The following is a 144,179-nucleotide window of genomic DNA, read 5'->3' as shown; positions in this document are numbered from 1 at the left end:
TCCTACTATCGAGACATCAAGAAAAAGGACGCCCAAATAAAAAATGACTTGAACCTCTAACGAATAAATACTTGCTAATGCTAATTCAAAAGCCCCTAATGCTATTTTTTTTAGGATTGGATGCTCAGGATTTCAAGAGAATTTTGATATGTAAAACTGCTAAGGAGGATTAGGATATTTTTGTTGGAAAAATCTCAGTTTGAAAACGGTTTTCTTACACAATGGAAATTTAAAATTTTGAAATTTGACTTAGTTTGTGATATTTACAACAATAAACTTTAACTGAATTCGTACCTATGTTTTCGGCTTAGTGAATGTTCATTGTTCTCGACTTTCAACCAAATGATCTTCTTTGTTATTCTTGTACCACGAACTGTTTCAAGTGTGCGCTTGAACAAATTGAATCGAAACACAGAACTAGAAAAAAAATTCTCTCATTTTGGGGTGAAAACAAAAATTCTCTCTTCTTAATAGAAATTGGTAGAATTGTTATTCTGAAAAACTATATGTAATAGTTGAGAATAAATTCTCTCAATTTTTTCGTCAAAATAAAAATCTCTCAAAGTTTTTTTAATAGCTCTACTGGTGCCATCTATTTATACAATGAGAAGGTTGAACCCTAGTTGAGTTGTAGTGGTTTATTTCAAATAGAAAAATAACTTCTACTTAGAGTAAGAGAGGGGTGGATGGCACACCCTAATATTCCTACTAAGGTTGCCGCCCCTTTTATGTTACATGAGAGGTTTTGGGCCTCTCTACATCGGGTCAATTACGAGTACTTCCTGGGTCTTTTTGACTCAATATTCCGTAATGTGATCCAACCCGATTAAGTTTTTCTGTTTCCCAAAATAAACTTTAATATTTATATATAAAACAATTTTCTCATCCATATTTTACCTCTAACAAAATTTTGACTATTTTATCCTTGGTAAAATTTCAAGAAAATATGTTTAATATTTCACAACTCAACATGTTCACTATGATCGAATGATTTATTTTCATTTTCAGGCTTCAAAATAGTCCAAAAACATTTTCAGGCTTTTAATCATTTTTAAGTAATCCATATAGTATTTGCAAATTTCCATTTCTATTTTTGGAAACCTACATTCATTTTCAAATGATTCCATTTCTTCAAAATTTTCAAATGATTCCATTTCTCCATTTTGAAGAAAACCATAATCATTCTTGAATGTTTTCCATTTCTCTTTTTCTATTCATTCTATTCAAACACGCAATTCATTTTTAGTTTCAACGAGCTAGCGGAGGGACCAATCAAACATACGTAGTTGAAGCTCAAATGATTTATAATTAAGTTCCAAATTTTTTCCTATTAATTATAAACTCATTTAGTCACGAAGTCATTTCACTACAGTATCGAGACTGAGCTCTCCCCAACGACATACCATTACGATAGAAACTATTCAGTGCTCGTGTAACACCCCAAAAAACCATAGGGTTAGAATTAATAAAACCATTAAGAATGAAGCCTTAGTTTAGGTGTTAGAGAGCTTAGTAAACTCCTTAAACAACCTAGGTTAAAGCCCCACTCTTTTCATTTTTCCTCCGTTATTTTTCAGCAACTAAGGAACAAACTTAATCTAGTATATATATTATACGTGGTAGAAATATGCCAAGTATGGGTAGTAGCCCAAGTGGTAAGGCTTTTTAATTCCCCATTGTCCCTAAGTTCAAATCACGCCACTCTCCTTCCCATTTCTTTATTTCAGACAACAAGAAGGACTATTTGCACAACTAACCCCTCAAGTTTTAAACCAAAGTATTGAATAACTTTTCCTAATCATACATTGACTTCAATTCCTTTTCAACCCTAAATTGAACCCTTTTTCCTCCCCTTTAGAACCCTAATCTTCTTTTATTTTCCCTTTTCCTTTTCATAAAAATTCTATATTCTTTTCCTAAAAATTGATTTCTTGAAAACCTGAATCAAGATCAATTCCCGTTTGAACCTATTTCTTCATCAATCGTCGAATCTACCATCGATAATCTTCGAAATTCCATTAAGGACCAGTAAGCATTCTAGTTCTAATGTAGAACCCTAGAATTCTAGAATAACATCATTCTTGACAATCTTTTCAAATCGGTTACGAATCTTTTACGGATTTTCCTAAAAATCTTGATAATTTTGATAAATCATGAAAGTCGATATTAAGTCTTGCACATTTGGCGATCGAAAGACTCATTATAGGTATCTTGAGCCAGACTTGGACGTGATGATCATCGTTCAAGACCTCAAAAGTCAGGTTTGTTCTTTTACAAGAAAATCGAGGAAAATCCGAACCTAGCCCAAACTATACGGCCTACCACACAGGTGTGTGGGTAACTCGTATAGACTACACGACCCCTATACATGACCATATCACCCTTAAAACCCTAGGATGTTCAACTTTCACATGGCTTAAAACCCCCCACACCTCTCACACGGTCGTGTATTCCTTGTAGGTTCAAATTTTTGAATGTTACACAGCCACAATCTCTCACATGACCTAGCCATATAATCGTGTACCCCTTCCACACGGTTCAGGGTTTCCTACATGGCCCAGTGACACGACCGTGTGTCCCCTAGAACCCGAAATTTACAGTTTGACCCAAAATTTTATCTTTTGATCAGATTAGTCCCTGAATAGGTTCCAAACTATTTTTTAGTGAATTAAATGATGCAAATAGGTCCCTGATGATTTGAGATATGCTAGAATCCATGATTGATCAATCTAATGTGGTATATGTTTATAGTTATGAATATTTCTATAAATTATGAATAGTATATGTTACCCATGTATCCATATACTTGTGATTGTATGAAAGGCATGCCCTATATTATTATCAATATTGAATACAAGAAAAGCTTAGATTGCTATTGGTTGGTCATGTGTTAGATTACTTTGGCAACCTCAGTTTGCTAGGCCCAAACCTACGATTGCAACTTGCCAAGCTCATTGGCAATCTTTGCCCGCCAATCCCACTTGCGATCTTAGCTTACCAGGCCCATTGGCGAATACCAACTCGTTAGACCCTCTGGCGAACCCCAGCTCACTAGGCTTACTAGTGAACCCCAGCTCACCAGGCTTACTAGCAAACCCCAACTCGCCAGGCCTACTGGCGAACCTCAGCTCACCAGGTCTAAACTTGTAGGCCCCACTTTGAGATGTTACAGCTCTCACCTCTTAAGGAATTTTGTCATTGAAATTACCTATGTCAGAACATATGAAGATACTAACACTTCGTTGCTTTTTCAGTTTCTAAAGCGGCTTCACTGGTTTTGTAGTTTCACTACAACACTTTGACTAAAGAAATTCTCTTGTTTTGCAAGACTCGTTCCTCGCGAGCTATAATTTCAACTAGTTCCTCATCATAAGTTAGATTAGGTTGCACCTAAATTTCATCTACTGTCACTATCTAGGATTGGTCCGCATGATATTTCCTTAGCATGGGCACATGGAAAACATTATGGATTTGTTCAAGTTATGATGGAAACTCGAGTCGATAAGTTATTGGACCAATCCTTTCAACCACTTTATATGAATTGATCAATCTTAAACTTAATTTCCACTTTCGCCCAAACCTCAAAACCTTTTTCCATTGTAAGTCTTTTAAAAACACTCGCTCTCTTACTTGGTATTCAATATCTCATCGTTTTAAATCAGTGTAGGATTTTTGTTTGGCTAACACAATTTTTAGTCATTCGCATATCATTTTTACGTTTTTCTCTAGTTTTTAAACTATCTTTGGTCCAACTATCCGTTTTCATCTAATTCTGCCCAACACAAAGGGGTTCTATATTTTTTTCCATACAACACCTAAAAAGTGCCTTTTGAATGCTTGCTGAAAACTATTGTTGTATGCGAACTCTGTCAAAAGTAGATAACATTCCCAATTTCCTACGGACTCTAACACACAACTTCATAGCATGTCCTCCAGTACTTGTATCACCCTTTTCGATTGACCATCTATTTGTGGATGATAAGCAGTATTGAAGTTAAATTTTTAACCTAAAGCTTCTTGTAGACTTTTCCAGAATCTCGATCGGAGGTAATGGAAACGGGTACACCATGAAGTCTCATGTAACACCCCTAACCCATGTCCGTCATCAGATTTAGGGTTATAGAGCATTATTTAATAAAAGTACCTTAAAGACATTTATTTCCAAACATTTCAATAAACATAGCATAATCTATTAATATACAAGAATATCATCCCTTATTCGAGCCCTTGAGGCCTTAGAATCACTTTAGAAACGATTCGGGACTAAATTAGAAACATTTGAAACGGTGAGGAAAAAGTTAGAAAATTCAAACTTTAAGGGTCACACGGCCATGTGTCCCTATTTTGACTGTTACACGGCTGAGACACATGCCCGTGTCTCAGGCTATGTAACAATAGAAATAGGGACACACGACCGTGTCCCAGCCAGTGTCCGTGCAACTCTCTGACATGGGTCACACGGCCAAGCCACACACTCGTGTGCTAGGCCGTGTAACTCTCGAAATGGCCTCACACGCCCGTGTGCCAGGCCATGTGCTAGGCCGTGTAACTGCCTGACTTGAATGCCTTTAAAACCTACAAGGGACACACAACCGTATCGCATGGTCGTGTGTCACACACAGTTGAGACATACGCCCGTGTAGACAAGAATTGGCCAAAATCAAGCCATTTCCTTCACGCATTTCAACCATATACCTACAAGCCATTTGCAACCTTAACCGAGGCAATAAAAATATACCAAAACATGCATTAAAATGACAATTCAAAAGACCAAAATCCATTCAACCAATATGCCATATAGACACTTCAATCACAATCAAACTACCTTACTTAAACATATGCATTACCAAAATTAAAACATACACAACTAATTCAATATCATCTTAAAGCATATTATAATCGAGACTATGAGCAGCACAACATGACATACCATACTAATGTCCTAAAAATAACCAACCAATGTGCCATTTATAGACATGAAAATTATAACCAACATCAATAACTAAATCATGTAAACTTTTACCTATTTCTAGCATAGCACTTCATTCATTCACAAGCCAAAACAAACCACAAGTGATCCATTCCATACATTTCTAATTGTACTAAGAAGTTACCTATTTACAATCTTAATAAAGTAACTAACATCTTAGTTTAGTATTTTTGTCTTAATATACCATAACAACCTATATAACTACATATACATGCCACAACCCTAAGGAGAACAAGAACTCCAACATCGATGGATAGTGTGAGCTGAAGATTCGATCTGTCGAAAACTTAGCAATAACGATTTTGACAACTAGAGCGTTGAAATGCGATGGAGCTAATCCGTAATTTTTGCCTTTTCTCGATTTAATTCTGGTTGAGATTTATCCTGATATGCAATAGAATAGCTTGGCCAAACCTAGCAAGCTTCCATGGAGGGTTTCTTTCTTTGGTTTTCCGGTGGAAGAAGATAGAATAAAGATGATAAGTTTGTTTTTTTTTTCTTAATTTACATTAATTTATTTATTGATTTCCGAAATTAACCTTTGTTATAACATAAAAATCCTTTTATTTAATGTCCATCTTTGTCCATTATTTACAATAATGGTCTATTTTCCATATAAATCCCTTAAAAATTTAATTTCATAGCTAATAGATACCTTTAACTAATAGAACCATACTTTTGCACCTTTTACGATTTAGTCCTTTTAACTTAATTAAGTATGAAAATGTCAAAATTTCTTAACAAAATTTTTATACAACACTACTAACATACCGTATACATTAAAATAATAGTAAAATAAATATTTAATCATTAGATTTATGGTCCTGAAACCACTGTTTTGATTTCACTGAAAAACGGGCTGTTACATCGCACTATCTCTGCAATGTACAATTCTACCAGTTTTTGCAAAGTGTAACATGTGGGAACTGCTAAGAAGTGCGAACACTTTGTAACTTGATCCATAATCACCCATATCACATCTTTATTTTTCGAAGTTAAGGGTAAGCCTAAAACAAAGTGGTAATCCTTTCCCACTTCCATTCTGGAATTTTAAGTGGTTGTAACAATCCTGAGGGAAATTGATGCTCTACTTTCACCTTCTGATAGACTAATCACTTTGCGACAAAGTTCGTGACATCTCGCTTTAACCCAAGCCACCAATATTGTTCGCGAAGGTCACGATATATCTTACTTCCCCCTTAGGTGCATTGCATAAGGTCTACTGTGGGCTTATATAAGGATCACATGTCTAAGCTATTCATCACAAGGCACGTAGAGTCTCCCTCAGAAATAGAGTATTCTTTCTCCTGAAGTCCCTCTTCACTCCCCGCTCTACTTGGCGAACCCACCTTGTCAAGTCTTTATCTGTGCCTTGCTTTTCCTTTATTTGTGGTAAGAGCGTTGGTTTTACTTGCAATTCTACGAGTAGTCCCCCATCACTTGTTATACTCAAATGTACGACAAAGCTCGTAGTTCACTTATCGACTTTCTACTTAAAGCATCTGCAACTATGTTTTCCTTTCCAAGGTGATATTCTATCACACAGTCATTGTCTTTTAGCAGTTCTATCCACTTTCTATATCGTAAGCTTAGTTCTTTCTACATAAGAAGATACTTGAAACTCTTATGGTTTGTATAGATGGTATATTACTCGCCATACAAGTAGTTTCACCAAATTTTGAGTGCAAACACTACTGCTTCTAACTCTAAATCATGAGTTGGGTAGTTTCGCATAGTAGGTTTCAACTGTCTCGAGGCATGAGCCACCACCCTGCCTTTTTACATTAGCATGAAACCAAGTCCCATGTGCGAGGCACCATACGCTTGTAGACATCGCGAAATTAATTTCTTATATATTTGGTGTACTATTTAACTATAAATGATAACACATTTATAGGTGGTCAGACACGCATACATAGCCAATCATCCATTTAGAATTCAGGTACACTATATTATGAAAGTTACAAGTGAATAAATCCATAAGCAGATCTAAGATAAATTCAACTTGGGTCATGTATATGTATTGTTAGTCCAGATAATGACATCTATGTCGTTATATTCTAAAAATCATTTGCTTCGATGCCAAAGATAAGACATCTCTCCAATTTGGACTTGATAGATGACATAATAGTTTTCCAATCGATTTGCTCATTTATGATTAGGCTACAGACTGTTTAGATTATCTACTAATATAAGTTGTCTTTACTCATTATGATTCGACCACATAATGCAACTTAATATTTAACTAAACATTATATAATCTTTGAGTCAATATTTGCTTACATTTTGCTTCGCATGAAAAACCCATTGAGGACAGATACAAATGATATTAATGTAAAATAGAATTTTATTTAAACCAATTTTTTCAAAAAATTACAAGTATAAATGGCGAATATATTACATTAAGGGCACTAATTGTAAGAGGCTTTAGAGAACTAAAAACATCAAAAGCAATGCAGTAGGTACTAACCAGAGGTAAGGTATCAATACCATAGCCAAAGTATACATTGGCCTTGTATTGTAGCATTTTAGCTATAGTCTAGCTGTAACAGCCCACCCAACAAAGTCCCGGTATTTGATTATTGTTTAGATTGTTTTGGTGAATCAAAAGTAGAGATGAGTAAGTAAATTATTTTTTTATTAAGTATAGAATCCTTTACATGTGCCACTTGGTGAACTCTTAGTTTGACAAAGATTTATAGTTTGGCAGACTCTTTCATTAAGGGTACACCACCTAGAGGATTTGGCAAACTCGCTTGGTTTACTGTTGAATAGTTTTGTTTACTATTTTAGTAAGGTAAATTAGTTAGTTAAACTGAGACTTAGTTTGAATAGAACTAAGCTATTGTAGTTAAAAGTACTTAAATTATGATAAGTGCACTTAATCAAAAGAATCAAGAGTGTTAGTGAAATTATCTAATTTTTCCACTAAACCGTGTCTCTGTGCTTAAGTATATAAGGGTAGTAGTGCTTTCACTGAAAATATTTGCATTTTCTTTGTATCCATCTTCCTCCTTAATCTTCTTTGCATTTTCTGAAAACCAAAGTCCAGAAAACTTGTCTGAAGTTGGGTTCGATGTAATCAATCAACTTATACATTAGTCATAGCTCTCTGGTAATTACTTATGAACCCTAGGTTATCCTTAAGGTTATTTATGTGTTTTCGACTCTGCATGCATAAGTGTCAAACTGGTGTAAAAGGAGGGAAACTTCCTAGTTTTGGGCTAAGTGTTAATATTTTTTGCATGCATGTTTAGCTTCGAAGAAGTAGTAATCTAATATGTTTAAATAACCTTACTTTTAGCCCAAGACACTATTGAAGGTCCGAGTGATAAAGGCAAATGACCTGCTATTTAGACTTTGTTATTTTTCTGGTGAGTTCCTTCTTACTTTCATATGTTGTGATTATCTTTACTTTATGTTAGAATTAAGTGACCCGAATTCTTATTTAAATAAAATATGATGAAAAATAAAATAAAAGTAAAATCCATATAGAACTAGACTTTTTTTATTTTATTTTAGAATAAGGTTTTTTAAACCTTATTAAACTCCATCTATTTTATATTGATTAGGATAAGGTGTTTCAATCCTACTAGAATATGGCTTTACAAGCCTATAAATAGACATAGTCTATTCCTCTTGTATTGATTCAAATTTTTCGACATAGTGAATTTTCTTCTCCTCTGCCCGTGATTTTTCCCGAAAGGGTTTCCACGTAAAATTTGTGTGTTCTTTATTTTATTTTATTTTTCACAAATTGGTATCCGAGCTTCCGGGTTGTTCATCTCAATCACAGTAATGGCATTTTTTAAGTATGAAATTCCGCTGTTGGATCGCAACACCAGATTTGCATTGTGGCATGTTAAGATGCAAGCAATTCTTGCGCAGATGGATCTAGAGGATGCCCTGCTAGGGATAGATAAGATGCCTTCGACATTAACAGATGAAGAGAAGAAGCGTAAGGATCAAAAGGCATTAACATAATTACATCTGCATTTGTCCAACGAAATTTTGCAGGATGTGATGAAAGAGAAGACTGCCGCTGCATTATGGAAGAGGCTAGAACAAATATGTATGTCGAAAACTCTAACAAGCAAGTTGCATATGAAGCAACGTTTTTATGCTCATCGTTTGGAGGAAGGTGCGTCTGTACACGAGCATTTAACAGTGTTTAAAGAAATTCTCTCAAACTTGGAGGCCATGGAGGTTCAGTATGATAAGGAAGATCTAGGGTTGATTCTACTTTGTTCGTTGCCCCCGTCTTATTCAACCTTTAGAGACACGATTTTATATAGTCGCAAGTCTCTCATAGTTGATGAGGTTTATGATCCTTTAACCTCGTATGATAATATGAAGCATCTTGTGGTTAAACCCGACTCTCAGGGAGAGGGTCTCATTGTTCGTGGGAGACAAGATCAGAATGCTGATGATGATCGTGGTAGGACACAGGAACGTAATCTTCGTGGTAAATCTAAGGGTAGATCGAAGTCTTCAAACAGAGGTAAAACTTGTAACTTCTGCAAGAAGAAAGGGTACACTAAATCTGAGTGCTATAAGCTACAAAATAAGATTAAAAGGGAGGCTGCGAATCAAAAGGGAAAATAACTAGAAAATTCCGGTGAAGCTGATGTTGTAGAAGACTACAGCGATGGTGAACTTTTAGTCGCTTCTGTCAATGATTCTAAAGTAAGCGAGTGGATACTTGATTCAGGCTGCACCTTCTACATGAGTCCCAATCGGGATTGGTTTACAACTTACAAAACAGTGTCTAAATGTATTGTTTTGATGGGAAATAATGCTTTGTGTAAAATCGTAGGTGTTGGAACAATTAAAGTTAAGATGTTTGATGGAGTTGTCAGAACACTTAGTGATGTACGACATGTTCCAGAATTGAAAAGAAATTTAATTTCGTTGAGTACTCTTGATTCAAAAGGGTACAGATACACAGCTGAAAGTGGGGTTTTAAAGATTTCCAAAAGGTCCCTTGTTGTGATGAAAGGGCTGAGAAATATTGCCAAGTTATATGTTTTGCAGGGTTCTATTGTTACTGGTGATGCAGCTATCGCTTCCTCTTCCTTGTCAGATGATGATATTACTAAACTTTGGCATATGTGCCTAGGGCATATGAGTGAGAATGGCAATGCAGAATTGAGCAAAAGAGGACTTCTTGATGGTAAGGAATTTGTAAACTGAATTTCTGTGAGCACTGTGTTTTTGGGAAGAAAAAGAGAGTTTGATTCACGAGAGGAATCCATAACACGAAGGGAACGTTGGAGTATATTTATTCTGATCAGTGGGGGCCATCTAGAGTGCCTTCGAGAGGTGGAGCTAATTATATGCTAACCTTTATTGATGATTTTTCCAGAAAATTTTGGGCGTTCTTCCTGAAGCAGAGAAGCGATGTGTTTTCCGCATTTAAGTCTTGGAAAATTATGGTTGAAAAACAGACGGGAAAACAAATAAAATACCTCTGCACAGACAATGGCTTAGAGTTCTGTTCTGATGAGTTTAATAGATTGTGCAAGTAAGAAGGGATCATGAGACACTTGACAGTTCGTCATACTCCACAGCAAAACAGCATTGTAGAACAAATAAACAGAACGATCATGGAGAATGTTCGATGTATGTTGTCAAATGCCAACTTACTGAAGTCATTTTGGGCAGAAGCAGCCTCTACTGCATGTTTTTTGATCAACCGATCTTCATCCGTTGCCATTGAGAAAAGACTCCACAAGAGGTATGGTCTGGTAATCCTGCTAATTATTCTGATTTAAAGATTTTTAGGTGTCCTGCGTATGCTCATGTTGATAATGGAAAATTGGAACCGAGATTCATTAAATGTGTTTTTCTTGGTTATAAAGCTGGTGTAAAAAGGTATAAGTTATGGTGTCCTGAAAATAGAAAAGTTGTGATTAGCAGAGATGTTGTTTTTGATGAAACTGCTATGCTACCTAACTTATCTCTTAAAGACTCTTCCAATAAAAAAAATCAAAAGCTGGTGGAGCATCAGATTAATACAGAGTCAACTCCTCAAGCCAGAACAAAAATTGAGAATAGAGTTGCTTCTTCACCACAATACTCTATCGCCAAAAACAGAACCAAGAGAGAAATTAAACCTCCAAAGAAGTATGCCGAGGCTGATCTAGTTGCTTATGCTTTAAATATGACTGAAGATATAGATGCGAATCAAGAGCCATCTAATTATTCTGAGGCAGTTAGCTGTGAAGACTCAGAAAAGTGGATGTTTGCTATGCAAGAAGAGATGGAATCACTCCAAAAAAATAGAACATGGGACCTTGTGAAACTTCCTAAAGGTAAAAACGTTGTTCGTTGTAAATGGGTGTTTAAAAAAAAAGAAGGGACATCAGGAGTTGAAGAACCCAGATATAAAGCAAGGCTTGTTGCAAAGGGTTACAGTCAAATTCTAGGAGTGGACTTCACAGATGTGTTCTCTCTAGTTGTTAAGCATAGTTCGATTCGAGCTTTGCTTGGTATTGTGGCCATACATGATTTGGAGCTTGAGTAGTTAGATGTAAAAACTTCATTTCTGCATGGAGAACTTGAGGATGATATTTACATGCAGCAGCAGAGGGTTTTATAGTCTCAGAAAAAGAGGACTATGTTTGCTTGCTGAGAAAGTCCCTTTACGGTTTGAAACAATCACCAAGACAATGGTACAAGAGGTTTGACTCCTTTACTTCTCATGATTTCAAAAGAAGTAGTTTAGACAATTATGTTTACTTTAAGAAAAACAGTGATGGTTCTTTTGTATATCTACTTCTTTATGTTGATGACATGTTGATAGCAGCAAAAGATAAAGGAGAGATAAGAAAGGTTAAAGCCCAACTAATTGAAGAATTTGAGATGAAAGATTTAGGACCAGCAAAGAAGATACTTGGTATGAATATTCTCAGAAATAGAAAAACAAGTCACATGTTTAGACTTTCATTGGCTTTGTCTCCACAATCAGATGATGAGATTGAGTACATGTCACATGTTTCATACTCTAGTGCAGTGGGATCTCTCATGTATGCTATGGTTTGTTCACGTCTAGATTTATGATATGCAGTCAGTGCAATTAGTAGATACATGGTAAATCCCGGTAAAGAACATTGGAAAGCAGTTTAGTGGATTTTAAGATACTTACGAGGCACTACTGATGTTTGCTTACAGTTTGGAAGAACTAAAGATGGAGTCATAGGGTATGTTGATGCTGATTTTGCTGGAGACCTTGATAGAAGAAGATCTCTTACAGGTTACGTCTTTACAATCGGAGGTTGTGCAATTAGTTGGAAAGCCACTTTGCAAACTACAGTCGCTTTGTCTACCATTGAAGCTGAGTACATGGCGATTACTGAGGCTTGTAAAGAAGCTATTTGGTTGAAGGGACTATTTAGTGAACTTAATGAAGACCTTCAAATCAGTACAGTATTTTGTAACAGTCGGAGTGCCATCTTCCTTACAAAAGATCAAATGTTTCATGAGAGAACAAAACATATTGATGTTTGGTATCATTTTGTTCGTGATATTATTGCTCGTGGTGATATTGTTGTGAGCAAAATTAGTACTCATGAAAATCCTGCAGATATGACGACTAAGTTACTTCCTATAACCAAGTTTGAGCATTGCTTAGACTTGGTTGGTGTTCATTGTTGAAGTTAAACACTTAAGGGGTTTTATGGAAGAGGTGGAGAACTTGTTCAGTAAAAGTTCTCGATGAAGAACTTGTTCATTGAGAATTTGTGTTAAGGTGGAGATTGTTAGAATTAAGTGACCCGAATTCTTAATTAAATAAAATACGATGGAAAATAAAATAAAAGTAAAATCCATATAGAACTAGACTTCCTTTATTTTATTTTAGAATAAGGTTTTTTAAACCTTATTAAACTTCACCTATTTTATATTGATTAGGATAAGGTGTTTCAATCCTACTAGAATATGGCTTTACAAGCCTATAAATAGACATAATCTATTCCTCTACACAGTGAATTTTCTTCTCCTCTGCCTGTGGTTTTTTCCCGAAAGGGTTTCCACGTAAAATTTGTGTGTTCTTTATTTTATTTTTTATTTTATTTTATTTTTCACACTTTAGAATATTTTAAGGTAAGATTCTTACTCTGTAAATGATAATTAGTGTATGTGTGTGTGAATAATGGTTGTTTTTCCAGAGTCATTAGTCCGAGTTATGTATGTTTGGGATAAAAAGTATGGGCCATTTTCATGTTAAGCCTCTACCATATGCTTTTGACATGAATGATATGATATGATATGAACTGATTTACGAAAATGGAGTTAAAAAAATGTTGTGTAGCCGTTGGTAGGACAGATATATATTGCAAATTGGATTGGCGTAACCCAATTAAACATGCTATTAAATGATTTCGAAATTGGGGGTTATAAGGAGAGAATGCATATGAATGAAACGAAAGCATCTGATATGAACCTAACTTTGAATTCTAGGCATGTGGCTGGCATGAGAATATCTATGTTATAGTTGTGTTGGCGTATAGAATTTGCCCATGTGACATGCCATTGGCGTATTGAGTCCGCCTGAGTTCTGTATATGCCAGTGGATGTACTCTATAGTTATAAGTGATTCCTTTACAAGATTGAACAATGTTATTCATATTTTTACTTAAGATTTCCATAGAACTCACTAAGTTCTTTTGAACTTACCTATTACCCTTTCCTTCTCAGGCCTACTTTTCAAGGAAGACTGTCTGAAGGGCTATGCTAGAGGACATCTTTGCTGTGAGACATCTGTTTATTTGTACTATGCATGACATATAGGGGTGATGTCTAGTTGTATTTTGAGATGAAATTGTGACTAAAATTTATGATTGACAAACAATGCTTTAATGAAATTTCATCTAAGTTTTGGATTGGTTTCATAATGTTATATTTCAAATAATGAAATTACCTTATTGAAGCTTATACGCTATTTGAATTATACTATATTTTAGTATTTTATTAAAGGTTGCAAATTATACAAAGTTTTCGCTAGAACAATTTTAAATAAGGATGATTTCTAAGTAGTGACACGTCATACTTGGGTCCTTCTAAGTGATCAGGTTTGGTGTGTTACACCAGCGAAGTTCTAATACATAAGGTCAATATTTCAAAACCTAGGCCCCTAGGGCCAAATTTTGGTCACTAACTTGTAAAGTTTCAATACACAAAATCAAGGTTCTAATGTCACGGGCGTAGTTCCTAGCCCTGTGACACTAAAACGAAGATGTAGAAGACCAAAATTTCAAGCTTAAAACACCTCAAACACATTTAATTCACCTTACAACAAGAAAAATCACAAAGCATGCAAATTCAAGTTCATGCACATTCAAGTACAAAATACAACTCATAAACACATTCAAATCTAATGAATAATCCATTTCATTAAGGAGACACCTTAACTTTACAAATGCTAATACTAATCTACGTCTCTATGTACATGCTAATATCTTACCTACATAAAACCTCTAAAATTAAACAATTCAACCTCAAACTATGGTGCGATGCTCCTAAGTCAAAACTTGAAACTTCTTAGACAAGGCCATTTTACCTACTTGTTCAAACAATTAACGTGTTAAGCTCAAAGAGCTTAGAAAGTACTTCAGGATTTTCCTAATTCACATTTTTCCTTATCTGTCTTGAGTTTTTCGCTCATATAAGTTTTATTGTAACACTCTTATACTTGGTCTGATTGTAGGGACCCGATATAAGACTATTACATTTGGTGTCAAAGCGTACATGGCTAGGCGCTATGTAATTTGAAAATTTACCCATAGTATTTTAACTTATTTAACCTAATAATTATTACTAGAAATAGTTGGGGGTCATTATTAGTTAAGTGATTACATTTAGAAATATGATTTTTACTCAAAATAGGGGACAAGTATCGATACTTAAACACAAGGTATTAATACCTTATGAAAGGTATCTATACCCCTGCACAGTATTGATACCAAAATAACAATTTAGACCTCCAAAATTTCAAGTTTTTTATGAAGATATCGATACCTTGGGCCTAGGTATCGATATCTTACCTTTAAAATCGATACCAAATGTAAAATCGATACTGACATCACATTTTGTTTTGAAAATTTCCAATTTCAAGGCCTAGGTATTGATACCTGTCCCTTTGGTATCGAAAACTTGGGTAAATTTTGGTAAACATTAGTTTATAAATTTTCTAAATACCCCCTACAGTACATTGGTTTCATTAAAACTACTTAAAATAACTCAAATTCGATAACAATTATCACATTATCAAACCATAATTGTATGCATACATAAAATTTTCAATAATTTATTTCATATATGACCAAAATAATTCAATTAAAATACCAAAATAGATAAAGTTTTAATAGTTTGCCTTTTAGTCCCTACCACTTGGGAACACATTTGGTCTACTAATGTACATGCCATTTTACCCCAAAATATAGTACCTACTCTTGTAGTTCTTGAAGATGTGATGAGATCAGAGATCTCCTAGCTTGACTCTAGCTCTTCAAGTCTAATAGTACCTACGCGTTGAAATAAACGTGTTAAGCCGATGAAGACTTAGTAAGCATTACAAGGTAATAAATAGGTAAATAAATCATAACATAATATTTAAACTTATTAAATTTAAAACATATTTACACATAAGAAAATTTCTACAATTATACCTTTCACCTTACTTGAACAAAATTTAAATTACCTTTGATAGTTACTAAACTTACCACAACACTTTAATGATTCATTTTGTTCACATTTCATATCCTTGGCACATAATAGAGTTTTATAGAACATATTGGATATGCGAAAACAATACAAAGGTGCATTATTATGCACTAATGAGTAGAGAGCACTGAAATGCTATTCAAAGAGCACGAATGTGCTAAATAGAGAGCACTATTGTGCTAATAATCGGATAGCACACTGAGGTCCCTTAATACCATACCACTAATATCCTAGTAGTTCTAATTTTGTTTACTTGGACATTAAAACCAAATTTAAATGTCACGTCCCAAACCCGACCTAAACGTTATGATTGAATTCTAAAGGTTACATTAGCCATCGAAATGGCCAAGTAAATCCGTCCAATTTAAAAACCACTACTTTGAACAATTTAGAAAACTTAATGTGATTGCCTCGAGTTTATTAAAAATATTGGATTTTTAGGTCATCTATGATTTAAGTCCAACTTATTAGAAAGTCGTTTCATTTGAAAAAAAAAACTCAATCGATTCCGTTAGTAAAACCTTTTAAAACCTTCATTTTATTAATACACAATGGATAAATGTGATGCCTTTAATTTTTTTAAGAAAATCTGTGTTTTAGGTTATATTAAACCAATTATTAATTTGCTCAATTTTATCCAAAATACCATGCATGCAAAAAAAAAAAAAACCATGCTATAGACCTAAAAAAAAATTATAGTCCCAAAAATAAAAAACCAAATTAAATAAAGTAAAATTTATAATACTTTATTAACTAAAAATCTGAGACAAGAACTACACATGTCGAATCTGATCTTAATCTTGAGGGTTATCTGTAAGAAGTAAACTAGGGGGAAAACTTAAAAAGCTCAGTGAGACTGTAAGCTAAAATAAGCATTGTATAGGCATACAATAAGTCAATGAAGCACACAACCATTATAAAAAATCATATGATTAATCATGGCATTACAAATTTTTGTATATGGCATGCTCACATGAAACAGTGCAAAAATCCTACCCATCCATCTGTTACACACCATGATTTCCCAGAACTCGTCATCCGAACACCAAAGTAGTAAAAGTCGAAACTTGATGTGGTTAAACCACCAGTATCAGTGTGCAGTTAAAACTGCCAATAATTTACAGACAAGCTATCAGAAAGATGCGATAAGTTGACGGCATTCCAACAATACTCCGAGGTGCAAATATATAGCTAAACAAAAATGAGGATAAATTGTCGGTACGCCACAGAACTCCTTCATCACCCATAAATCCCAAACCCATGCTCTAACAGTCCATTTTTTAATGGTGTCGAAGATGGTGGTTTCGAGGCCACAAATCTGACAAGTTAGTCCATAAATATTATTATTTAATATTTACAAGTCAAATATAGAATTATGTTGAAATTTGATTAAATTATTTTTGTTAATTGAACGAATGTTTAGGTTCAAGTGGTATGTCCTAAAGCCAAGTGGTTTTAGAAAATGAGGTATCGGGATCTAGTTTCTATAAACTGAGCTATTAAATATTTACGAAGTGGTTATATGTTCGGAAATTTTAATGCTTAAATAGTTAATTAAGTAAAAAGGATTAAATCGTAAAATTTGTAAAAGTCAATCGCTATTAATTTAAAAGGGCTAATTGTCTGTAAAAGTATAATTGGAAGTATTTAAATGGAAATTAAACCATACTTGAAGATAGTGGACAGTTTTCCCATGCATGGGTGTATTATTTAGTTGTTAATTAAGGTTAATTGTGTAATTTAATAATTGGTTTAAGAAAAAAAAACAAATGTAAAATGCGATCATCTTTCTTCTTTGATCGAAACTAAAAGAAAGAAAGCCATTGAACTCTATTTTTAAATGCTAAAGGTTCAGCCAAGTTACGGTTCATGCATGGTAACTTTTTCAAGCCCGTTTTTAATAATTTGTATAATTTTGAGATCATTGCAGCTAGGTCCAACTAACTCGTATTTTTTATTTCAAAATTTTAAAAGATTTTAAAACTTATCATTTTTTAATTTTTAATTTTTTTGAAGTTTGATGATAGATTTATAAGTTTGATAGCTAAATAGGAGTATTTTCTAAAGTGATTTTTAGTAATTTTAATGTTAAAGGATTAAAATGTTAAAATAGGAAAAATTCATGGAATTTTACTGAAATTTTGATACAAGTGGACTGAGTAGGGACTAGGTAAAAATCAGTTAGCATTAGTTTTCTTTATTTGTGGTTAATTGTGAGTTTCGGGTTTAAGGACTAAATTGCATAAATAATAAAATATTGGGGTAATTTTTAAAATGATGATGGAATGATTTAATTTTATAAAAATGCTTATTTAAGTGATGGAATTTTATTAATTGAATGAAATTACCATATAGATCAAGAAAAGAACAAGTCGGACTCAAATCGCGGAAAAGCCAAAGTAGCAGAGTAGTGTTGGTTAGTGTTAGTAATCGTTTTTGTATAGGTAAGTTCATATAATGGTTAATTCATTACTTTATATTTGTTTAAATGTTAATGAATACTTAAGTTGGTTATATCTTAAATGATTATTATGTGTTTTATGCTTAATGAGATTAAATGGTTAAAGTGATCAATTGACGAACTGTAGAAAATGTAAATTTCATGAATATGTAAATGAAATGCTATATCGAAAAAGGAATTAAAGGATATACAATGTGTCCCATTTGAACCTTGTGAATACCTAGGATACAAATGATATATCATTAGGGGTTATACAGTTTCGGGTGCTGGTTTTGGATGTCCTACCATGGCTGAGGTCCTATATTTGTTGCAGATTCTCCACAGCTCGTGTGAGCAGCATCATGTAGCTTAACATTTTGACCCACAACTCGTGTGAGCAGGCCCATTTCACAGCTCGTGTGAGCATTACAGATACTATAGCAGCCCGTTTTCAATGAAATCAGAACAGTAGTTTCGGTACTACAAATCCGAGTTAGTAAGAAAATTTATTTTAAAATTATTGCATAGTCTGCATCACGACAGGAAAGACATATAAAAATTTTGATAAGAAAATTTTATCAATTTCATGTTTAATTATGGAAAGGACCAAATTGCATAAAATGCAAAAGTTGAGTTCTAGTAGCTATAAGTATCAAAAAGCTATGGAATTCAAAATTTGAGGTCCTTATATGGTAATTAGACCGTTAAGAAAATTTAGTAGATATTTTTGATGATTCATCCATGGAAAATTAGAAAAAGAAAAGGATTAAATTGGAAATTGAAACAAATAAAAGATGATAAATAAAATAAATATCAAATATCATCATTTTATATCATCTTCTTCCTAAAATTCTATAAAAAAAAACCCTAGTAAAGAGAAAGAAAATCAAGCAAGCTTAATTAGGTAAGTAATCATGTCCCATTTTTAGTAATTTTTATATTTTTGAGATCGGAATAACCTAATCTAGCTATTTTGGGGATCAATTTGTAAAGTTATCAAAGTATTAAAATTTTTCTACGGATGAATATGCTGAAATTTTGAAACTTATGGTAGAAAATGAAAGGTTATTGATAGATAAACAACTTTTGTAAAGTGAATTTTCATGAAATTGTGATTTAGGGAAATTGTAAAGTTGTAAAATTCATGGAAAATTTCTGATTTTTATGAAATATATATGCTGTAATGTTATATGTAAAAATCAGTTAGTCTTGGAATAAGGATTAAATTGCATGAATTTCATTTTCTGAGCCTAGGGACGAAATCGTCATTTGTGGAAGGTATAGAAGCAAAATGGTAATTTTACCTAAGATGTGAATTGAATTAAATTGAATATGAAATGGATTAAACTGATGTTAAATTCATTTATATAGATCTGAAAAGACCTAATACTAAGTTGGGTCGAGGAAAAGAAAAAGTTTCGGAGTAGTAAATTCTCTTATACGAACAAGTATCGAGGTAAGTTCGTGTAACTAAATTATGTACATTTATATGTTTAAATTAAATGTTGTATATGTGAATTATAATATTGCTATGTATATGAAATTGATTAAATATTTGATAATGCTCGGTAAGTGTTAAGTCCTGTTTGGTTAAATGAAAATCAATAGATGCAAGTTTCCTGTATTAGTTGTAGTCCTGCATATGTTGTGGACAAACCATTGCTCAAAAGAGCATCTCGTTATTAGCCCTCTCGAGCTTCTTGTATATGGTTCTTGCGAGCTTTCTGATACAACTCTTCGGAGCGTCCCGATAGGTTGTGATCCTACATTTGTTCTGGACACACCTTAGCTCTTATGAACACCCTGATTATAGGATCTTCATGAGCTTCCTCTTAAATTGGCTCTTTGTGAGCTTCCCAACAGTGCTCGCTTGAACTTCCTGATATATGGCTATCTAGAGTTTCCCGTTACATGGCTCTTTGTGAGCTTCCTGATAGGCTTTTCGTGAGCTTCTCGATATGGTTCTTTGTGAACTTTCTGATTATGGCTCTTATGAGCTTCTCGTTAGAAAGCTCCGATAAGCTTCCCGATAGGCTCTTTGTGAGTTTCCCGAAATGGCTCTGTATGAGCTTCCTGTGACGAGGCTCGAGAGTGTGCTTCCCGATTATGTGCTCTAAGGAGTGCCGTCGTATAAGAATTGACGGATAAATGATAAGTGCATCTTATGTGTACTACCTGGGTATCTATTGATATTTCAATGATTCAACGGACAAAACTCTTGTTATGAGAAAATATGAGAATTAAATAAATTATATCTTGAATATCCCTGAAATACCTGGAAATGGATGTATGATGAGCTCATCTCTGTTTTCTTGATAATCATATAAATTTCGTGACTAACTTGTTTGATGAGAGCATGTGTCTAGGCAATTGGCCACATAGTTTTGGATGCATGTTTGTATGCTTACTTTAAATGAATATGATTGGTAAGTTAATTTCCTGTTATACGAACTTACTAAGCATTTGAAATGCTTACTCGATTTTCTTTTCTCTGTTTTATAGTGCTAGAAAGCTCGTAAAGGTTGGAACAAGTCGGAGCACCATCATACTATCCTTCAGCTCGTTTTGATATAAATAGAAAACTTATTTTGATATAATGGCATGTATAGGCTAACTTGGACAATGTTGGCATATAAATGGTTGTTTGTAATTTAGCCATTGGAATGGCTAATGATGGTATGTTTAGTGAATATATATATATATTTCTTACAAAAGGTAAGTTTGAATACATGTGATGATATATCTTATATAATGTTAATATTGGCTTGGTTTTAATGTCTTAAATTGGTTGGTATATGTATGTAAGTATTGATGTAAGTTGAAGACAATTTGGGTAAGAAAAGTGGTCATGAAAATGGCCTATTTTCGTCCACACGAGTAGACATAGGGGTGTATGTCTCAGCTGTGTGTGACACACAGCAATGTGCACGAGCGTGTGGTTTGGTTGTGCGTCCCCTGCATCTTAAAAATTGAGAAACAGAATGCTCAGAATTTGTCACATAGGTAGAGACATGGGTGTGCCTCAGCCGTGTGAATCCTGCACCTATTTTTGAAAATTTAATTGTCCACATGGCCTAGCACACAGACGTGTGGCTGGTCGTGTGACCCAAGTCAGTAGCTGCCCTAATTTGGACATGGGCTGGGACACGGCCATGTGCCTCACATCAAATGCCCACATGGCCTAAGACACGGAAGTGTCAACTGGCCATGTAAGCCATACGGCCTGACCACACGGGTGTGTGTCTCCTGCACCTAAATTTTTTTTGAAATTTTGTGAAAAAGTTTCTAAGTTTTCTGCTTAGTCCCAATTTGATTCTAACGTGTATTTTAGGCCTTGAGGACCCAATTAAAGGACGATATGATTGAATTCGGATATGAATAGTAAATTAGATGAATTTTTTTGTAATTGATCTGTAAACTCTGGTAATGCTTTGTGCCCCTATTTCGGCGATGGATAGGGGTTAGGGGTGTTACAGATATGATTACAGTTACAAATACAGCACACTTTGTGTGAGCATGGTTCCCATGTATCTAACATTGTTTCATTTGGTTCAACGGGTAATAAAGACTTAAACGAATGAACTTAAAAATATGAAATGTTATGAGATCATAATAGATGAAATGGAAAGTGTTGGCTTAAACTTAATAATATACTTAAACGTATATATGAAAGCACACTTTGAAAGTAGGAATATTACATATTAAAGATGAGACGAATGTAATGTTTATGGATATGCTCCAGGTATATGTTTCTTGATATGGATGAATTTTACTGTTTCATTATTTAACTCACTAACTTGTGAGGTTGGTGTTGTAATAGGTAAAGAACAATCTCTTGAGCATGTTAATGGATTTATGTATGAATTATATAAATTAAGCCTATTTGGTAAGTTTACGTTTACGATTTGTACAAGCTTACTAAACATTAGTTGCTTAAGTTAGTTGTTTTCTTTTCTTGTAGATCATTGGAAAGCTCGATTGGTTGGAACCTAGTCAGAACATATACACACTATTTATCCATCATTTTGGTAGATGTTTTGGCAATTTTGTTGATGATTATAAATGTCTACGTTATGTGTTTTGGTTGCTTGCTTATACCTCTTGGAAGTAGATATCTTATGGTAGAATGGGATGTGAAAGCAATGGTTAATTGAAATATTTGATATAGGTGTTTAAGGTATGAACATGTAACATTGAATTTGAATTGATTTGGGTGTTTAATTTGTGGTACCAATGATGGTACATTGATTACGAATTATGATTAAATGTTTACGTATGTGTTTTGGCATGTTTCAGGTTTGTCTAGGTGTGTTTTAAGTAGGTTTACTTGCTGGTAAATGGCATGCTTGTGTCTCAAGTAAGCATGATTTGGTAAACTTATTTTTGAAGGTATTTTTAGGGCACACGGCTTGGGACAAGGGCTGTCACACGGTTGTATGCCACACACGGTCTCTTTGCAAGGGCGTGTATCTTAAACAGAGAGTTACACGGTCTAATACATGGCCTACAACGCGACCATGTGATCCTATTATGAATTGTACATGGTTTGAGACATGACAATATTTTTCAGCCACACAGCCTAGGCTCTATCACAGGGCCTACCTACACAGCCGTATGACCCCTGTCTCTAAAATAGATGTTAATTGATGTGATATGTCACATGACCATGTCTTTGATGTCAATTGATGTGATGTGTTGTAATACTCTATAACCCTCATTCGGCAATGGAGATGGGTTAGGGTTATTACATTTAGTGGTATCAAAGCTACGGTTTAGTTGACTCTCGAACTAGACATAGCGTGTTTAGAGTCTAGAAATACATGCCATTTTATAATCTGAGATAGTTTGTTGTCTCCTGACTCAATTGATTCTATTTTTCACATAGATAAAATGTGTCATCCAACCGAGCTAATTCTGATGAAGCTGAGATTTATGTTCCAGCCACCGATTAAGGGGCTATTCATAATATGCCCAAATTTCTTAAGTCTAAAGATGAGGTTTCCTAGTATTTTTCTTAGTATGATGAGTGATATGTTTAACGTATATATGAAAGTCAATTTCGTGACTCAACGACCTCTACCCTCTTATCCTTATAACCCTATACGATAGAATATTCACAAGTTTATTGATAAAGTCCGATTATGTGGAGTTGAAGAGTTTAGCGATAAAGTGGGTGATGTTTCGGCTAGACCTGACAAAGAGATCTGGATAAAATATTGCACTTTTCCAAAGATTATTTGAGATGTATCGTGTCACTATTATAAAAGGAGGTTTTTCACTGGTAATCTACTTTAACTACTATGGTATTGAAAGAACAGGTTAACTGGATTTCTTCTAAATTGAATTTCGAAAGAAATACGTTAGCAAATAAAATATTGATAAGAAGAAAAGTGAATTGTGTTCAGCTCAGTAAATATGCTCATAAGATGAAGCCAATTGAAAATGAATTGTGTATTCATTTAAAATATGTATTAAATAATGAGATTAAAATGCTTGTGAGTGTAATGAAATCCTATGAGTTCATAATTTTATTTGATCGAGCTTGGAAAATGGAAGAAATTTTTTATTATAAGAAACAAAGTGAGACAAAAGTTTGAGACTTCAATAAATGAAATGAATCCATAATGTTTTCTACTTCCTCACCAAAGAAAATAAAAGAACAGAGTAGCCATTTTCAGTGCCATCAGAGTTTTACGTCAAAGATAGAATGAAATGGAGTAATGTGGTACCACCGATGATTTTAGTAACCAGTGCAGGTAATGCTAGAAATGTAAATAGATTTGAATGCAGCCATTGTGGCCAGAATCACTCTTGGGTGTAAAGATTGAAAGACGGATCTTGCCTTAATTGTTGATCTTCCAATCACTTCAAGAAAGATTGTCCAAGTCGAGCTGAATTGAATAGAGATCATAATGTAAAGCCTGTTGCTACTTCTACTAAAGGCAGACAACTAGGAAATAGTGGTACCATTGGAGTCAGGAGAAATGAGACCAAAGGTATATTCATTCAGTCTGAAGCTCAAGCTCCCGTTAGAGCTTAAGCGATCCATGCACACGAAGAGACCTTAGCCCTTGATGTTATTACTAGTATTTTTTTTAACTTTGATGTTATAATATACGCATTAATTGATTCTGGTTGACACATTTGTATATATTTATTATGTTGGTAACAGAAATAGATTACCAGTTGAGCTAATTGACTATGTTATCAAAATAATGAATCTTTAAGTAAAATGTCACAGTTGATCTAGTTTACAAACAATGCCCACTGATAAATTTAAGGTTACGACTTTCTTGTTGATTTGATGTTACTACCTTTTTATTGAATTTGATGTTATCTTAGGAACAAATTAGCTGATTTTTCATATGTTTTAGTGAATTGTAGTTAGAATAGATTGATTTGAGATGCCAGAATAGAGTATTGGTTTCTATTGAATCTACTAAATTTGATTGTGTTTTAAATATGATTTTGGCGATATTATCACAGAAATTGATCCGAAAAGGCTATAATGTATTTTTAGCTCATAAATTTTTAATTCTAGAGTATCTGAAATGAAAGTTGATCAATTATCAATGGTTTGCGAGTTTATAGATGTTTATCCAAAGAAATTGTCGAGTTTACTACAAGAATGAGAAGTCGAGCTTGCTCTAGAATTAGTGTCCAGGACAGTTCCGATTGTTATCGCTTTGTATAGAATGACTTCAACCAGATTAAAAGAACTAAAAGCTCAATTGCAAGAATTAATTGACAAAGGTTTAATTTGACCGAGTGTATCAACTTGAGGCGCACTTTTCTGTTCGTGAAAAATAAAGTTGAGATGATGAGATTGTGTAGAGATTATTGACGGTTAAATACGTCACGATAAAAACAAAGACGAGTTTAATTCGTTGTTCTATTTTGAAGATGTATTTGATCAGCTGAAAAGTGTTACAATGTGTTCCAATGTTCTTGAAGATATATCTCTAATCTGGTTACTATCAATTGTGAGTTAAAGATGTAGATGTGGGGTAAACAACATTCAGAATTTGTTGCGGACGTTATGAGTTTTGGTTATGCTTTTCAGATTAACTAATAAATCAAGTATTTTAGCCACATCTTAACAAATGATTCAATAAGAATTTTTCGAAAATGTATTGCTAAGGACGGATTTATTACAAGAAACTATTAAATTTCTTTGATCAGATAAGTATCAGGAAAGTTCTGACCAGTTGAAAACTCTATTGACAGAAGCTTCAATTCAAAATTAGTCTACATTCTAGAAGAAATTCATTGTCAACAGTAGTGTTTTACTCAGGTAACCTTGAATTATGCTCGTTCGATTAGTATAGAGATAAGAATTAAACCATTAATTCTTTAAAGAATTTGTGTGATGCAAAGAAAATATTTGAATTTGTTAGCTAAATTGGAATAAATTTAGAATAATCAGATCACTAATACAATACGGATTGTGATAATAGTCTATATTTTTGAAATCAAATTTATGTATTGAACAATTCTGAGATTATATGAGACATTTTACAAGAGGCTTATTGTAGTGTCTGTTTGATTCAGATAAGTGTGACAAACTGTGAAATGACTTGAGACAAAGTTATTGATAGCTGGGAATAAAATGTGAAACTTTAGAGTTTGTATTGAGATATCTAGTATATCGAAGTTGAATGTCAAGTCCTGTCTAAGTTGTTACGGCTTGTTATAATTTTTGATGGTATATGAAGGCAAGCTGATGGATTTTGTTTTTGGACTATCTTTGACATTGAGAAAGGGAGAATCGATCAGGATTATTATTGTTAAACTAATGAAAACGACTTATTTTTATTTCGATTAGAACAAATTATTCGTTTGAAAGCTAGTTGATTTGTATGTACTTAAAATTCACAAAGCTGTGATACAAATAGATAGACAGACAAAACAGGTAATTCAGATTCTAGAGGATATATATTACAGTGATATATCATCGAGCTCTAGGGTAACTGAGAAAATATTTATCAGTTTTTGACTTTGTTATAATAACAATTATCAGTCTTTTAGCACTTACATATTTACTTAATCACAATAAATGCCTATAAACATTCGACTATTACCCTTTTAGCACTTACCTTAATTGGCAATCCCTAATCCAACACAAGGCCATTCGGCCATGCATAAATCAACATGTAATAATTGATCAACATGCATAATAGTTAATTTTAATAATCATCAAAACATCCAATGGTAAGACACACACCTGATTAATGCGAAAACTTAACACTATTGCTGTATTGCAACTTTAACACTTTAAATCTGACTATATCCAATTTAGATCTGTACCCAATAGAGAACAAACATTAAAAACTAGCCCTTAACCACCCTTATAGGGTTCAGCCAAAGCAGAGAAAAAATCAACTTTTTAGATCTGAAGTTAGGAATTAATACTTACTCTATGTTGGCTTACAATGGAGTTGCGAACAGATTTCCAGTGCTATTGCTGATCCGTATGGTTTGGACCAGGTCCTTCAATCAAAAAAATACAAAAAGACGGGAACAGTGAGATTCGACCATGACACATGCTCTATTCAACCATTATAATAAAAAAGAAAAGAATAACAAAATCATGTCAAATCTAGACAACTTACACTTCCCGATTTCTATATCTGAAATAATGAATCAACAAAAAACGGATGAACACTTCAGTTGGCCAAGACAAGAGGCTGATTTTGGCAACAAAAATGAAAGGAATGTGGGTAAAATGGTTGCGACAATGGCAGAAAAATCAGCAACAAAAGTTTGGCCAAAAAGATAGGAGAAGAGATGCGCAGAAAAAAGAAAAACAATAGGAGAAGATGAATAATGGGGCGACACATTAGCAAAAATTTAGGGTTTAGAGGCAACACAAAGAAGAAATTAGAGAAAATTTAGAGAAACAATGAGGAAAAGGGAGAAACTATAGAGGGGGTGGCAATGAGGCTAACAAAATGAGAAAAAGATAACGGAGAGGAGAAAAAATAACATTTATATCTAGGGTTAGTAGGTAGGGAAGACACACTAGGGTTTTGAGGCAAAAATACAATAAATAAAAATTATACAAGAAAGGGGAATCAAACCCGAGTCTTTAGGATAGCTTCACTACTTCTGAACCACTAGGCCAGAACTCACTATTGTTTGAACTCTTACAACATTCATTTTTAAAACAAGGTGTGACACTTGTTAGGGTTTGAAATAAAATTGCACAAAATAGAAATAATGTGAGGAAGAGATTCAAACTTAGGTTTGAAGGAAAAATTTACTAACACTTAACCATCAAACTAGTAGCTCCTTTTATTTAACTAATGCAAAAAGATAACCTTAAAAATCGAGGCGTGTCCACTCTTGGTTTACAAACTTGATTCTACTAATCCGATTTTTGAGATGTGACATTAGTACAATTTCTCAGAGTAAATATATATATATCTCAAAAAATATCCCACATTTTCCCTTTTTTCACAATTGAGTCCTTAATAAATAAGTCACATGTATAATACCTTTTTCACACATATATTTCTTTCTCAATATCATTACTTAGTATTCAAACAAAAACACCATTTCATATTCTTCACTTATACTTTTCTTTACATATTTCATGTTTTCATAAGTTAACCCTTTATTTAATATCTATATATTTAATTTAGATTTCTATTCTAAATAATTTATGTACTACAACATAAGCATTTAAAGAAAATAAATCAAAATCATTGTAGAACTTACAACTAAGTTGAGATGAAATATTTTTTTCTTCTTTCACTCCTTAGCCTTCTATTTTCCTTTTCCTTAAATTAGGTCCTCTATTTTCTTTTCATTTTTCTTCAATTTCATATCAAATATATAACACTTACAAGTTAAAACAAAAATCAAATAACTTTTCTATGCTAGTTTATGAAAATAAACATGTATGGCATGATAATTTCATCATCTCTTACCTTAACTCCTTGAAAACCAAAACTCTAACCCTTGCTTTTGCTCTCCTTTAACAAATCTATGGAGGTTCTCTCATGAAACTAAGATGCTCACTAGCCTCTTTTTTTATAGTTTTTACTAAAGAAATACCAAAGAAAATGAAGGTTTTGAGCTTAGTTTAGTTCAACAATGGTGGAAGGACTTGTTTCGAAATAAAATGAAAGCTTGATGAACATCAAATGAGGGTGACGGTTTCAATCCTTGAAAAAGACGACAACTTTTCATCTTTTTCTTCACTTTTTACACAATTCTACTAAAATATCTCACCATTTTTAATTAAAATGGTAAAAATGCTAATACGCGCTTTAGTCATCCATCATTACATTTTATCCCCTAATCATTATGTCTAAACAAAACCTACTTGGCTAATTATCAATTTATCCTTCTTCATCTTTCATAATGCCTAGGCTGACTGATCTATCTTAAGTTGTTGTAGTAAATTAAACTATTTTCCCTACTTAACGAGCACGTAGGAAAGCAATTTAGTTATTTTTTTGTTTAGTTTTCATTTGTAGTTTGTCGATAATAAAATGAGAAATTTGACTATTTATATGATAGTGTGGGCCAAGAGAGGCCTAAATGTAACACGCCAAACCCGACCTTATGATAGGATCCGCATATGGTGTGTCACTACTTAAAATCAAACTAACTTCAAAACATTTTTGAAGGAAGCTTTTGAAATTTTATTAAGTTATAAATATAAACCATTTGATAGTTGTTGCTTTACTCCGTTTAAATGAAATCTTAAAAAATTTAAATAACATTCAAGCCATTTTGGTGTATAAATGCATATATAATAATATCATTAAACAAAATGTATTAATTTAAAACCACGTAATTGATATTAAATAGAAGTATTATAAAATAAAGTCTTATCAAAAATAAAAGTTCTTTATACAAATCATTTCCAAAATACTCTTATGTGCCACCCCCACAAATCATGCATGATACAAACACAAAGCAGTTAGCTTACAATAATAGCAACACTCTGGTGTAGCCTGTAAAGCCCCAAAAATATTTATTTTTGTTCTATTTATTTAGGACACAATTGAGTATTTGCTTCAGTGGTTAAGTGTTCTGGGTGTGTGTGGGAGGTCCCAAGTTTAAGCCTCACTTGGGTTAAATTTTGGTATTTTTATGAATAAAGCCCTACCTCTGTTCAGTAGGCTCTTATTGATTTATTTGTGAAAATATATTAGAATGGGCATGTTGGTCTGGTGGTTAAGTAGTGTGTTGGTATGCTGATGGTTTTGAGTTCAAATCCCTGTGCGTGCAAGGAAGTTATTTTTACTATTTGTGCCATGTAAGAGTTTGAACTGCACTAAAATGCCGAGTAGTGGATATGTAGGGGGAAGTGGGGGAGAAAATTAAGGGATTATGGTTAGCGGGGGTTATCGAAAAATCTATTTTTGATTTTGGCATTTGCAAATTTTGTTTTCTTTTCTTCCAAAACCTTCTGATGTCGTTTTTCTTTTCTCCTCTTTTTCTCTTGTTTCCTTTCCTCTGCCCAAATTTCTTTGAGTTCTCATTCTCTTTCTTTTTCTGATTTTTCTCAAAACCTTTTCTTTTCTCTTGTCTCTGCTTCATTGGTTGCTTTCACGCGAGTTGGTAAGTCCTCTCCTCTTTTTCGGTCATATTTTTATAACAATTATTCTAGTAATGTGTTCTTTTGCAAATAATGTCGTAGGAGGAGGCTTTGGGCAGTGAATTACGAAACTTTTGGTCTAGCATTGTTAACGGAAGGTGTTTCAGTGATGGTAAGTCGAGTCTCTATTCTATCTCGTTATTCAAATTCGCTGGTAAATCAGTTAAACTGATGATTGGATATCTCGATTTTAGGCCTGGGAGTGCTCGGGAGTGTTTTTGCAGCAAATTGAATTGAGGTGTGTACACGATAATGCAGAAAACGAGATTTGGCAAAAGCTAAAAACACGTACTGTTGACGCCACACGGGCATGTGGTCACCTATGTGGTAGGTCGTGTTGAGGGACACGGCCATGTGATCGACGAGCCAGGCCGTGCGCATATGACACGGCTGTGTGATGTCCAGATAGGCCGTGTGCGACGCACGGGCAAGACTAAATTGGGCCGTTTGGGCCACACGGGAGTGTGGGTCCAAGCGGGTAGTCCACACGGGCGTGTGGGACTCTGGGCCAGGCCATGTGATCCACACGGCCAAGGCCAATTTGTGCTATGTGGGCCACATGAGCGTGTGGGCCTACACGGGTAGGCCACATGGGTGTGTGAGCCATTTTCTGAAAGGTTTTCTAAGATTGCACGGGTCGCTTAAGTTGACTGTGGACCTACTGTAGGGTTGGTAAGTACTACTCAGACCCCTATATGTGTAATCTATCTGTCTGATTTCTATACAGAGCTTGAGTATTGATTTGAATGTATGGACTGCTATTTGCATAATAGCATGACATTTATTGCATGTTGCATTGCATCTGGCTGGGTTGATGATATTTGGAGGAAGTGTTCTGAAAGGCTCTTAAGCCTTTTATCTTGCAGCTCAGCTGCAATATTTTGATTATGTGCTGCATTTCGGTACAGCATGCTGTGTAGGGATGGGTGGGTGTTTTTAACCCCACACGGTATGTAGGGGCTGGTAGGTAGGATTCTGATTTCTGTTATCGCATAATGTATTTGAAATGGGCTAAGGCCCTAATTTATATCTGAGAATGTATCTGAATGGGCTAAGGCCCAAACGGAATCTGTAATGGACTCAGTCCCTAGACTGTATATGACTGATTTCTGATGTTAAATTGTAGGCATGTTTTCTGTGGAGGGTTACACACTGAGTTTATGAAAACTCACCCTTTTCTGTCTAATCTATATAGGTAATCCCCAGATTTGACGAGTCGGTGCAGTGGAGGACTCGACGGTGGCCACATGTAAATTTTAGACTGCTTTCCGTTAACTTTCAGATTTTATTACTTATTCAGGGTTTTTGATGTAACTTTTGGACTTTGGACTGTTTGGCTTTAAATTTCGGCTTCTTAAATTATTTTATGATTTTATTACTGCTAGGCATGGTAAAACTCGATTTTCAATAAGATCGAATAGTTTTCCTAAATAAGTGTTTTCCAAAGCTTTCACTAAAAAGATCCGATTTTAGACATAACGAAGAACATACATTTTTAACTCGAATTAAGATAAAAGCTAATTAACTGGAACAGTTTTAACTCGACAAACTCGTTTTAGAATCCCATGCCATATGACATCGCCAAATTTGACCATAACGTCTAGGCTGGGTTTGAGGGTGTTACATAGTCCTTCTAACAAAGCCTTTCTACAGTCAACAAGTCTAAGAATGAAAAAGAGTAACAAAGTAAGTTTAAATGAACTTAGTGAGTTCCAAAGAGAAATCATACATAACATAATTAATATTACACTTGAACCTTTCTGAAGGATTCACACACATACACATAGTACGCTTAATGGCATATATAGGACATAAACAGATTCAATACGCCAACTTGCTTATTTCTCGGGTGTATATTGTATGCCAATTTAATATAACTCAGGCAAATCCATCTTTATGCCAGCCACGCACCCAAAATTTAGAATCAGATGCATATCATTCAGTCTCATTCACATGCACTTTCCCCCTTAACTCCTTATATTATTTTCATTTAGAATAACATGTTTTATCGTGATCTATTAATCCAGTTTGCAATATAGCTGTCCTATCAAATGCTACACAAACATATCTCCTCATCTCCATCACCACATATCATATCATATCATATCATATCATATCGTATCATATCATATCATACGTATCAGAAGCAAATGGTAGTGGCTTAAGCATGAAGAACGACGTTTACTTCATAACACAAACAAACTTCACTCAGACTGATAACTTTGGATAACCATTACCACACAACATCTTTCATCCATTATAGAGGAGGATACTTACCTTATACGAATTATATAATAAAGGAAACTACAACACATCGAAGTAAGAAAGAACTTACCAGAAACTCTAGCACAAGTATAAGAAATAGGTCATTTGCCTTTATCACTTGGACCTTCGTTAACTTCTTAAGCTAAAATGAAGATAATTAAAGATATCAAATCATCAATCTATCAAATTTATCATGCATGCAAGAACCAATAAAACATAGTCCAGAATTAGAAAGTTTCCTTCCTCACACACCACTCAAACATCTATGTACGCAACAAAAAACACAAAAATTACTTAGAGAGTAACCTAAGGTTCATTAATAATTACTAGTGAACTGGTACAAATGTATAAGTTAGTTGAATATTGCGAACCTTAACATTGAAGAGGTTTTCTGAACTTGGGTTTTCAAAGAGTTTAAGAGAAAATCAAGGAAGAAGAAAAAAACATAAAGGTCTTTAGAAAGACCACCGCTATCCTTATATACTTAAGCACAGAGGCAAGGATTGGAGGAAAAATTAGATAACTCCACTAACATTCTTACTTCTCGTGAGTAAGTGCACTTAACATAATTTATATCTTATCATCTATAGTAGTTTAGTTCTGTTCTAACTAAATCTCAACTTAACTAACCAAATTACCATACTTAAAATAATAAAAAAATCTAAATAGTTGAAAACTTAACGAGTTCGCCCAAAGCATCTAGGTTAGGTGGATACTTAACAAAAGAGTCCATCAAACCATAGAACTCACCCAAAAACAAAGAGTACTCCAAATGGTGCATTACAAAGAATTCTATACTTAAACAAGAAAAACACCTTGCTTACTCATACCTATCCTTATTTTACCAATTACGAAGACTTCGTCGAGAAGGCTGTTACACTAAAGGTAAACTAACCTATTCAGTGAGTGTGTAGGACACCATACGGAGGCTCGGTGATAATAGACTACCTGTGATGTTGCAACATAGAGCTTCAATATCGCAACACAGTGAACAAAGTACTCAAAAGGAGTAGTCTGCCTTTAGTGTCGCGGCACAACCTTGAAGACATGCCTAAGACTAGTAGACTGCTATCAATGTTGCAACACTGACGTAATGAGGTCAATTAATAAGCCAAGAGTGTTTTCATCTACACAACAACTTTTAACGGGAAATATTGATGTTGTAACATGGAGCTTCGATGTCGCAACACAGTGAACAGAGTACTCAAAAAAGGAGTAGTATGCCTTCAGTGTCACAACACAACCTTGAAGACATGCCTAAGACTAGTAGACTACCATCAATGTTGCGACACTAATATGATGAAGCCAATTAATGAGCCAAGAGTGTTTTTGTCCACAAAATAACTTTTAACGAGAAATATCCAATCAAATTAGATCAAGGACTGACAACCAACCCTAAGCCTATAAATAGGATCGCTCTGCCTAGTTTATGGACAGTTTTTTACCAAGTTTAATTTTTGTTTTCTACTTAGTTTATTTTCATTTTTTATTTAGGTTTCATTTTAGTCGTAATTAGAGTTTAACTTTATTCTATTCTTCATGGAATTCAAATTGTGGATCAATTAAACTCTTCAAATGATTATTGTTTGCACATTATCAATATATCTATCAGGATTTTTCTAAACTCTTTTATTAATCTATTCTTACTATTTATGTTTTGTTATCAAGTTTATGATGTTTGCTAAATCTATGGGGAACTAATCCGATAATGGGAGATTAATGAGTGGTTGTGGGATTAATTAGCTTCTATATAGGGTTTCTTAGCGGATCAATTGGTTGGGTGATCGTGATATTCGTGTGATAAGTTTTATAAATTTATAATTAATCGTTCTTGAAACTAACTATTATCATGATGTAGGTAAGTGTAACTGTCGAACAGTAGTATAGTTTTAGCAAGACCGGATTGTCGAACCCAAAGGAACTAAAAGTACTAGTAATGACTGTCTTTTTATTGTCTAGCCTAAGAATAAGGGGGTTTGTTTTAACTAACTAATTAACTAAACTAAGAATTCAAAGAAAATAGAATTGGGGGATTACTTTTGGAAAAAGATTGAATTAAGACAATACCTAAGGAGGAATCCACCTAGACTTCACTTGTTTTTCTGACTCCGAATCGGACGATTTATTCATTTAACTTGTTCTGTAGAAATCCCTAAGTTATGTTATTATCCCTATTCAAGACTAATAACGTCTAATCCCTAGATTGAATAATTGAGACTTTTCTCTAATTAACACCCTAGGGTTGCATTAACTCGATCTATGGATCCCTTATTAGGTTTCACCTTAATCCGCAAAATCTTGTCACCCTATCTCTAGGTGCTAATCAACTCCGCTTAATTATGACAATTGTACTCTTAGATGTAGGTCTATTCCTCCTCCGAATAAGAGCTTAACTTGAATCAATATCCTGGAATATCAAAACAAGAATTAAGAACACATAATTAAGAACAAGTCAAATATTTATCATACAATTCAGAAAATAATAATAAGATTCGTCTTAGGTTTCATTCCCCTTAGGTATTTAGGGGATTTAATTCATAACTAAAAAGGAAAACATCTCAGAGGAATAATGAATACAAAACATAAAGAAAACCCAAAACTTCTGAAGGGAAATTGAGGGGAGATCTTCGATCTTGATGATGAATCCGGCTTCTGAGATGGATCAATCAGTTTTCCTTAAGCAGTTTCCTGCCTCCTTCTCTGTGTCTCCTCTTTCCTCCTCCTCTAGGGTGTATTTATAGGCTTTGGAATGCCTAAGAACCCTTAAAATTGGCCTTTTTCGAATTAGACTAAACTTGGGCTCGGCAGGGACATGCCCATGTGACACGCCCGTGTACGATTACTTCAGGCCGTGCTCGAGCCTGTTAGAATGGCATGAGCATGTGTTATACCCGTGTGAGTCGTGCTTTGATTCTACCAAATTGACACGGCCGTGTGGTCTGCCCGTGTGAGGAGGTCCAGGCCGTGTTGATTTCGTAAGTTGGCCCATTTTCTCCATTTTTGGCCCATTTCTCGTTCCTTTCGCTATCCTATGCTCGCCTAAGTATAAAACATCAAAATAAGGCATTAGGAGCATCGAATTCACTAATTATAAGGAGAAATCATCCATAAAATGTGTTAAGCATGGGGTAAAAATATGTATAAATTACGGTTTATCATTGGGATAGGAAAAACTTAAAACCCTAGGCTTAATGACCCTAGAAAGTCATATAGGTGGGAATGAACCCAAAATTGGTATTGCCTATCCGTGAAAACCTCACACCAGTCTGGTCTAGGCTGTGAGGTCGAGAGATAAGTAGTTCTTACCAACTCAATAGGTTATTGGAAGGATGAGATGCCCTACTAGGTTAATGACTAGTTGATTGGATGAAACCTGAAATAAAAGTTAATTATGAGCATTGAAGAGAGTTAGTCTTTTGTCGTTAGATTTAATAAAATCCACAAAATTTTTTCCTTAATTGTTTTTATGTTCTTTCAGTATTTTAATAAATTATTATTTTCCATCACCTTAAGAATTATCGTAATATAGTTTAACTAAAATTCTTAATTAGACCTATTAGCGTAGAAGTTAGGATTAGTTTAGTCTCGCCTCTCTTGGGTACGATCTTTAGAGTACTTCATTGTAAAACTATATTACAACCTGAAACGTATACTTGCAGAAACCGCTTAACGCTTATATTTTGGTTGCAATATTCACACTCTAAACACTAGTACATCTAGAGACGGTCAATGAATCATACTTAACTTTCTGTAATTTTTCTTCTTATTCCTCTTTTCCTTTCTACCACCACTATGTATCTCCTAACTTTTTAGTTTTCCTACTTTAGCCACAACAATTTCTATACTCTTTCAATTAAGTCAATAGTTCTATTTAAAATTTTCCCACCTAAGGAGTATTTTCTAATTTCCTATCGCATCTAAATACTTTCTAATTTAATACTCAAAATTTCTATTTATTACATTTCAAGAATTTCCAACTAAATCCTAACTCAATACCTCACTGTACCCAGCTCTGAGGCATATTGTGGATGTTACATTTATGCTCACTTAGATCACTTATGCACAAGGGCATAAGTTTAATCATTTATTTTTTAATTCTTTTTCAAGACTCAACCACTTAGATTTGAGAGAGATTATTATTATTATTATTTATTCAACTCAAACAGATAATTATTTGGGATCTAAGAAAGTGTGTTGCCAATTTTTAAGAAAGGGATTGTTGAAATTCACCATCGTGTTTTCGAATATTTTGTCTTTGTGATTTTAGTTTGGATCAAACTCTCCAAATATTTGGGAGTTCGAGAAAAATAGAGAAGACCACTTGGTGGAATGTTAGAATTTATCAAAGTTCAAATTGGATTGATCGGGAAGTTTGGAGACCTCCTTAGTAAGGTCCTTGTGGTTTGACCACCTCCCCACAATTTCGAATAGAATTGTACATGGGTACTATGATTGACATTCTTTATTATAATAAATAATAAGAGAAGTTCCTATTTAATAATTTTATTAAAAATCCTATTGCAGTTCTTTTTTAGAAATTAAAACTAATACACCCATGATTATCGAGATCCACTTAAATTAAATTCAAGTGGTTGAGATTACCTTAATTTATGCACCCCAAAACCCGGCTTAAACGTTATGGTCAAATTTCGAAAGCCACATTGATTAAAAGAAAATCAAATGTGTTTAAATTGTCTTTCTGAAAAACATTGTTAATATTTTTTTATAGAAATATTGTTAATGAAAGTCTTTAATAAAACATGTTTAATTTAAGTAAATTATTAAAATAGTTCTAGTTAATACTTTTATTAATTTCGATAAGAAAACTTGAATTACAAAATTTAAAATATTATTTTGCAAATATTTTATTTTCAAAATTTTGCAGCGGATTAAATAATAGTTTTAAAATCTTTTTTTAGATTTATTTAAAATGACAAAATAATTTAAGTTCTAAAATTAGTAATTAATGCATTTAGATATCCAAAGTTTATGCACGCATTGAAATTATCATATCAAAGTTCTCATGTCACAGTTTAAAAAGTTTAAAACAATCCAAAGTCTAGAGTCTAAAATAAATCTAAAAGAGTTTTAAATATTTTATTTAAACAGATTTGAGAATCTCCTCCAAATGTTGCATCCAAGTCCTAACCACGAGTATTATCTAAAAAGTTTTAAAAAAATTAAAGTAACGAGCTAATAAGCTCAATGTGAATCTTATATCAAGTTTGTTAACAGAAATTATAATAAATAGAACAAAAATATCACAGAAAATATAATATCAATTTGTGCAGATTTTTATGTGCATGATTATGACAATGCAATATTTTTATAAAACATATATACATATTGTTTTTCTATAAAATTCCTACCTATCTTCGCTACACACCAAAATAAGTTCCTCAGAACTCATCCATCTAAGACACGCCAATAAATATATGTGGACAAATCCACCAGAGTTGCAGTCAAGCTGCCAGAACAAATATATTTGGTCAAGCCACCAGAATCGCAGTCAAGCTGCTAAAACAAATGTGTGGTTAAACGACCAAATAATGTAGATTATTAATCTGTCAAATCTTTCTCCTTACCATAAAGTCCCAACCCCATGAAATGTGACATGTCATGCAACCTTAATATCAAAATAGAAATCATGCTAAACATGCAATCGTATACAAATCAGAAATTGATAGTCATAGTAATCCATGCTTTACAGAAATGCCATTTCGAATTTTCAATATGAACAGATCATAATAAACAAATATGCCATGATGTCACATGCCATGTTATTTTTGCTATTAAGTTATAGTTATATTAATATTAAATTTATCATATAAATATCTTAATCAAGATTATCACTATCACACAAAGTATTTGAATAAAACACACAGCTGAAACTTGTCCAAATCGTAAATTCTAAAATGAACTCAAACACTTCAGTTCCAAGTGAGTCGAAACTAGATTTGTACTTAATGAAATCAGATTGGAAATTAAAAATCACTTTTATCCATTAGAAGAAATTGTCCACAAACCAATGATATCCAACTTACTCTTCATGCTTGTAACCAACACTTACCCTTAATCCTCTTCTACCAAAAACTCTCACTTGGAATCGCAAACATAATTAATATTATTATATAATATGTATATGAGTTTTGTATGAAATATTTTTGTTTATTTTTATCTAATATTTATGGTTATGATATGTATATAAAATTTGTTTATTTGAATTATTATCTAGAATATATATTTATTTATATAAGGACGAGATAGGAAAAACTTTTAAAAGACAAAAATATTCGTTATTATTTATTATATTACTAAATTGGCATGTGAATAATTTTTATTTTATTTTTATTATTAAACTTTGAATATTGAAAAATATTTTATTATATTTAAAATTAAGGGTAAAAGAAGCCTTTAGATAAAACAAATAAAAAAATCAATCAAGTTCTTAAAAGAATGCATTCAATTGAGTCCTCAATGATAAAAAAAATTCAACTATGTCCTTCTGATAATGAAAACCGTCGTTAGCCGATTTGATTGTTAATGAACACTTACGTGGCTGACGAAATCAATGAGAAGTTAACACGTAGCAAGCCACCTGAATATGTTTACGTGGCATGTCACGTACCATATATTAAAGGGATAAATCTCAAAACTACACATGAGCGTTGGTTTAATGTGCATTTTATATAAGAACTTTAGTTTTATGCAATTTTTTTCATAAAATTTTGATTTGATCCAATTCTTAGAAACTATTAACACAATTATCGATATACCATCGTTATATGTTTATACATTGCATACACAAATAATATATTTACCTAATATAAAATTAAACTAATGTATTAATTTCTTTAAATGTGTATAATTGAATCAAATTAAAATTTTATGTATGCATTTGAACAACAGTCAAAGTTTTGTGTATAATTGCATCAAATCAGAGTTCATTTATCAAATTACACATTAAATCAAAGTTCGTGTATAATTTTGAGATTTCTTCCTTTATTAAAATTTAAAACACTAAAATCATTAAAACATTTGAGAATGAACCAACACAAATGAATGTCTAAGTTTATTTAAATTTGGACACCCATTTTCTAATTTGATCAATTTTGTAATTTAAACAATTTACTTATCATCAAAATGTCTCGAATTAACAAAAAATGTATTTAAAAGAGGCTTTCATGCTTTTTTTTTTATGAATTCAAAATTTGTAAATTTGAATAATTATTAACTTTGAATATTTATTATAGTTGTATTAAAATATTTTATATTTATAATTAATTATTTTAAATTTTATTTTAATTTATAAATTAATTATAATTTTTAATATAATTATATAATATTTAAAATTTTCATTTAAATATTATTGTTATTAAAATGGTAATAAACTCAAACTTTTTTTGAACGTGCACATTGCGCTACAAAGCCAAAACACTGAAATTCAGGAGTCAAATGAATTATTTGCCGAGTATCCGAAGGTCATTTGTCCTTTGCTGTAAACAGTCCCATCTTCCAGTCGTCGGCGGCTACTCGCTTTTTAATTCAGTACCTAAAAATAATGTCAGTGAGCAGTGTACCCATTCGCCTCAATATCTTTTTTTTTTTGTTATTTAGTGATGGTTGTATTTTAAAATTGATATAATAGTAATTTTAATATTTAATATTTAAAATTATGTTAATTTAATTTAATTTTAAAATTTTAATTTTTAATATTTATAAATTGTGTAATTTAAAATTTTTTAGTTTGTTTTTCTTTTATGATATTGAGGGCTGAATTAGTTAAAATGTTAAAAAAATTAAATTAGAGAATAAGTCAATTTTGAAGAGAGAATGAAAATGCGTCTAACTGGTGATAAAAAAATAAAAATTAAGACTAAATTACAAAAACAAAAAATTGGATCCACTTATTCCGGTAATATGACAAAAAATCAACCTAAAATCTTTTTCTTAATTTTACATTTTTGGTAATTCAGCAACATTGATGGTTAATTTTTCTAAAAAGAAAAAAAGATGAAAATATTATCTTGGATTTTTTGGGTGATTTCATTATTTTTGTATATTTTCAAATTAAATTTATCTGATAATTTTTTTAACTTTTTAAGTGGAAGGATCACAAAGAAAAGTAAAACGGTAAGAAATACCAAATTATACAATGTAAAAATGTTAAGGATTAGATTTTCTAGAATAAAGATTAGATTGATACAATGTATAAATGTTGAGAGTTAAAGTTGTTATTATGTCAATTTTAAAAGCTTCTATTGTTAGGTTGCTAGTGACCAAAAAAAAAAAATTGAACAATTTAGTGACTATTTTATAACTTTAAAAAATTATTTCTATTTTGTATAACTGTTTGAGTTTAATTTCGATATTCAAATTCAAATCCATTATCTGTAACATTAAAATAGAATCAGATATATCTGAATCTGGTACCTATAATAATAAAGTAGATGTAAATATTTGAATCCATTATACTCAAAAGTAAAACCTATTATCCCCATTTATTAAACTATTTAAAATGAAGTATACCATTTTTCCCACATTGGTTTTAAAGTATTTTTGACTTACATTAACCCTAACGTTATCATACATTTTCAATTTAGTCCTTAGCATTATTAATTTTTTCCCGATTCAATCCTTTGAACATTAAAAAAAAGTAGTTGAGATATACTACCACGTGTCATATAATAATATTATTGAGACATTATTATCTTAAAACCTTAAAAAATTAAAATTAAAAATATATATAAAAATTCCAAAATAAATCACCTAACAGTATCAGAACTTTTAAAATATAAATATTATATTTATGTATAAACTTAAATTCACAAAAAGAAAATGGAATATTTAAAAGTAATGGTATCTGCAGTAACCTTTGTAATTCCTAAAGTCCATGTTTATTTATTTTTAATTAAATCACCTAACAGTATCAAGGGCGAATCTAGGGCATTGGTAGGGGTCTCAGCTTCCCTTAAAATAGAAAATTTTTTATTTTAGTCTTTTAAAATTTTAAATTAATAAAAGTAAAATTACACTTTGCCCTAAAATGATAAAATTTTGATTCAATCCTTTAAAATTACATTTTATTATCATAAAAATTACAATTTAATTTCAACCCTTAGAAAAATTTTCTAGCTTTGCTTCTGTATCAAACCTTTTATTATATGATAGATAATATATGTATTCATTTGAATTTAGTACCAAAAGACTCCAAACTGGTAAACCATCTTTGTGGAATGGTATTATGTCTTTATCATGGAAAGGTTTTAGTGTCTGTATTGTCTTTCCTATATTCTTAGGACCATAGCAGACAACCTCAATTTAAGGTGCATTCTCCATATTTTTTCACCCGCAAAAGTAACGAAAAACACTTGACTTTTGTAATATTTTTCAAATGTATTTTTTTTTAAAAGTATTTTTCAATCGCAACAGTAATGAAGAATTAACATTTATACATATAAACGAGTCAAATTAAATTACATTTTGATTTCAAATTTTATTTAAAAATGTTAAATTCAAATTCTATCTTATTTAATCTAATTATCCTATTGGAGCTGTGTTTTATAGCTTTCAAAGTAAAAATTCACCTCATTGAAGCATTGGTGTTTGAATATCAATAATGAGGTGAGATTCTTCAAATGTACGAGGCTTAATTTAAAAATGTTTCTCAAAACTGCTATTGAAAAAAAATGTATTTAGAAAAAAAGTTAAAATTTTCAATTTCTGCAAAAAGTTACGTTTGGACTAATTTTTAGCTTTTCTCTAAAAAAAGTAACTTATTTAGGGATATTTTTATAGTGAGACAAAAGCTATTCTAGTGAAAATAATTTTCCAAATCATCTTTTGCAGGGGACAAAGATGTAATTATTTTACATACAAAGCTGCTTATATCTACCACTCAATGGGATTAGCTGCTTATTTTATCTACCAGGCAATAATATTCAAAGGGCTAATAAATTGGGGAGCAGCACTCAATGGCTTCCCATTGAATTTACAAGCTGAAAGTTAGGTGATTTAGAAACATGAAATTAAAAAAACAAAAAGCATAAATGTTTTAAAAAGAATGTACCACTTTGAAATTCGAAATAAAGTTTAAAAAAATTACATCATTAATCACTAAATTATATGTAAGTTTTAGTCACTTAACTAAAAAAAGTTACAATTTGGTCATTGAACTATTCAAAAGTTTTCATTTAAGTAACCAGACGAGCTTCAAGAAACAATTCGGTGATCGATATGGTAAATCAGTACACATCGATAAGTAAAAGAGCATACTTTAGATCCAAGTTAATTTGATGATCATTGTTGAAAATCAGAGAAAAAAGTTGTTTGAATTTTGGTTTACAGATTCGTGATGTCTAAAGTTATTTCATAAAAAAAGAAATTGTAAAAGAGAGGAAAAAGAGAGCTTTCTATTGGTGCATGCAATATGAATAGAGAAAATCATATAGTATCGATTTTAACAGTCCAATGGCTTATATGAAAATTTTTAAATAGTTCAATAACCAAAATATAACTTTTATTATTTAAGTCACCAAAGTAAAAACTTATCCATAGTTTACTTACCCAAAAAAATTCAATAGGTCTTCTTTAATAAACTTAAAAAGTGTAGGACTTTGAAATGAAATATGCGAGGGTGTGATCGCCAACAAAATCAGAAATTAAATTATATTAATAAAATACTAAAAATTACTCGAATTTAGTACCAAAAAGACTCCAAGTGAAAGGGAACCATTTTACTTTGGGTTTGTTTTTTTTGTTTAGGACCATTTTTGCTTTGTCTTTCTTAGGTTTTTAGAGAAGGGGATATTTTACATGGATTTAGAGTATGTTATTTAGTACGGTCGAAAAACGTTTGCCTATTTTCAGAGGCGAGGCTGACAGGTGCCCGAACTTCAATTTTAACCCTTTAAAATTTTTAAAATTTTTAAAATTTTAAATTAATAAAAGTAAAATTACATTTTATTTCCTTAAAAATAATAAAATTTTAATTTAATTATTTAAAAATTATAATTTAATTTCAGTCTCCTAAACAATTTTTTCTGACTTTGACCTAGCCTATTGCAAAAGCAATGAATTTTCACAGCAAAAATAACGAAGAACACTTAGTTTTACAACACTTTTCTATCACATTTTTTAGAAACACTTTTCAATCAAAACACGAAAAAGTTTTAAGTTTGAAATTCTACCTGGTTGAATCTAAACATCCATTTCACAGTTAATGTGTTATTAAAAGTTAATTTTGAGTGAAAAATGTGAGGGTATCAGGAGTGAAGGCATGGAAGTTTAGTTGGAGCTGTAATTCACAGGTTTCAAAGTAAAAATTGGATATGAGCAGTGAGGTAAGATTCCTGAATGGTATTGGTGTTTTCTAATTGGAAGTAAATAGTGGGGTAAAAGACACTCTACTAAAAAGCAAATTTCCAAATTACCATTTTTATGGGTAACTCAACTTTTTACCCAAAACCAATACATACAAAGTTGCTTCATAAGCAGCTGCTTATATCTACCACTCCATGGGAATAGTTGCTTATTATATCTACCACCCTATTAATAAATTAGGGAGTACAAGTCAATGGCTTCCCATTGGATTTACATGCTTTTCACTGCCACAATTGTCTTCTTTTTCATCAATAAGAAATTACAAGTGGAAAAGTTAGGTGATTTAGAAACATGATATTAATAATAATAATAATAAAGCATAAATGTTTTAAAAAGAATCTACCGCTTTGAAATTCGAAATAAAAATAAAAAAGAATGGGTAAAAATTATAATTTGATCACTAAACTATTCGAAAAGTTTTATTTAACTCATTGAGATGTTAAGTTTACTTTTTCTTAAAAAAAGTTTTGTTAACGAGCTCTAAGCGTTGATTTGATGATCGATGCGGTGGATCAATACTCATCAACGAGTTGAAAAACATATCTTAAATTCAAGTTGATCCCGCGGTCAGTATCGAAGATCGGAGAAAAAACTGAACTATAAGTCACTGGGTTGTTAAGTTTTTTTCTTTTTAAAGTTTTGCTAACGAGTTTCAAACAATAATTCGACAACCGATGCGGTGGATCAGTATCGATCGACGAGTATAAGAACATACCTTAAATCAAAGTTGATTTGACGGTCATTGTGAGATCGGGAAAAAAAAGTTGTTTAAAGTTTAGTTTGTAAATTCGTGATGTCCAAAGTTATTTCATGAAAAAAATTAAATTGTAGAAGAGAATGGGAAAGAGAGCTTTATATTGGTGCATGTAATGCGAACAAAAAAAGCCATATAGCATCGATTTTAACAATCCAATGACTTAAATGAAAACTTTTAAATAGTTCAGTGACCAAATTATAACTTTCGTTAGTTAAGTGACCAAAACAAAAACTTACTTATAGTTTAGTGACTAATGATGAAATTTACCCAAAAAATCAATATGATATAAACGTTAGGTCCTCTTTCGTAAACTCAAGAAGAATGTCGGACTTTGAAATTGAAATAAGATTTTAAATTATATTAATAAGATACTAAAATTTTATTAAATCAATTCTCCTTAATAATATTTTAGCCCTAATTAATATTGATTAATTAAACAAAATTAACGTAAAAATTAAATAAAATTTAAAAATAATAAAAGTAATTTATGGGTTTTTCTTTCTAGATTTATGATTTATGGTACGGTAGATTAGAATTTAGGATTTTAATATTTATGATTTTAAGGAAATAATCAAATTAAGATTTCAAGTATAAAAGAGATTTAAGATTTAGGGTTTTAAAATTTTATTAAAAATAGATTAATTTTATTAATTTTAAAATTAAAAATAATAATAAGAGTTAATTTAATATTTATTGATATATTATATTATTTATATACACTAAAAATATATATGATGCGATGTATTATTATTGGATATGTAAAAATTACTTTTAATATTATCTTAAATTAAATTAAATTCTTGAAATAAAATTTTAAAAAATCTATATGATGAAAAATTAGTTGCCTAACTATAAGTGTTTAGATTTCGCAAATTGAGAGATACATCTAAGCATTACAGTGACAATCTTAATTGCATTTTAATATAATTATTTACCCCAAATTTGATAATTATATTCACTTTCATATTTGTATTATTTATTTATTTATTTTGGTCTTTGAACTTGAAAATTATAAAAATTTGATAACGTGGTGCTATAAGATTGTGTCGCATCATCACTTGAATTAAAAATATATATATAAAATTTCAGTTGATGACATGATATAATCTTAGAATGTCACATACAGTATTCTAATTTTAGAATTAGTAGTTGAACTAGTTAGACTACTAATTCTCGATTCAACTGGTTTGATCGGTTTAACTGCTAGATCAACAATAATTAAAAATTCTATAAAATTTTAAAAAATAAACGGTTTAATTACTGGTTTTTTGTCCAAGGTTTCAATTTTTATCAATTTTGAGTAGTTTTCGATTTAATCAATATAACCCTTTTGTTTGGACCAGTATCTCGGGCAGTCTTCTTTTCAGTCGGTCTAACCAACTATTAAATCGTGTTTCAAAAATATTAGTCACATCATGAAATCTTGACGAAATCTAAATTATGAAATTACAAACTTATCAAACTAAACAAAGAAATACCCAAAGTAAGCGCTAGGCGCCAAAGAACAAAATCTGTCATTCTCACCTAGCCAAAGGCAATGACTGTTAGGTAAACATGCCCTCTAATAAAAAAACAGTAGAATCCATGTATTCCATATATATATATTGCTTGATAAATGACAACATATTACAAAAGACTAAATAATAAAAGTCACTGCCTAACGTAGATACTAGAAAGTTAGTAAAGCATGGGTTCAGAGGAGCAGCGGCCATTGCTACGAATATCAGAATTATCATCGGATGCGATCGAAGAGGTGTTTGAAAGGGGTGACGGCGGCGGAGGAGTAGGGTGGTGGGTGAGGCTTGTTGCGTGGGAATCGAGGATTTTGTGGTTGTTATCAGGGGCATCCATAGTTGTCTCTGTTTTTAATTATATGCTCACTTTTGTCACCTTAATGTTCACTGGTCATCTGAGTGCATTGGAATTGGCTGGTGCTTCTATTGCTAGTGTTGGAATTCAAGGTCTTGCTTATGGGATTATGGTAATTTTGTTTATCTCTTCTCCTTTTTACCCTTTCTAAAGATTTACTTTTCTTTTAGTTTTTAATATCGTGCTTTAACTACATTTGAATTTATATTTTTCGTATTATTATAACAAATATCGATGCAATTTAAATTAAATTAGATAAAAAAATTTATGTTTTATCTTTTAAACTTGTGTTGTTTATCAAATCATTTCAAAATGAATAGAAAAATTAACATTTGTTAATTTTGCTGATGTGGCATGCATATAAATTGTCACCTGGATGTTAAGCCAACAAGTAATTAATTATTTTTTAATTTAAAAAATTAAAATTTTGTTTAGTTAACTAATTAATTTATCGTGGGTCCAATTTGTTTTATAACTCTGTTTTTCCCCCCACGCATGAAAACCAGTTGGGCATGGCGAGTGCCGTACAGACCGTGTGTGGCCAAGCATACGGTGCCAAGAAATACGCAGCCATGGGGATCATTTGCCAAAGAGCAATTGTATTACACATAGGAGCCTCAGTTATCCTAACATTCCTCTATTGGTATTCGGACACCATCCTTCAAGCAATAGGTCAATCGGCAAGTATAGCAGAGCAAGGCCAAGTTTTCGCCCGTGGTTTAATCCCTCAACTTTACGCATTCGCCATAAGTTGCCCCATGCAAAGGTTCCTTCAAGCTCAAAACATAGTGAATCCTTTGGCTTATATCTCCGTTGGGGTATTTTTGCTCCACATTCTTCTTACTTGGCTTGCCGTTGATGTATTGGGATATGGTCTTCTTGGGGCATCTTTGACATTAAGTCTTTCATGGTGGATTCTTACTATTCTTAATGGACTTTACATTGTTTTAAGTCCTTCCTGTAAAGAGACTTGGACTGGTTTGTCTTCTAAAGCTTTTAAAGGGATTTGGCCTTATTTCAAGATTACTGCTGCTTCTGCTGTTATGCTTTGGTATGTTGTTTCTGCCCCTCCAAATCATAAAATAATGTATCATGTTTGTACTAGAAGTTAGATTATATATTGTTCTTTATATTCAAAAAGTAGATAAATTAATCTTTGTATATTAGTTCAAACAACATATTAGTTCTTTTTTTTTTTTAAATTCATCTTTTGTGTATTGTTAAAAATTGGTGTGGCCGAAAAAATAACCAGACTTGCCATGTGTACATATAGGGACCAATTTTAACAGTAAAAATGGATGAGTTTTTTAATAAAAGAACCAATTTACTCTTTGATCTAAAGTATATAAATTAATTTACTCATTTTTTGAATATAGAAGCTAAAATTCAACTTGATTTGTAATACAAAAACCTCTTTGATACTTTTACCTATCTAACTTTGTAGATTTTGGGTAATGCAGCTTGGAGATATGGTATAACCAAGGACTGGTGCTTATATCTGGTCTTCTTCCTAATGCAGCAATTGCACTAGACTCCATTTCTATTTGGTACGTTTACCTCTGTTTGGGAATGATTAAATCCAAATTGCTTACCAGTTACCACTGGTGGGCTTTGAATAAAGATTTTCTTTTTCCTTTTTAAGATGATACTGGCAATACCAGGAGGCAATTTTGTTAAATGCATGCTTCCTTTCGCCACCTGCCTCAATTTTTGAAATTATTATTTTTAATATTATGAGTTAAATCTATTTGAGACTTAATTTGACAATTTTTTTATATTTGAGTCTTAAGCTCTTTCTTGGTTTAAGAAAGACTCTAAACTTGTTAATTGTTTTTACATTAGTCCCTAAACTTAGGCAACTGTTTTATATTGGGGCTTAAACTTTTTTTTCAAATTAGTCCCTAAACTTAACAATTATTCTCATATTAAGACTTGAACTTATCAATTGTTCTCACATTGCGGCTTAAGTTTTAAGGTTTTCTATGACTAGTTGAACAAAAAAGATTCAAACCCAATGTGAGAACAATTGCAAAGTTAAGGGCCTAACTTGAATTAAAAAAAAAGGCTCAAGCCCCAATTTAAAAACAATTGTCAAGTTCAAAACTTAACTTAGACATAAAAAAAATTCAGGCCCTAATGTAAAAAAAATTACCAAATTCATGCCCAAAAAGTGATTTAACCTTAAACAAGCTATATATAATATTGCACATTTATTGATATATATAATATTAGGATTAAATCACTTTTTGGGTCAGGTAACTATTGTCGGTTGGGGTTTAAATTCTTTTTATTTATATGTGGTTTTAAACTTAACAATTGTTTTTACATCAGGTCTTAAAATTTTCTTTTACAAATTAATCCTTAATATTTCCTTGAAAACTTTAAAAGGTTAGGCCCAGTGTGAAAAAAGTATCAAATTTAAATTTAAATTTAAATTTCAATATGAAAAGAATTGTGAAGTTGAAATACTAATTTGCTGAATCTCTTATCTTTCCCATGCTTGCATATTTTCAGCATGAACTACTGGAACTGGGATATCAACTTTGTTTTAGGCTTTAGTGCAGCAGCCAGGTCAGTCCATACACCAACTTTTCTTATTAAATTAAATAAAATTTTGGGTAAACTACATTAATATTCACTCAGCGATAGATTTTTTTTTTCTTTTTATTACTCAATTATGAAAAGTTACGAAATGGTCACTTAATCATTTAATTTTGTCTTTTTTGATTACCAAATTATTTTAGATTTTTTGGTGTTTCTATTTTTTACGTTAGTTAGCTGGTGATAAAAAAAAAAGAAAAAAATGAATAATTGCGTTATCATTGTGTAACTTTTCATAATTGAGTGGCCAAACAAGAAAAAAGAACCATAATTGGGAGACCTCTATTGTAATTTACCCGAAAAGTTCTGGATAAACTATTAGTGAATTTGTTTTTTGGTCACCCAACTATGAGAAGTTACAAAATGGTCACCTGACTATTAGTAAATTTTTTTTGGTCACTCAGTTATGAAAAATTACAAGATAGTCACTCAGCTATTCAATTTTGTTTTTTTTTTTTATCATTCAACTATCTTAAATTTTTAGGTATTTTTACTTTTACGTTAATCAACTGGTGACCAAAAATAAAAAAATTTACAAATAGAAGGTGACATTTTCCATTAAATTTTCAACTATTTCATTGAAAATGCTGATTATTTTTGGACTTTTGACAGTGTGCGAGTGAGTAATGAGCTAGGGGCAGGGCATCCCAAGCTGACCAAATTTTCAGTCATAGTAGTGAATGCTACCAGCATTTTCATTAGTACAGTTTTCACTGCCATTGTTATCATATGTCGATCCCTATTAATCAAAGCTTTCTCAAGCGACGCTGAAGTTATAGAAGCTGGTTCCAGTTTGATTCCATTGCTTGCCATCTCCATTTTCTTGAATGGAATTCAGCCCATTCTCTCAGGTGCCCATCACATGTTTTCCTTTACCATATTACATTTTTTTCAATAAAAGTATCACGGAGGCCTCTATGTTAAGAGGTACATTATATTTTATCATCTTTGTTAAAAATTAGATAAATTAGTCATTTACGTTAAATTAAAGAGCAAACTAGTCTTTTCTGTTAAAAATTTCATCAATTTTTACTGTTAAAAACTGGCGTGATTGATAAAATAATCAAATAGTTACACATGTACCTTATGCTGATGTACATAGACCAGTTTTTAACAGTAAAAATAGATTGAATTTTTAATAAAATGACTACTTTACTCTTTAATCTAACGTACATGAACTAATTTGCATATTTTTTAAGTAGAGAAAACATAATACAATCCGACTTTTACTACGACGACCTCCATAATACTTTTATCAAATTTAAAAACATTTTAAATTAATCTATAAATAAAATTAATCACCTTGAATTTAAACTTATTTATTTTATATTATTTATGAATCACAGGAGTGGCCATTGGGAGTGGATGGCAACATATAGTAGCATATGTCAACCTCACTACATATTACATTATTGGTCTTCCAATTGGATGTGTTCTTGGATTCAAATTAGGCTTAGGAGTAGAAGTAAGTGATCTCTTCATTCTTATTTCTACATTTTCTAGAATAAATTTTTCCTGCTATGGAGGAATTATTACTAAGATATTTTCTTATTTTATTAAAAAAAGTAAATTAGTCTCAATACGTTAGATAAAAGAGTAAATTGTTCATTTTATTAAAAATTTATCTATTTCTATTGTTCAAATTGATCCTGTGGCACACTAATACTATTGTTTGGTTATTTTATCGACATACCAGTTTTAACAATAGAAATTAATGAAATTTTTAGCAGAAAGGAACATTTTTCTCTTTGATCTAATGTGTAGAGATTAAATTGCTCATTTTTTTTTATTAAAGGGAGCAAAATACAATCTGACACCTAGTAAAAAATTATTTTTTTAAATCTTAAGATAATACTATTAAGTTAAATATATACTTTGATATGACATTATAATGATTATAATTATTTAAAAATTTATTTAACCTTGGAATTTTTTTTTTCATTATTGTGTTAGGGTATATGGTGGGGGATGGTAGTTGGGGTTCTTCTACAAACAATAACTCTAATCATTCTCACTGCCAGAACAAACTGGGACTTGGAGGTAATTAATCCACAGTAAATATCAAATTTAATTTGGCATTTTATAAAACTAGTTGGTTGATTATTGTAAATATCCCATTTTTTGTAGGTTGAAAAAGCTGCAGATCGGTTGAGGAAATCAGCCAATGAAGAGACATTACAATTGATTGCTGATTAGAGGTAGATGGCACTTTAGATGTAGTCAAATAAACATAACATATGTTTAGTTATCTATTTCTTAGTGTTTTTTTAAAAAATATAAATCTGTTTGCCAATGTTGATGTTATTTTTAAAACAATTATTTCAAGTTTTTATATTATAAAAAATCAAAATTAAAATTAAAATCAAAATTTTAGTTTAATTTAATTCATCTTTTCTTACCATATATATGATTTTTTTCTTATCTTGTATGTGTATGATATGGGTTAATGTACTTGAGAGAGAGATTCATTATTGTTTTTAAAAATATTTTAAATAATAGAGGACTAATTTGATTTAATCCCTATAATACAATGATCTAAGTTGAATACCTTTTCCTTATATAACTTCGCTATGATTTTTGTTCTTTTCCTTCGGTACGTAATGATATTTGCAAATAAATGATTAGTGGAGAAATCAGGGGCCTGATGAAAAACTTTTCATATGGTATCTTTAAATTTTTTTTAACTTTTAAATTAATAAAAATAAAATTATATTTTGGTCTCCCTAAAAATATAAAAATTTGATTTAATCCTTTAAAAATTATAAAGATATATTCTATTAAAAGAGTGAAATTGTAATTTTTCTATTGCAAAAATTACAATTTAATTTTGACCCCCTAAATTTTTTTTTTGATTTCGCCCTTGCAAATGATGAAACAAGAAGGTTGATTACATGCTTCAAAGACCTCTAGACACCATGTGTTTGTTTTAGCCATCTATCATCACATGTGATCAAAACAATCCCCTTGCGTTTTCTCTCTTCTCTCTCTAAACAGTTGTTAGAGATAGAAAATTGCTCACCTCACAGTTTTTCTCCTTTCCTTTGTTCATCACTGAAACAATCACTATCAAAAAGTGGCCTTTGGCTGATTTTGGTAGGACCCATCTTTAATCCGTCTATTTTGTTTTGCCCTCCTTCTGATGAGTTTTTTAGTTTTTTGGTCGATGAGGCCCTATTCTTCATTGCTTGATGGTGTCTTGGCTCTCCATGGATCGCATTGGACAAAGCTTTTGAGAAGCCAAGAGTCTTCTGATGGTTGAAGGCAATTTGACAGCCTTGATTTCTTCATTGAAGTTCTGGTCGACAACATGGCAACTATGGTGCCCTTTTTTTTTTTTTGCAAGCCTTTGTGGGACACGACTTCTGTTGGCGGTTTGCATGTCTATTGCTTGGTGCAACAAACTTATCCTCCTTTCCAATTGCCTCTCCTCTCCGTCTCCTCCCATGATAACAACAGTTGGTTGTTACTAGGGCTTGTTGGGTGAACCACTGTCAAGCCCTACAAAAATAAAATTCTATTAAAAAATATAAATTTAGTAAATAAAACTGAGCAGGGTCGTATTCATATAAATCAGTGATAACTTTATTCCTTAAATAAAAAAAAAGTAAATATGATAGGGGATTTCTAGAAAATTAAAAACTAAAATTAAATTTTATAACTTAGTAAACAAGACAACAATTAAAATTAAAGGAAAATCGATGGGATGAAGCTCTAGCTAAGAGTAATATTCTCGTTTGATTCACTAGTTTCATCATTGACGCAAAGATAATTTTAATGTTATTTAATAAATTAGTTATAGTTTTTGGTGCTACGCCTAATGACCAATCTTTCCTTACCTTGTTGATAACCAAGAGAAATCATTGAAATTATTTTCCTCATCAATAAACAACCCTATAACTTTGCACCTATGGTTTAGCTTACCGATAACATTAATAACAAGAGAGACCTAATTCTAATGAACAAACACACACAAGTGGGATTTATTTAGATTAAATCGCATGCCCACACAACATAAATCGCCTACATACTTTATATCCAATTATGTTGTCTATCACAAATATTAGAATCAATTAAACAATTTCGAATTTAACTATTTTAGTTGACAAAATAAATATACTAAGTTATCAAATACGAGTTTTATATTCGACAAACTTGAATATTTGTAATTGAAGCAGAAGACATGCAAATACTAAAGAATAAAGAAATATGAAGAGCAACTAGATCTCACAAACTTTGAAGTTCCTTTAACTAGAAAAAGGGGGTTTAGCAATCTATGTACAAGAAGAACACAAAAATAATAAAAGTTGCAATAAGCTAAAAATTTGACAAAAAGTCCTAATCCTCTACTAAAAGATTTTATTTATAAGGTTTAGTCAACCTAGATTAGATTTACAAAACTTGCTTGAGCTAAAAAACTTGAAAAAGGGTAAAAATATTCTTGCTTTTCATAGTTAGGGTGTAACGCCCCAAAACTCGGCCTAGAAGTTTAGACCCAATTCCGGAGGTCGCAACGAACCGAAAACATTTAATCGTTTAGAATTCAGTCAGAAAAATTATAGTTAAGTTTAATATATGAACAAAATAAAGTGAACGAGTGAAAAAAAAACTTCAAACAAAACTTGTACCACAATTTTTATAAAACCTCAAGATCAAAATGGTAAATCAAAATGAAAACTGAAAGGATAACTGATAAATTATTTTCAACCGAGACTGTCCGAGACCTCCGCATACTGAGTCCAACTACAGAAAACAAAAGTGTACCTGCAAGGGGAAACACTAAAGGGATGAGCTACATGAGCTGAGTGTGAGTTTAAAATGATTAACAACAGATTTCAGAAAAAAAACCCCAGATGGCGATTCAATAGCAAACTTTTTATAGATATATGCAAAAACAGAAACCAAACACGGAACCAACTTCCCAACATACGAAACAGTCAGAGTACACCAAGTACAACAGAATACTCAACACAAGTGTTGTTTAGTCAAACAGAACACCAAAATAGATGCATGTGAATGCAGCTAAATACTAAAACCCACTCATCCAACCAACACACTTCTCCATCCCACGATTACACCCCAAAAGAGATATTAAAGCTTATCCAACCAATCACACCCAATAGTACTTTGAAAGACCCATCTAACCCTACGCACCATGAATGTGGACTAAGCCACTCAGGTAGTAATACGCAGCAGGGGTAGCGTATATGCAGTACAGTGCAATGCGGTAGCCCGTTGTACAGACATGTTACAGTTTAAACTGCCAAATCAGATAATAGTACGCATCAAAGCTAATAATGTACATGTAGTACAGGGCGGTAAACAGCTATTCGAATAAGTTGCAGTGGAACTGCCAGATCAAATCAGAATCGGTCTCCCTTCTCTTTGCAACCAACCCAAAAATTTACTTTATGCAAGTGCATGTATGCATTCAACCTCACAAAAACAATGAACACATCGACAGACAGTTAAACAAAACAGATATGCACACACACCCTGCTAACCGAGTTCAAAATCAGACATCTCACACACAACAATCACAAATAACACTTAAGCTGAAGCCCATATCAAAGTCTTATTTACCCTCACTAAAGCCTAGCCAAGAGTCGAAACACATACAGAGACGATTTCAGATCAAAACATACACAGAACCAAAATAAGTGACTTAGGGCCACACGAGCGTATGCTATGGCCGTGTGGAAATGCCCAGGTCGCGTAGGGGATCAAATGCCCCTGTAAAGAAAGGCATACGCCTCTGTAAAGAGAGGCACATGCCCGTGTGAGCCAGGGACATGGCCTTGTGAGCAGGCCGTATAACTCTCTATCCATTTGTGTTGAAATAAAGTGTAGGTCAGACGCGGTTGTATGAGGGTCTCACACTCCCGTGTGCCCACCAGACATGGCTGTGTGTCCAAAACACACACCCGTGTGGGTTAGCCACACGATTGTGTGGCAACAAATCACTAAATCCCTAATTCCCAATCACACACGCCCGTGTACCCACGGGACATAGCCGTGTGAAAATCGACTAAAATCCCCAAATCAGCCGCACGGCCGTGTGGCACCAAATTTTGCCCGAAACTATAATTCCTAACAGCACACGACAGCGTGGACTGCCCATGTGGGGGCACACGCCCGTGTGGTCACGAAACCACCTACAAATAGCTTGAAAATCAAGTTTTCTGGCCACTAAATCGACCCCCAATCGATGGGATTCAGAAACACACCAACTTATACAGATTTCCATGCCATTCAACAGTATTACCGAACATCGACAACCAATTTCCAAAAGGTACATAGATTGTCGCATTCTACCAAAATCAAACTTACAATTCACAAATATAATTGAAAAGTCTATAACCCACACCTGATTTGCAATTCACGACGTCCCGGCACTGACTCGACAACAAGGAGCGGAACTCTCTGTAACTTGCCATCAAAAACCGTTTTTAAAAGAAAAAGAAAAGAAACCCAAGAAGAGGAAGAAAAGAACATCCAAAAAAGAAAAAAATAACAAAAAGAAAAAAAATAAAAATAAAAACAAAAATAATAGATAAATAGTTATATATTTTAACTTAAAACAAAACTATTATTTAACAAAACAAAACAAAATAAAAATATTTCTCCAAAACGTACACACAATGACTCAAACCCAGAACTCAGAGACCAAATAACACACAACAAACCACAAGACTAGCAGGCCCATTCTGCCACTTAAATGTGCAACTAAACACAATAGCACACCCCTCTCTGACCCTAACCACAAAACTCAAAACTTTTAACCCCAAAATTTAGGGTGTTACATAGGGTAATCAAGATTGCTGCACATGCCCACGTTGCGATGCCACGACTCGTACATCTTTTTTCTCCTATTTTATGTTTTGCTCAGTTTTAATTCCTTACTTTGCTTCTAATGGTCTTTAAACTTGCATTCCAAGCTAATATTACATCATGTAGAATTAAAACTTAAATAATAAAAAATATGAAATGTTACATCAATTATGACATGAGGGAAATAATGAAGCACTAAAATATATGAATTATGAGTAGATATTACTGAAGATTTCTCGTTCTTTTAGAAAAGAAAACATTAACCTAACATTCAATTTAACCAACTATTAGTAAGCTAACTTTTCCACTAATGATTGAGAAACCTGCACGTTTGAATTATTGACCCACAAAACAATGATCCTCACCATCTTCAGCTACATTTTTCCTTCATTACCATCACCTCCCATTTTAGTGTCGGATTTTGTGGCTAAATTTTAAGAGGTTTAGTAAAACTTTTAAGAGTTTAATAAATTTTTTTAAAAAAATTTAGGGATCTAATTAAAATTTTTATGAGATTAATGAGAATTTTTTAATATTTTAAAAAAATTTAATAAAATTTTCGAAAAAAATATAATAAACTTTTAAAAAAAAATTCTAAAAATTTTAAGTGAAAAATACTACTTCCCGAAATTTTGGAAGGCCAAAGTCCCATTAGGGTCGGCCTGAAATCTTATTTTTCTTGGTTGTTTCCCAAAATATTTTATTATATAGATTTAGCACGTTTTTCATAGGAACCCAAGCAAATAGATTGAACTTTTATTTCATAGTTTAGATTTCTGTTTACTTTTAAAAATGATATACTTTCTATTATTTGATTAATATTGAATAAAAAGCTAGCAAAAGGTTTCTCATATATTTTTATATGCTATTATATACTTAACTCACATGTGGATATTTTTTATTTTTGTAATTTAAATAAATAAAATTTAAAATCCTAAGTAGAACTAGCTTTTAATATCACGTGTGTAACAATCTATTTTTCAAAGTGGTATCAGAAATGATGGTTTCGAAACTCTGCTTTCAACGATCAAGTCTGTAAATGTTATTAATTAATATTTATAACTTTATTATAACATTATATTGAATCGTGGTTTAGTAATTTTGTTTAACTGATAGTTAATTAAGGTACACATGTATTGACCTTAAAGTCAGTGGTGTTGGAAAGTGAGGTATCATAACCTAGTTTCTGTAAATCAAGTACGTAAATATTTAAGTTATTGTATACATGAATTGAATTTTGGATAGATAATTTTGTTGAATTAATGACTAATTAAGGTATTAGGACTAAATTGTAAAAGTGGTAAAAGTTAATTATTATAAAATTTTAATTAATCAAAAGATCAATTGAGCAAATAAACCACTCTAATTACACCAAACGGTGGTGGATGATAGATGTGGTCCACTAACTAATTTTAATTAAGTTTATAGTTTAATTATTTAGGTTAATTAAATTAATTATGTTTAATTAAATGTTAAATAATATATGAAATATAAAAATTAAGGAAAAATATGACATTTTTCATGTCCATCTTCTTCCTCACAAACAAAGAAGAAAAAAAATAGGGTTTTGAAAACTCAAACTTTCGGCCATTTATATATTGAGATTTGAATCAGTCAGAAGATAAATGAAGAAAAAGGAAAAATTATAGATTAGTCCCTGATGTCGTGTCATTGTTTTCTCAAGTAAGTTCATATGGAACTTACTATATTCTCTTATATTATGCTTGAATTGTGTGAATGTACTTATTAATCTATATGCACGTGTAATTTCGATAAATTTGGCGTTTAAAAGGCTAAACTGTAAAGTATGAAATACACAACAACTATGAATAGATATTGAATGGATGTGGAATTGTTATATGATTGGATAGTATGTATATGATGATGTTACAATATTTAAAATGTATATGGAATGCTATTCGAAATGTAAAAAGTGTGTATAAAGCTATAGGGCTTAAAATGATACGAAAAAGCAAAACGGGTATTTGATCAGGGATTAATACAATGACTAGAGATCCAAAATTTGTTACGGATTCTATGAAGCTAGTGTTAGCAGCATCACACCAAGCTAGTGTTAGCAAACCTAATCTGAAGCTAGTGTTAGCAACCTGAATATGTCAGCACATGAAGTAAATCAATCTTGTGTATTTGATTCCAGTATACCAAGATTCTCCAAGTGTTAAATAAAAATGGAAGCGATAATTAAAATGGAAATGGAAAGGTTGAATAGTGTAAACATGAATTGAGTTGTTAATTTTGCAAATTGAGTATGGTTTGAATGATTGTATATGCATATGATTTGAATAACATGGTTTGTCATGCAACTAGACTAACATTGGTTGTATTGTTAATTTGTACATAAAAATATAAGGTGCCAAAGGATGTCATGTATTATACCATTGAATTTCAATTGCTTAAATTTGTTGTAATGTTAAAGTAAGTTAAGCAAATTTCGTATGAACTTACTAAGCATTCAAAATGCTTACTCGTTATCTCATTTTTCCTTGTTGATTGTCAATTTGTGGAACACGTCGGTTGGACCACTACAAAGCTCACACTATCCTATCAGCAATTTAGTAGAATTTTATTTGTTTAAATCCCAGTTATGTGGTATATAAATATGTGTTTTAAACATGAGTTTATTTGGAAATGATAGTTTGGTTTGAATCATGGTTAATGTTGATCTTTGATAAAATTATTGCCTATATCTATATGTGTTTGGTTGATAACATGTTTGGCATTTTGAATGACCATTTGGAATGTGAAATGGTTTGAAAAATGATTGTCTAGAAGGAACAAAAGCATGATAGTATAAGTGAGGTATGAATAGGCTAAATTGGTAGGTTTGGTGCCAAATTGTGGACATATTTGATTGATTGAACTTAAAATGGTTAAATGATTGTTTTGGATGGTATTTTGGTTGGTTTTATGCACGAATAAAGGTGAAACTATGCACCAAATGGATCAATAGCATTGGTAGCTTGAAATAGGTATTCAATGACCTAAAATGTACCAAAAACAGAGTCCCTATTAAGACGAGCAACCCTCATCGTCGCAACATCGGCCAACAGATTGTAACGTCCCAACATCGAGTGGCCAAACGTCACAATGTGACCAACTATTTTGCAACGTCACGACATGGAGGAGGTGATGTCATGACGTCGTTCCTAAATTTTCAAAACTTTGTAATTTGATCCTATTTTATGCTCGAGCCAACAAAAGAGCTTTTGTAAGCGCGATTAAGACTCGAATTTAGTTGTGAATCATATTATGAATGTATTTAAGTCGTAAATGTTTGTTTATTCGATATATTTATTATATTTTGACTGAAGTTGCTCCAGCAACGAATGTAGCATTCTGTAGTTTGAACCCAATGATTAGGTCAGATAAGGGGTGTTACAACATGCATCGCACGTGATTTTGTATAATTTTAAATTTATTGAATAATATATTTTATAATTTCATATATATGTTTGTGTTAATTAAATAAAAATTAGTTTAATTTATACTTAAAGTGAATTAGTTTTGACAAAAATAATTGAAAGATTAAAATAACGTTTTAAAATTAATGAAAATAAATAAATTATTAAAATAATATACAAATTTGGAACTATATAATAAAATAAATAAAATATATTTTACTAAATTAGTTATCACATTTAATAATAATGATTAAAAATAATTGTTGAAATTCAAATTTCGTTTCAAAACAAATCTACAAAATATTTTATACCCGCACCAAACAATAATGGATAAATAAAAAATGGATTTAAGATTCTTTACTTCACTTAGAATAAACAACTTGCAAAAGAAACTAAAAAATAATATCACAATATTATATTACCTCATCATCAATTAAAATAATATTCTATCTCTCTCCTTGTTTGAATATGATTCCATATTGTCTCTTCAAATAACTATTGTTTTAATGCTCCATTCTTTTTTTTTTTTTGTGAACGAAAAAAATACATTAATCTACTTAAAGTTATGCCTAAACCCCTTGAAGGCATTCCAAATAATTGTATGTCACATTTTTTATCAACAGTCATTTTAGCAAGATTATCTACCTCTTTGTTGTCTTCTCTAGATACGCAATGAATTGACTATTGTGCAGCTTTAGTCAATAAATGTTGGATTTTTCTGACCAAAGTAGAATTCAATACCTTTGAAAAACTACCCTGTATAGCTTGTACTACTTCCAAACTGTCTGAGAAAATAAGCATACTGACAAAACCCTGATCAAGTGCAATCATCAAATCATCCAGAATACCCCATAATTTAACATCCAAAATAGAACAACTCCCTAAAAATCGGTTATAGCCAATAATTCATCTCCCATTCTTGTTTCTTATGACACCCCCAATCGTGGCTAATCCGGAATCCTCTTTTATTACAGAATCTGTATTTAATTGAATCCAATTCCCGAACAATGGTGGAACTGAATTTGAATGCCCCATTCTTTTTTATATGATTCTAACTTATTATTGATAATAATTTCCATTTTTTATCGGTAATTTTTCTTAGATGCTATGTAACCTCTCCAACCAAGCCTAGACGTTAGACCCAAATTCGAAAGATTACATTAGCCACCGAAGTGACCCAGTGAACTATCGGTGTTTTGAATACAAACAAATTTAAATATTTGTTAAATTTAGTAAAAAAAAACTTAGTTAAATATCAATTTATTATTCCTATAAAAGTTAATAAAGAAGTAACAGCGAAAAAGTGATATGTGGTTGTTTTTAAATAAAAACCATGGATTCAAGCATAACTCAATAATAAACATATCTTGTTATCCTAAGATTAAATTAAGTGACATGCAATATAAAACTCAAATCCTAAATCCCATGCCATAGTACGTAATAAAATAATACAGTCTTAAATAATAGTAATAAAATAGAGAGTCTAAAATAGCTTCATAAAATAAAAATCGAGCCGAGATCCTCCAGATGTCACGTTCGTGTTTTAACCTGGTGGGTTATCTGTAAGGATGAAATTAAAGGGGGAGTGAGCTATGACGCTCAATGTGAGTTCCATCACAAGAAAATCAGTGCCATAAGAAAATCAGTGCCAAACATTAATCCAAGCATATGTAAGAACAATTTACATTACGTTAGCAATCATGTAGCATATCAAAATTTGATAGTTCAATCGAGCACGCTTATGCGTGATGATGCAATACATAGCATTTTTAGTTTTAAAGTATAAATAGGTTCTACCCCACCATTACACTCCACAGTAAGAGTTCCCCAGAACTCTTATATCCCGGACACTCTAGTTTGTGGATAAACCACCAGTGTTGTAGGTTAATACACTATCAGTAGTTGTGAATATACAACGAGTTTGCAGATAATAGCTGTCAGCATAAATTATGGTTAAACCATAAGTACTTTCAGGTTAATACGATGCCAGTAGTTGTGAATACACAACGAGTTTGCATATAAGAGTTGTAGTAATTTGTGGATAAACCACCAGTGTTTATAGATAAAACTATCAGTACTTCCTCCTTTCAAAGCATCCCGCCCCATGCAATGCAGTATGGCATGCTATTAATAGTACGATATAAAAACAATAGACATGCATAACATGTACTCATTTTTAATAGTAGAAATGGACATGAATGTCATAATTTCAGTTTATCAATAACAGTAGGAATGTTGTTACATGGCAATGTAACCGAACTGTGTTGGAAGCCTTGGACCGAGTGGAGGAGGTACATGGTTGTGTGGCTAGGCTGTGTGACAGGTTGTGGCCGTGTGGCATTCATAAAATCAACCTACAAAGGAAACATGGTCGTGTGACTTGTAACAGCCTGTTTTCAGTGAAATCGAAACAGTGGTTTCGGGACCACAAATCTGAGACAGAAAGAAAATTTATTTTAATAATATTGCATAGTTTGCACTATGATAGGAAAGACATATGAAAATTTTGATAAGAAAATTTTACCGATTTCATGTTTAATTATAGAAAGGACCAAATTGCATAAAATGCAAAAGTTGAATTCTAGTAGCTAAAAGGATTAAATAGCTATAGAATTTAAAAATTGAGGTCCTTATATGGAAAATAGACCATTAAGAAAAATTAGTAGATATTTATGATGATTCATCCATGAAAAATTAGAAAAAGAAAATGACTAAATTGGAAAGTTGAAAAATTAATGGATGATAAGTTAATTAAATGAATAAAATAATTTCATATCACCATCTTCCTCAAAATTTCTATAGAAACCCTAGTTAAGAGAGAGAATTTCAAGAAAGCTTAATTAGGTAAGTAATCATGTCCCGTTTTTAGTAATTTTTACATTTTCAATATCGTAATAACCTAATCTATCTATTTTGGGGATCAATTTGCAAATTTATCAAAGTATTAAAATTTTTCCATGGGTTAGTATGCTGAAATTTTGAATTTTATGGTAGAAAAAGAAAGGTTGTTGATAGATAAACAACTTTTGTAAAGGAAATTTCCATGAAATTGTGATTTAGGGACTAAATTGAAAATATGTAAAATTCATGGAAAGTTTCTAATTTTTGTGAAATACATGAGCTGTAAATGTTATATGAAAATTTTGGTTAGGCTTGAAATAATGATGAAATTGTATGAATTTCATTTTTTGAGCTTAAGGACGAAACTGGAATTAATCAAAAGTATAGGGGCAAAATGGTACTTTTGCCTAAGATGTAAATTGGATTGAATTGGATATCAAATGTGTTAAATTTATGTTAAATTCATTTATATAGATCTAGAAAGATCAAATAAGGAGTTAGATCGAGGAAAAGAAAAAGTATCGGATTAGTAGATTCTTGAATACGAACAAGTGTCGAGGTAAGTTCGTGTAACTAAAATGTATGTTTATATGTTTAAATTGAATGTTATGATTGTGAAATGTATGATCACCATGTATAAACATAAATCACGTATCCGATAATGTTTGACAAGTGTAAGTCCCGTTTGAATAAAGAAAATTCGATGGATACAGGATTTCCCGTATTAGTTGAGGTCATGTATATGTTGCGGACACACCATAGCTCTTATGAACATCCTATTATAAGCCTTCTTGAGTTTCCCGTTATATGGTTCCTGCGAGTATCTTGATCGGTAGTGATCCTGCATGTGTTGCAGATTACCCAGCTCTTTGTGAGTGTCCTGTTATATAATCAGTTGTGATCCTGCATATATTGCGGACACAAACGTAGCTTTTTATAAGCGTCCTGATATAGGCTCTTTGTGAGCTTCCTGATATAACTCGCTTGAACTTCCTGTTATATGGCTATCCGGAGCTATCTGATAACAACTCTTCGGAGTAACCTGTTAAGCTTAATGAGCTTCATGTTTTAAACTCTTATGAGTTTTCTGTTATAGCCAGGATAAGCTTCCTGTTACATGGCTCATATGAGCATCCTGTTTTATGGCTCAAAAGAGTGCTTCCTGATTATGTGCCCTAATGGGTACCCCCAATTATGAGTTGACGGATTACAGTTTTGTACACTTCAAGTGTATTACATGTATATCCATCGATATTTCAAATAAATTCAACGGGCAAAGTTCTGATATGATTAAACTGAGCTTAAGATGATCTGTCATAGAAATGCACATGTTAAACGAAAATATGATATGAAAAGTATATGTATATGAAAGTTATTACATGATGAGCTCATCCTTGATTCTTGATGTTTATGTGTAATATCTGACTAACAAGTTTCTTGAGATTATATGTGTTTAGGCAAATTGCTAAATTTCTTTGGATGAATTGTGTATTCTTATTTTAAATGTAATTGAGTGGTAAGTAAATTTATTGTTATACGAACTTACTAAAGCATAATATGCTTACTCTGTTTTACTTTCTCTACCTTATAGTGCTTGGAAGCTTGTGAAGGTTGGAACTTGGTCATAGACACATCACACTATCCCTTAGACTTCTCAGTATATAAATCAAGCTAACTTTTGGTATAATGGCATGTATAAGCTAAGTAGGCATAATAATGAAATGTTTTGGTTGTAACTAGCCATTGGAATGGCTAGTGTTAATCATATTTTGATGTAGTTATATAAGGCCTTATCATGCTTGATGTGTGTATTGAAATGGTTGAATGATGGAAGTTACATAAATATACTTATATGTTTATATGGCCAATTAGGTAAGATTAAATACTTAGATAAATGGGATGTTATGACATGTATTGAACTTGAAATTGGCTTGAATTGAAAGTATTATTTTGACTTGTAATGGTACAAAAATTGGTTGGATAGGTTGATGCCAAGTTGGGTGAGAAATAAGGCATGGAAATGTCCTTATTTTGTCCACACGGACAGAGGCACGGGCGTGTGTCTCAGCCGTGTGTGACACACAGCCATGCACACGGGCCTGTGGTTTGGCCGTGTGTCCCCTGCATCTAAAAATTTGAGAAACAGAATGCTTCGAATTGCTCACACTAGTAGAAACACGGACGTGTGTCTCAGCCGTGTGTGTTACACGGCCTAGCACATAGGCGTGTGAATTGGCCGTGTGACCCCTGCCATTAATTTTCAAAAATTAAATTGTCCACAAGGTTTAGCTCACGGGCATGTGGCTGGCCGTGTGACCCAAGTCAGAGAGTTTCACGGGTATAGACACAGGCAGGGACACGGACGTGTGCCTCACATCAAATGCCCACATGGCCTGGGACACAGGTGTGTCACTTAGCCATGTGAGCCATACAGCCTGACCACACAGGCATTTGTCCCTTACACCTAAGAAAAATTTTGAGATTTTGCGAAAAATTTTCTAAGTTCTCGATTTAGTCCCGACTTGTTTTTAAAACATAAATTGGGTCTCGAGGGCCCATTCGAGGGACATTATGATTGAATATGTTTGATTTTATTTATGAATAGTAAATGATATGTGTAAACTGTTTTTAAATCTGTAAACTCTGACTCTGTAACCCTGTTCCGGTGGTGGATATGGGTTAGGGGTGTTACATAACTAGCCGCGTAGCCTTATTCCGAGGCACGGTTTGCCCCGATTCACTTGTGAAGAAACACACAGTTATCACCGGGTTCTTAAACATCATTCCTTGCGCTTGAACTGATATAGGGTACCTAGAATGGGTCATTCAAATTGGATTTACACATAAAGATTAACCAAGATTTATCAAGATTTTTAGTAAAATTCGCAAAAAGATTCATAATCGAATTGGAGGATTAACGAGAAACAATGCATTTCAAAATTTACAGGTTCTACTAATTGAAACTCGAGTACTTACCAAACTTTTGATGAGAGTTCGGAGATTAACGACAATAATTTCAACAATTGATAGAAAACTATTCACGCTCAGGATTGATTTTAATTAGGGAAACGGAAGCAATTTCAACAATTGGAGAGAAAAATATTTGCAAATAAAAGATGAAATAGAAAAGGAGGAAGAAATAGGATAAAAAAAAGTAAAATTTTTGTTTAATTGAGAAAAGAAGCCATAGTTCTAATGTGATTAGGAAAAGAGATTAAATACGTAGGATTTTCTAAATTTTAGGGATTGTTTAGGTAATTAACCCTTATTGCCGAAATTAAAAATGGAAATAGGGAAAAGTTTAACGCCGTCTTGAACCTAAGATGCAAAGGAAGAAGGGAGAATACTTAACCATTAGGTTGTTACCCACAATTAATAAGTTTTTACTCCATTTAATATTTATTTTGAATTGACTGTCATCCTAGTTTGCTAAAGATAAAATGAAAAGAAAATGGAAGTGATGTGAATAAAACTTAGGATCTCTTAAGAAAATGCTAAACTCTTAACCATCAAAACTAAGTTATATCTTTATAAATTATTACATCTAACCCTATATATTTTGAGGTGTTACATGTTACATGATTGAATATACCTAACCACTGAATGCTATTTATAAAAATAAAATAAATTTTTGATTGGTATATAACTTTAATACTAATGAAGTGATAATCAATATGCCTAAAGTTCCGTTCAATTAATATTTTTATTTTACATAAATAAAATTATCATAACTGCTTTTGAAGAAAAGCCATTTTTATATCAAAATTAAGTTATAATTATCACAATTTTTATTATATTTTAAAATTAGAGTTTTATTTAAGTAATAATTCTTTTTAAATTATTAAATTTTTTAAAATAATAAATAAATTTTAAATGTATAAAAGACATTGTATTAAAAAACAAAGATTAGAAATCGTGACACTTGCACTCATATAAAATGAAGTAAATAAAAGAAAAAAGGTCATTTTATAATAATTTCAAAAATCAATTATAAGTATTTTAAGTAATAATTTTAAATTATATTATATTTAGTAATAAATGTGTAATTATCATAATTTGTATTGAACTAAAAGCATTTTAAATGTATAATTATCACAACTTTTATTTTTTTAACCTTTTAACTAATAACTTTTAAATGACAATTTATTAATATGACGGAAAATAAAAAGCTTCTCATTGGTTCAAAAGTTTTTCCAAAATTCATGTTTTCATATACACTAGCTTCTAATGTCGCATGTGTTGTATGTTATTTTACGCTTTAATATTTAATTAATTTTTAAAAATATTAAATTTTATTTGCAATAATTAGCCAAAATAATCTTTCTTATTTAAATTATTAGATAAAATTAAAATATATTAACTTATGTAATCAAATATCATAATAGAGAATTTTCAAATAATAATTAAAGTATTTTAACAATTTTTTGTTATTTATTTTAACATATTTAACATAATTAACTCTAATATTAATTAAGTGATAATTAAAATACTTATAATTAACACAACCTTTTAAACTAATAATTGTAATTTAAATTATAATTATACTTATCACAACTTTTTCCTATATTTTATAGTTAGAGTTCTATTCAAGTAAAACTCTATTTTAAAATTAGCAAAAAATTTCTTAACTATGTATCTTTTATTTTATTTTTTTAGCCTAAAAGTTTTTATAAACATCTCATCATTTTTTAAAACAAAAAGATAAATACATTTAGGTACGCCTTAAAAAATTAAAACTTAATTTTAATCCCACATGAATTAGAAAATATTCTCATAGCTCACGCTACCTATAAATAAGTGTTAATTTCTAGACTATTCCATTAGCTTTTAGTGTTTTTTTTCCATTTAAAGAAATTCAAAAGATTCATGAGAGATGACTTATAGTTTAAAGTTATTCATATATTATTGATATATAATAATATATATTATATGAAAGAGAGAAATAATTATCTTTCTATTAGTTTGAAAATAATTGAACTTTTCTAATCAAATAAAAATTTGTAGTAACTTATCATGGTGGTGATTCTAGTCAATACAATATTAAATTTTGTAAATGAATGGTGATTTCTGTCACGCCTCAAAATATACAGGGTCAATTGAAATAATTAATCAAGTAATGACCTAGGCTTAATGGTTAAGTAGTTAGTGCACTCTTCTCCCATTTCTTTTCATTTTAATTTCAGCAAACTAGGATAAAAACCACATTAGAACATATATTATATGGAGTGAAAACACTATGTACTCTTCTACTTACAAGAGACAATGCCAAGAGTATGCCAGTGAAGTGGGTTGTTATGCATACAGTGGATTGTGGTGTAGGCTTGAATACACCCTTCGAGTCTATCTTGAAAATAATTTTTCTATCTTGCAAAGCTCTGTAACAAATCTGATATAATAAGTTATTTATCATATATTTTGCTCTAAAACCCCAAATGCTAAGTTTTCCTTTTTAAATTTCCGAAAATAGGTTGAAAAAAATGAGAAAATGTAAACTGCTTTTTATAAATATTTTGTATCAATCTGTAACACATGAGATCCAGACCCAGTGAATCGAGTCTGGTTAAGGGCGTTACAAAAAAGGTATATCTTTAACCCTATTTCAACCTGATTCATTCCTTGTACATGGATCCATGGTTGATGATCGTTAGAAAATTTTTTTCGTTGCGCCACGGGGCGTACCGACGTTCCAACATGTGAGCATGATTATTGATTAGAGTTTAACCTTAAGTGGAATTTGGGTTAAAGATAGCTATAAATAGGACAACCTGATAGTGGAGAGAAATGTAGACACTCAATTTTGCCCGGGCCCAGAAATAAGTCCAAAAACAAAAATAATAAACCCCACAAAAAAAAAAACGAAGTCCAAGTTCAGTCCAGAATTACAAATATAATTTGGCCCGATCGGAATGGCCTATTACTTGAAAAGATTTAAGGTTCATCTACAAGTTTGACTCATATGGAAATATAATCTTCAATGATATGCAATCTTAGATGTGATATGCAATCTTAGATAAGATACAATCTTAGATATGATTGCAATCTTAGATATGATACAATCTTAGATATGATTGCAATCTTAGATATGATATACAATCTTAGAAGATATGATTTTGTAATCTTGGAGATTTAATTTGTAGATATCCTTTAATCTTAACCGTTGATGTAATTGATCTGTACCGTTGGATTTGGGGAGGCTCAACTATAAATAGAGGCCTCTCCTCTCATTGTAAAACAACTTGACTTCACTTGAGTTTTGGGAAGCAATAAGAATTCTTGAGAGCATTCACTCAAATTTCTCTCCCTCTTGCGTTCTTATTTTCTACGGTTTGTTCTTATTTATTCTTTGTTCATCTTCATTTTCAACCTTTTTATTTAATCCCTATCTCCTTATTTTTTTTAATTCTCTTTTATATTTTATTTTTTAATAATTTTATTATTTATATCAAATTATTTTTTATTAAATTCTATATTATTCATTGTTTTAAAAATATATTTCATTTAATTGAAAAAGTTTTTTCTTAAATAAGGCAATGTTTGGTGTTTAGAAATTCGGAAAATAGTGCCCTAACATGCTGGGTCGCGATTTTTTTAGTTTGACTAAATGACTAAATAACCAAATATCCTTTTAATAAATTTTCAAAATCATGAGATAATTTTAGTTACGAGGATTTAAAACATCATGTCCTAACATGCTGGATGTGATGTTTGTATACTTTCGGAACAAAGGAATCTCAAGTTTCAACTCTAAATTATTCAAGTTTTAAAATCTTTTCAAATTTTCTGACATTAAGACAAAAAATTATTCAATTTGGTACCAATTTTGGGCGTTACGAGGGTGCTAATCCTTCCTTGTACGTAACCGACTCCCGAACCTATTTTTCTCATAATTTCGTAGACCAAAATTAATGTTTTAAAACAAAACATTTTATAAGGTGATCCAATCACACCTAAAAAGATTGGTGGCGACTCCCGTTTTCGTTTTTCAAAAGTCGATCCTCGTTTTTAAAACATCCCTTTAAAAAATGGTTTCGACAGCTTGAACACCTGAAGGCCAGATCTGCTATACTTTAACCTGTTACCCTACTGCTTAGGAGGTTAAGGCGCATCTTCGATCTGCTCCACTACTGCTTAGGGAGATAAGATCCGCAATTTTGACCTGTTACCCTACTGCTTAGGGGATTAAGGCAAGTCGTCGTTGATCTGTTCCGCTACTGCTTAGGGAGATAAGATCTGTAATTTTAGCCTATTACCCTACTGCTTAGGGGGTTAAGGCGAGTCGTCGTCGATCTGCTCCGCTACTGCTTAGGGAGATAAGATCTGCGAACCTGTTACCCTACTGCTTAGGGGATTAAGGCGCTGAATTTTGTAATTTTCAATCAATCTTGCTACCTTGTCCACTAGGGAATCCACCTGTAAAATTGATGTCCTGGAATTTATGCTTATGCCAAATAATTAAGATGCCATGATCGAAATGAGTCAAATGCTCCTAATTAGACATATTATGATGCAAAATGTTTATGAAAATAACTCCTATTTCGGACGTCATCACTTATTCATCTATCGAGCTTTCCACCTCATTCGTCTTGACATATCAATCATACTCTACTCGTATGCCTCGAATCTTCTCCATCAATTTGGTCTACCGTATCATTCCCCAAATGTTACGACCCACTGAAGATGTTTATGAAATGATCCTTTCTTAAGATCAATATTGCTTAAAATGTCCAACCATCTTTTGGACCGAAGAAGAAAATCTCTCGAGTATCTCCAACCCATACATATGAGAATTCCTTAAACAATTGTCTTGTTTCAGTTTCTTGTATTATCTAGAAATTTCCAGAGTAATATGCAAAACTTCGTTTATGAAGATATTTTAGTTCATCTATCTATCATTATTTCAATGCAACATGCTTTATGAATAATGGGAGACAAATAAATTAATCCAAATTATTGGAAGGAATGCAAAAAGATTAACTTGAGAACATATCTTTGTGAAGAAAAAGAATCCAAAGATAGTAAATAGGATAGAAATCAGATGCCCCAGATATCGCCGCTTGAGTGTCTATACACCAGCTCCATGAAGACTTTTTTGAGTTCAACATGTGTTTAAAAGATCCAAAGTAATTCGTTGATGCCTCGATATCTAACATACTTCACTTCTCGTCGAATCCAGTATAGCAAGGTCACTGCATGACTTTCCAAATTTGAGCTGCCCTTTCGGGTTTTCAACTCAAAACCCCTTTGGTCCCAATGAGCCCTTTGCGGGATTTCACCTTGGCCTCTCCATTTTTCTTTTTTTCCTCTTTTTTCTTTTTTCTTTCTTTTTCTTTTTCTTTTCTTTTTTTTTCTCTTTTTTTTTTGCTTTTGAAATAGAAGTCCCAAAGTGCCCTTTGCGGGTTTTCACCTTGGCTTCCTTCAGACAAAGTACTCCTTGACCGAGTTCGAATTCACTAGATCAGATAAATTCTTTCTATCCATTTCTTGTCAAAATTAGTGCACCTTTAGAGAAAGCCCTCTTCCCAACATATGGCCCTTCCCAATTCGGCATTCTTTTACATGGGAAGGATCTCTTTCAGCACAAGGTTTCCTTTATGAAATCCTTTTGGATGAACCTTTTTCGTCATAAGTCTGTGTCATCCATTCTTGTTACGATTACTTAGGATGAATACTTTCAAGTTAAGTTTACTAGAGGTATTCAATTCTTGACTCCATCAAAGCTTGGAGGAAAAATCTTGATTCATAAACCCAAGAGAAAGGGATTGCCCAAAGACGCCCCGGGTATTGTTTGTCAAACCCTACAAAAAGATGGTTCAATGATTCTCAGCAGACAAGAATGAAGTTGCTGACTTTATCCTTCAACTTGGAAAGCTGAGGTACAGAGATTACTCTCGGAGCATACATCCCACCATAACTCGATGATGTTTCTGAAGCATCCCTAATCTTCATAAATTGCCTCCAACTGTGAAGCTGTTAAATGAGCGTAGCAAATAGGAGCCACAACAAATATGGCTGTGGTGCTCCTTTGATACATATAGGATAGAGAATGAATAAACTCTTGCAGATCATCAGCCAAAAACCCGACCTGGTCTAAGAGAACATGATAGTGGGTCTACCTCGTGATTCCAATCATTCCAGCATGGGCACCAAGGTAAAAAAAAATCATTGTTCTTTGGATGGCATACTTTGTTGTCAATGACAGTACCATATAGCACATTGTCAGGAGATCCCTGCTGAAAAAACTTGGTATGATGGTTTTTCGTACAACAATAACCACAATCTTTAGGGTTCCACTTCTCGTCAATGAACTTGCAAACCTCAATAACTTGATCAAAACTTGATTGAATTGAGACTCGCTAACCCTATCCCTGAAAATAATGATTTGATCAGGTTTCCTCTTCCTTGAACTTGTATAGAAGTCTAAGAGAGCTTCTTTCATGATACCGTCATCCACTTTTTTAGAAACTATTTTGAAGAAAGAATCTATCCTTTTAAGCTTCAGAGACTATGTACGGCCTGATGCCCCATAGCTAGAAATCAATGGCCACCGCTTGGAGCTAACCATAGCAGCTATTAACGGCACATCAGACTGCTCAGGAAAGCCAAACAATACACCCATTCTAAGGATGATGGTTGGAACCTTTGAAACAACTGGAATTGAAGGTGTTTGCCCCAGCGTCAGCATAAAGAGTAGGCGGTAGGTTCTTATGCCAATTTTTACCAGTCTCAGTTATCTTCTGTAATTTGTTTTTTTTTCTTTTCTTTTGGCAACCTTTGTTGTACTGTGGTATGGCACATTATCTTTGAAAAGACTGCAAACTTTTGACATTGTGCAGTTATATATAATCTTTTTTTTTTGAAATGGATGACTTTTGACTTTGTAATATTGGCATATGAAGCTATCTCCCCTCCTAATGGAGCAGTTGACATCCACAAAGGTGAGTCATTGTCAGCTTGAAACTTTCGACGAGCTCGGGCCCATAACATACATGCCCCATAAGTCTTGACTCCCTTAAATTAGGCATTCATTGTACAACTGATGCTATCCCTTTTCATGGTAAACCAACAGTGCCCCAAAACCTCATGTTTATTCTAACAATTGCAAATCCTCCTGCATGCGTTTTTGGACCACATTTTTGAATTCACATAATAGTCTCAACAAGGTATTGTCTTGTCTCCTTAGCTAATTCCAATTTCACAATCTTTCCTTCCACTAAGGCTATATTTCCTACCACCACTTCATGGGGTAAAAACCATTTTCAATAAATTCAGAAACAAGTCACAATTTCTGTCACCTTCAAAGTACTGAGATTCCTCTAAACACATATCGCACTCAAAAGGGACTCTAAATCTATAGTATCGTTGCTCATGTCATTGATATCTAGGGATCTATGATAGGCACACAAAAGAATATACAAGGAATAAATGAATTAAAAAATGACTATTTACATGAAATGAAAATTTATAAAGAATGTCAAAGGTCAAAAGAATTAAAATGAAAGAATATTTACTCGGATGAATAAAAGTATGTTTTATTGAAAATAAAAATGTCTGAACATGAGCCCACTTCTCAAAAGAAATCTCATTACTCCTAGGCTTTAGAGCAACAAGAGTGTTCTGAATATTACTCCATAAAATTCCTAAAGATTACAGGAAGTTCTTCTGCAGTCCAATTGTTTAAAGAAATTCCCGGTTCGTAAGGGCGAATGCCCTCAAGGTTTCTTTGTTCAGTCCCTTCCTCATGTATGACATTGAGAGGATGATTTTCATTTCCAAACACCTCCTTCTCCGGGTAAGCTATCCCTCCTGATACAAAAGTCGAGGATATGTAAGGGAACGTCGTTAATTTTCATTCAACTTCTTTTCCACTCAGCCGTGGCCCTCTTCTCTCTCTCTCTTTTTCTTTCTCTTTTTAATAACTTTAACTAATTAGGGTCTTTTTATGGATTTAAATGCATTTGATGTGATGCAATGCAAATGCATGAATGCAAAAGAAAAGGAGATGTTGATCTTGAATTCAATTCCATTAGAATAACTTTTCTAGAAAACAGATTTCTTTACATGAAAATAGATTACATATGCGATATTGCCCTTCATCGTCCAAGTAAACGCTAATCTTTTCTTCATGGTTGAATCCTGTAAATTCTCCAAAAGATGCCTTTGCTAGCTCCTTGCTGCTTAATCTGAGCCTCGATCTCTTGCTCGCTTATCTCCATAATACTCATCAAAAAGTGTCGGCTCTTGGATAATCTTCGTTGGCAATTAAATCAAGTCATGTATTCCTTCGTGGACTTCCGGCTTTCTCTCGTCATGCTCTTGGATAATCTTTGTTGGCTTGAATCTCTGGCAATTACATCATGTATTTCTCCGTGGACTACCAGCTTTCTCTCATCGTGTTTACTTGGACTACATTCAGATGACCGCACTATAATCTACTTTATCAAGAAATTTGTTTCCTTATGACAAACTATTCTATTTAGGAATCAAATTTTGAATTAACACCTTCTTTTCTTTGATGTAATGTAATACAAATGCATGAATACTAAAAGGTATCGATCTCAATTCAGTTTCATTTTAGAAAACGTTATTTAAGGAACAAAAGTCTTCTCATAAAACGGATTACAAATACGCTTTCGCTCGTAGGCCCAGAGTCTTAACCCTATCTAATAAAAAAGCTAACTCTCGACCTCTATCTGAACTGTAGCTCATATTGGTGCTCAACGTGCTTGCCCTTTCTACCAGTATCTGTAAATGATCAGCTATCTTTTGACTTTGAATTAGGGCTTCACCTATGAAGTAAGCTCTACAGCCAAAGACACCTCCTCCAATGTCTGTGAAGTTGCTCTGATTACCTTGAAAGAAAGATTGGCGAACAAGTAGGCATTCCAGCTCCGCAGCATACTGCCTTAAAATGATATCAAACATCCTCAGTGCTTCTTGAGAGTCTTCAAATTTACTTTACACGAACATTTTGAATTGCTTGCATGGGTATCTTCGCAGCATAGCTAATCTCCACTTTAAAAGTCTTTAAACGATACGATCTTCTTTAATCTCTTTCTTTCATGCTCATTTGGGCTATCCCAGCCATTAGGTCTTGCATTTCTATTATTTTTGATAGGTACAACGTCCTAAAGTACCATAGTAAATTCCAGCTTGTTGTTTGGTAGCGGTCCTATAGTAAGTGAGCCTTTCTACCATCATAAGCAAAATTCTTTCCATCCAATTCAATTTTGTATGTCTTATACCCCTACCATCCACGAGGTGACTATCTTCATCTGTAATGGTAGAAGTGTCCCTCAGTACTCCCCACGCTCACCTTGAATTGTTCATCTATCTTCATGTCAAGCAAATACTGTAATTCCCCATAACTGTTGTAGAACAATTGCTTGGCTTCGTTACTCCATTAATCCAATATTTCCTTTAACTCTTGGAGGTTATTTTGCATCACACTAATGAGAGTGTAATCCCATAATTCTGATGTGTATCCTTCGGTGACACTATTTCCTTTTTCTATCTGGGTTTTCTCTAACCAAGCACAAACGAAAGAGTTGTCCTCCACTTTATTAAGATATTCGTTCCCCATTACAAAACTTTCTAACTCAGAAATCGACACCTTTTAATGATAAATGACATGCAATGATAGCAAAATAAGAAAAACAAGTCAGTGTCACATATATAAAAAAATAATAATAAATAAGAACTTATAAAGGTAGGCACTAAAGGTCATCATCATACTACCTGGGGCAAGCACTTAAAGTTCACTATATGTAGTTTGGTTCTAAAGCAAGGGTACCTGAACCAGCAGATTCCTCAATCCTCACCAATTATAGGCTCATATGGACCAAGTTTGGTTCAGGGGGACACATTTCCCTATGGCCATGCGGAGATGAAAATCTCACGAAGACATAGGTACGGATGTATCCCGGAAGCAATCCACTAGCCCATGCGGAGGTGAAAACCTCACGAAAGCATAGCTTCTCACTCCCACTTAAGGGTGTGACCACAACGGTCATGCAAATGCAATGTGTGCGTAAACAATAACAAACATATGCAACTAACACATGTAAAAAATGACGTATTTTAAAAATTTTCTAATTTTCCGACATTAAGACAGAAATAATCAATTTTTGGCTTGACTCTCTTATGGAGTCCCCAGTGGAGTCGCCAAGCTGTCGAAACCATTTTTTAAAGGGATGTTTTAAAAACGGGGATTGACTTTTGAAAAATGAAAACGGGAGTCGCCACCAATGTTTTGTTTTAAAACATTAATTTTGGTCTACGAAATTATGAGAAAAATAGGTTCGAGAGTCGGTTACGTACGAGGAAGGATTAGCACCCTCGTAAAGCACAAAATTGGTACCAAATTGAATAATTTTTTGTCTTAATGTCAGAAAATTTGAAAAGATTTTAAAACTTGAATAATTTAAAGTTGAAACTTGAGATTCCTTTGTTCCGAAAGTATACAAACATCACATCCAGCATGTTAGGACACGATGTTTTAAATCCTCGTAACTAAAATTATCTCATGATTTTGAAAATTTATTAAAAGGATATTTGATTATTTAATCAAACAAAAAAAATCGCGACCCAGCATGTTAGGGCACTATTTTCCGAATTTCTAAACACCAAACATTGCCTTATTTAAGAAAAAACTTTTTCAATTAAATGAAATATATTTTTAAAACAATGAATAATATAGAATTTAATAAAAAATAATTTGATATAAATAATAAAATTATTAAAAAATAAAATATAAAAGAGAATTAAAAAAAATAAGGAGATAGGGATTAAATAAAAAGGTTGAAAACGAAGATGAACAAAGAATAAATAACAACAAACCGTAGAAAATAAGAACGCAAGAGGGAGAGAAAATTGAGTGAATGCTCTCAAGAATTCTTATTGCTTCCCAAAACTCAAGTGAAGTCAAGTTGTTTTACAATGAGGGGAGATGCCTCTATTTATAGTTGAGCCTCCCCAAATCCAACGGTACAGATCAATTATGTAACATTACGAAATAGGGCCTAAACGGAACAGTGGTTGTGAAACCACAAATTCAGGGTAGAAAAAAAATTTATTTTATTATTATTTTGAGGTTCATGGTATGATTACATGATTGTGCGAAAATTTCGTGATAAAATTCTATGCATAAAGTGGTTAAATTGAGGTTAGGGACTAAATCGAATAATTTGCAAAACTTGCATTCTAGAAGTTTTTAGTATGAAATTATTTTGGAATATTAATTAGGAGATCTTAAATGGTAATTTGACCAATTTTAAGTTCATGGACAAAATTAGGACATGGAAGGAATTTTTGAAAGTTTAGTAAGGAGGGGTATTTTGGTCATTTGGTTATTAACATTAATAAAAAGATAAAAAGATGATAAAATTGTATCATCTTCTTCAAGTTACCAGCCGAACCTTACCTCTCTCCATAACTGGGGTTTCTTCAACTTTCAAGCTTCATAGTAAGTGATTCCAAGCCCCGTCTTTAATGATCTTTACGTTTTTGAAGTCCCGGTAGCTCGATAAAGCTTATGCTAGCAATAATTTAAGTTAGGAATCAAATTTGGAAAAATACCCATAGGTGAAATTTGTGTATTTTGATGTTTTATGATGTAATATGAGGTTTTAAATTATGTTAGACAACTTGTGCTACTTGGTTTTAAGTGAAAACGAGTAAAAAGGCTCAATTAGTAAAAATACCTAATAGTTATAAGTACATGTTAGTGTGTGAATTTGATGTTGTCATAGAAGGGAAAAATGATCAGCATGTCATAAAACATAAGAAAATAGGATGAAGTTTAATTTACGAGCCTTGGGGCAAAAGTGCAAATATGTGAAAGTTTAGGGGCAAAAATATAATTTTGCCAAAGTTTGAGTAAAAGGTTGTTTTGATAAATGTTGATATTAAATAAGCTAAATTTGCTATTATAGATCAAGAAGAACGAAATTCGGGAGTAGATCGGGGAAAAGAAAAAGTAAAGGACTAAATTGTAAAGTTTAGTCACATTTTGTATCGAGGTAAGTTTACAGTAAATAAATGCAATATTCTTTTATTTTACATTATTATTGTCAATTTCCAGCATTTATATATTTATGTTATGAAAATATTTAAAGTCGAATTTAAAGTGAAGTGACAGAGGAAAAGTGTTAGAAAGCCCCGGTTGAACCCTAGGAATGTTAGGATATTAGGGTTGACAGGATAGAACAGAAATGAGCCATGTAAGCCCATATTAGAAATATGGCTTTGGAGACAGGATTGAGCCATGTAAGTCCATATTATATATGGCATTGGAGATAGGAATAATTCATGTAAGTCCATGTCAAAGACATGGCATTGGCGAGATAATATTGATGAGCAGAGCGACCCTAGTATCCTTAGTATTCCGAGTGGTTCAACGGGTCAGGATACGAGTTAAATTACAGTGAATTAACAGCAAAGGAAAATTAGATTATATTTATGAAAAGGAAAGGTCGGGTAAGAAAGAAGGTAAGGAATAAAGAAGAAGATAGAAATTGAGAAGTAAAGAAATTTATGATGTTAGATGATATTATGCATAATTATCCATTATGTTGAATGTTGTGATTTATTTGCTTGTAAGATTACTAAGCCTAGTGCTTAATCTCTTTATTTTCTTCTTCTTATAGTACTTATCTAGCCACTCAGGGATCGAAGGAAACGTCGGAGGCCGATCACACTATCAAAGAAATAACTCGGTATAATTAGATGTTTTGTTTTGTGTATGGCATGTATAGAAACTTAGCTACTTTTGGTATAATATGAACAATGAATGATGTGTAAATACTTGCTAGTGATTAGCTAATAAAAATGGCCGATGATATGCATGTTTATTAATATGTATGATTGAATGGTGATTATCACATGAAAATTATGAAAATGTGAAAGTAACCTAAAAATAGATTCAAGTAATGAAATGACGTAACTTTGAAAAATCACTAAAAATTGTAGAAACATAGTTTAAAGATGAATAATATATTAAATTAAAGCTTATTATGTCTATTTTCTTATGGAATAAGAAAAATAGGTAAAGGTGTTATATTTTATGATATATTTAAGTTTTAGTGAAACAGGGTTAGAGCAATTTTTGGATCCCCTGTTTCAACTTTGGAAATTCACCATAAATTGTACAAAACTAATTAGAAGTTATACTTTATATGGTTATAATCCTTGCTGAGTCTAGTTTTAATAAAAACAAACGGCTTAGTGATATGAATTTTGTACAGGGAGAAACATGGTTTGTAATAAGAAAAGGTTAGTGTAGTTGAGTTTTGAAATAGGGGAAACTTTAACTAATAAACTGTACTAATTGGCCAAGTCAAAAATATATAAAAAAATTAGTAGATATATATATGAGTCTAGTTTCAGGAAAAATTTACGGATCTTAATTTGAGTTTGAACTCAAGATATGAATTTTTAGGCGACTACGATCTGAAATGCCAAAGACATTCGAAATGCTTAAATAAACAATTTAAAACTATTTAAGTGATAGATTAAGTTTAGTAATGCCTCGTGCTCGATTCTGACAACAGTCTCAGGTAAGGAGTGTTACATTTATTGGTATTAGAGTAGGTTTAGTCGGTTCTCGAAACAGTTAGTGTGAGAAAAAGTCTAGCTATACATGCCATACTTGTATTTTGATAGTGTGACGACTCCTAACGATTTTTTTTTAAATATTTTGTTTTATAGTAATGGATCCCGGGCGAGCCGGTGATGATGATGTAGAAAGTAATGCGCTTGCTTCCACGTAAGGGCGCGCCATCCGAGAATAGGCGATAATAATTGATCGGGAGGAGTGACTCGAAGCTCTCTTAGAGCTTTGAATGATTTGTTTACCGAGTTCGTTAAATGCGAATCCGGCGATTAGACCTCCACCCCTCATGATTCTCGGGCTACCCATGTAGCTCAAGCTTCCCGATTCATGAGTGCAGTGGTAAGAGAAAACCACCAGTTGATAGAATCAGAAACAAGGGCGAAGAGTTCCGAGCAACAAAAGATGATGATGCGAAAAAGCGAATTTTGGTTAGAAAATACTATCGAGTCTTTGACGAATTATCTTGTACACCGAGGAATGTATGAAATGTGTAGTATCACTTCTTAGAGACTCACCTACTATTGGTGGAAGACACTTGTATCGGTTGTACCGAAAGAGAGGTCACTTGGGATTTCTTTCAGGAAGAATTTTGTAAAAGTACATCATCGAGGTTTATTGACCGAAGAGAAAGGAATTCTGGAATTGAAACAAGGCAATATGATTGGTGACCGATTATGAGCGTGAATTTGTCGTGCTCGATAAATATGCTCAAGAATGTGTGTCCACAAAGGCTATCATGTGTAAAAGGTTTGAGGATGGGTTAAATGATGATATCCGATGTCGGTGGGTGTCCTAGAAATAAAAGAGTTCGTTATTTTAGTTGAGAGAGCACAGTAAAGGCGATGAGCTATTAAAAGAAAAGGCAAAGTTGAGACAGAGACACAAGATACAAAGAAGAGACAGATGAGCGAGATCATTTCGGCTACATCCAAGAGGCCAGAGAGTTTTCTACGGATCTAGCTTTTCACAGGCAATCTAGTCGAATAGAGGTAGCGAGTTTAAGGATCCGAAGGCTCGGACCACCTCGACTACGAGTGTAGGTAATGTCAAGCAGGGTAGATCGTGGTGTCCACGATGTGGTAGACTTCATTATGGTCCTTGTCGGGCGGTAAAATGTTTGCTATAAATGTGGTGCTCCAGATCATTTTGTACGAGAATGTCCGTAAGTGGCTAGCCGAGAGGTAACACAGAGTGCTAGATCCTAAATGCTCCTACTAGAGGTAGATCACCGAGGCAACCGGAGTAGGAGCAAATAATGAGGTACCTCTAGAGATTCGTTGTGAGACCGGATGTTAGAGCCCTGTAAGGACTTATGCTATTCGTGCACGCCAAGAGGCATCCTCCCCGATGTGATTACGGTACATTTTCTCTACATGATATTAATGTCATTGCTCGATTGATCCGGGTTCGACTCATTCTTATGTTTGTATGAAATTGATGCCTAGTATAAGTATGCCTATAGAATCTACAGAATTTGTGATTAAAGTATTGAATCCATTAGGCAAGCATGTATTAGTAGATAAAGTATGTAGAAATTATCCTTTAATGATTAGAGGCTCTTGTTTTTCTACCGATCTCATGCTATTGCCATTTGATGAGTTTGATGTGATTCTTGGTATGGATTGGTTGACTACACATGATGTGATAGTGAATTGTGGAAAGAAATTCATTGAGTTGAAGTGTGAAAATGGTGAAATTCTTGGGTTAATTGAAGAGTCGATAGTTCATTTCCATAATTTACGTTATGTCCGCTTTCGAAATACTTGAGAAAAGGGTATGAAGCTTATCTTGCTTTTGTGTTGAACACTAAAGATCCGAATTGAAAATTGAATCGATTACTGTGGTATGTGAGTTTCCGATGTGTTTCCTAAGAACTACCGGGTTTGCCTCTGTTAGAGAAGTTGAGTTTGGTATTGAGTTGATTCTAGGTACCACGCCCATTTCTATTGCTCCTTATAGAATGGATCTATTAGAATTGAAAGAATTGAAAGCTCAGTTGCAGGAATTAACAGATAAAGGCTTTGTAAGACCCAAGAGTTCACCATGGGTGCACCAGTGCTATTTGTGAAAAAAAAGACGGATCAATGAGATTGTGCATAGATTATCGGCAACTTAACAAGGTAACAATGAAGAACAAGTATCCATTGCCTAGAATTGATGATTTGTTTGATCAATTGAAGGAGCCACCGTGTTTTCCAAGATAGATTTGAGATCCGGATACTATCGCCATGAGTTAAAGAGTCGATGTCCCAAGATCGCTTCGGACTAGGTATGGTCATTATGAGTTCCTTGTGATGCCATTTGGCTTGACTAATGCTCCCGCCATTTTCATGGACTTAATGAACCGAATTTTTAGACCATACTTAGATAAGTTTGTAGTTGTGTTCATTGATGATATTTTGATTTATTCTCATGATGAGACCGAGCATGCGAGCATTTGAGAACAGCTTTACAAATTCGAGAGATAATCGGTTGTATGCCAAGTTCAAGAAAAGTGAGTTCGTTACGAGAAGTTGGTTTTCTTGGACATATTGTCTCGGTGAAGGTATTAAGGTTGATCTGAGTAAGATTTCAGCCATTGTTGATTGGAAGCCTCCTAGAAATGTATCGGTTAGAAGTTTTCTTGGTCTTGCGGATATTATAGACGATTTGTGGAGGATTTTCCATGATAGCTACCCGATGATGAGACTGCTATGGAAGGATGTTAAGTTTGAATGGACTGAGAAGTGCCAACAAAGTTTTGACAAGTTAAAGGTATTGTTGACTAAGCTCTATCTTAGTACAAATAGGAACCGGGTAAAGAATTTGTGATTTACAGTGATGCATCCTTGAATGGGCTCGGTTGTGTACTCATGCAGGAAGGAAAGGTAATTGCATATGCCTCTAGACAATTGAAGCCACATGAGAAAAATTATCCGACACATGATTTAGAGCTAGCTGCTATTGTATTTGCATTGAAGATTTGGAGACATTATTTGTATGGTGAAAGGTGCCGGATATTTACCGATCATAAAAGCTTGAAATACTTGATGACTCAAAAAGATTTGAATTTGAGGCAAAGAAGATGGTTGGAATTGCTTAAAGATTATGAGTTAGTGATTGATTATCACCCAGGTAAGGCAAATGTAGTTGCTAACGCTTTAAGCAGGAAACTTTTATTTACATTGCGAGCTTTGAATACCAATTTAGCCATGTCAGATGATGGTTCTATTTTAGCTGAATTTAGAGCTAAACCGGTATTTCTTGAAGTGATTTGTGAAGCTCAGAAAGATGATAATGAGTTACAAGCTAAAAGAGTTCAATGTGAGTCAGGCATAGAATCAAATTTCTGGATTGGTTCTGATGGTTGTTTGATGTTTAGAGACAGAATTTGTGTACCAAAGAATGATGAGCTTATTCGGAAGATTTTACAGAAGCACATAGCGATTCTTTATCTATTCATCCAGCGGTACAAAATGTATAATGATTTGAAGAAATTGTATTGGTGGGTAGGAATGAAAAGAGATATTTCGAGTTTGTTTCTAGATGCTTGATTTGTCAACGGTAAAGGCGAACATCGGTACCCTCGGATTATTGCAACTGTGCTAGTTCCGAATGGAAATGGGACGAGTTACTATGGATTTTGTGACAGGATTGCCGTTAACACCGAAAAAGAAAAATGCAGTATGGGTTGTGATTGATAAGCTAACTAAGTCGGCTCATTTTATCCTAATTGTATGGATTATTCACTTGAAAAGTTGGCGAGTTATACATTTCGTAGATAGTTAGACTACATGGAGTGCCCTTATCGATCATTTCGACAGAGATCCAAGATTTACTTCACGGTTCGGAAGAAGTTACAAGAGGCTTTAGGTACGAAGTTGAGTTTTAGTACGACTTTTCACCCTCGAATCGATGGTCGATCGAGAGAGTTATTCGGTACTTGAAGATATGCTTAGATGTTGTGTATTAGAATTTCAAGGTAGTTGGGAAAAATACTTACCATTGGTAGAGTTTGCCTACAATAATAGTTATCATCAAGTTTGAAGATGGCACCTTATGAAGCTTTGTATGGACGTAAATGCCGCACACCTTTATATTGGATGAGCTTAAAGAAAGCCGATTTACGGGGTTGATCTAGTTAAAGAAAGAAGAAAAGTGAAAGTTATCGAAATTGTTTAAGCGACTTGAGACGGTGAAGTCGTATGCGATTTAAAAGAAAAGAGATCGAATATCAAGTTGGTGACAAAGTTTTTCTGGAAGTATCCCCGTGGAAGAAAGTTCTCAGATTTTGCAAGAAAGGCAAACTAAGTCCACGTTTTATTGGACCGTTTGAAGTGATTGAGAGAGTCGGACCATTAGCATATCGGTTAGCTTTGCCGATTGAGTTAGAGAAGATCCATAATGTATTTCATGTGTCTATGCTACGTCGTTATCATTCAGATCTGTCACATGTGATTTCTCAGACAGAGGTTGAGATTCACCGACATGACTTGGTGAAGAACCGGTAAAGATTCTAGTTCGAGAGGTAAAGCAATTAAGGAACAAAAGTATTGTACTTGTGAAAGTACTATGGAATAGACATGGGGTAGACGAGGCTACATGGGAACCCGAAGAGGCTATGCGAAAACAGTACCCATATCTCTTCACAGGTAAGATTTTCGGGACGAAAATCCCTAAAGAGGGGGATTTTCGGGACGAAAATCCCTAAAGAGGGGGAGAAATGTAACATTCCGAAATAGGGCCTAAACGGAACAATGGTTGTGAAACCACAAATTCAGGGTAGAAAAAAAATTTATTTTATTATTATTTTGAGGTTCATGGTATGATTACATGATTGTGTGAAAATTTCGTGATAAAATTCTATGCATAAAGTGCTTAAATTAAGGTTAGGGACTAAATCGAATAATTTGCAAAACTTGCATTCTAGAAGTTTTTAGTATGAAATTATTTTGGAATATTAATTAGGAGATCTTAAATGGTAATTTGACCAATTTTAAGTTCATGGACAAAATTAGGACATGGAAGGAATTTTTGAAAGTTTAGTAAGGAGGGGTATTTTGGTCATTTGGTTATTAACATTAATAAAAAGATAAAAAGATGATAAAATTGTATCATCTTCTTCAAGTTACCAGCCGAACCTTACCTCTCTCCATAGCTGGGGTTTCTTCAACTTTCAAGCTTCATAGTAAGTGATTCCAAGCCCCGTTTTTAATGATCTTTACGTTTTTGAAGTCCCGGTAGCTCGATAAAGCTTATGCTAGCAATAATTTAAGTTAGGAATCAAATTTGGAAAAATACCCATAGGTGAAATTTGTGTATTTTGATGTTTTATAATGTAATATGAGGTTTTAAATTATGTTAGACAACTTGTGCTACTTGGTTTTAAGTGAAAACGAGTAAAAAGGCTCAATCAGTAAAAATACCTAATAGTCATAAGTACATGTTAGTGTGTGAATTTGATGTTGTCATAGAAGGGAAAATGATCAGCATGTCATAAAACATAAGAAAATAGGATGAAGTTTAATTTACGAGCCTTGGGGCAAAAGTGAAAAAATGTGAAAGTTTAGGGGCAAAATATAATTTTGCCAAAGTTTGAGTAAAGGGTTGTTTTGATAAATGTTGATATTAAATAAGCTAAATTTGCTATTATAGATCAAGAAGAACGAAATTCGGGAGTAGATCGGGAAAAGAAAAGTAAAGGACTAAATTGTAAAGTTTAGTCACATTTTGTATCGAGGTAAGTTTACGATAAATAAATGCAACATTCTTTTATTTTACATTATTATTGTCAATTTCAGCATTTATATATTTATGTTATGAAAATATTTAAAGTCGAATTTAAGGTGAAGTGACAGAGGAAAAGTGTTAGAAAGCCGGTTGAACCCTAGGAATGTTAGGATATTAGGGTTGACAGATGTAACGAAATGAGCCATGTAAGCCCATATTAGAAATATGGCTTTGGAGATGAGATTGAGCCATGTAAGTCCATATTATATATGGCATTGGAGACAGGAATAATTCATGTAAGTCCATGTCAAAGACATGGCATTGGCAGGATAATATTGATAGACAGGAACGACCCTAGTATCCTTAGTATTCCGAGTGGTTCAACGGGTCAGGATACGAGTTAAATTACAGTGAATTAACAGCAAAGGAAAAGTAGATTATATTTATGAAAAAGGAAAGGTCAGGTAAGAAAGAAGGTAAGGGAATAAAGAAGAAGATAGAAATTGAGAAGTAAAGAAATTTATGATGTTAGATGATATTATGCATAATTATCCATTATGTTGAATGTTGTGATTTATTTGCTTGTAAGCTTACTAAGCCTAGTACTTAATCTCTTTATTTTCTTCTTCTTATAGTACTTATCTAGCCACTCGGGGATCGAAGGAAACGTCGGAGGCCGATCACACTATCAAAGAAATAACTCGGTATAATTAGATGTTTTGTTTTGTGTATGGCATGTATAGAAACGTAGCTACTTTTGGTATAATATGAACAATGAATGATGTGTAAATACTTGCTAGTGATTAGCTAATAAAAATGACCGATGATATGCATGTTTATTAATATGTATGATTGAATGGTGCTTATCACATGAAAATTATGAAAATGTGAAAGTAACCTAAAAACAGATTCAAGTAATGAAATGACGTAACTTTGAAAAATCACTAAAAATTGTAGAAACATAGTTTAAAGATGAATAATATATTAAATTAAAGCTTATTATGTCTATTTTCTTATGGAATAAGAAAAATAGGTAAAGGTGTTATATTTTATGATATATTTGAGTTTTAGTGAAACAGGGTCGAGAGATTTTTGGATCCCTGTTTCAACTTTGGAAATTCACCATAAATTGTAAAAACTAATTAGAAGTTATACTTTATATGGTTATAATCCTTGTTGAGTCTAGTTTTAATAAAAACAAACGGCTTAGTGATATGAATTTTGTACAGGGAGAAACATGGTTTGAAATAAGAAGAGGTTAGTATAGTTGAGTTTTGAAACAGGGGAAACTTTAACTAATAAACTGTACTGATTGGCCAAGTAAAAAATATATAAAACAAATTAGTAGATAGATATATGAGTCTAGTTTCAGGAAAAATTTACGGATCTTAATTTCGAGTTTCGGAACTCAAGATATGAATTTTTAGGGGACTACGACGCAGAATGGCAGCACATTCCGAAATGCTTAAATAAACAATTTAAAACTATTTAAGTGATAGATTAAGTTTAGTAATGCCTCGTGCTCGATTCTGACAACAGTCTCGGGTAAGGAGTGTTACAAATTACATCAACGGTTAAGATTAAAGGATATCTACAAATTAAATCTCCAAGATTACAAAATCATATCTTCTAAGATTGTATATCATATCTAAGATTACAATCATATCTAAGATTGTATCATATCTAAGATTGCAATCATATCTAAGATTGTATCATATCTAAGATTGCATATCACATCTAAGATTGCATATCATTGAAGATTATATTTCCATATGAGTTAAACTTGTAGATGAACCTTAAATCTTTTCAAGTAATGGGCCATTCTGATCGGGCCAAATTATATTTGTAATTCTGGACTGAACTTGGACTTCTTTTTTTTTTTGTGGGGTTTATTATTTTTGTTTTTGGACTTATTTCTGGGCCAGGGCAAAATTGAGTGTCTACAAGAAAATTTTCATTTCATCTTCTCCGCTTGCCTTTGTTATCATCGAAGAAAAACTAGAGGTGTTCTTAATTGTTAACGAAAGTGTTGTTTGTCAAGCTTATAAAAGTGTTTACCTTAAACTATCTACTGGTAAATTCTTAAATCCCTATTTATGTTTTACCAGATAGAAAAAGGGTTGTTGTAAGAGTTCTTCAGTAGGGATTTCATCTAAATACTAGATAGGAAGGAAAATTCCCACTGGAAACTTTTTGCATGTTTACTGATTCATGTTATTTCATTCAAATTTTTTTGTTTTTATATTTAAAGAAGTCATTTGTTTCTTTAAAAAAAGCAACGGGAGAAGGTCCCAATACTGAAGGGAAAGAACCTGTTAAAGTAAGGAAAGCTATGAGTGAAGATTTTTGGTGAATTCCTTTGTAAATTGAGTTTGTTATCTGCATTATTTCATTTAAACCTACCTATTTTACATCTAGGTAAGTGGCTCTAACCTTTGGTCCTGTATTCACATTAAAAATTGGACATGTTTAAGGAGTTGATGTATATACAGTAATAATCAATAAATCAGAAACAAAAATCTTGCATGTGCATAGGTATAAATACTCCTTCTTTGGTGCCCAAGCTCCGTATCTAGAATGGTGTACAGAGGTATCAGAGGGTTGTTACATATGATGATGAAAAGAAGATATAGGATATTATGTTTTGCCTCAAGTATGGCACTCTAGTGTAAAGAGTGACTGGTGAATACCTGACCTTGTGGAGGAACATTTATCTGTTCAAAATACAAGGAGGAATAATAGAGGTATGGAGGATATGATTGGTTTAATGGCTCTAATGAGCTATATAAAGATACAGGAAAAATGGTTCTGCATAACTAGGATTAAAAGCTAGCATAAGGAAGAGAGTATGCGGAATAAAAAGGGTGTATGTTGTGTATAACCAAGTGTAAATTGTACGATAAACAGTCATAAAAAGGTAGTCTACAAAAATGGCGTACACGCAGAGCAATTGTGCCTCGTGTCTGTTATATGCGGGTCTTCAATAGCGGATAGTGTCCGCCATGAGGCTGAGTCTATTTCTGGAAGTATCCGCCAGTGGATACTTCATAACAAAGAGAGTTGTATCCACTAGAAGTGGCGCACCTTTTTGTCAATTTAAGTCTTAGTCTCATAATGTCTGTTGGACCTTATTATGGGATTATACTTCCTTGGAATTTACTAATTTCTTATGAACTTACTTAGTTTCTTTCTTCTTATTTTCAGGCTTTTAGGTGGACGTACCATTGTAGGGAATCAACCAAATTTGTAGCCTATTTGTGAGCCATCTATTGTCTTGATTTAACATGTAATTGTTAGGGTATTAGGATGTCTGTTAGCTGCCGTCAGTTTGAAATTATAAGCCTGTATTCAAAAATATTATTTTGTAATTCATGATGTTTATGTATAGCCTTGCTGAGCTTTATGCCAGACTTTTTTTATGTGATACCAGTCCTTAGGGATGAATTTTAAACTGCTGCTTGAGCGATAACTCATTAGTGATTTTGTCCGAACTTGTGAATATTTATAAAGCTTCTGGCACTTACAATTTACTCACATCCCAAGTATAGCTTGTGTAGTACTACTTTAAATCACCTTCAACTTTCTATATGTTTTTCAAAATATTGGGACATCGTTCCAGCTAGCGGGTGTCTACCAAGTTAAAATATTTGGTCTTCAAATGGTTTTGTTAGTTCAACAGTTTTAACTTGTGGCTCTCCATACCTGGATCCGATGATCAGGTCAGGCATGGGGTGTTACACCCCTGAATCCTACCCTAAACTTGGGATTCTTGAGCCGTAGAATCCAAAATAAAATTCAAACATCGCATCCTAATTTTTTTAGAAAAACTCTTTTAACATTTTGAAAAACTATTCAAAACTATTTAGACTTTTCAAGAAAACGCTTTTTGTTAGAAGCAGTTTTTAGGCTTGCCACGTTCAATCTTTTTCAACATTTTGAAGTTATGTTTGATATCCGAGGGTAGTATTTCTTATAAATTTAATTCATTTTGTTTAGAGGTTCCATACTGAAATTTCGAGCAGATTGTTTTCATAAAGAGATTTGCATAAGGAGAAGATTGTTTATGTAAAAAATCTAAATTTCAAAAACCAGTCCAACAACGTAAATTAGTTCAAGTAAGTGTCATTGTTTGAATTTGAATAATATGTACTCATTTTTCTATTTAATGTTTTGGCTTTAAACATGTGAAATAGGTTATTTGGTTGAACATGAGTAGACGAATTAGAGCCGTCATATATTACGATAGTCAAATTTGTGACACCAAAATTGGGGTCATTTTTGTATCAACCCAATCTACAAAATTAACTTTCACCTACAGCATAAAATTGCATGAGCTTCGGTCAAGAATTAGAAGGAATGTGTCAACTTCTGGCTAGATAAGAATTTCGAGCTTGAAATATATATATATATATATATATATATATATATAACGTCACTGAACCTATTTAGATATGATATATTTGAGCTCAAAGGTGATATAAAGGTCAAGGCGATGTTTGATTTGCATTGCTCTAACGAAAATGCTATACTAGAGTTATATGCCCACTATTTTGATGTCGAGGAAGATGCTCCGAATTCGACAATAATTCTAGTTAATGTCTATTAGGAACAAGAAGCAGAAAGTCTAACCATACGGTCGTGCAGTGGGTTCACAGCATTGTTACAAAGCTCCTATCAGGAAATGTAGGAATCATCAATGGGAAGGCATTCATTAGTTTTAACCCTTGATTTCAACTTTGGCGTACAATCAGGCCAACATTCAGGGTTAGTTGGTAACCCAAAATTCGACACCCTGACACGACATTCTGTTAGTGTTTTTTATTTCAAAATTTGAACAACGATGTTCTATGTTGGAAACATTTATATGTGTATGCCATCAAGTTACATTGGTAGGTAATCCACAAGTGATTTTGGTTTTAACATAGGGTTTTCAAGAATAGATGATATACTTGTCATACCCCAAAATAAAACCTAGAAGTTTCGAGGGTATTTTAAAATTTTAGCCTATCTGTGCTCAGAATTTCGTAAGGTTGGTATTTGATAATGCTTTTGACAATGACTATTAGAGAATTGAGTCAATTTTTGAAAATAAGTTTTAAATACCTTTAATTTTGGAAATATGACCAATTTGTAAAAAAAGTCAAAACTGAGAGTTTTTATGAAACAATTTAACTAGAGTTTTCAAATCAACCTAAACCCTCCATCTGCAGCATGTTTCACGTTATTTCTTTCTTCTTTGCTAGTTGATATCCAATCCGTAAATCCTCTTGATTTCCATCATCCTTGGAACTATAAATCTCCATTGAAACCAAGAAAACACCAAAAAACTTCATTAATTTCATCATCTTCTTCAAGAGTAGATTTTCTGAAATTCCGCCAAAGTTCATTTTTCTTACATTCAAGGTAACCAATCATCTTCCTATTACTTTAAAATGTTATCTAGACTTTTAAATCGAATTTCTAGCCATTAAAATACATATTTTAGATAAAAGCTGAAATTTTGGCCATTAATGGTGGTTTTTGAGTTTGTGGATTAAAACTTGGGTTTAAAGTGTTTTTCAACTTGTTATAACATAATTAGAAGTTTCTAAAGTTACTTTGAATTTTCGTTAAGAGTTTATCAAATTTTAATGAATATTCGTTATAATGGCCAAAACTTATCGAAAAATTTTGATACCTTGAAACGTGTAGTTTTATATAGTTTAAAGGTTGGGAATTAGTCATAGGTGAATATTTAGATGAACAGAATTCTTTTCATGTGGAAAGATTAAGCGTAGGCTAAGATAATTGAATTTAAAGCTTCATATGTCGAAGGTTTCGATTAAGAGAAAACGTAGCTTAGACTATTGTTTTTTACAGTTTAAGGTGAGTTAATAACTAATTTTTGATTGTATATTTGTGCGGTTTGTCTTGTTCAAGTGTCTGATTCAGTAGGACCTTCAACGAGTAAAGACAAAGGCAAAGAAAAGCTTATTTAAGCTTTCGACTTTTCAGCAAAAGCATATTTCTGGTGAGTATTTTGGAATAGCTAATCATAGATGATTCATTGTGTAATTGGGAATTTGGAGGTAGCTCAAACCCCTACTCTAAATGTGATATGTGTATGCTCGTGAAATTGTGAAATTATGAACATATATGATATTGCTATGACATATGCTATAAACTTATGATGGCTGATGTGAAAGTGAATATGAAGGTGTGTTGTTCATGCCCTGTTACAGTAAATATGTGGGTATGTTATTCATGCCATGTGACAGTGTTTATAATGTGCTAATAATGTGAATATACAGTGAATATGTGAGGAAAATCGGTAAGTAAATATGTGATAATAATGTGGATATTTTGGCCTTATGTTATTATGAGACTATTGGATATAATTGGCATGCCATAGGATTGTGAGTACTCACCTTTGTTATCTGATTTTAGGGCGTTGAGGCCCAATGATAGATAAGGGAATGTGAACTAGGCTTCATTCATTAGGATATGTATGTTTGGTGTGTTGGAGAGTGTTAGCTATATGCTTCACTTATGGTACATGATGACTCTATGAGCCATTTTGGTATGTTGGAGATTCGTGTATTCGATGTGTGATGATAGAGTCCACTTTATGTTTCATAACCTCAAGAGCCAAACTATTTTATAATATGATTAGATGTGATTAAATATGGTTTATTTGTGTTATGATATATGTTTAAATAATTATGTGGTTAAAGTGATAATTGTGTAATGGTATATATGGAAGATGATTAAATGTGTGAAATATGACATTAGAGTTAAATATGTTATGAATATGAGATATGTCTGTTTAGTTGATGCATAGTGATTTGTTTGCGTAGTGGTTGTTCTGAGCATTCACTAAGCTTGTTAAGCTCACCCACTCCATTTTAAGCTTTGTAGAGCAGTTGTGTTCCCGGTGTGAGCGGTGTGGCCTTTGAGGGATTGATCCAAGCCATTCTTTAGTCGCTATAGTACGTGTTTATGGTTTTTTTTATATGAGAGTTTAAGGCAATGTGGAAGATTTTATATTCATTTTGCTAAGACATTTTTGGGCTATTTGCATGCTATTTATGTTTGGAGGTATGTGGACTTGAATGTGATATTTAGACTATTATTTTGGATACTTTGATGTTTACTTAATTAAGTGAATGAAGCATGTTATTTAGGGTTGAGTTTAAAAGATCTAAGTGCTGATATATGCTAAAATTTGGTAGTCTGGAGCTGAGGTATTAGTAATAGGATTAATAAAATGATACCTTTGTAATTTCAAAAGTGCAGTAAATTAGAATATAAAATTGGTATTGATACCTTATCCCCAGTATCGATACTCGAGATAAGTTTATCGATACCTTGCGAAAGGTACTAATAATTTTCAATTTTTTGATATTTGGTGAGAAATATAATGCTAGTTTGGTATCGATTTTTCATGTGGTATCGATACCACTTAAAAGAGATATCAATACATTAGAGGCAATATCGATACCTACGTACCATTTTTGCAAAAATTTGCTAAATGGTCCCAATGCTCGAGGTATGTCTATTTGATGTTTGTTTGTCGTAGTTTAGCATGGTTAAATGTTAATTTGAATTTGTATGTCTTAAAATTTGCATGATTATTATAGTAACAAAAGAAAATAAAAATGCTTGTATACTAAATGTGACGATTATAATGAAATCAATGTGAGACGATGGTGTAGCATCCTAAAACTTAGGCTAGATGACCGGGCCGAGTATAGGGTGTTACAGTTGTAACGCCCCAAAAATTGGGCCTAGAAAGAATTTGGCCTTAAGTCTGGGATTCGGATAGAAGAAAACCTGAATAATTAAGAAGTTTTAAATATTATCGTTTAAGAAAAAAATATACATCTCAGATGTATGTTTGAAAAATTTTATGAAAATTTTTATTTATCAGATTATTTGAAAATTTTATTATTAGATATATTTATAAAATTATTATTATTGGTAATTAAATAAGTAACGAAGGGCTTATAGTGTTGGGAAAAGTCCAGGGTTCGACCCACAAAATTCTTAAATTTGACCTCTTAAGGAAATCTGGGTAGTAGGCCTTATTAATAAATTAGGCTGAGTTTTAGCATGAAGGAACGCCTGGCCCAGTGGCTAAGCACGCTAGGAAAGGCATGGGAGGTGCCTGGGTTCAAGGCACGGCGTGTGCAAATGGTTATTTCTTTTACAACCAAGAATTTCCGCAAGAAGGCCTTATAAATATTTTGAGAGGAAAGGTGACACAAAATAGGCACGTGGTCAAGTGACAAGGAGGCGTTAAGAATGTCCATGTGGTTAAGAGTTCGAGTCTGGTAAGTAGCATATTTTGTTTTATTTTTAAGCAAAATCGGGACTGCAGCAGATAAGTCTTAGGATTAGTTGTGAGCAAATTATATCATGAGAAGAGCTTGATGCAAGGCAAGGCGATGGCGCTACGTAGATTGAGAGGGCACGAGTTCGAATCCAGGTACTGGCGTTATTTTGGTTTGTTTTTAGGCGGACCAAGACTTTAGCAGGTAAGGTTTAAAGTTAATTGCGACTGTCATATATCCGTTTAAAGTTAATTGCGACTGTCATATATCCAAAAGCAAGCTACGACGCAGTGGCCAGCAGCGTGCCTATGCGTGTGGAAGGCCCAAGTTTGAGCTGCTGAGCGCGCGGATGCCCCTTTTTGCTGCATGCGTGTGGGAGAGTGGTAGAGTTGGACCAAAACTCTTCCCAGGCAGCAGGCTGAAGCGGTTAAACGGTGGATAAGGCTGCTAGGTGGTTGGATGAATTTCAAATGCCTAATTCATGGAGCAAAGCAAGGGAATTTGAAATTAGAAAGAATTTTTAATAAGCATTAAGTACCGTATTTGTTCTTTTAATTTTGGCTTTTATGAATTATTCCCTTTTTGTTCATCTTTCCTTCATCGATAATAACCGAACCTATCTTTTTCTACTCTTCTTTTCTTTCTTTTCTTTTATCTCATCTCTTCCTTCTTTAATTTCATTCAAAGCCGAATCTGTACTGTCATCTCCTCTTTTCTATTTTTCTATTTTCTCTTTTTCATTATACTAAAATCTGAAACATCCATACTTTAGTGATTCGGGAATTAATTTTTAGATCTATTTCCTACTTGCGATTAAGATAGATTCACAGTGGATCTAAGATTTGAAAAGTATTGGAAACGCTTATGACAAGAACATCTTTGGTGGTAAGCATTCAGATCTTATTTTTTCTTTATTTAGTAATTCGAGGATAAGCTGAAAACCCCTAAATACTTTAGGGAGACTATCGATTTTTGCCAAGATTAAAATTAAGTATTTTTCATTCGGTTTTTTTTTATATGTGCGCATCGAAGGCTAGCGATCAAGATCTATTTGGAGGCTAGTAAGATCAACAAGGTTAATCGTGGAGGAGATCTCGTTAGCGAATCGTCATAAAACAGGTGTGTAAACGACACCCACTCATAGACTAGATCGGCAAAAGCCGAAAAGCTAAAAAGCCGGCATTTGTGAACTTGCGAGCGTGCGAGCGCTTGTGAGGTGGTTTGGTTGTTAATTTTGGTAATCGCAAGCACTATGATTGCAGAGTGCGCAATTTCGAGCACTTCGGTATATTTGGGCTTAATGGGCCGAAAACGAGTTAGCAGGCCAACGGGCTCAATTCGGTAAAAACGCTCGGTAAGTGCTTCTGTTAATGTGTTAATGGTGATAATATGTATGTAAACTCTAGAATAGTAAATTTTACTGAAATACCCCTAAGTATGAAAATTACCATTTTACCCCTATGTGCAAAATAACCGTTAGACCCCTAAGGTTAATTTTGACTGAAATGCATGATATTCTGATTATGTTTGTTGTATGCCATGACATGTATATCTGTTGCATGGGGTTGGGTTTTGTTATGGAGGAAGAACCCGTTCTGGTGGCTGTGCCACATATTCTGATATAAGCGCTTTTGTCTGCGGATTATAGTTAGTCAAGACAGCAGGTGCTAACATCGTAAGTGTAGGGATGGCGTGGGTGATTTATTCCCACAGAATTGTAGGGATGGACGGAGGCAAGTGCAGGGTTGGATGGGGTTATCATGCATTAATCATATGAGACTGTATTGAAATGGGCCCAGATTAATACTGATATGGGCTAGGCCCAGTATACCCTATTCTCGTAAGGGGCTATGACCCAGATTAATATTGATATGGGCTAAGGCCTAGTTAACACTAAATTCTGAATAGGGCTTAGGCCCAAGAAAGCTTGAACCGATTTGGGCTCGGTTGGGATACTTTACACATCGAGTTTTCCAAACTCACCCCATTTTTCCCATCTTTGCGGTGAGCCTTAGATCGGTGGACTTGGAGTCGGGATTCAGAGTGGCCACGAAGATTAAGTTTTCTTTTCTTTAAAATAAGTTTCGCATTTATTATTTTGATTATTTTTATTCTGGTTAAAGTTGTAATAAGGCCGCTCTTTTTATTATTTTTAATATTTTGGGTTATTAAATTGGTTAGCTCTAGGGCGCGTTTTATAAAAGTTACTTATTTTTAAAATATCACGATAACCGAGCAAAGCTTTCGAAACGTAAATGTTTTCAAAAGAAATAAATATTTTAAATAGACTTAAACTTAATTTGTTGTTCGTGGACAAGTAATAAGCTTAAAGTGTGGCAATGGATGTATGCATGTCTAGGATTGGATCATGGAAGAGCTAGATACTTAAGCAGTCTAATTGACTCACCTCCTCTTTTCTTGAATCCTACCTGGTGCGTAGTATCCATTCACTTTAAGCCATGACAAAGAAGGTTTGATTTTTTTCGATACTTAACTATTTTTTTAAAATAACATGTTTCTGCCACTACAAAGGTTTACAAGTTTTCAAAGTTTCCCATAAGATTTTACAAGGTTGTTAACAATGCTTTGATTATTACAATGAATCACGTTTTGGAAAAAAAATAAGGCTAAGGTTTTATTCAAGTTTAAATGGTAAAAGTTTCTAAACATCAAGAAGGGTTTTCAATGAAAACATGGTTTTCGAAAAACACTTCAATGTGACACGCTGGGTTCAGTCGTAACGTCTGGGCCAGGTTTAGGGTGTTACAACAGTACTCCCTACAACCTATGTTGGATCTGGTGCCCTGAGTGTAATATATTCAATTGTAAACTTGTAATTTTTTTGAATAGATTGATTAATAAAACAAATTTAATGATTACATTAATATACTTTGTATGATTGTTTTCAAATGGTTTTTGCATGCAAAGAAAAATGGAAACAAATGTTGCTAATTGGTTGTCTAATGTTTAAAGTAAAGTAATACTGAGCATTATTACATGGTCGGATCGTGATACGGAAAGACAGCTTGTATTACAACAGTACTCCCTACAACCTATGTTGGATCTGGTGCCCTGAGTGTAATATATTCAATTGTAAACTTGTAATTTTTTTGAATAGATTGATTAATAAAACAAATTTAATGATTACATTAATATACTTTGTATGATTGTTTTCAAATGGTTTTTGCATGCAAAGAAAAATGGAAACAAATGTTGCTAATTGGTTGTCTAATGTTTAAAGTAAAGTAATACTGAGCATTATTACATGGTCGGATCGTGATACGGAAAGACAGCTTGTATTAGTAGACAAACCTAAACATGTTTGTAGTCTAATTGGAAATGAGAAAACTGATTGAAAAACTAAGATGTCGTCTATCAAGTCCAATTGGAGAGATGCTTTGTCTTGGGCATTGGAGTGAATAACTCCCAGAAAATAGAGACATAAATGTGACTGACTAGACTAATAGTACATCGGACTAGACCTAAGAATAATAGATCCTAAATCTGTTTATGGATTTATTCACATGTGACGTTCATTGTGTGGTATACCTAAATCCTGAGTGGATGGCAGACTATATATGCGTGACTCGTACACCTTGATGTAAGTAAAAGCCTAAGTTTGAATAGATAAGAAACTGACAGCCGGTGCGCTGGGTGTACGACTTCTATCGTATGTAGCGTTATTCATAACAATGGAATTTATAGCCCAAAACATGGGTAAATGATATCCTTTTATTGGCATTACATGGTTGATGAAAAGTAAACGTGGCCCCGAACTGTTCATCTTTGTGATGAATAACTTGATTAATATTTGATAGTAATTGACTTTTCATGAAGGAAGATGTAATGATTACTATTAGATAAAATAAGATCATGTTGGGAGAACAAACATTATCCCCAAGAGATTAAGGATATCCTATAAGGGTAGCACACTTATGATAATGTCATTAGACGAGCACTAATTAAGTTGCTTTCATAATGGTATTTCGTTGGAGGGAGCTCAATCACAATACTATATTGGAACTTAGTTATAAATCATCTGAGCCTTAAATTCATATGTACAACCATTCCTTTCACTAGCTCGTTGAAACCATAAATGAATTGCATGTTGAATCAAAAAGAACAAAATGAATAGAAATGGAGAAATTGAAAACATTCAGGAAATGATTATGGTTATAGGGACATGCCCCTGTGACTCTAGTCACGAAATTTCTAAGAATTTTTCATGAAACATTCAGAAATATGAACATCAAAATCAAGTCAGGACTTAATCAGAAATTCTACAAATTTTTCATGAAATTTCAAAAATTTACTAAGTTATAAGGCTCATACGCTCGTATGGTCCAAGGGACATGCCCCTGTGACTCTAGGACACGTCCGTGCTGTAGGCTGTGTTTGACCCCGTGTAACTCTTTGACTTGTGCACACAGCCATGCTACACGTCTGTGTGCTAGGCCGTATGGTTAATTAAATTCTTTCGAAATTAGGTGCAGGTTTCACACGGCCAAGACACACACCCGTGTTCTAGGCCTTGTAGCATATACAACTGAGACACACGCCCGTGTCCCTACCCGTGTGCTCAATTCTGAGCATTCTGTTTTCTTGAATTTAAGGTACAAGGGACACACGACCTAACCACACGCCCATGTGGACAAAATAAAGCCATTTCTAGCTTCATTTCTAACCCAAAATTACACCAATGACCTGCACTTAAAACTCACATCCAATACCAGCCAATTTAAGCATTCAAATTAAGCAAATTAGATCATTCAACAAGGCATATCCTTTTATGCATACATGTTTATAATCTTACCTTGGTATATTTCATATGATAGGTATAATTTGAACAACCATTTAACATGTATATAGCTATCATAGTATGACATTACAAGTATGTCAAAAACAACCATTACTAGCCATTCCAATGGCTAGATTACAAACCACATATTTAAGCCATCTATGGCCAAGTTAGCCTATACATGCCATTATACCAAAATAATTTTACTGTGTATACCTAAAATAAACTAGTGGATAGTGTGATGATGCTCTAATGATCCCCAACCTTCGTGAGCTTCCGAGCACTATAAAACAGGGGAAAATAAAACGGAGTAAGCATTACATGCTTAGTAAGTTCGTATAATAGAAACTAAACTTACCAAACCTGTTTATTAAATCTAAGCATACAATATCATGTTTTCCATCAACTTAGCAAAATTGCCTAAACACATACATTCAATCAAACATGTTAGTCACAAAATCTTCATATCAATTAAGTAACAAAATCTTCATATCAATCAAGTAAATATAGATGAGCTCTTCATACTATTTTCCTTTAAGACATCATTCATTTCATTCCATAATTCTCTTATCATGCCAAGAGGTTTTGTGTCTATTGAATCATTGTAATTTTGATGGATACTCATGTGGTACACTCGAGGTGTACGATTCAATAATCCGTCAACTCTTTTTCAAGAGTACCCATTAGGTAACTTAATCGAGGAACACACTCTCGAGTCACATATCGTACAACAAGATTACCAGTCCAAGCTAAATCCTTTATATAATGTATGCTCAGAAGAGTTCAATTAGGATTACCAGTCCAGGCTAAATCCTAATTGTAACATATTTTTGAAAGGTATTATATTAGGATTACTCGTCCAGGCTAAATCCTTTCCATAATGAGGTTAATAGGATTACTTGTCTGAGCTAAATCCCATCTGCAACAAATGCAAGACCTTATTCATTTCAAGAAAGCACATATACTCATCGGGAATTCAGTACACAAATGGAACTTAACCCTTTTTCCACCATTACAAGCACGTATTCAATTTTTCATTATAGCAATCAAATAATTCAAATCCATATAAGTCACATTACATATAAACAAAAAATTCAATTAATCATATTTACATGTTCGATTAAGTTACACGAACTTACCTCGACACTTGTCGCGTATGAAATCTACTAATCTGAAACCTTTTATTTTCCTCGATCTAAATGTTTGGATCTATATAAATAACTTTAATCATCAATTTCATACATTTCATATTCATTTGGACTCAATTTACATCTTAAGAAAAATTACCATTTTACGCTTAATATTTCCATAAATTCCAATTTCGTCCCTAGGCTCAAAAAATAAAATTTATGCAATTTAACCCCTCTTCTAAGCCTAACCGAAATTTCAAAGTTACAGCACATATTTTCTATAAATTTCAGAATTTTTCATCAATTTTAACAACTTTACATTTTAGTCCTTAAATCATGTTTTCATCAAAAATCACTTTGTAAAAGTTGTTTATCTATCAGAAACCTTTCATTTTCTACCATAAATTTCTAATTTTCAGCATATAAATCCATGACCCAAATTTCATACTTTGATAACTTTTTAAATTGATCCCCTAAATAGAAATATTAAGCTATCCCGATTTCAAAAATATCAAAATTTCTAAAAACGGGACAAGGAAACTTACCCAATTAATGAAAGTTTCTTCTCTCTCTCCTAGGGTTTACATGTGTTTTAGCTTGAAGATGATATAAAAATAAGATGATATCTTTTATCATCTTTTAATTAATTAAATATTTTCAAATTTCAATTTAGTTCTTACCCTTTTTCTAAATTTCCATGGATAAGTCACCAAAATATCTACATACTTTTCTTTAATGGTCTAATTACCATATAAGTACCTTAAATTTTGAATTTCATAGCTATTTAATCCTTATAATTACTAGAATTCAACTTTTGCATTTTATGCGATTTAGTCCTTCTCGCGATTAAGCACATAATCAATAAAATTTTCTTATCAGACTTTTCACATGACACTTCTAACATAACATGGACCATATAATAAAATAAAAATAAATTTTATTTTTGGATCGGATTTGTGGTCCCGAAACCACTGTTTCGATTTCACTGAAAAATGAGTTGTTACAGTACAAATGACTTGCTATATTATGAATGATGTGCCAACTAAGATAGCATTGAAAACTCCATACGAATTATGGCATGACAAGAAGCCAAGTCTAAACCATTTGAGGATTTGGGGATGTCTGACCCACATATTGGATAAAGATGCGAGGAAGTTAGACTTACAGACAAAATGTGCATGTCTATAGGATATTCAAAGGGAACAAAGGGTGGTTTGTTTTATAACCCGAAATAGCAAACTGTTATAGTCTTAACTTATGCTACTTTCCTTGAAGAAAGCTACATAAATGAATTTAAACCTCAAAGTAAAGAGGTACTCAAGGAACTTTTAGGAAATATATACAACTCTACTGAAACGATTTCAGAACCAAATCCTAATAGTAGACCAATAAACAATTAGCAGCATAAGGTGCTTCAGTGCAGTGGGAGGGTCTTTTGTAGGCTTGAGTTCTTCTAATCAGGCAGAAGTGTTTTTACACTGAGTTTACAAAATAGGAAGATGATGACCCACTCACGTATGATGAAGTGATGAAGTGATGAAGAGTCTTGATTCCAAGCTCAGGGAAATAACTATGAAAGTTGAAATGAATTCTGTGGACTCTAACCCAGTGTGAGAACTTGTAGACTTACCGGAAAGGATAAAACCCATAAGGTGTAAATAGATCTACAAGAAGAAAAAAATACGGATGAAAAAGTGAAAACTTATAAGGCAAGACTTGTAGGAAAAGGTTATACTCGGAAAGAATGTATCGAACATGAAGAAACATTCTCTCCGGTTGCCATGCTCAAGTCAACCTAAATATTTTTATCCATTGCAATGACACTCGATTACAAGATCTAGCAAATGGATTGTAAGACAGCGTTTTTGAATGGCTATCTTGAAGAGAGCATCTATATGATGCAACCCATCAGATATATAACTAAAGGAAATGAGTATAAAGTTTGCAAACTGCTTAGATCCATATATGGACTTAAGCAAACATCCCGCTCATGGAATCAAAGATTTTATCAAGTAATTAAGACTTTTGGATTTGAGCAAAATGTAGATGAACTTTGTGTTTATAAACGTTTAGGGGATGGAAAGACGATCTTTCTCGTTCTATATGTCGATGACATTCTACTCATTGGGAATGATGTAGGGACATTATTATCGGTTAAACTATGCTATCCAATTTAGTCCCCCCAAACATATGAGACATGTGCAAGAATTTCATCTCTTGAAAGGAGTGCTCAATAACTCGCGGTGCACTCACACTTAAATTGTGTATCTACGTCCCAATAATTTGATTTTCGGTATGATTATATAAACATAAAAAATTTATAAAATTAATAATGTTAACAACTTAATAATTGTATTAATTAAAATTAAAAAATATAATAATATTTTTTACCATTTAACCTTGGACGCCAAAAATGTGTTTGTCATCCAAACGAATAAGAGGCATTGACATTTTAAAATTATAAAATGAAAGAAATTATGAAATATAAAATTAAGACAACAATAATTTGAGAGAAATTGAATGAACAATTGAGAATAAGATAGTTGAGAGAATAGATTAATAGGATTAAGAGATTGAGAGAATATGATTTGAATGTAAAAGAACGAAAATAAGTTGAGTATATATAGCAAATAAACTATTCTCATCCATATTATATTTTTAATTATTTAAATTTAATTTATAAAAATTCTAATTAAATTAAAAATATTATTATATATTTATATTTTCGTATTTTAATACAGAAAAACAAAACAATGAATTGGCTTGACAAGGTAACGTCAAACTGATGTCCTTTTGGAATTATTTATTAAAGAAGGTTGAGTGGCTTTTGAAAATGAACTGACCAATTTGGACTAAGATGGCTAATAAATTTAATCATTATATTTTATTATATTTATTTTTAACTGTAGGAAGTATGACCGGTCTATTTAGGAGTGAAGAAGAAGGAAACTGGGAAGAAATTTGATTTCTAACTGAAGCACTCTACTTTTTTTGCTCTCTCTCTCTCTCTCTCTTTTTTGAAAATTTAATTCTAACAGAAGCAATTTTTTGCTTTTTATTTTTCTATTTTCAATTGGATTGAAGGAGGGGGAGGAGGTGATGGAGAATTCAGTTGCTGAACATCAACGCAGGGAAGCATCTTCTTCTTCATCAGATCCTTCAAATCATGCTCAGGTATTTTACTTATTACTATTGTTGTTATTATAAATTGCTAACTGGTGATTTTTTTCACCAATCCGGTTACCAGCCATTTTTTTTAATATTTGTAATTGATTGGAATCAAGCTTCGTTTGATCTAGTTTTGGTGAAATTTTACTGGATTTAGCTTACAACTTGTTTTGTTTCCTTGTTCAATTGATTTTTTATTTCATAATATTATAAAATAGATGAGATGAACCAAAAAAACAAAATTTTGATCTATTTAATTTTTGTTCATGTGCGCCATTCTTAGATTAGGCTTGATGCGGAGGAGCTTATTTGAATATTACTGATATTTTGTCCCACTTTCCGTTTATTTATAATTGGTGTTTGTGAGTAGTAAATAACAAATTTATGGGATTTTGGTTTTAAATGAGTAGTTGGAGGATGATTTGTTGTATGAAGCTCTATTAGAATTTCTATTTCCTTGTGTTTGGAATACCTACAAAACCCAATCTATTAGAATTTCCCAAAATTTGAGTAAAGTTGTGCTTGGAAACCTTTCCACTGCTTTGTTGATATGACCAACTCTGAATTTCTTCATGTCGTCGGAAGCACTGTTTATCGTTTTGGAATAATAAATTAACGGGAAAAGTGCCCAACCCTCATATTGATTGTAAAAATTGTACTTTATGATTTCCAAATACAATGAATGTGATCTAGGTTTATTTTTGCACTTTATTTACCAATTGTTCTATCAATAACTAGCCATAGATTTAAATGTTTGCTGGAACTAGATGTTAGGGGCTGCCATTTTGAAGTTTCGGGTCTCTCCGTATCAATATTCACCGATTGCTTGCGATAGTATTCGTTATGTCAGCAACTGTGATAAAGGTGACAACCAAAAATGCATCCAGGACTGCAATCTTAATCCCTGGTCATAGCTATATGTTAAGCTTCTTTCTAAAGCTTTCATTGTGATTTGTGTAGTGTCATATAACATATACATTGTTGTTGAAATGGTGTCTGTAGTTTTTGTTTTCACTTATTTTCTTTCCAACTCATTGTTGCTTGATACAATTTTGATATTTATGAAAGGTTGTGATGGATTGTAGGTATGCATTGAAATGGAGAAAAGTATAGAAGTCTCTTTGGTTCATCAGTCTAGACGACCAAATCTCTCCTCTTTGCAAATACCTTTGAGGTCTTTGGAAAGTTCTTTCTATGATTTTACAACAGTAGATATTCCTTCTGACCCAAGTCCTAGTTCGACTAAAGCAGGGCTGCCTCCTAGACCCCATTCAGCTAAAATCAGATCCTCTGTTAGAAATCTTCTTCCACAAAGGAGTTTTAGGGTAAATAATTTGTGCCAAAAAGGTGAGAAGATGGTTCTTTTAGTTCCAGAGACACCTCCTTCTGATAGTTCTATGGAGAAGCCTTCTACTTCAAGGTCATTTTCTCTCAACAAAGTTTTGTTCCCTTCAACAAAGGTAGCACATTCTTTACCGGTTACACCAATTGCGTATTCAGGTCCGAAGCCTATACCGGAAAGACATATAGATGCTCAGTCTCATGTTACTGTAAGTGCTTTTTGTCTCATTCGTAACTTAGTTCTGGTGCTTATTGATACTTTATGGTCATTTTAGGGTGCAACTAGGAATTCACTGAACAAATATCTATGCCCCTAAATATTTCTTTATGCTATTTAAAAAGGATGCTTTTTGCCTACAGAACTCAGTAGTTCAGCCACATAGTATGACACGCTCATTGTCAGTACCAGTTAATGTTAAACGTATAAGTGTAAGACAAGCAGATTCTGGAAGAGGTTTGGTCCGTGTAATTTCAGCAACTCCTCGTCCTGCAGCACTTGAGGGTTCCTTGCCAGATGATGCCCCATCAACAGAAATTAGTAGGTGCTAACTTTCTTATCTTCAAATTTTAATCAATAACACCAACTTGTTTACTAAATTTAGATGATTTATTTGGTTCAGATATTTAACTCTTTACAAAATATTCAATCTTATGTTTTTCTTTGTCTTCTCTCCTCTTGTATGCAAACTGTTTTAGTTACAGTTGGATGTTTTCTCCTTTTTTGTCAAATTTAATGTTTTGGAATGAACTTCATTCGTGTGGATGGAGGATCTGTATGCTAATTCTTGTCTGGTTTTACCCAAGGAAATTCTAGAGGTGCTTTGGTTGCTCACGAAACTTATGAAATGAGGTTCTGTATGCCATATGGTTGTAAAACATTTAAGGATAGATTCAACTATTTATTTGGAGCCTTATACCATTCTGGTCTTTGACTTTGAGAGCTTAGGGTGGGTTCTTCATTGCATTACAGAAGTAGTTTTATAGCCAAAAGCACTTTTTGCACCGTAAGCAATAAAGAACAAGGTGCTTTTGAAGTCAAGAGTGCATTTGAACCCAAACGCAAAAGCTAGAAAAAAGCACTTTTGGAGTCAAATGACATTTTTATCCTCGCTTATATAGTCCAATGTGTATTATGTAATATTGGGTATAAAATTATTTCCTATTGAAATTTATTTCACATTTCAAATAAATAGCATTATATATTTGAATTTGTAATAATTATTTTTAATATTTAAAATATAATTTATATATTCAAATTAAATTTTACAAACAATTCATATTATTTGCTTAAAAATATTTAAAATTTATATTCCATATATCAAAATATTAATAATATTATTTTCTTATTTTTTTATTGAATTATCATAATATGAATGAACTTTAACATCATTTAAATGCATATTTTTTTTACTTTACAATAACACGTCTAAAATGAACATTTTATTTCTCAAAAGCACTTTTTGACAGCAATACCAAAACTTAAACCAAACTTTTCAAAAGTTCTTCATAGCACATTTCAAAAGCAATGAAGAACTAGCCTTTAATATGATCTTGTTGTGGTCATGTTTGAGGTGCTTTATTATCTGACCAGTTCTGATTACAAATGTTTGAGGTGCCTTAGTAAGATTGCATCTTTAACCATTACTACTTAAAGTTTTCATACTTCAATAAGTCAATGTGAGGTAGGCCATGTTAGGCCCTGTCTACTAATATGTTATTCTATCTCATTATCACTTTTACCATACAATTGTTGTCCTAGATATAGATATAATTTACAAACTTTTTGACATGTTCTCAGCTAGTGAAGATGCAGGTGAAGACATTCCTGAAGAAGAAGCAGTATGCAGGATTTGCTTGGTTGAGCTAGGTGAAGGAGGTGAGACTCTGAAGATGGAGTGTAGCTGTAAAGGGGAGCTTGCACTTGCTCACAAAGACTGTGCAGTGAAGTGGTTTAGCATCAAAGGAAACAAGACATGTGATGTCTGCAAGCAAGATGTTCAGAATCTCCCTGTAACTTTATTGAAAGTGAATGATCCAAGGATTGTTATCAGACGACCTCCGACTGTGCCACAGCAGGCTCAAGTTTCTGGTTACAGGCAAGTTTGCCTTTCCAAAGTTTTAGATAGCTTTTTGTTTCATGAGTGCTTGTTGTAGGTTTCAAATAGAAATCCTCTGACTGTTATTCTGATTGTGACCTTGATAATTTCCTTCCCCATTTATATTTTGTTTAGACAGCAAATATATTTTGGTAATTTTGTATTTAGTTTAGTCGGGACTTTTACCTAGTAACTTTATGTACTTCATTGATTGGTTTGTTATCTTTAGTAGAATTTGTCACACCATCTACAATGGCGAAAGAGGAGAAAGATAATAAGCCTATCTAGGTAGTTTTGGAGTAGTTTTTTACCTTTTCTGTTTAATGATAGATTGGAGTTAGGGGTCCAGAAGAAGGCAAAATTAGGGTGAGCCTTTAAGGTAATTTAAAAAAAAATTACTAATCTTTATTATACTTATTTAAAATGTTAAAATGCATGTGACTTTTATGGATGGCCATGTTAAAGGGAAATTAAAGGCCATAAATAATGAGAGCCAAACTTCGAAGTATCAGATTGGGTGTTTCATTTTTCGATGACCCAAAATCTGGTACTAAATATTGCAAAATGACATGATACGGCCATTTAACCGTATCCATTTTAGATTGGCTGATTTCCCCTTGTTGTAATTACAATGTGTATGCCACATCTTTCATTTAGTTGTGTAACCATTCAGACTAAAGAAGATAAGTTTTGGGTCATTATGAGTAGTCTATATCTGTAATATCTATGTTTCTATTTTTGCATACTTAAATTGATTTCGGAGTTAATAACAGCAGTGTTCCGCTTGTTTGATCAATAGGGTCTGGCAGGATATACCAGTTCTCGTCATGGTCAGCATACTGGCTTACTTCTGTTTCCTTGAACAACTTCTGGTAAGCATTGTTCACTTATATATGCTGTGCTGTACTAATTACCCTGTTGTCCATAGTTTCTTTTATCTTTCGATAGCAGCCATTAGATGGTATGTTTATCACTGTTTTGTGATGACATCTAGTTGTATTATAGAACATGTGTCATAGCTAATACAATCTTTCCTCACTTTCAAAAGAACCAAAGCAGCTGAATACTTCTGATTGCCTGCACTGCCAACTAAGTCATTTCTTTCTCACTGCATGTATTGGTAGCATTTCTATATGCATATGAACCCAAAATCCTGTGAGAAAAGGCCTTGCTATAACCTGCATGAGAATATCATTATTTCTTTCTTTGATCCTTTGACTGATAATATTTAAATAACTGTGTAAAAATCTGCTTAAGGTGCTAGAACTTTCTTAATCATGATGTGCCCAAAGTGTCTACCTAGAATTTTTTCTTCTGTCTCATTTGCTTTTCAGCAATACAGTTTGGTTCTTTGCTACCAAACATTAATCTAAGTAGCAGACTACTAAGTCCATAGTTGCTCTTGTCCTAACAGAACTCTGAAATGTCTAAGGACTTCCATCAAATAAAATATTACTGGCTGCGTAATGATGTTTCTTTTGCTGCACCAAGTCTTTCTTTTCATTTGAAACTATTCCCTAGAAGTTATAAAAATTTTGATGTCAAAGGCACTGTAAGAAGTCTCAAAATGTATGCTTCATTTTTCAGCTTTTATATCTGCACATTTGGGCATTTTCTTCCATTTTAACATATTAATTTTCAACAATTTTCTTTTATAGTACAAGTTGATTCGTGGTTTTAAAATTTTTCAACATATGCAGGTGTCTGATTTGGGTCCTCGTGCTCTAGCCATCTCATTACCGTTCTCCTGTGCTTTAGGTCTTCTTTCCTCCATGATTGCCTCCACAATGGGTAAGTATATCATTTCTTGATTGAGAAAATGTATGAAATTTACTGTTAAGGTCACAGGTAATAGATTGAGTCACTGGATGATTCACGAGAAAGTTGGCTTCGATTGAGAGAGCCTTCCTTTTGTTGCGATTTCTACCACGAGAATAACCTATGATGAATAACACATGGAAATTTGGAGCTCCTATCCTTAAGAATTTTTAGAAAGAGAGAGAGTCATAAACCACAATAAATTAGAATAATTAGTGTCTTATTTTATTACTAAGAATTGTCTACTTAAATAGAGGTTTTATAAGGTTTTATTCTTGTAGACTAAGAAACTAAAACTAACTTGTAGAATAAGAAACTATAATTAAAGAAACTAAAATTAAGTGCTTTTATTTGCAATAAAATACTTCCTAGGAATATTACTAAAAGTTATTTATCTTCATATCATCTTTGGTGCTTTTGACTTCTTGTCTTGCCCACAAAGGCATCCATAACATTACTCCCTTCTTGGAAAAAGAGATTGTTCACAAGCTCAGGATTGCATAGTTTGTGCATAATTTTTGCCCGTTATCGCATGCAAGGATATTCAGTTCCCCTACTTTCATCTTGGTTCTGCACAACATTGTCAGGATCCTTTATCTCTAACCAAAATAATTTTTTACATTGATGCCCAAATGGGTATAGTTCATCACAATTGTAGCAAAGACCCCTATCTCTTCGTTATGCCATCCCTGCTCAAGTTAACAAAATCAGGGATCACACTACTTAGACTTAACCCTATTGGTGTCACCCTACCATTCCCAAATTTGTTTTTCACAACAAAAAGGGGAATTGTCGTTGCAGTGTTGGTGTCTTTAGTATTCAAGCCTGTGTGTTGCCAACTCTTGCTAGTTGTGACTTCTTCTCAAAGGCTCATGCCGAATTCATTGCCTGAACAAGTTTTGGGGGATTTTGCATTTTCACCATGAGGCCTAATTTAGTCCATTAATCCTATAGTAAACAAGTGGACCTATTGGTCCACTCGCTCTGTACTAGCACATGCTAACATCCCTTGAGATTGAAATTGATACTCCTCAACTGTTCCAATCCTTTTCAAGTTAACCAGTTGACCTAAAAGGGTGGGTCAAATCTCAAAGTTTTCTCACACGTAACCAAATCAATGGGGTCCTCTAACCCATCAAAGGTTGGGAAATCCAGCTTTGAGTACCACAGCACCATGCCAGGCCTACCATTGGTTTTTGATCAGTTATCCAATCTGTAAAGATGACTTCCATACTAGTTACTATTATCAATAACCCCATCACTCCCTTCCTTGGTTTTGGTTGGAACCAATAAGAAGTTATTTTAGTTGTAGTGACAATTGTTGCAACAAATTACTCAGTTTGGACTTGGTTTCTGAGATGCATGTTGTCATTCATGACTCAGCTTCTACCAATCTTGCCTCAAACAAAACACTCAGCTCTTCTTTGCCGCTGGAATCACCTGTGGTGTCTAATACCAAGTTGTTACGGTGACAGGTTATGGATCTGAGTCATCAGATGATTCATGGGAAAGTTTCTTCGATTGAGAGAGCCTTCCCCTTGTTGCTATTTCTAATACGAAAATAACCTACGATGAATGATATATGGAGCTCGTCAAAGGGAGCTCCTAACCTTAATACTTGTTAGAAAGAGAGAATCATAAACCTTTGAAAGTTAGTATAATTACCGTCTCATTTTATTACTAAAAATTGTACCCTTAAATAGAGGTTACATAGGGTTTTATTCTTGTAGGCTAAGAAACTAAAATTAACTTGTGGAATAAGAAACTACAATTAATGAAACTAAAATTATATATACAATTAATGAAACTAAAATTATATACTTTTTAATTTCAATAAAATGATTCCTAAATAAATTGTTCTAATTAGGAATATTACTAAAACCTATTTATCTTCATTCCATCTTTGGTGCTTTTGATTTCAGTCTTGCCCACAAAGGAATCCTTAATATTTTCTCCTTCGCTGAGGTTTATTCGTTATTTTAATTTTATGAAGTCTGGAATTTTACATGAATTTGTGATAATTCTGCTAGCTAATGGACTAGCATTCTCTTGTCACAATTTTGAAATATCTACATTACCAATACAAAAAAAAAAAAGAGTAAACACAAAGCTTATATGTTGTGTTTCAATTTTGAATATGTCTATTACAGAAACAAAACAAAAACATAGAACTAGTCAGTGGAATTAGTTTTTATGTAGACAATGGTCTCATTAAACTTGATCTTTGTTCCAAGTCTTGTTTCCCTTGAGCTTCCTGTAGTTTCCACCATTTTTTTCAATGCCTTCTTTTGGTAGAATTGTTTGTCCTTATCAACAGAACCATAAGAACCAGGATATACATGATGGAACATGTAAGAGATTCAGTCTTGTTATAAATTTCTAATGTAACAATGAGATTCAATCTGTCTAAGCAGTGCACTAGGCAACAAAAGCGCCTCAGACCCTTCCTGATGAGACCCGTTTGATCAAACACACGCCTAGTGCCTAGGCACACTTTCTTTTTAAGGCGATAGGCATAATAAAAGCCTACCTAATTGGAGTTCAAGTTCTCTTCAATTTCTTTTACCTTCTCTGGTAAGAAAGCGATGGTATCAAATCTATACTTTGATGGATCCTAAGGAAATCATGCATATTGACTTCTAAACTAGAGCACACTTTAGAGTTTATTATGTCTTAAGCTTTATGCACAAATAAAAAGAAAATTTTACCTCAGATTGCGCTTTACTTCACTCAGACTAGTGCTTTTTTTGCACCTTGCGCTTGAGGCAATATAAGGGTTCTAATGCCTAGAGTGTATCTTACATCCTTGACTACGCTGGTCTAATGAAACACCTAGAATACCTACTGTTTGAACATTACTGGTAAAAAGACTTCTCTAGTCTCTCTCAATTTCTAAACTGAGTAAATTGGTCCTTCTCAAAAAAATCAAAGCAATTTAATCCATTCAATTTTGAAAGTGAGCAACTAAGGATAATTAATCGTGATATTAATGATTTTGATTGGTATAATAATAAATTTCTCTCTCAAAGTTTACACATTTTGTCAATTTGATCCTAATTTAACAAATTTATCCTGGAACATTTATGTAAATGTTGAGGCTGAATTTGTTGAATTTATTAGAATTAAGGTCAAAATGACGGAATATGTAAACATTGAAGGTTAAATTTGTTACTATACCAGTCAAAATTATGTACAATTAACAAAAGAGATTAACCCCATGCTTAATTGTTCTTAGTTGCTCACTTTTAAATTTGACAAGGATTAAATTGCTCCAATTTTTTTGAGAGGGACCAATAAGGGATATAAATAAACCAAGCTTAAACGAACAAACCTCTATTCATGTTCGTTTGTTTTTTTTTAAGCTTGTTTGTGTTCAATTTCCGTTCGTTGAGAATTTTAAATTTTTGTTCATTTCATTTACTTAAAATTATGTGTTCATATTCGTTTGTTTAATGTTCACGCACATGTTCATTTAACTTAATTGAACATGTTTACGAATAATGTTAATAAATACTAAACAAACAATAAATACATACACACATATATTGTTTAGGTATAAAATAGTTAAATATAAATATTAATAATTATATTATAAATGAAAAATACAAACCAATATAATTTTATTAATATATACTAATGGAACAATAAACGAGTTTTAAGATAATTTTATGAATATATACTAATGAAATTTTTATAAGAAAATATATTAACAAATAAATGAGCCAATAAATGAGCTTGTTCGTGAACATAAACGAACCAAACACACTTCTGTTCGTGTTCATTCGTTTATTAAACGAACATAAAATTTTTGTTCATGCTCGTTTTTTTAGCTTAATAAACGAATATAAACGAACTTTATACGAACAGTTCATTGAACATTCTGTTCATTTACACCTTTAGGACCAATTTGCTCAATTTCAAAATTAAGGACTGAAGAGGCCTTTTCACCTTTTTTTTTTTTTTTTGGGGGGTTATATTGTTTTGGGGTAATTTCTCAAATCATGGCATCGTGATATCATTTCATGAGTTCTTTTTCTAAAAGATTTAGCATCTGATGATGACAGTGAGCAGGAGTTACATATGGGCATATGCTTCCTTCCAGTTTGCAATGGTTATTCTGTTTGCTCATATCTTTTATACAGTAGTAAGTTTAAAACCAAGTTCTTCAGCAATTGCCTGTTGTTTTTTTCTTTTAGTCTCAATCAGCAATCGGAGTTATACTCCTAATATTCTTCCTTGAATTATGCAGCTTGCTGTGAGCCCAATTCTCTCGGTCCTCCTATCGTCCTTCACTGGATTTGGTATTGCAATTAGTACAAATTCAGTTCTTGTGGAATACCTCAGATGGAGAATAAGAAGACAAACACAACCACGACAACAGCAAATTAACGGAACCTTGCAGCAATGACCAGCTAAGGCGTCCCACCCTACATGCAGAACTGACCAGCAAAGGCGGCAACCAGAAGACTGCCGCCAGTATATTGATAGTCGTGATATTACATTCAGTGGCAGTAAGAAACCATTACAATTCATTTTTGTCTTAATTTTCAGTTTGCATATGCTACTTGACATTTAGGCAAAAAACTTTGAAGTCCACTTTGAGTTTAGGTGCTTGAGCTTGAAAGTTGATCAGATGTGAAGACATGAGAAGCAGCTCTTTGGTCGGTAAAAGTGCCATTAGGCCCTTGTTCTAAGATTTAGATTGCATTTTGCCCCCTCTACTCAAAAAATGGAAAAATTAATTTATGTACAATATATTAAAGAGCAAATTGGTCATTCTGTTAAAAATTTTTCCTATTTCTACCAGTAAAAGCTGGTCCATATATTTCAGAATGAAGAATATATAGCATGTTATATGTAACTATCTAGTTATTTTGTCAGCAATGTCAATTTTAACAGTAGAAATATATGAATTTTTTAATAAAAAAGATTAGTTTGTTATTTGATCTAATGTAGATAGACTAATTTGCACTTTTTAGAGTAAAGAAGGTAAAATGTAATTTGACTCTTAGCACGGATGACTCTACGATACTTTTATCCTCTTTGGTCTTGAAACTTGTTTTAGTTTTCCTTAATACAGCACTTTGTTTTGACATGTATATTGTTGTATGATCCAACAATATAGTTTTAGAGAAATTCACTTTATTTATGTAGTCAAATGATTGTTTTATTTTCAACTCTCCCTCTAAACTTTTGATATCTATCTTCATAATTACTAGCCAAAAAAAAATCATTGAAATTGCTTAGGATTAATTTCTTTTATTTTTATAGAAATAGAATATTAATTGCTTTCTAATCCACTTCTGGTTTCGAGATGCTTGTTGATTTGTTGAGGTTAAAATATTTACAAAACAAGAAAAGAAAATAAGTGACTTTAACTATTTCAGATATCAGGTTTCGGAGTTTTAATATTTATTTATAATTAATTATATTGAAATAAAATTATTAGTATTTATTTATAAATCTTTCACTATTTTATATTTTATTTAATGATAAGGTGTCATGTTATTTACTGATAATGCATTAAATATATTTTCTTTATTTTTTAAGTATATTTATTTATTTTTATATTTAAATAATTTCTTTTGATTTATATTAAAATTGAATTTCGAATGAAAGGGTTTGAGTGTTTTTTTATTCCTTTTAAAAGTTAATTTTCAATATAAGTAGGTTTGAGATTATTTCTTAAAATATTTATCTCTATATTTATGGGTATCAAAGATTATTAGGTGTTAATTACCCATGAATTTTATATTCCTCGATTTTTGGAACACTGGAACGTAAGTGCAGTGGTTGACTTTGACACCCATCAGTTCAAGATTTCTCTTCATTTATTTTTATCTTTTTGATTTACATACCTTATTTAATTTTGATCATGTTTGATAATTTTATTAAACACTCTATATTAAACTTTGAAAAATTACTAACAAAATTAAAAAGTATTGAATAAATTCAAAAAAATATTTGAAATAGTATATTTTGGGATAAACTATTAAAATAGTCACTTTTGTTTGCCTTAGGTTGTATTTTAGTTACTTATATTTGAAATATTATGTTTTAGTCACTTAAGTTATCATTATGAAATGGTTACTCTGGTGTTAAGATTAAGTTTTGTTACCTCCCAAATAGTAGTCTGACGTGATAGTTAAAATGAGTTTTAAATGTCAATATAGATATTCAGTTGAAATGGGAAAAAATAATTTTTTTATGAAAACAGAATACATGTAATACCCCTAACTCGCATCCATCGTCGAAATAGGGTTACGGAACATTATTGGACTTACAGATCAGATAGACAAAAATTTTCAAAACATTACATAACATATAATTTTCATGTCAAAAAGCAATCAAATTTATACATATTGTCCTTTATACGAGCCTTCGAGGCCCAAAATATGTATTAGAAGCAAATCGAGACTAAATAAAAAATTCAGAGAATTTTTTAGAAACTTATAAAATTTTTAAAATTGTAAGGGTCACACGGCTATGTGGCTCACATGGCCAAGAGACACGTCCGTGTCTTGGACCGTGTAGGCATTTGAAATAAGGACACGGTCGTGTCCCAGCCCGTGTAACTCACTGACTTGTGCCACACGGCCAAGCCACACGCTCACTGACTTGTGCCACATGGCCAAGCCACACGCCCGTGTGCTAGGCCGTGTGAGCATACTAACTTGTGCTCTTAAAAGATATTGGGGACACACGACCATGTCATTTGGCCGTATGTCATAAACGGCTAAGACACACACCCGTATATCTGCCTATGTGGACGAAAATAAACCATTTTCAAAACCACATTTCTCACCCAAATTGGTACCAACCTAAACACAACAATTTGCATATAACCAAGTCATAAATAGGCATCCAAAACCAGCCAAAAATCAAGTTTATAACATGTAATATCACAACATACAACCAATATCCCCTTAGGTACCTCAAATGACAAAAAAAAATGTCAACCAAGTATTCAAACTTACCTAAATGACAAAATACTTATATGCATAATTGTACCAAAACCTATCATGTAGGTCACTTATCAAACTTACCAAAACATACCAATATTTCCAAATGGTACCAAATATACCATTCTAACCAACATCAATATACCTATAAGTTTTCCATAACAAAGCACTAAATCACACCAAGGTATATAACATATCTTATATGCATATTCAAACCACATTATACTTTCCATCATTCTACCATATCAAACACACATCAAATATGATAAGGCCACATATAAGTACACATCAAAATATACCAAACACAAGCCATATAAGTTGCTAATCTCAACAAAACACTTATATGCCAACATTGGCCAAATTAAACTATACATGCCATTATAATCGAAATTAAATAACTGAAAGTACCAAAAGAGCCGATGGATAGTATGATAGCTCCGACAAGCTTCCAACCCGAACGAGTTTTCGAATCATTATAAAACACAGAAAATAACACAGATTAAGCATTTAAGTTTAGTAAGTTCGTATAACATAAAATTTAACTTACCATTTAGTCACATTTAAGGTAAGCACACAAAGCATATCCAAACTCAATTTGGCCAAAAGCCTAAACACATATCCTCATCAACCATATTAGTCATAAATTCATATAAATATCAAGGAACATATATGAGCTCAATAATAATCAAACTTCCATGTACATATAATTTCTACATCATGTATCTACATATCATGTACAAATCATTTTCATATATCTCATGTAAATACTTGTGGTAGTTCGTATTGACCTCATGTAATCTCGTAACAGAACAATGCCCGTTGAACCATTTAGAATATTGTTGGATATGCAGGTAGTACACACGAGGTGTACTGAACTGTAATCTGTCAATTTCTGTACATGTATGCTCATACGAGTTGTAAACAGTAATCTCCTCCGAGCTGAATAACGGTAAGCTCATACGATCTGAGTATCGGTAAGCTCATAAAAGCTTAAATCGATAACACTAATGACATATCATTTGTATCTTATGAATTCCTAAGGTTCAAACAGGACTCGATAATCGTCGTATGTTGTCGGATGTGTGATCGGTATTCATATATGATGATAATGCAAATAACATACATCTAATTCAATCAAAGCATATAATTACAAAATTTAATTACACAAACTTACCTTGACGGGTGTACATAGATACGGAGGCAACTAATCTGAGATTTTCTCTTTGCCTCGATCTAACTCCGTACGGGGTCTAACCAGATCTATACAAATGAATTTAACTCAATTCAATATAATTCACATTCAAATTAGTCCAATACAAATTTTGAAAAATTACAATTTTACCCCTATACTTTTAATTCTTTACAATTTAGTCCCTATCTCATAAAAATGGAAATTTGCACAATTTTTTTACAATCCATCATAGTTGAACTATATACATGCTTATAACAACCCATATTTTTCAAAAATTCACAATTATACCACACAATTTATCACCTTTTTCAATTTAAACCCTAATTGATAATTTCATAAAAAATTCCTTTACAAAAGTTGTTTATCTAACAACAACCATTCATTTTCTACCATTAAAATTCAAAATTCTAACATGTTCATCAATGGTAAAACTCAAATACTTTAATAGTTTCACAAATTAGTCCTCAGGTTAACTAGATTAAGTTACAACGGTCCCAGAAACATAGAAATTATAAAAAACGAGACAAACACATACCTAATTGAGAAAAAATCAAGTTACCAAAATTTCAAGCTTCCATGGCTAGGTTTTTTACTTCATAAACGGTGGAAGATGATAATAGATGTGAATTGTTTGTTTTATTAATTAATTATAACCTTAATTTCTAATTTCCAAAATTAACCTTAATAAACTTTAATAATTACAAAATTGTAAAGCCATTATCATCCACTAACATATTAATGGTCTAATTACCATATAAGGACCTCCATTTTAAAGTCCTATAGCTATTTATTACCTTTAGCTATTATAACACAACTTTTACACTTTACGCGATTTAGTCATTTTTATCAAATTGAACATGTAAACGGTAAAATTTCTAAACGAAATTTTTTATATGGAATTTCTATCATGCTGTAGACCATAAAATAATAATAAAATAATTTTATAACTTTGGATTTGTGGTCCTGAAACTACTGTTTCAATTTCACTGAAAACGAGCTGTTTACAATACAAAATTTTACTCTAAAACACAATTTCTTTTTGTTTAAAAATAATCAATAGTTGAGTTTTTTTTGTTACCATAAGAGAAGAAGAAAAGAGAAAAAACGACAAAGAAGAAGAAGTAGAAGAAGAGGAGGAGAATGTAACAACCTCTATACTTACTTGATATTGTGGTTGCCCATACTATACAAATAAACAAAGATGAAGCATGTCTTTTTTATCTGTACATATACAGAAAAACATGAAAAGAGGGACTATCTTTTTTGGAAAAAAAAACCGTAAATCTGAACTCAAAACTCAAGTAATGAACAAAAAACCCCATACTTACTATAATTTACTTTTAAACCCTCCATTGAATCAATCATTTGTTCTTCTATTTTGCAAAATTTCCAATCGATTAATGTAGCACTCAATTTGATTTCTATTGTTTCGATTCAACAAAGGTGATTATAAAAATGAATAGTTTTTTTAGTCAAGTTGGAAACAAAAACTAAACGAAAAAGGATACCAAGGGTCCTTTTTTTTCCAGTTCAAGGATTAATCTAATGCATTAATTTTGACAATTTCGGGAAACCAAATTAATATTTTCCTTTAATTAATTTAAAAAATTCAACTAATTAAATTTATTTAATTAAAAAATCAATTAATTTACTTGGTTAGGCATCCACATTGGCATTTAAAGCTCATTTTAATTGTCGTATCGAACTACTGTTTGGGAGGTAACAGATCTTAACGGAAGAGTACCATTTCGTAACAAAACGACAACGTAACATTTCAAACATAAGTGACTAAAATGTAACCTGAGACAAACAAAAGTGACTATTTTAATAGTTTACTCTATATTTTACATCACTTTGTATGTTAAAAGCAACTGATTATATAATAATGTAACTCATTTCCTCTAAACCCTAAACCCTAAATTCAACAAAGTTTACCTTAAAAAAATTCATCACAGTTGATTATTTTTATTTTTATTTTTTTGAAAGAAAAGTTTCACTTGCATTTCTACGGAATAGCTTTTTTTAGTCCCCTGCTTAAATAAATCCTCCATGTGTACTCCCATACGTTTCTTGGTCTTGGCAAATAACAAAAAGCATTGACACAAATTTTTTTTTGCATTAAGATAGTTCATGCCACCAATATATTTACTTACCTTAAATCGAGTAGCTTTTATTGATCCTTGTAACAAATAAAAGCATAGACAATATTGCTCATATTGTAAAAAAACTTTAATTCATTTCCCTATACCAATCAAACCCATAAAAAATATTGCATGTATCATCGAGATATCCTAATAAATCTCTCTAGACCTTAAATCTCGTATTTCATGTGGTAAGTAAGTTGCAGACCATTAGATGATTCTTCTTGAACTACGCAACTCTTTCAAAGTACCAAAAAAACTTGCTTGATTTGTAAAAATACCCTAAATCATTCCCCTAACCCTTATAGACGAACCTTAAATCCTAAATGAATTATTTGTTAAATGATTGTCAAAATGTTTTCCTCAATCATATTCAAGCTTCAATTCATTTTCGGGTTAAAGATTTTGACCAAACTCTACCTTCAACTAAAGGTAACCTAAACTCTTCTAATTCAAATTTCTTTCGTGAGAATGGACTTCTTTAAGTGTTGAAGCATCAATTGGGTGCAAAGACAGCTTATAAACTATTCTTAAATAGGACTAAAGGTTTACGATAGATTCTACTTATGGTTAGTCTAAAAAATTTCTTCATAGCGGAAAAATGTTTCAACACTTTCGGAAGATCATAGACACAAAAATCATTTGAATCATGAGAGCCAAAGTTTCCTTCAATTGAAGTTAGAGTACAAGTGTTTGTAGTGAGAAAAGGTTGGAGGAAAATAATTTGATGAAAGTTTATCAAATGTTTTAATTTAGGTTTAAATTTTAAAGAAATAAGTTAAGACTTGCAACTTGAAAAGTTTCAGCTTAGGGTTAGAACTAAATGATTGAGGTTCAAATCAAGTTAAAGTTCAACCTAGGTTGATGTTTTACCAACCATGTGCACTTCACTCGGAATACTTTGAAATGAAACTTTTTCTCCAAAATGCATCCAAGGATTGGTAAAGTAATAGAAACAAGTCAATTATATTGTTTTTAAGGCCAAAGGTTCATTGGAATAGTCTCATTTAAAATTAATGAACCTAGTTTTTCAAAAAAGATTACATCTTTTTTTCGTAAAGGCCTACATCTGATCTTTAAAGAGGTTGGCCTGTTTTGAGGGTTTTGCTTTTGTGGTTGACATGAGAGGTTGACTGTTGGGCCTCTCTACTTGTGAAGAGACAACTAATTTGTTTCTTTATGTTAGTCGTCTTGTTAGGGTGCCTAAGATTGGGGATTTTAGTTGGCTCATAACTATTCAATAATTTTGTTGCGAGTATTAACTTCTTGCTACTGTTGATAAAGCCATTGCTATATGGATAGTTGCTCTTCTAAGATTTCATTTTTTTTTTTTTTTGCATTTACGTAAACTATTGTGAATTTACATTAGAATTTTGAGAGGTTTGCTCTCTTAGGGTGGAGTAGGGGTAATTTGAGGGAGATGGTGGGTACTAAATTTAGCATCTCATTGGTGGATGTTGGGTGTAACTCACATAATACAAGTAGTGTGGATCATAAGGATTATATGGGATATAATAAAAACTTGGTTGTAGTTGTTCTTGGGGTTGAGGTTCCTAAAAGAAAAGTTGTTGGGCACAAGCTTGCGGTTTATCCTAAGTTGCTAAAGGTTATAGTTAGGTTTTTGGATTTTGTTCTTGTTCATCTCTATTAGCGAGAATACTTAAGTTGGAATGAGCCATGTCTACCCATGCTCACCTTACCAATTATTAAGGGGTGAATGTGGATGGAGATGATGTTGATGATTCACTTAGTAGGTGAAAAGCCGTGTATGAAGTAGAGGCAAATAAAGCATAGAGAGTGGAGGAGTTGAGAGAGAGGTTGGAGAGTGCGAAAAATGATCCCTCCCACTATAAGGTTTGGAGAAATATAAAAGTTGACTTACATAAGCCATATGCCCTCTAATTAGTGGGCTTTTCATTCAATAGTACCCTTATTAAGTCAGTTACATAACCTGACGTGATTGGGTTGCAAGATATGTTAATGACTTGACAACCATATTATCATAATGATTAAGTTATGTATCCTTGGACCCAAGCGAGGCATGTGTTAAGCAAGGTAGTTTCCTTAATAAGGTGACTCTTTGGTTGGGTGAAGTATGTGTAGCATTATCTATATATTATTGTACACATTATATACAACACCTAAGGTCCATTAAGTGGAACTAATGTAGGATTTAAGATCAAAAAAAAAAATCTTTTAATTCTTTCAAGAATAATGCAATGTTTAATTCTTGTCATGGAGAACAAGGAAAAGATTTTTTTTACAAGCTAAAAAAAAATACTTTATTAAACTCTAACATTCATTTTGGTTTATTACTTAAAAATTTTGCCTAATCTTTCATTATTGGTCATTCACAAACCAAGGATGTAAATACTTTTTCATTTCTATCACATGACCAAGAGTACATTGTAAATATATGCTCAAAAGCATACAAGATGATTACACAAGAAGTTCTACAAAGAAAAAGAAAAAAAAAGCCTAAGATATGGAAGATCACCTTTCTAAGTTTAGATAAGTTTTCAAGATTCAAATGAATGAAATTTTGTATTAATTTTGACTAATTGTTTTGGTAAAATAGAAAATTTATCAATATAAGATAAGCATTTATAGTTTAGTTCTAGAGCGATATGGAGGGTTTTATGTTCTCCAATCATTCTTTATTAGAAATTGGATTTTAAACATGTCTAATGATATTGTTTACTTCTAAAAAAAAATGTTAATTTTATGCTTAAGCCGTTATCGATTTTGTATTTCAATAAGAGTGCTAGTATATCAACATGGTTAAAAAATCAATTATATGTGAATGAGGTATTGTTTTTAAAGAATATTGTATTGTGACTTGAGCCTCGGCATACTTCAACTAGATCTTTTGGTTTCCTTCCAAATGGTATATTATAAGTTTAAAACAGAATTCGGTAACTCAAGTTATGGTTAAAATATTAAAACAATGTTGTGTTAAAAATTTCATTCGCAAAAACTTTACCAAAAATGATCTTTATAATCACTTTTCTCCAATTATTCACCTAAATACATATTAAGTCTAAATCATATAATTAATAACTTAGATAACATAATTCAAGAGGAGAAACATAATAAATAAATTGAAATTTATGCATATTATAGAATGTTGTAAAGTAAGGTCTAGAAAAGCCCTAAATAACTCATAGCATTTAACTATTTTTCAATGATTTCTTAATATTAATATTAATTGGTTTCATGATTTCATGGTTGTCAGAATCGAATTGGATCAAATTCCTTGAACGGAGAGTTGACAGTCTGAACATCCACATAAAACTAAAAATTAGACCAACGATTAAGAACAAGTTAAACAGATAAAGATATATGTATATTCCTTCTACCAAAATCATTTTCATTTCTTCTTCAAGCCTTGGATGGACTTGATTACTAAGTCATTTGTTGTAAGAGAAACCTAATTGTAGAGAAAAAGCATTAAAAGAATTAAATATTTGAGAAGAAGATGAAATCAGAACATGTTTTTTTATCGCAATGTTTAAAATAAAAGTTTTTTACTTTTTTTGGTACTCAGAATGAAAACTTATGAAAGTATGGTGACTAATTGTGTAGTTTATCCATTCAATAATAACTAGCCCTAACAAATGATTCCTTAACCAGTCGAAACGGCAAAAGTCGTCCTCCCATTCTCCTCTCTGGCTCTCGTGTACTGTTAATGGTGGTTTCATTTGAAGCTTAGCCCTTTTTCTTTCATTTTTCTGGTTTTCTAGATATGGGTAAGCTCAATTCTTCATTATTTCTTCGTTCATTTGTTACTGGTGGAAGGAATCTTTCCAGTTTGCACTCTTCTTTTTCTTGTTCTTTTAACACCATTGGTACCCACATCGAAGCTTTAAGTAAGAATTCAATGTCTGTAAGGGGAAACCCAAAAAAGTATGACCGCTTCAATAATGTTGATGATGCTTGGACTTTGTTTAATAAGATGATTGAGAAGTACCCAAAGCCTTCAATTTTGGAGTTCACTAAACTATTAGCAGCCATTGTTAGAATGAAACATTATGCCATTGTTGTTTCTATGTTTAGCCGAATGGAATTATTAGGAGTTTCCCATAACGTCTATTCTTTGAACATCTTGATTAATACCTTTTGTCAGTTAAATCAAATTGATTTAGGGTTTTCTGTTTTGGGGAAGATGCTGAAGTTAGGGATTGAACCTGATGTTGTAACTTTGTCTACTTTGATTAATGGATTTTGTAAGCAAAGCAAGATTTCTCAAGCTGTGTGTTTGTTTGATGAAATGGTTGAAAAAGGGTATCATCCTAATTTAATTATTTACAATACAATACTTAATGGATTGTGTAAGACTGGAAATACTGATAGAGCTATTAGGTTTCTAAGGATGATGGAAGAAAGAGGTTTGGAACCAAATATTGTAGCATATAGTACTGTCATTGACTGTCTCTGTAAAAACAGGTTGTTAAATGAGGCTCTCGAGCTCTTTTCTAAAGTGAAGGCTAAGGGCATTAGACCGGATATTGTTATTTACAATTGCTTAATTCATGGTATGTATAATTCAGGTCAGCATATGGAGGCAACAAGGCTTTTGAATGAAATGGTGGATAACAATATTTCACTTAGTATTTTCACCTATACTATATTGGTTGATGCATATTGCAAAGAAGGAACGATTTCTGAAGCTGAAGCTATTGTTGACACAATGAGAAAGCAAGGCATTGAACCTAAAGTTGTTACCTATAATGCATTGATAAATGGCTATTGCTTGCAAAACAAAATGGATAAAGCTAGAAGAGTGCTTCAATTGATGATCAAGAAGGGTTATGCACCTAATATACTTAGTTACAACATCATGATCAATGGATATTGTAAAGCTAAAAGGTTAGACAAAGCAATGGAACTCTTTCATGAAATATCTCAAACGGGACTAATCCCGGATACTGTCACATACAGCACTCTTATGCAAGGTATGTGTCAATTAGGGAGAGTTTCTACGGCATGTGAACTTTTGAAAAAGATGGTTGCTTCTGGACAAGTTCCAGACCTGGTGACCTGTTCAATTTTGCTAGATGGTTTTTGCAAAGGTGGTAAACTCGAAGAGGCATTGAAATTTTTTCAAGCAATGCGGAACAGTGGGGTTGAACTCAATATTGTTTCTTATAGTATCCTAATTGATGGCTTGTGCAAAACTGGGCATATCAAAATTGCAAAGGATTTATTTTGTGAACTCTCAATCAATGGTTTAAAACCAAATGTTTACGCATATGCTATAATGATTAATGGGTTCTGTAAAGAGGGATTGCTAGATGAAGCATACCAGTTGTTTAGGAGCATGGAAGATAATGATTGTTTGCCTAATAACTGCTGTTATAATGTAATGATCCAAGGGTTTTTCCGAAACGGCTATTCCTCAGAGGCAACACAACTTCTTACAGAAATGGTCGGTAAGGGCTTTTCTGCAAATTTATGGACTGCCACCTTATTTGTGGATCTCATCATACGATCTAATAAATCAATTTTGATCTGAAATGTTGTACAACATGTTTCACTCTTCACACGTGATCTTTTTGAGAAGATTTTCTTCTCAGACATTTGAAGTGAGAATATTGTTGACGGTACTGTTTAAAACCCAAAAACTCTTTTTTTTTTTGGGGGGTGAAGGAAATTGTCGAAACTATATCCCCTTTGCAGCTGTAATCGGAGCCTCCACCTTTATTCATTAAGATGGCTGTTTCCTGCCAAGCGGAGCTTGTATTTGCACTGATTAACATACAGCGGGTGAATCCTCAACAGTTCACTGGCAAAAGGCTCGAAGAAAACACTTCACTGCAAAGTGCTGAGGCAAGTGGCTGGTCCCAATCGGCACTTCCAGCTGGTTCCACTTTGAGTCTCTTTCCTTAACATGCTTATGACTTGGCACAGTATTGCTTAGGGATGTATTAAGAAAACATTACTTCTAATGTATAGTGAGTTTTTGAGAAAATAGTTAGCATTAACCTTTTGGTGCTACATCTATGCAAGTTTTGCTTTCCGGATTAAGCTCGTTTGGTTGCCAATGTTGTGCTCTTCTGCCAAGCCTCTGTCTGCTGCTAACAGCATAACATAAGGTAATTCCTATTTAAAGCTAAGTGAATTGGATTCATATTTGTGATATCTAGATCTTTGATTCGACAAAAGGAAATGTTGTGCGTCGATTCAATTGCCTGCCTTCATGTACAACATTCAGGTCTAAATTATGGTAAAGAAGGAATGTGTCTCTGTTTCTCCTTGTTGTGTAATGTACCCAGTTCGTGGTTAAAAAAAAAAAAAGGCTGGCGTATCAGATGGGTCGTTCAACTGAATGTTCCTTATTAGCAATTCACCAATTTGGTTCAGTTCCCAACTATTAATACGTTTCCAAGTCCTTCGTATTACTATTTTCTTTTGCTTTGATAATTGGCAGCGAGGGAGGGAATCGGAGTTATGGTCCTAATATTCTTCCTTGAATCATGCAGCTGGCTGTGAACCCAATTCTCTCCGTCCTCCTATCACCCTTCACCGGATTTGGTATTGCAATTAGTACCAGTTCTCTTCTTGTGGAATACCTCAGATGGAGAATAAGAAGACAAACACAACCACAACCACGATGATGGAACTGTGCTTGCAGAACTGACCAGCAAAGGCAACCACAAGACCGACGGCCAAGGCAGTAAGAAAGCATTACAATTCATTTTTGTCTTAATTTTCAGTTTGCATAATATTTCTTTTAATTTCAAAAACAAATAAAACTCAAATATTTCAAGATAAGCTAAAATCGAATCCCAAAAATCATATGCAAGTTTTCGCTCAAATTTTATTCTAATAAACTATTTAAAATTGAATTAGTTTTTAAATTACTTTCCAATTCCATGCAAATAAATTGCAAATTGTAATCTTCATCTCAAATTTATTCTAATTTAATTATCCAATTCCATGCTTGTATTAATAATTTCTGATAAGCACTACTTTTGCACCCCAATAACATAAAACTACAAATGTTATGATTTTGGAAGCTTAATTTTTGAAAAGTTAGACCAATGGATAACATTTTTTTTGGTTGTAACTAAGGTTGCAATGACTAATTTCTAAAGGTAAATAATTGATCATGAAATGTGTGACAATCCCATGCCACGAGCACTACACCTCATAATTATCAATTGATAATTATGTTATACCTCCTAAAACTATGAAGCTATTTGCATTCTATTCTATACATACCATATGCCTGCAATAATTAATCCCCTCGTCGTGATGCTTTTCAAAGAAGTAAACGACTAATTATGAAATGTGTTTCATTATAATGGGTGGGGTGGGTGGGGATTGAATCCTTAACCACATGATTGATTAGGAATGAAATGAATAATTATCACATAATCCCTCGTATTATTAGAGGAAGCAAGCCACAATAACCAACCAAAAGTGTAGAAAACAAGACCGGCCCAACTGGTTGGCTTGGCCTAGGAGAAGGCCACATGTGCTGAAACAAAACAAAGAACAACCAACTTATTATTCAACCTAGGTTACCGTAAACAAGCTAAAGTGTACGCTGCAATGCTCGCCTCCATAGACATGCAAAATAAATGGAGGCAAGGGCAATAAAGGGTGAAGCCATGACAACAATGTCCTCGATAAAAAAGTGAAGCAAAAACGCGATGCAAAAAGGGCTGCAACGATCACCTTTTCAATATGCAAAGACAAAGCAATAACACCTGCCACACTAGCCATCGAGCCAAACCCAATTGGCATTTGGACATGCTTATCCCAACCTAATGGCTGGAATAAGAGCCGAAACCTATGCCAAATGTTGGAAGCAAGGAAACCATTATGTGGCAAGATTACAAGTCCCAACGCATCAAAAGAATTTGGAGACATAAAACAGGGATCACTTCTGCACCCAACATTCAAACATCAATCGACTCATGGATTATCCCTTTTTGGTGAAACTCTAATGTTACCTTAGCAACAATCCTCTAGTAGGTAAATCTAAAAAAAAAAAAGCAATGAAAATTGCACACTTTGATGATTCGATTTTTATCCATTAACGAAACCCTAATACGCGAGGCCTTTGTCGCAATAAAACAAAACAAAACAACGATGAAATGACCCTGCCATCTCAAGCTATAGGTACAAGCTCCAATTGTTCAATCAGAATGGGACTGAAATGTCATCAAGTATATGTTACAAGCTCTTCCATACTAATCTGATCCACTAAAACTTTCAAGGCATTACCAGAGAAAACAAAAACTGAAGGAAGAGATGGTCAGCATTAGGAATATATACAGAAAATTAGTTGGCACAGGGCAATCTTGTCAAAATGTTTGTAATTCACAACTTATGCTACCAAGTTCATTTCAAGTTGAAAGCAAAAGGTGCTATAGTTAGAGAGAACAACAGAGAGGTAGAGTTCCTAGCTGTGTTTACTTACATCATGCTTACCTTAAAGAATTTATAAGGGTCTTTATCTAGTGATTCGATCATCATCAACATTAAAGCCCATCGAGCTGCTAAAAGACAAGATTGAGAATCACCATGGCTCCCACTACTTCAATTTGAATAATTGTCACCAAAACGACCAGAAAAGCTCCCAAAGCCACTGTCAGTCTGACCAGAACGACTCTCACCAAACCTACCTAGATTGCCTTAACCAAAATCTCAAAAACTACGTCTTGCACCAAAGCTCCCAGAATGATCTGATTTACCCAGCTCCCCAAATCCTCTTGACCAAACTGCAGGACCACCAAAGTTTCCAGACTGATGATTAGAACCAAAGCAACTAGAGCTAGATCCTGCATAGCCACCCATCTCATCAGAACCCCTGTTGCCTCCAGGACGGCCAAATCCATATTCTTCCTGCCTACCAATAAGGAAAAAGCCCATATATACGATCTCGTGTACCTCCATTTGACCCAACTCGACCACCAGCTCCCATCTCATTGAAGATGATAGTGCTTCAGCCTTCAACCTCGACCCTAGGAAGCTACAACAAATTATCAAGTGATCAGTTTAAAAGTTCAATCCATAAGAACATGCAGTAACATAGCATGCTTTTGGGTAAGGCTTTTGATCCAATTAGGCATTGTTGCAGAAAACATCATGCTTTGACGTTTTGCAGGCAGCTTCTCCAGTATGGTTTCAACATCCTCAGCAAATCCAACTTGAAGCATCTGATCAGCTTCATCAAGAACAAGAAACTGAACCTCTCTGTTAAGTTGAAAGCACCTCTCTTGATAATGAGATTGCTACCGCATCATGACATCGAACTACGTGGTTGAAGAAAAATCTGGGGCCTTTGCTATGTTTTACCTCATCATCTTATCCTAACAACAAAGTGGTGTGTTGCCAATAGTGGATTCAAACATTACTAGAGAATTGATGAAAAGGAGGTTGAAGAAGTGATTTGACTTTTACAATTATTGAAGAAGAAGATTTGTAGAGCTTACTTTCTACTTTTTCTTCAATCACTTAAAAATAATATTAAAATTGAGTTTTGGGTACACAAGTGGGCTTACACCCAAAACCAAGACTTTAAAGTTTAATTATCCAATGAGTGGACTATGCTGAAAATGGATGACATTGATTCCATATACAAAATTATGATTTTTAATTATATTAAAAAATTCTATTTTTAAAATTACATATATAATTAACGGAAAATAATAAAATTAAATAAAGTTTAAAATAATAAAATTAAATAAAGTTTTGGTTGAGTAGTAAATTTTGGATTTTATTAATGTAATAGTTATGGGTTCAAATTAGAGGTGATCATGAGCTGGGCCGGGCCAGGCCAGGCCCAGATAAAATTTTAGGCCCGTCTATTAGGCCTGGGCCCAAAATATGGGCCTAAAAATTTGTCCAAGCCAGGCCAAAATAAAATTACTAAGCCGAGCCCGGCCGGTTCGACCCATTTTTTTTTGCTTATTTCATTAAATAAAAAATTTAAAATATAATAAATCAAATATATTTAAAAATATAAAATAAATATTAAAACAAATAAAAATGATACTAAAACAATTCTTAAAACAATACACAAATTGACAATATAATAAAAATTGGTTATATTAAAATTTTAAAATGATTAAAAATAAAATAAAATATATATTAATATATAATTCGGGCCGGGCCAGGCAGGGTCAGGGTCAGGGCCAAAAAACTATTACCCTAGGCTCGGCCCGTTTTCTAAACGGGACTCTTTTTTTGCCCAAGCCCATTTTTCGAACCTATATTTTTACCCAAACCCTCTCATTTTTCGGGCCTTGGTTGGCCGCCCAATTTATATCGACTCTAGTTCAAATCCCATTGTATACAATATTTTTTGAAAATTTAGAGAAATAGGCTGTTTTTGGAGAGAGTGTATGAAATCGTATCCAGCTGAGCGCTCTTTCTACACAGCTAGTAAGAAAGTGCACCCAGCTGGACGTACTCTCCTTTAAGTTGTAATTTTTTTGATCAAATGGTTAAATACTGGTGGTTTTATCCTTGAGTCTCACATTAGTATTTTTTATTTCATGTTATTTTAAACTCTTATTATTATTATTATTATTATTTTAATTAATATTTTAAGAATTCAACTTCATTAGTTAAATGGTTAAATATAATAATTTTATCCTTTTACTTCCCTTTTCTAAATATATTTGTAATTTTTATTTTATACTCTTTCAAACTTTTTTATTTTTAATTAATAAATTCAAAAATTTATTTTAATTCAAATTTGTAATTAATAATTTTGTTATTCATAAAATTAAATAATAAATATGTAATTATATAATAAAAATATATTTTACATATATCATTATGCTAAAATATTTAAAATTAATAACTCCTTTATATATAATATAAACATCAACTAATTTTTTGATATATAATATTTATTTTCTCCGTAAATATTGCGGTATAGTAATTTCTAATATTATAAAATGAAACAATTATTTCAAATATAATTATTATTTTTATATGTAAAATATTTAAAATGTCATTGTTTTATTTACATTATGGGTATGATATTTCAAATATTTTTATAAGTGAAATATTTTAATCAGTTATTTCAAATATCATTATGTTTATATGTGAAATACTCTAAATACACATACAAAAATATATAATATTAAAATTTACTACACTCATAATATGGATTGAAAAATAAATTTCACACATATAAAAATTATATTTACTAAAAATAATCATATTTTTAATAATTATTTGATTTTATGAATAAAAGACTTATTAATTAAAAAGATGAATTAAAATAAAAAATTAAAAATAATATATTTATTAATTAAAAATAATAAAAAATGCTTGAAGTAACATAAAAAAATTACAAACGCGTTTAGAAAAGGGAATTGAACTGGTTCTCAAGGATAAAATTATTATTTATCCATTTAACTAAGCAAGCTGATATATTAAAAATATTAATTAAAAAAAAAAGCTTAAAAAAACATAAAATAAAAAATACAAATGAGAGTAGGAACCTGGGACTCATCCAATGAACGAAATAATTGGAATTCTTGTATCCAACGTCTTCATAGCATTATCTATTAGAAATGAATTTTCTAGCATTTGACTCTATACCACTGAAGGATTTAATTGCACACTTGAAAGATAGTCCAGAAAGTTGAGAGAATATTTAAAAATTTGATTTATACTGACTCTTTCTGATTGAGGCCACAAGTAAAAATAATATTGCCATAAATCGAAAAAGTAATATTTCCACTTATTGATCACAAGAGACATATCCTTTGAGGCCAGAATTAGCTTCCCTTGATACCTAATAAAATGTACAATCATAGGTTGTTTTGAAATTCATTATGAAAGACTTTGACAAGATATTTTGTTTTTCCATAGAAAAAAATTCGTTCAAGAAAGACTCTAGAAAATGTTGATTGTAAATAAAAAGATTGATTACGAAGAAAAAGGAAAAATGACAAAATTATTAGCACTTAAAAGGAAAAAAACGTCTAACTGGGAGCACTTTCCTTCCAATTATACAGAAAGACTAGGCGTATTTTTACACTCTTTTTCTAAAAATAGTTTATTTATTTAAGTTTAAAAAAAAAATCGGCCTATTTAAGCAATAAAATATTTTTTAGGCATACATGGACTATTTGTCCCAATAAAATATACAACAATAATCAAATAACTTTTAGTACAAAAGCAGTAGACAAGTAACAAACCACTACATAATTAGAAGAATTTCACACAACATCCAACTTTTTTTATATATATAAAAATGCTTTCGACAAATTTTTAAAAAAATTAATTAAATCCTTCTCAAATTTTTGCATTCATTTGAGTCTCTAAATTTAACAAATTTATTAAATTAGTCTTTTAACTGATATTAACCATTAATTTATAATAAAATTTTTCACATGGCCGTCAAACGGCTTCCACGTCAACACAATAAAAATTCAAAATTCAAGTTCAGAATTAACCTAAACAAATGGTTGTCTAGATTTATTTGAATATGAATACACTTTCATCTAGATTCATTTTGAAATTATAAAAATAAAAAATCATTAAAAATATTTAAAAATTACAATAAATATTAAAATTATAAAAATAAATAATTATAAAATATCTATAAAACATAGATTTTAATGAATCTCAACCCAACTAATATATTATGAAAAAGATGCAATTTGATACTAGAAAAAAAAATCATCCCATGCTAAATTTATCGATTTATTATTATAATTAAATTTGACTTCAAAGTAACTTTTAGGAAAAAAATTATTTATAATTATTTTTATGTTTTAATAATTTTAATGACTTTAAATTCAATTATCTCATTTATAACTTTTAATATTTTTATAATTTTTCTAATTTAAAATTTTAATAATTTTTATAATTTCAGAATGAATCTAGATAATATAATATCCAAATTCATTCTAAACTTGAATTTTTAATTTGATGACATAATAATGCCACGTTAACAACTAGTGCCAACATAAATTGTCATGTCAGCATCTATTGACTGATGTAGCAATTGTTAGCAACCACGTCAACGATTTTAATAATAACTAACGTTAGTAACCCTTTTCTTAACAAAAACAGAAAAAAAGAGGTTAAGTTTGAATGATTATAACAAAAACATAAGGAAAACCCTCTAGAAATCCAAAAGGTATAAGTTGAAGACTTTTTCAAATATAGAGAGAAGTAGACCTCATTGGTATAAGTTTTTCCAATGATGTTGTGTGTCTTTATCTTTGAAAAACTAAACTATACCTTTCACATTAATACATATATTGAAGGCTCAAGGAATATACATCACACCATCTACCTTTTTCAAACTTATATTGTATTTGCTGCTTTCTTTGAATTTTTTTCTTTCTTTCTCATTATCAGTATTGGTGTTTATATTAAGGGTTAGATTGTATTTTGTCTCTTCAATTCAGAAAATAGATAAATTAATCCATGTACATTATATCAATAAGAAAATTAATCATTTTGTTAAAATTTTAATTCTATTTTTACCTTTAAAAAACTGCTCCTTCTATGCCAACATAAAGTACACATAACATGTCACATGTAACTTTCTGATTATTTTATTAGCTATACTAATCTTTAACAGTAGAAATGAATCAATTTGCTATTTATTTCGACATTCATAAATTAATTTAAAAAAGAAAACAAAGGCTTTTTGTTTCTTTATATATATATATATGAGGAAGAGGAATGTGAAAATTGGGAATGTATGGACCAGTATCCGTACTTTGAAAACCTAACAAGCAACCTGCTCTCCTTTGACTACTAATGGCAGCAAGAATGATGGTTTTTTTCTTTATTTATATGAGTGAAGTCAGCAATCTCAAGCACAAGCTCTTACCTCTTACCTTCTGGGATTTTTATATTATATCATTTGGGAACTTCAGATTCAGTCCTTCTCAATATTAATATTCAGCAAATTAGTCCTTTTTAAGAAAACTAGAGTAATTTAATCTGTTAATTTCAAAAGTGAGCAATTAAGGGTGTTAATATCTTCTACAATTGCATATAATTTTGATTGGTATAATAATAAATTTAGCCCTCGATATTTAGATAAATTACCAATTTGGTCTTGATTTAAAAAATATTAATAAATATAGTCTCAACATTTACATTTTGTACAAATGTTGAGGCTAAATTTGTTAAATGGGGATCAAATTGATAGAATGTATAAACTTTGAGAGTTAAATTTATTATTATACCAATTAAAATTACGTGCAATGGACGTAAAACATAAATGTCATGATTAATTGTCCCTAAATGCTCACTTTTAAAATTGACAATGACTAAAATGCTCCAATTTTTTTTGAGAAAGCTCAATTTCATCGAAATTGAGAAGGACTGAAAAGATTTTTTATTAATATTTACTCAAAATTTGTTATTTTTATTATTTATTTAAGAATACTATTAGTTCCTATACTATGTAAGTGGTGGGAGTAATCTTTATATTTTAATTAGGGTAATTTTAATGCTTATCCTTTTAATTTCGAATATTAAATTTTTGTTTTAATTCAGATGGGAATAGTTAAATGCATTGGTTAATGTTTACTATTCGAATTTCACTATGCTTAAAATTATAGATTTAGATTTTATTTGGTTTGCTGGAAATAATTTTCAGAAAAGGATTTTTGGAAAATAAATTGATTTTCTAAAAATATGAATAAATTGATTTTCTAAAAATATGAAATTTTCTGGTGTTTAATTGAATTGGCAAATTTTTTAAACTTATTTTCTAAAATTATTTTTAAAACAAACTTAACATAAATAATTTTTCATTTAACAAATTATTTATTTTTATTAATTAATTTATAAAATTAAATTTGAGTATTAATTATAAATCAATAAAAAACATTAATGAACAAAAACAATTTAAGATCTGTAATTTAAGATTTTATCCTAAAATTTCATATTTTTAAACTTTAAACCCTATTTATTTGTTAATCCTAAAATTACAGAGTTCAGAAAAAGTAAGAAATAAAACTTACCTTTTTGACTGAAGAAGTAAAAAAAGTCATCAATTGAATTTGTTAAAAGATAATTGAAGAAAGGATTTCAAAATATAGAAATGAAAATTATGGGTATGATAAAGGAAGAAAAAATGATGAGTGAAAATTTTAGGAAGATTAAATATGCCAATCAAACAGACATTGTAACATCCCAAACCCGACTTAGACGTTATGACCGAATCCGATGGTATCACATAGAATAGGTTTGAAAACGAAGTTGTCTTGTAACATCATTTTGGTTAACTGTCTCTCATACCTTGTCTCTATTTTAGAAAACATAATTTAGCTAGTTTATTTGTCATAAATCTCATTCACACCGGAAGCTTAAATCGTTTAGATTGGAAATAGTACTCATGTTTTTAGGAAATCATTGTTGCGTAAAAATCGTCGGTTTTTTTTTTATAAAACCTTTTTACCAAAGCAATCAAATTGTTAAACCATCTAAAACTAAACAGTTAAAACCAAAATAGTCTAGAGAGTCCCAAAAATTACAGGATCTCAAATAAATCTCTAGATTTTAAAATAAACATAAATGCTAAGTTTAACAGTTTTACGATTAAGTGGCCACCGCTGAATCTCTGCCGCACGATCCGCCTAAGTTTGCGGATTACCTGACAGAACAAACAAACAGATGTGAGTTTACGTAAACTCAGTATATAACCCAACAGAAATAAGCATGCAATACAAATAGAATCATACACTCAGTCAGATACAGATATAAATTTGGGCTTAAACCCATTACAGATACATATATAGATGTACAAATCAGAATTAGAAATCAGATATCCTACCCCCAACCTCTACATACCATCTCCAACCATCTCTACACACCATGTGGGGTTTAAAACACCCACCCAGCCCTACACACCATGTTGTTCCGATGCGACACATAACAGATATAATGCAGCCATACTGCCAGATAATAGGCATAAACTACCTTTCAGAACACTTCCTCCAATATACATCATCCCACCCTAATAATAGTAACAGAACATACATACAGAATTAACAAATAAATCATACTTAACATGCTTTTATAAACAGATAATAGATATACAAACATAGACATGCTCATAACCATATTTCAGTCTAACACATCACTTGTTTTAGGGTTAGATAGCATTTACCGACCCTACAGTAGGCCCACAGTCGATTAGGACGACTCGTACGACCCTACGAAAAATCTCAATATAATAGGCTCACATGCCTGTGTGGCCTATACGCTTAGATTAGCCTTACCCGTGTGACTCACATGGCCTGGCCCAATGATCCACACGCCCGTGTGTCATGTTCGTGTGGGCTCACACGGTTGTGTGACCTATACGCCCAACTTGGCTAGCCCGTGTAGCCCACACGGCCTCAATCGAGCCACCACACGGCCTCACTCGAGCCACCACACGACCGTGTGCTACCCATGACTATGCCTTCATCGATCACATAACCTACCATACGGGTGGCCACACGCTCATATGGCGTCAACAGTGGCCTTTTTTGGCTTTTGTCGAAACTTCATTTTTTGTGTTTCGAGTACACACCTAGTATCATTTTGATGCAGAAATGCACTCGAGCCTTCTAGAACCTACAATTAACATTTTTAAAGTCCGAATTTAAAAACACTAATGAAACCCAATTGAAAAAACAATTTACAACTCAAAGTCGAACAACACCGGTTAACGCACGCGAAAACCTACCATTATCGATAGAAACCTCAAACACCTAATTTGCTGTAGGAGCCCCAGCCTAACCTTGTCATTCGCCTAAACTGAGAGCAGCAAACAATCCTCTTATCAAACACTTAACCAAAAGCGTAAAGATTAAATGAAACAGGACTTACTGAAAAGAACACAGTCGAAAATTGCACACAACAACATGAATTGAATAGTTGAAAAGAAGAGGAAGAAAAAGAGGAATGAATAGGGAAGATGAGGAAAAAAATGTCAAAAATGAGAAAAATTTTCAAAAACTTAAAATAAAATAAAAACCAATTTGATAACCCCCAACTCCCCACTAACAACTCAATCTCAACCATTTCAGAGTTTAAATTCTACTGAATCTCCTAACACTACACCGAGCAAAAATAGTACCCACGCTTACGTAGGGATTCGAACTCAGGACCTCCTACACACCAACACAGTTACCACTCGAACCAGTAAGCTCATTCTGATGTGGATTTACATACAATTAAATATAAGCCCATTGAACAGAGATAAGGCTTAATTCCAAAAAGGAACAAAATTTTCTAAACCTAAAGCTTGAACCCAAGACCTCACACACACACCCAGAACACTTAACCATTGAAGTAGATACACACTTGTGTCACATTTTCAAAAAAGCAGAAATAAAATTTTCAAGGCGTTACAACTCTACCCCTAAAAGAAATTTCGACCTCGAAATTTACCTAATCAGAACAAATGAAGATTTTGCTGACGCATCGAGTTCTCAGGTTCCCATGTGGCCTCATTAGTGTCATGATTTCTCCACAGAACCTTCACTAACGGTATGGACTTCCTCCTCAAAACCTTTATATCATGATCCAGAATCTAGACCAGTTCCTCCTCAAAAGTTAAGTCTAGTCTAACATCGATCTCTTCAACAGAGACAATGTGAGATAGGTCAGATCGGCACCGTCTCAACATTGAAACATGAAAGATACCATGAATACGATCTAACTTTAGAGGTAGCTCCAACTAATAAGCAACTGACCCCACAAGTTTCAGAATCCGATACGGTCCAATAAACCTAAGGCTCAGCTTGCCCTTCCAACTAAACCTCAGAACTTTCTTCTACGGTGAAACTTTGAGAAAGACGAAATCCCCCCACAGAGTAGTCAATATCACGCCTCTTCAGATCTGCATAAGATTTCTATCTATCAGAAGCCGCCTTCAGACCATCCCGAATCAATCTAACCTTATCCTCGGTCTCGAAAACCAACTCAGGACCCAATATTCGTCACTCACCTAACTCAGTCCAACATAATAGAGTGCGACACTTACGACCATACAGAGCCTCGTAAGGTGTCATCTAAATACTAGATTGAAAATTGTTATTGTAGGCGAACTCAACTAGCGGTAGATAATCCTCCCAACTACCTCAGAAATCGATCACACAACTTCGAAGCATATCCTCCAGTATCTAAATCACCCTTTCAGATTGACCATCGATCTGAGGATGGAACATAGTACTGAAGTTCAATCTCGACCCCAGAGCTTCTTGTAACTTCTTTCAGAACCGAGATGTAAAACAAAAATCTCTGTAAAAAATAATTGACACTGGAACCCCATGCAGTCTAACTATTTCAGAGATATACAACATTACCAACTTCTGAAGAGAAAAGTCCGTCCTAACTAGAATGAAGTGAGCAGACTTGGTCAATCGATCCACGATGACTCAAACATAATCCTTCTTAGTGGGTGTTAAGGGCAACCCACTGACGAAGTCCATCGTCAATCTTGACCGGCTGCAATAAACCCGAAGGCAACTGGTGCTTAGCCTTAATCTACTGGCACGTCAAACATCGAGCCACACAATCTATAACCTCTCGCTTCAAACTCGCCCACCAGTACAACTCACGAAGATCGCGATACATCTTATTATTGCCAGGATGCATAGCATAATGGCTACTATGCGCCTCCCTCAGAATAGACTGCCTCAGATCAGAATCGTTTGACACACAAATTTGGCCTCGAAAACACAAAACACCATCACTGTTCAACCTAAATTCGGAAGTAGTACCACTCTCAAACTATCAAAACTGCAAACCCAGAAACTCATCCTTAACTATTTATACTGAATCTGATCAATCCAAGTTGGCTTAACTTGTAACTCAGCCAACAGACTCCCATCATTAAACAAACTAAGGCAAGCAAACATCACCCTTAAGTCAGATATCGCTCTATGACTTAGAGCATCGACTACCACATTCGCTTTACTAGGATGGTACTCTATTGTGAAATTATAGTCCTTAAGCAGCTCAATCCAACGACGCTGCCTAAGATTTAACTCCTTTTGAGTAAGAAGATATTTGAGACTCTTGTGGTCAGTGTAGATGATACACCTCTCACCATACAGATAGTATCTCCAAATTTTTAACGCAAAGACTACTGCAATCAATTCGAAATCATGTATCGGATAATTTGCCTCATGTGTCTTAAGCTGACGGGATACATAGGCCACAACTTTCCCATTCTGCATTAGAACACATCCCAAACTGACGTACGACGTATCACTGTACACTACAAACTCCTTTCAAGATTCAGACTCTATTAGAACAGGAGCCTGAGTCAAAACAGACTTGAGCTTCTCGAAGCTCAATTGCTGTGCATTTGAACAAACAAATAGAACCACTTTACGTAGAAACTTCGTCAATGGAGTTGCGATCAAGAAGAATCCCTCCACAAAACGCTGATAATAACCTGCCAAACCCAAAAAACTACGGATTTCAGATACATTCTTGGGCTGTTTCCAATCCAACACAGCCTCAATCTTCTTAGGATCGACTTGAATCCCCTTATTAGAAACAACATACCCCAAAAAAGTCATTTCATGTAGCCAGAACTCTCACTTTCTTAGCTTAATGTAAAGCTACTTCTCACGAAGAATCTAAAGCATTACTCTAATATGCTCATCATGCTCATCCTCAGTCTTAGAGTATAACAAAATGTCGTCAATGAAGACCACAATGAACTGATCTAGATAGGGCTGAAATATCGAAAGGCATAACTAGGAACTCGTAGTGTCCATAACGAGTCTTAAATGCGGTCTTATGAACATCAGTCTTTTTAACCCTCAACCGATATATTCCAATCGAAAATTAATCTTGGAGAATACAGAAGCCCCTCAAAATTGATCAAATAAGTCATCGATCCTCGGAAGCTGATATTTATTCTTTACAGTTAACTTGTTCAACTATCAATAGTTGATGCACATCCCCATGGTCCTATCATTTTTTTTAACAAACAGAACTGGTGCTCCCCATGGAAACACACTAGGACAAATGAAACCACGATCCAACAACTCTTGTAGTTGAGCCTCAAGCTCTATAAGCTCTTTCAGTGTCATACGATAGGGAGCGATGGACACTAGAGCTGTACTTGGAAGAAACTCGATCCAAAACTCAACCTCTCAATTCAGAGGCAATCCTGATAACTCCTCAAGAAAAACATTCAGAAAATTCCTCACAGTTCTGATATCTCCCAAAGAGGAACCCCTATATTCAGAAATACTGACATAAGTCAGAAACGCCTCACACCTTTTTTGCACCAGTTTTACAGCTATAAGCACGGATATCATGTTAGAAAAATAATCTCGACGATCTCCAATCACAACCACCTCATCATCCATATCAATTCTCAGAACGACCCTCTCAGTCGCACAATCCAGACTAACCTGGTGCTTGACCAACCAGTCTATTCCCAGAATTAAGTCGAACTCCCTAAATGAAAGCTCCATCAGATTCGCCAAACAGTCCCTTGCACCATAAGGGAACATCCCTATATAGTTTGCTAACCTGAACAGATTGCCCCAATGGACTCAATACCGTGACCTCACTCGTAGTGCTCTCAACCGTAATCCCCAGGTTTTCAGATATTAAATTAACTATGTATGAGTGAGTAAACCCTGTGTCTATCAAAGCCAAGTAAAGTATATCAAATATAAAGAACGTACCGGTGATGACGTCAGGAGCATCTCTGTCCTTTCGAAGATGTGCAGCATAAACCAAAGTAGGTTGTCTCGCCTCGGTTTGTCCAGCACCTTTGCTTAGTGCTCTCTATCTATGACCCAAACCGTTACTACCCCTAGCCTATCCACAACCCTTAAGTGGCTGCTGAACTACTCTCTAAGGCTATACAGTACTCGGAGCTGAAGCTTGCATCTGATCTTCCTGCTGTAGACACTCTTTAATATGGTGCTCAAGAGACCCACACCTCAAAAATACCCCAGTCCTCCTCCAGCACTCGTTTGAATAACGTCTCCCACAATCTTTACAAGGCAGCATCCCAGTAGAAGCAACAGGGGCTCTCACTCTTACTGGCCCATCAGATCTAGCCATTTTCTTAGGCCTCTGCACAGAATTCGAGGGCTCTGAATTCCTCTTACTCTTACCTCTCTCTATTCTGGCGCTCCGCACGCTTAACATCTTTGGCGATTTTCACCTTCTCAACCAGAATAGAAAACTTGCGCTCCCTTTTTGGAGCTATCAAAACTCTCAGATTATCTCTTAGCCCATCCTCAAAACAAACACACCTCTCATATTCTGATGCTACTATACCTCAAGCATAGCGGTTTAGCTTTAGAAATTCAACCTCATATTCAGCTACAGATCGGTCACCTTACGAAAGGTTCAAGAACTCATGCCTGCGACCATCAACATAGCTAACTCCCACATACTTGCTCTAGAATGAAGTCTTAAAGAATTCCTAAGTCAGATGATTAGGCTAAATGGCCTCTTTAACCGTTAACCACCACTGGTAAGCCTTATCGCGAAGCAAATAAACTGCACCCTTCAATTTCTACTCGAGGGTACAGTCTAAATCATCCATAATTCTCTTAATGGCCTCCAACCAATACTCAACCACATTAGGGGCGACTCTTGTGACACCCCTAAACAACTCAGCTCCATTAGACCTGGGTTATTCAGTTATTGACCCTCGGCCCCTAGATCTAGAATTGGGTCAAGCGACCTCTTTAATATCCTCTCCAAATTTTAAAATAAACATAAATGTTAAGTTTAACAATTTTACGGTTAAGTGGCCACCGTTGAATCTCTGCCGTACCGATCTACCTAAGTCTGCAGATTACCTGATAGAATAGACAAACAGATGTGAGTTTACGTAAACTCAATGTATAACCTAACACAAATAAACATGCAATATAAATAGAATTATATACTCAGTCAGATACATATATAGATTTAGGCTTAAGCCCATTACAGATACAGATATAGATGTACAAATCAGAATCAGAAATCAGATATTCTACCCCTAACCTTTACACACCATCTCCGACCATCCCTAAACGCCATGTGGGGTTTAAAACACCCACCCAGCCCTACACACCATGTTGTATCGATGCGGCGCATAAAAGATATAATGCAGCCATGCTGCCAGATAATAGGCATAAACTGCCTTTCAGAACACTTCCTCCAATATACACCATCCCACCCCAATAACAGTAACAGAACATACATTCAGAATTAACAGATAAATCATACTTAATATGCTTTTATAAACAGATAACAGATATACAAACGTAAGCATACTCATAACCATATTTTAGTCTAACACATCACTTGGTTTTAGGGTTAGGTAGCATTTACCGGCCCTATGGTAGGCCCACAGTCGATTAGGATGACCCGTGCATCTCTACAAAAAATCTCAGTATAATGGACCCACATGCTAGTGTGGCTTACCCGTGTAGGCTCACATGCCTATGTGGCCCACATGTCCAGATTGGCCTTGCCCATGTAACCCACACGGCCTGGCCCAATAATCGACACACCCGTGTGACCCACACGCCAGACTTGGCCTAGCCCGTGTGGCCCACACAGCCTCACTTGAGCTACCACATGGTTGTGTGTTGCGCACGGCCATACATTCGTCGATCATACATTCGTGTCCTCTCACACGACCTACCATACGGGTGACCATACGCCAGTGTGGCGTTAACAGTGACCTTTTTTGACTTTTGCCGAAACCTTATTTTCTATGTTTTAGGTACACACCTGGTATCGTTTTGATGCCGAAATACACCCGAGCCTTTCAGAACCTATAATTGATATTTTCAAAGTCCGAATTTAGAAACACTAACGAAAACCCAATCAAAAAAACAATTCACAACTCAAAGACGAACAACACCGGTTAACGTACTCAAAAACTTACCGTTATCGACAGAAACCCCAAACATCTAATTTGCTGTAAGAGCCCCAGCCAAACCTTGTTCTTCGCCTAAACCGAGAGTAGCAAACAATCTTCTTGTCAAACACTTAACCAAAAGCTTAAAGATTAAATAAAACAAGACTTACCGAAAAGAACATAGTCAGAAATTGCACACAACAACACAAATTGAATAGTCGAAAAGGAGATGAAGAAGAAGAGGAGTGAACAGGGAAGATGAGGAAAAAAAAGGTCAAAAGGGAAAAGAATTTTCAGAAAACCCAAAATAAAATAAAATAAAATAAAAACTAATTTGATAACCCCAACTCCCCACTAACAGCTCAATCTCAACCACTTCAGAGTTTAAATTCCACTGAAACTCCTAACACCACACCGTGCAAAAATAGTACCCACGCTTACGCATGGATTCAAACTCAAGACCTCCCACACACTAACACCCTTACTACTCAAACCAACAAGCTTATTCTAATGTAAATTTACAGACAATTAAATAAAAACCCATTGAACAGAGATAGGGCTTAATTCCAAAAAGAAACAAAATTTGCTAAACCTAAGGCTTAAACCCAAAACCTCACACACATACACCTAGAACACTTAACCACTGAAGTAGATACACACTTGTGTCACATTTTCACAAAAGCAGAGATAAAATTTTTAGGGCGTTACAGGCGTTTAGTTTATATTCTCTAATTTAATATTTCTTAATATCTATACTTTTTTAATTTTAAATTTTCAATATTGATACAAACAGTAATCGATGAATCTATCAGTTGGTTTTTTTTTTAAAGTTGTTTACAAAAATGACAAGCTAATATGGCATTACATATGTGATTAATAAGTTTGCAACATAAGATTTTGAAAATATAAAAAATTAAATTAAAGTATTTAACAACTACTATTTACTCGGGATTGAAATTTCAAAATTCAAAATGTTGATGAACTAAGAAGGTGTAACGACACGGTTTCCAGTGATATCAGAAAATACGATTTTGAAACCTTGTTTCTATAAATCAAGTTAGTAAATATTAAACAAAGATATTTACGGAGTTAATTTGTAGATGAATGGATAAGCAATTCAGTAGAAAATGTGGTTAATTAAGGCCAATTGATTAAATTGCAAGAGTTTAATCACTATAGATTTTTAATTGGGAATGGTTTGAGGACTTAAATTACCATTATCCAAAGGGTCAAAATAGCTAATAAACCACCTTTAAACATTCTCTAGTGGACAGTAATGATGATTGTAAATTTATTAAGTAAATTAAGATTAATTAAAGTTAATTAAGCTATAATTTAAGTATAAAAATGAAAATTGGTGGAAGGAGTGATAAACTTCATCTTCTCCAACCGACCATAGAGAAAAGAGGAAGCTTAATGTCATTGTTAAAGTTTTTAAGCTTTTGGTCTTTAATTCAAGTAAGTCTTTTGCCATTTTTCTTTTATTTTTATAGATTTTTTTATCATGGGAGCTTGATTAAGCTAACCCAAGGATCAATTTGATCAATTAGTGAAGTTTTGATAAGATGCCATTGTTGAGAATTTAATGATTTAGGTGTTAAATCGATAGAAATTAAACCTAGTTTAAGAAAAGGACTTAATTGTAAAACGTAATTATTAGTTTCATATATTAGGGACCAAATTGAATAAAATATAAAAATATTATGAAATTTCAATAGGAATAGAAAGTAGAAGGTCTCTAATGAATATATGTGAAATTGAATTTTAATCCGAAGGTCTAGATTGAAAATTGTGCTTGTCCCGAGTTTAGGGACTAAATTGAATAAATTAAAAAATATGTGCGACTTTATAATTGAAATGTGATTTAATATGGAATTTGATATTATATATTGTTGGATGATTATTCGTTCTGAATTGATATTTGATTAACCCGTGACACCAAATTAAATCAAACATTTTATTTATAGTATAGAAAACAAAATACTCCATTTGTTATATAATTTAATTTCCAATTTTAAATTAGAAAAATGATAACACAATCAATGGAGGTACAGTGAAGACAGTTTAGGCTTGAGATGAAGATGAGTTTGATGATATATTTGACTGCTATTGTTGAAGATGAGTTTGTGTTTATTTCTTGTGATTTGAGCAGGAATTTTATAATATTTTAAATAAATTTAATAACTTTTGAATTTTTATATATTTTTTTATTTTTAAATATTTAGTTATAATTTTTTGAATTTTTAGAATTGGAATTGAATTGATAAAATATATAAATATTGATCATGACTAAATAAATAAAATATGTAAATGTTAAAGGTTAAATTTGTTATTATACTAATAAAAAGGCTCACATCAACATTTCATTAGGTAACCAAATACATTTTTACGGTGAAATGACTAGAATTTGAAATTAACTGACAAAAGTTAACAACAGAATTTTTGACGATATCTTAATACTTGAGTGATTATTTGAGCAAAATTTTAAATGTCGTGAAGGATAAATTAGGTATAATTTCTATTTTGATATATATATATATATTATTTTAGTGTATAAAGATAATACCTAATATATAATTACAATAAAATTATGCATCAAAGAAAAATTAAAATTATTTTAATTACAATAAAATTATTTTAAAATATATAATAATTTATGCATCAAACAAAAATTTCAATATATAATTAATATTAAGAAGATATATGCTTAATAAAGTTTATTTATTTGATAGATTTGACAAAAGTAAAATGATTCAATTACATCCTCTCTTACTATAATCATCCATGAAAAGATGGATAGAAGACTTAAATAAGAGTGGAGAATAGCCAAACCTAACCTATTCTCCAGGAAAAAAGCAAAGTAAATTAAATAGGTTTAATTCTACTCTAGCCCTATACTCTTTAGACTTTTGAAATCTAGTCATTTTCTTTTAATTCCAAGAATTAGTTTCACTGTTTATTTAATTTAAAATTAAAATCTAATTAATAATACACTTCTATTAAATCTAAATATGTATTATCAATTGGAGTTTAGTTTTAAAATTAGACTTTTGAATACTAAAATGTCATAAAGAAAATTCATTGCCACAATCATTGATCGGACTTCAATTTTCAAATAAGAAAAATAGAGAGACAATATTCATAGAAATAAAAGTAAGAGAGCTAAATTTCAACAATTCTAAAAGTACAAGGATTAGAGCATAATTTAACCAAATAAATAATCCGGTGAAAGTATCATGGAACCCTTATACTAGAAGTCAGATTATATTTTATCTCTTCTACTCAAAAATGGCCAAACTAGCCCCTATAAATTAGATCAAAGAGCAATTAGTCATTTCTATTAAAATTTTCATCCATTTGTATGGTAAAAAACTGGCATATGATTGACATAATAAACAAATAAGGACATGTGGCATGCCGCATGCATCTTATGCTAACGTACAGGTACATGGATAAGTTTTTAATAGTAGAATTGGATAAAATTTTTAACAAAAGGACCAATTTACTCTTTGTTCTAATATATAAGGACTAATTTATCTATTTTTTAAATATAAAAAATAAATTACAATCCAACTCTTAATACAAGGGCCTCGTGATATTTTACCAACGAAAAACACTTATTTTCTTATAAAAAAAAAAAAAAGTTTCTTAATCAAACTCCGTCTCTTCTTCATTTTCATCTTCTTCTTCCCTAATTTCTTCATTCTTGTTTATATGTCGTCTTCAAATGAAAAGAATGATCCACTGTATAATTATGATCCTTTCCAAGGATTCAACTCATCAACCTTCCCATTCTTTGACTACAATAATCTTCTTGTTTACAGCCAAGCTGCTCCAACACCACCATTTCAGGGTTTGGATTCTTCTTACATGAACTTCACCGACTGTTTACACGACCAAAACTCCTTTTCAAGACCCTTCTTCGACATGTCTGGTTCTTCATCTGATGTTGTTGCTCCGGTCCACGACAACATTAGTAACTCCAAACAAACTGTAGACGATTCAGTAAGGATTAAAATTGATAATACTGAAAACCCATCTACACCAAATTCCTCAGTGTCATCTCCCTCTAATGGCGGAACAGCTGTTGAAGATTCAAGCAAGACCAACAAAGGGTCCGAACATGAAAAATCAAAGAAAGTGTAGGTTTTGATTTTTTTTTGTTTTTTCATATGCTAGCTAGCTACTGTCTGGTTTATTTTTTCTCTGACTATCACATGGTTTGCGTTAATTCCATATTATTAGACTATTCCTAATATAAAATTTTCTGCCTTTCTATGGAAGGAACTTTAAGTCAAATTTCACTTCTATGTTCTTAGTTTTTAAATGTTA

At 32.7% G+C, this 144,179-nt stretch overlaps 4 protein-coding genes, 2 long non-coding RNA genes and 1 pseudogene across 8 annotated transcripts in view; 6 read left to right on the top strand and 1 right to left on the bottom strand.

The window, feature by feature from the left end:
* The first annotated feature begins 45,771 nt into the window (after nucleotides 1–45,771).
* LOC108454681 (protein DETOXIFICATION 41) lies at nucleotides 45,772–51,008 on the top strand. Its single transcript, XM_017753214.2, has 8 exons — nucleotides 45,772–46,151; nucleotides 46,546–47,090; nucleotides 47,500–47,586; nucleotides 48,554–48,610; nucleotides 49,253–49,491; nucleotides 49,987–50,105; nucleotides 50,594–50,680; nucleotides 50,768–51,008. Exons 1-8 carry the CDS (start codon nucleotides 45,858–45,860, stop codon nucleotides 50,834–50,836), a joined length of 1,497 nt encoding a protein of 498 aa, XP_017608703.1. The 5' UTR covers nucleotides 45,772–45,857; the 3' UTR covers nucleotides 50,837–51,008.
* Nucleotides 51,009–70,581: 19,573 nt separating this feature from the next.
* LOC128280738 (protein argonaute 4-like) lies at nucleotides 70,582–71,413 on the bottom strand (annotated as a pseudogene).
* A 5,248-nt stretch (nucleotides 71,414–76,661) lies between these two features.
* On the top strand, nucleotides 76,662–77,583 carry LOC128280511 (uncharacterized). Its single transcript, XR_008270602.1, has 2 exons — nucleotides 76,662–76,748; nucleotides 77,376–77,583. It is a non-coding gene; the product is annotated as an uncharacterized LOC128280511 (long non-coding RNA).
* Nucleotides 77,584–101,077: 23,494 nt separating this feature from the next.
* On the top strand, nucleotides 101,078–111,573 carry LOC108454360 (uncharacterized). 2 transcript variants are annotated; one of them, XM_017752799.2, is made up of 8 exons: nucleotides 101,078–101,463; nucleotides 102,543–103,007; nucleotides 103,159–103,336; nucleotides 104,606–104,894; nucleotides 105,694–105,766; nucleotides 106,595–106,685; nucleotides 110,777–110,856; nucleotides 110,962–111,573. In XM_017752799.2, the coding sequence occupies exons 1-8, from the start codon at nucleotides 101,389–101,391 to the stop codon at nucleotides 111,118–111,120; spliced, it is 1,410 nt and encodes a 469-aa protein (XP_017608288.1). In that variant the 5' UTR covers nucleotides 101,078–101,388; the 3' UTR covers nucleotides 111,121–111,573. The 2 variants fall into 2 exon arrangements, with proteins under 2 accessions (XP_017608288.1, XP_017608287.1); XM_017752798.2 differs by having other exon boundaries at nucleotides 104,597–104,894.
* Nucleotides 111,574–120,601: 9,028 nt separating this feature from the next.
* On the top strand, nucleotides 120,602–122,524 carry LOC108454919 (pentatricopeptide repeat-containing protein At1g62930, chloroplastic-like). 2 transcript variants are annotated; one of them, XM_017753552.2, is made up of 2 exons: nucleotides 120,602–120,756; nucleotides 121,558–122,524. In XM_017753552.2, exons 1-2 carry the CDS (start codon nucleotides 120,753–120,755, stop codon nucleotides 122,520–122,522), a joined length of 969 nt encoding a protein of 322 aa, XP_017609041.1. In that variant the 5' UTR covers nucleotides 120,602–120,752; the 3' UTR covers nucleotides 122,523–122,524. The 2 variants fall into 2 exon arrangements, with proteins under 2 accessions (XP_017609041.1, XP_017609040.1); XM_017753551.2 differs by having other exon boundaries at nucleotides 120,602–122,524.
* Nucleotides 122,525–122,651: 127 nt separating this feature from the next.
* LOC128280805 (uncharacterized) lies at nucleotides 122,652–123,788 on the top strand. Its single transcript, XR_008270968.1, has 2 exons — nucleotides 122,652–123,102; nucleotides 123,490–123,788. It is a non-coding gene; the product is annotated as an uncharacterized LOC128280805 (long non-coding RNA).
* A 19,726-nt stretch (nucleotides 123,789–143,514) lies between these two features.
* LOC108456423 (WRKY transcription factor 28-like) overlaps nucleotides 143,515–144,179 on the top strand; it is a 2,580-nt gene continuing 1,915 nt past the window's right edge. Inside the window, exon 1 of the mRNA XM_017755011.2 lies at nucleotides 143,515–143,989. Within this exon, the coding sequence (XP_017610500.1) occupies nucleotides 143,562–143,989 (428 nt within the window). The 5' untranslated portion in view covers nucleotides 143,515–143,561. The remainder of the gene's footprint in view (nucleotides 143,990–144,179) is intronic.

The sequence above is a fragment of the Gossypium arboreum genome, chromosome 9 (assembly GCF_025698485.1).
Source record: "Gossypium arboreum isolate Shixiya-1 chromosome 9, ASM2569848v2, whole genome shotgun sequence".
Lineage (NCBI taxonomy): Eukaryota > Viridiplantae > Streptophyta > Magnoliopsida > Malvales > Malvaceae > Gossypium > Gossypium arboreum.
This window is presented reverse-complemented; position numbering and strand designations above follow the sequence as displayed.

Excerpts from the sequence above, each read along its gene's own strand:
- LOC108454681 (XM_017753214.2), top strand. The coding sequence starts at position 45,858 with ATGGGTTCAGAGGAGCAGCGGCCATTGCTACGAATATCAGAATTATCA. Across the intron at positions 46,152-46,545 it reads GTCTTGCTTATGGGATTATG|TTGGGCATGGCGAGTGCCGT; the intron begins GTAATTTTGTTT and ends CATGAAAACCAG. Across the intron at positions 49,492-49,986 it reads AATTCAGCCCATTCTCTCAG|GAGTGGCCATTGGGAGTGGA; the intron begins GTGCCCATCACA and ends TATGAATCACAG.
- LOC108454360 (XM_017752798.2), top strand. The coding sequence starts at position 101,389 with ATGGAGAATTCAGTTGCTGAACATCAACGCAGGGAAGCATCTTCTTCT. Across the intron at positions 103,008-103,158 it reads ATGCTCAGTCTCATGTTACT|AACTCAGTAGTTCAGCCACA; the intron begins GTAAGTGCTTTT and ends TTTTGCCTACAG. Across the intron at positions 103,337-104,596 it reads TGCCCCATCAACAGAAATTA|CTAGTGAAGATGCAGGTGAA; the intron begins GTAGGTGCTAAC and ends ACATGTTCTCAG.
- LOC108454919 (XM_017753551.2), top strand. The coding sequence starts at position 120,753 with ATGGGTAAGCTCAATTCTTCATTATTTCTTCGTTCATTTGTTACTGGT.